Source organism: Schistocerca piceifrons, chromosome 5, assembly GCF_021461385.2.
Source record: "Schistocerca piceifrons isolate TAMUIC-IGC-003096 chromosome 5, iqSchPice1.1, whole genome shotgun sequence".
NCBI classification, from domain to species: domain Eukaryota; kingdom Metazoa; phylum Arthropoda; class Insecta; order Orthoptera; family Acrididae; genus Schistocerca; species Schistocerca piceifrons.
This window is the reverse complement of record NC_060142.1, coordinates 255,877,502-256,021,680: the sequence shown is the minus strand read 5'-3', so window position 1 is coordinate 256,021,680 and position 144,179 is coordinate 255,877,502. Positions and strand designations below refer to the sequence as shown.

Genomic DNA, 144,179 nt, shown 5'->3' with positions numbered 1-144,179 from the left:
GATAAAACCCAGTCACTCTCTTGTGCTGATCTCACTGTTTACAGGCATTCTCCGTATTTGCTCTGCGGGAACTGATTTCAAACTTCTATATTTCTGTTCATATTTACTCGAACTCAGTAGATCTTTACCTCTTTGTTATGTTCGCTGCAGCCTCGGGATTCGCCAAAGGCTCGTTAAGTTACAGTCTTCTACTGTACTCGCGTCCTGGTCGCTCCTACCAAGAGAAAACTATACCTCGACCGCTCAACAACTAGTTGTTACATTCAGTTCCAGGCAAATGTTCCTTTACAACACCTCCATTTAATGGGTGACACATTTAGTAGCACATATCATGACTCGTGACATTAAGCATTTCCTCTACTTAAGTCTAAGCAGTAGTGCAAGCAACTTGAGGAGTTGCATGAAGCAGTACGACTTATTTAGAGAAATTACACGGATTCAGCACAAACAAATATAAGAACATACACATTCAAGATTAAATTAAATTGAATTAGAATAATGCTGGTTCTAAATTTCAAACTTGTAAGTGTCTTTTACGAATTTACGTTCATTTACGCAGGTTATCGTTTGCTTTACAAAATTATTTCATTTGAATCGACCTTTGTATCTACTTAAATTGCACATAGTAATGCTTCACAACAGTGAATGCGTCGTTACACTTCACTTTCTCAATCATTTCACAGAACCTTATTGACATTCTGGCATCAGATTTTCTACAGATCTGAGCTGCTAAAGCTTTCAGTAATTAGCCTGGCACCAGAATCCAAGTACTCCAACCACGCATGTGTTACTTTGCAGCCACCGTCAGCAATGAAGATGTGAGATCCGTCAAAAAGGGACCTAGTTATAGCTACCAATAATTTATGTTCTAAGGAATCTCCGTAGCTAAGACCCTGAACGCCTTCCCAAGACGAACTGACACTCACATAAGACAAGTGGTAATGAAAATGATGCAAATAGTTGGCAGAATTGCTTGATTATGTGAAAATTTATCAAAAACACATTTATCCTTCCAAAAGAATTCCGTGTTAATATTATTTTACTCAGAAAGCAAACTTATGAATTTCTTAATCTGGTTCAAATTTTAATTCTGCTATTCATGTGCGGAATCCATACCAAATTTTACTCCTGTTTAGCTTTTACATACTTCAATAATTTCTACCCACCTAAATTTGACACTTAAAGATACAATTGATTATTCATATAAAATTATGTACATAATATCCCACATAATATGTAGTTGAAATACTTAATTCCTCACGATTTTATAACCTCCACGCAACCTAGAAAGCACCCATGGTCTCAGATTTTTATTCTCTGCGCGCACACAAATAAGGTCTTTTGTAAATACAAAATGTAAATGTCATGTGACAAGGGCCTCCCGTCGGGTAGACCGTTCGTCGGGTGCAAGTATTTCGATTTGACGCCATTTCGGAGACTTGCGCGTCGATAGGGATGAAGTGATGATGCTTAGGATAAGACAACACCCAGTCCCTGAGCGGAGAAATTCTCCGAGACAACCGGGAATCGAACCCGGGCCCTTAGGATTGACATTCTGTCGGGTTGACCACTTTTTTTTTTATTGGTCGGTATTGTTAGGTTCGTTAGGTTCGTTTTGTCTGGGCGGACGTCACATGACATCCGTTCAAGTTGATCGTCGGTTCTTTTACTCAGTTTTTTAATTACAAATTCAAGTTGATCGTCTATTCTTTTACTCAGTTTTTTAATTACAGAACCTCTCAGCTACCGGAGGCGGATACCGTGTTTTGTGCTTCTATTACTATGTAGTACCTTGACATTTTCTATATAGTATTGTAGTTCGATCATATTTCTCACACCGAGCAATTTTCTCGATTTTGAATACTTTAACCAGTAAGCATTTTGGTATGGGCAATCTGCAAATGCGAATGCATCACAATACAGCTCAAATTACTTTTTAATTTCTCTGTCCATCTTACTAGGTTTCTCCCTGGTGCTCAATTCCACTCGGACCCCCAACTTTGTACTTTACAGACCTGTATCTCCCATCATGTCTCCTCTTCCTTTCGTCTGCCATATTCGTGAGCAGTGCCTCCACTGATTTCTACTACGATTTCTATGGTTGGTCGTAAATTAATGATCTTTTCCAGGAAGAACTTAGGTTTCCTACGCATCATCACTCCATACGGCGAGTAACTTGTGGTACTGCCTTTTATACTGTTTACTACACCCACAAAGAAATGCACATAGTCTGCCCATCTAGAATGTTTAGTGCTTGTGTAAGTTCAATACGAACGTCCGATCTCACGTACTTATTTCTTAGTTACTTGCCAGGAGAAAGAATGATATTCTGATGTTCAGGATCTCTTGTCCACTTGTAAATTGATTTCACATCTTTGAAGTAAACAGTGATTTGCTGTCAGACAACGGTCTCTCTAGATTTAACACCTAAGAGAAGTAGCCCTCCATTTTGCCGATCAGGATTTTGCTATTAGCCTTCCGTACTGGGTACAATCTGATAAATTTCGAAAAGAAATCTACAATTATACTCTCTTCATCACAAGAATAAACCTGATGTAAACATTATGCCATGTATTCTTCCACGCTTACTTGAATCTCATTGGATTTCGTTTCACGTGGAACGGAAGCTAAGCTGTGTCAAATACAGTCAATTATGATCATAAATATAGATTTTATGATTTGTTAATACGCACGTAGACTGAGCGATAATGCGGGACAACAACTTTAGCGACGCATTAAACTGGGACATCACTGGGCAGCCAGCTGGTCCAGCTAACCTGCAATGATGCGAGCAGTTGCAGTTCAGCCGTAAAACGAGAAGCGGCAAGTAACAATATAGCTTCGATGTCATTTAACTTTTAAAGGTAAGAAAATAATATTCGTAAAAACTCCAGCACTACCGCGTGCTTCTTATGTGACCAGACGGAAAGCGTAAAATGCTGTCGTTCTCACCTAACGTGGTTTACTAATTACAAACAAGAGTGATTACAATTCCTAACTTCAACACAGGGTTATTTTTCTGGGCGAGCTATCCGTGATGCTAAATCATACTGAGGGAATTTCACCGTGCTCTTGAATAATGAAACCACTGAAGGTATTAATTACAGTCAGTCGTAATCTCTTAGCCTCTTCCTCATTCGAATCCGGCAAATACATTTCAGTTCTGGAAGTGTCATCTGCTACGTTGATAACGACTCGATCAACATCAGAATCCACGAAGCCAACCAGGCGCCATATTATCTCCTCTTCTTATATGACGTGCCATTCTGTATCCCGCCAGCGTTCGTCAGTGTTAAGTGAGAAAGCTGCGTGCGTTAATTCCAGTACGTCTGTCAGCCCAACGGTGTTGTTATTTCTCAGGCCAAATCCTTTAACTTGGCTCCAGATCAGTTCTGTTAGGTTCATAGTGTAATGGTACACTGAAAATGTAAAAATGCAGCATTTTTATGGTTGTATGATGTGCTCGATCCTGTGAAAAAGATTGTTTTTCGTATTTCTACGACACTTACCACTCTGGTTCGTGTGATTCTTAATCTGTGGTATAAAAGAATAGATATAGTCCAAATAAACACTATTTGGTTTCTCATTTTTGCCCAAAAAATTAAATTGTCACGTTTACCTAATTTAAGCAACCTCTGTTAACTACCTTTCAAAAAATATCGATAAATAATAATTCATAGTCGAAATAAAAATAGAAATTTCAAGTGCGATATGTAATTAGAAACAAGAATATATGCATTATTCATAAAAATGATGATAAATTTAATGTTACGCGATGTTGATACTTCAAATTCAACAAAAAAAATTTATTAAGGTGAGACTTCAACCCCTAATCCATGACCTGCATTAAGTTATTAATCTACAACACTGCCGATTCCGTTATTCTTCTGCTGTGTGTTTGTATCACAACTATATGAAATACAATCCTACGGAAACCTTCAAAGCAGAGTTCTTCTGTAGATTTCTGTAAAACGTTAGGAACAGTCTATTTCTCGACACTTTTTAATCGTGTATCATGTTTTTCACTACAGAACAGGAAGCAACCTCAGCGACTTTCATACTGTGTAGTAACAGCGCGACCATCAGAGCACAACAGTACAAAGACCGTGACTGTACACGATTTTTGAAATAAAAACTACAAAGCTAAAGCTTGATTAAGAAAAACATTGATGGCTGTTATTACATTAGAATATCTTCAAATTTCATTAACGTAACTTAGTAATAATATATATAATACGTATCATGTTTTTCACTACAGAACAGGAAGCAACCTCAGCGACTTTCATACTGTGTAGTAACAGCGCGACCATCAGAGCACAACAGTACAAAGACCGTGACTGTACACGATTTTTGAAATAAAAACTACAAAGCTAAAGCTTGATTAAGAAAAACATTGATGGCTGTTATTACATTAGAATATCTTCAAATTTCATTAACGTAACTTAGTAATAATATATATAATACATAAGTAGGACCAACTTCCAAGAGCGTAACAACACCAGTGTACGTGTGCTACGGTTTCTGACCAATCATCGCGTTTGTGTTTCTTTATATGAGGTTTATTCTTATGATGAACAGAGTATACAAACGTGTATTTCAGGCCACCTCATTTAGTTGGCAGAGGTCCGAAACTGTCCACAGCTTATATTTGTCCTACTTCACTAGGAATAATACTTAGCATTTCACCCTGTTGGTCCATAGCGCAATTTTTAACCTGTTGGCACGTACCAAATGCCGCTGTATACTTTCCTAGGTATGTTATTAAAATGTAAATATTCGTTCAACAATTCTATAACTTCTGTACCCCTTTAATGTCCGTAGCTTTCATGTACGTAGGCTATAATGTAAACGTGCTTATTGGCAAAACACAATCTCCTTCTTCTGAAACAAAATACCCTCAACAGGAATTAATGTACTTACGTCCTCCGCCTGCCGGAGTGGCCGAGCGGTTCTAAGGCGCTACAGTCTCGGGCATGGATAAGTGTGATGTCCTTAGGTTAGTTAGGTTTAAGTAGCTCTAAGTTCTAGGGGCTGATGACATGTTAAGTCCCATAGTGTTTAGAGCCATTTGAACCACTTTTCGTTTTCTTCGAAGTAATTCGTAATGTTCAGACGCAGTATATGTTGAAAAATCCTGCTGCATATCGTCGTTAAGGATATGGGCATAAATTTAGTTGATTCCTACTACCTTTCTTGAATACTGGTGTAACCTGTGCAGCTTTCCAGTCTTTGGGTACGGATGTTTCGTCGAGCGAACGGTTGTATATGATTGTTAAGTATGGGGCTACTGCATCAGCATACTCTGAAAGGAACCTAATTGGCATACAATCTGGACCGGAAGACTTGCTTTTGTGAAGTGATTTAAGTTGCTTCACTACTACGAGACCCGTTCTTTTCCAGTTCTTGCATTAGGAAGGTAATGTGTTGTTTCGACAGGATAATGATCGCGCACATACTGTGTGTGAAACTGAACGTGCTCGGCAAGACGTGTAGGAACTTCCCTGACCGACACAGTTTCCGGACTTGTCTGCAATCCATCACATGCAGGATATGATGGGACGATTAGTGACTCGTGCTACTCGTCAGACAATGACTCTTCCAAAACTACTGAACAGGCCGAGGAAACGTGACACGAGGTATCCCAGGATATTATTCGCCATCTGTACGATCGACTGGATGCCAGAGTCAGCCCTTGGATTGCCGCCCGTGCAGGCTAAAAATGGTTCAAATGGCTCTGAGCACTATGAGACTTAACTGCTGAGGTCATCAGTCCCCCAGAACTTAGAACTACTTAAACTTAACTAACCTAAGGACATCACACACATCCATGCCCGAGGTAGCATTCGATCCTGCCACCGTAGCGGTCACGCGGTTCCAGACAGTAGAGCCTAGAACCGCTCGGCCACACCGGCCGGCTTGGAGGCTACACCACGTACTAATATGGGCATGTGCTGATTATCTGTAAATCTAATCATTTCATGTGGTACATATATAATGAATCTTAAAATTCTGTAAAAAATGTATTAATTTTTTTCCTTGGAGTGTATTTTCACTTAGCACAATCTTCCTTGCTTCTGTAAAGTACTCCTTCCGAATTCCTGGATTTTCGCCCCTTCATATAATGCATGACGCATAATATTTGCATCAGAAACTAGATATACCTTTTCAGTATCATTAATCTTTTAAACAAATCAACATACATTTCCCTCACACCCAGCTCTTTCCTTACACTCCCATGCCACATTAACTTTTTCTTTCCTGCACGACTGTGGTGACAGTGTTTATAAAATTCTCCCATACTGTTTCCAATCATTAATAGTTTAATCCGCTTCCTCATTAACGTACTAAATTGTTTAAATGGCTCTGAGCGCAATGGGTCTTAACATGTTAGGTCAACAGTCCCCTAGAACTTAGTACTACTTAAACGTAACTACTCTAAGGACACCACACACATCCATGCCCGAGGCAGGATTCGAACAAGCGACCGTAGCAGTCGCGCGGTTCCGGATTGAAGCGCCTAGACCGCTCGGCCACCGCGGCCGGCCTTTACGTACTATTCAGTGTAAATTTCTGAATCTGTCTCAGTAGTTTCCCCATAATTTATTATTGTTATCTCTTGGTCTGTTTCGAAAGCACTCAGAGATCATCGTCATCGAACGCCATTGGCTCGGCTGCCTCTACAGAAAAGAAAGCTCTGATTCCCTCTTCCGAAATATCCCCTCCAGCACCAGCGCTATCCCCGTCCACAACTCTATGTCGTGAAATGTCTTCCTCATTATCTCTTGACAGTAAATCTATTACTTTGGTAAACAAAGAATCAACTTTTTCCACATCCGCTGGTACAACTCACGAATCGCTACAACTATCTTTTTCAAAATCCGCCGATACGGTATAGGAATTAATATGCTTCTGACGACGCATTAACGGTCGCGGTTTCGAATCCTGCCTCGGGCATGGATGTGTGTGATGTCCTTAGGTTTGTTAGGTTTAAGTAGTTCTAAGTTCTAGGTCGTAGCAAATGACGTAGCTGAAGGCTATGCTAACTATCGTCTCGGCAAATGAGAACGTAATTTGTCAGTGAACCATCGCTAGCAAAGTCGGCTGTGCAACTGGGGCGAGTGCTAGGACGTCTCTCTAGACCTGCCGTGTAGCGGCGCTCGGTCTGCAATCACTGATAGTGGCGACACGCGGGTACGACGTATACTACCGGACCGCGGCCAATTTAAAGGCTACCACCTAGCAAGTGTGGTGTCTGGCGGTGACACCACAGAATCACAAGAGGAGGAGGTATACTTGGAAAAGGCCGGGAGATACGGGAAGCTTTCAACTAGATTACATCATGGTCAGACAGAGATTCCGAAATCAGATACTGGATTGTAAGGCGTACCCAGGAGCAGATATAGACTCAGATCACAATATAATAGTGATGAAGAGTAGGCTGAAGTTCAAGACATTAGTCAGGAAGAATCAATACGCAAAGAAGTGGGATACGGAAGTACTACGGAATGACGAGATACGTTTGAAGTTCTCTAACGCTATAGGTACAGCAATAAGGAATAGCGCAGTAGGCAGTACAGTTGAAGAGGAATGGACATCTCTAAAAAGTGCCATCACAGAAGTTGCGAAGGAAAACATAGGTACAAAGAAGGTAGCTGCGAAGAAACCATGGGTAACAGAAGAAATACTTCAGTTGATTGATGAAAGGAGGAAGTACAAACATGTTCCGGGAAAATCAGGAATACAGAAATACAAGTCGCTGAGGAATGAAATAAATAGGAAGTGCAGGGAAGCTAAGACGAAATGGCTGCAGGAAAAATGTGAAGACATCGAAAAAGATATGATTGTCGGAAGGACAGACTCAGCATACAGGAAAGTCAAAACAACCTTTGGTGACATTAAAAGCAACGGTGGTAACATTAAGAGTGCAACGGGAATTCCACTGTTAAATGCAGAGGAGAGAGCAGATAGGTGGAAAGAATACACTGAAAGCCTCTATGAGGGTGAAGATTTGTCTGATGTCATAGAAGAAGAAACAGGAGTCGATTTAGAAGACATAGGGCATCCAGTATTAGACTCGGAATTTAAAAGAGCTTTGGAGGACTTACGGTCAAATAAGGCAGATGGGATAAATAACATTCCATCAGAATTTCTAAAATCATTGGGGGAAGTGGCAACAAAACGACTATTCACGTTGGTGTGGTGTAGAATATATGAGTCTGGCGATATACCATCTGACTTTCGGAAAAGCATCATCCACACAATTCCGAAGACGGCAAGAGCTGACAAGTGCGAGAATTATCGCACAATCAGCTTAAAAACTCATGCATCGAAGCTGCTTACAAGAATAATATACAGAAGAATGGTAAAGAAAATTGAGAATGCGCTAGGTGACGATCAATTTGGCTTTAGGAAAAGTAAATGGACGAGAGAGGCAATTCTGACGTTACGTCTAATAATGAAAGCAAGGCTAAAGAAAAATCAAGACACTTTCATAGGATTTGTCGACCTCGAAAAGCGTCCGACAATATAAAATGGTGCAAGCTGTTCGAGATTCTGAAAAAGTAGGGGTAAGCTATAGGGAGAGACGGGTCATATACAATATGTACAACAACCAAGAGGGAATAATAAGAGTGGACGATCAAGAACGAAGTGCTCGTATTAAGAAGGGTGGAAGACAGGGTTGTAGCCTTTCGCCCCTACTCTTCAATCTGTACATCGAGGAAGCAATGATGGAAATAAAAGAAAGGTTCAGGAGTGGAATTAAAATACAGGGTGAAAGGATATCAATGATACGATTCGCTGATGACTTTGCTGTCCTGAGTGAAAGTGAAGAAGAATTAAATGATCTGCTGAACGGAATGAACAGTCTAATGAGTACACAGTATGGTTTGAGAGTAAATCGGAGAAAGACGAAGGTAATGAGAAGTAGTAGAAATGAGAACAGCGAGAAACTTAACATCAGGATTGATGGTCACGAAGTCAATGAAGTTAAGGAATTCTGCTACCTACGCAGTAAAATAACCAATGACGGACGGAGCAAGGAGGACATCAAAAGCAGACTCTCTATGGCCAATAAGGCATTTCTGGCGAAGAGAAGTCTACTAATATCAAATACCGGCCTTAATTTGAGGAAGAAATTTCTGAGGATGTAAGTCTGGAGTACAGCATTGTATAGTAGTGAAACATGGACTGTGGGAAAACCGGAACAGAAGAGAATCGAAGCATTTGAGATGTGGTACTATAGACGAATGTTGAAAATTAGGTGGACTGATAAGGTAAGGAATGAGGAGGTTCTACGCAGAATCGGAGAGGAAAGGAATATGTGGAAAACACTGATAAGGAGGAGGGACAGGATGATAGGACATCTGCTAAGACAAGAGGGATTGACTTCCATGGTACTAGAGGGAGCTATAGAGGGCAAAAACTGTAGTGGAAGACAGAGATTGGAATACGTCAAGCAAATAATTGAGGACGTAGGTTGCAAGTGCTACTCTGAGATGAAGAGGTTAGCACAGGAAAGGAATTCGTGGCGGGCCGCATCAAACCAGTCTGTAGACTGATGACCAAAAAAAAAATTATTCATGGTCATGGCTTTGACCGTCCATCCACCCATTCCGTACAGCAACTCCCGTTCGATATATCGATCTGTTAGAGACAGTCTGAGATCCGTCGTGCAATACGTGTTATTAAGAACTTGTTGAAATTTTGTGAAGGTATTGTGAGTGTACTCTGTTCGACATTCTCCCTCTAGTGTTCAGAAATCTATGTGCCATAATACGTAAACTTTCTTACTCTTCCAATTGGTATTGGTTCGAATAGCTCTGAACACTATGGGACTTAACAGCTGAGGTCATCAGTCCCCTAGAGCTTAGAAATACTTAAACCTAACTAACCTAACGTCAACACATACAACCATTCCCGAGGCAGGATTCGAATCTGCGACCGTAGCAGTCGCGCGGTTCCAGACTGAAGCGCCTAGAATCGCTCGGCCACACCGGCCGTCTCCAATTGGTAGACCATTAAATAACAGTATGGCCTTATGAAAAGTTACAGCTTGTGTTCGAGTATTTTCTTTTCTTAATTTTGATGACTAGAACCCAAATTTTACTATAATCACTCGCAATGTTAAGTAATCTTCCTAGATTTTTGCACGCATACGTCATTGACATTTATACGTTTTTCTGTGCCTGCCAGAGCCTCTCGAAAGATCTGTTTTGAATAAATACGAGTAGCAAAGGAGACAAAATCGTATTTTTCCCGACTTCTATAGGGATCTCAGTCTTTTGGGAAATTCACCATTAATCCTTAGCTGAGTTGCCTAGTTCCAACATAATTTTTCTATGCACCTCAAGTTCCTTCTGACTTGACTGTCCAGGGACCTGTATTCATTAGTTCTCATGCTGTAACCCGTAGGGATTACGCCTCCCCATCGCTCAGGAACGGCGTCAGAATAATTCGAGGAATACAACGAACATAAGAGTGGCTATCGAGGACACCTGATCTGGATCACTTCTAACACATATTAGATGCCTTGGCTCAGGACATTTACAGCTCACACTCACCTTTATCCATACTCAGCGAATTTGGAGAGGCAGTAGAGCAGTCATAGCTATCCACCTCTTTCGGTGGCTCTGGAACCCATAGCATCACACATTGCCTCTATGTATCATCTCGTATACTTTCCGCCTTTCTTCGTGCGTAGAAATTATGTAGCAGATTTTTAGTATAGCATCAACTAGTAATTCAATGAGTTACCTTGACAGGAGATAAAGCAAAGCCATAGATCAAGATAAATTTGCATTTCTGCCTACGCTCATATGTTATCCCTTCCGCAGAGAAAGATGATTTGTATTTATTTCTAGGACGGATTGCTCGGTACTGTCATTGGAGACGCATGCAAATGGTCTACAGTCGCCATTGCTCCGAACTGTAGCGTAAAGCTGAAATAATTTGTATTAGGTCTTTTTAAGTTATTCATCTGTTGTATATTCGAAATTTATTGTGCACGTCTTGGGAAAAAATGTAGAAGAAACATTGTTAAATATAATTTTACGAACTGTACTAATCCTATATGAAATTGTGAATTTTGTTCCCAAATCGTGTTTCATCTCCGTGAGCCAAATTAGTTTTTATAGGCTTTGTTCCACATTTAATTGCCTCTCCATCTCCGCGAGCCAAATTAGTTTTCATAGGATTTGTTCCACATTTAATTGCCTTTCCTGGGGTGCAGGTGTCTAAATTAAATGTGAAAGAAATCAGGGGCAGATCTTACAGCTGCCATTTTGGCGAAAGGAGTTTTCACTCATTACTGTCGCTTGTGTGTTTACGCAACTAATGTATCATCTCCGTAGACCTGCAGAGCGACACTGAGAAGACACGTCCGCAAAATAACACGGTGCTCTATACAGGGACTTCGCCATTAGCTCTCTCGTTTTCCCAGAAGTTCCCATTAAATCATTAACGAAACGGGTTGACAATCAGATGATCACGGTCCCTTCTTTAAACAAAGAAAATATACAGAATTAGAGTATTGCACCTTGTCGATGAAAATATTAAATTCAACACCTACAGGGGAGGAAATTAGTTACGTCCTTTTAAAAATTCCCACGTTTAGTGTAAAAGATTTTAAGGTGAACCCAAATCTGGATTTGACACTCACTCCTCCCGAATACGTATAAAATCTCTAAACATTTGCACCAACGTGCTCTTGACGTTTATACTCCGCGCCCGTCGTTGAAGGGAATTTTTCGGAGTGGTCTCATGATGACGTCGGCTGCGAGATATTTGTCTGCGAATGCCTCATTTGATTGGTACACATTTTGTACCGCACTCCACACACCTGTTAAAAAAAGGAGCTAAATGAATGGTTCACTAGGAGGCCATATTTAGTCTGAGTGTTGTACAAATGTATTTATTGCCTCGGAACGTTTCCCACCGTTATGGAAGACATAATAGTAAAACAGGTGAGTGCAATATAATAATACAAATCTTTAGTATGTTATAAATCTCTTAGCATTACGCTTGCAACATCAACCAATGTTTCAGAGCTAAAATTTTGAAAACTAGAACAGAAAGTATAGCATTTGGGAATCGACGTAGTTTTCAGAAGTATCATGTAGGGACATGGACGCTCTCGGCATTGTGCGGTTTACCTTTGTGAGACACCGCTTCCGTTACACTGTGAGACCTCTTATTTCGGCATGCTGTTGTAATTGCTGCTTTGAACGTGTGCTCACTGTTTGCCATCAAAGTGGTAGTGCAAGATTTTCTTCGTTACTGCTGTAATTTTGCCTTGAAGATATACGAAGATTGCCTCGTCTGACGGTCGAAATGGAAAGGATCCAATTATCTCGATACTGAAGGCCGTGACACGGAGGAAACAGAGTGTGGAATGTCATTAGTTTGCCCCGGCGTCGAAATATTGAGTAGTACTGGAACTTCGGTGGTGCGGGAAATATTTTACAATCTCGAGAAGCTCCTCTGCCATTTATTACGAGCTAATGAGGAGAAAGTAGTACAGCCGACCCAGATAACCGTGAGAGTACACGTACCTTGTTTGTGTGCTTCTTCGTCGGCCCGCCTATCGTGTTTACGAAGCACTGATGCAGAGAATATAGGACTATCTTTGATGTATTCAATAGCATGCTTCACAATTTTGCGGTCAAAACTACTTACAGAAGAATATTTATAAATTCATCGCTCGCGACTACCGGTATTAATATATTAATAAGTTCTCTACAAAATGATTACCTCACTTAACGGCAGAGTAAAAATCATTTGACCCCCCATTCCCCCCCCCCCCCCCCAGCTCGTGCCTGTCATTTACACTGAAGCCTCAAAGAAACTGGTATAGGCGTGAGTATTCAAATACAGAGATATGGAAAGAAGAAGAATACGGCACTGCGATCGGCAACGCACATATAATAAAACAAGTGTCGGGGGCATTTGGTAGATCGGTTACTGCTGCTACAATGGCATGTTATCAAGATTTGACTGAGTTTGACGTGGTTTTATACGTGGTGCACGAGCGATGAGACACACAATAACCGAGACAGCAATGAAGTAGAGACTTTCCCCTTCGACCATTTCACGAGTGTACCGTGAATATATAAAAATCCGGTAAATCATCAACTCTCCGACATCAATGCGGCCGGAAAAAGATCCTCCAAGAACGGGACCAACGACGACTGAAGGGAATCCAGCAGGACAATGCGATACTCCACTCGTCCAGAATTGGTACTGAGTTGCACCAGGTCCAGTCATGCTCAAAAGTATCCGAACGACCTGAATTGCATTTCGCCTGATTCACATGCAACCCGCATAACGCAGCTGTCTTGCAGGTCCTCTAACCGCTCCTTGGTATAGTCGTTTGACTATTGAAAATGGCCCCAACAAGTCACCACTAGACAACTCTGCTCTGTATCGTAATAACACAAGACCTAAAGTAATACCACGATACTACAAATATCAGGGAACACCTTATCACAGATAAGACTGTCCTTAAGGCTTGTAAGCTCACATTTATTGCAATAAATGACATACCTGAAATGTTACCACTCTCATTATTTCGTCAGATAGGTAATGCACGTAGTAAGTTCGTCGTATTCATAATTTCCTCTTCAAAGTAACATACCGTACTTGTTATTTAACACAAAATGACATTAAAAATTTATGTTATTCACGAGCAGCTAGTTGAGAATATGTACGAACTTCAAATGACACGAGGAACCGTCACGTTCTGCATTTGGATTCAAACCCAGGTCATGCAGACAAAGATTTCGTGACTGACGGAAACTAACGGTCATTCCTGACTAGGCATACAGAGAGTGATATACCTCGATTTTAGACAGTATGAGTTCGCAAATACCAACTTTAAATTACATAACGTAAACGTTTATAACGGACGCGAATTCCTCCCCAGCATCTATTGTCTCTGTTAACGAACTACGAGAGATGTTAAATATTGCTTCTTCACAAGTAACTTATTTGAAACGCCGTCAGGTAAAGCTTTGTGTTGGACAGGGATTCTAACCCACAAAATAATCGGATTGTTATCGAAGCACAATCAACTGCGACATATCGGACTTTCTCGGCAGTAGCTAGATATTTTAACTGAAACGACGAGACGAAACATTAATTTTTTCCTTCCCAGGACTCCAACCCGGAACCTATCGCTGTTATATTCTAGAGAAAACGAACGTTAAATATGGGTTTGTTACACCAGCAGCGACATGTGAGCATGTTTGAACTAGAAATAATATGACGAAGAGTTTAGTGCTGACTGGGAATCGAACCCCACACATACCGTTGTTGACTACACAGAAAGAGACGTCAGCTACCGAATTTTTCTCCACCAGCAGCTCGTAATAACATCCTTGAACTTACAGTGATCCCTCAAATAGTTCTGTGTCTCACTGGGAGTCAAATACGTCAGATATCGTTAGTGTTGACAACGAATGAAAATGCATTAAAAATGAAAATTATTATGCACCAGCAGATAGGTGTTCTCATGCTGGAGCTTGATAATACATAATAAAACCTTTAGTGCCGGGCCAGCATTCGAGCCCATTCACGCGCAATATGTGGAGATGTTGAGAAATCTGCAGTTTTGAACAAACAACAAATTGCAGTGTAGCTGTATTGTCACGAAGGGATCAAATTCCGCGTTAAAGGCGGTCTGAGTTGCATTCCAAGTTCAGAACCAGTTTTATCGACATACAGAAGCTCAAATAAAAGATGGAATAAGGGTCCTGTGACCCTACATAGCGTTTGTTTCGTCAGTGGAAATAAATAACTAGTATAATAAAGTTTACTGGTGATAGAGCTCCCATATTTCGCCACTCCTGACATTATTGTGGTTCAACCTAACGTCTATTTGGTAGAGAAGGAATATCATGTTTAATGTGAATTTCAATTGCCATTATACCCTTCTTCACTTGGTGTAGCCAGAAGAGAATAGAATCTGTCTCTCCCTATTAAAAATCATCTGCGGAAGTTGGAATCGAACTCAGACCATCATCACAGGAACCTATCACCAATCCAACAGACCACCAAATCCTGTTCTGTTTGACACATTTTTCTATCATAACACTGTTGCGGCACACTCGATGAGAATTCCGACACACAGGCTCCCTGTAGTGGTTTGCAGCATGTTCAGTAAATTCATTTATTGGTTGACCGAATCGCCATGAACTAGCTGCCTCGGCTACCCAGTGCATACATTCGACTCTATTTTGTAATCATCGAAATAAAATCACGTAACTGCAACCTACACAGTACTGCCAACAGGTAGGATGCAGAAATTTAAATAGGAAGTGTTCCTTTCCATTTGAGCTACGCTATTGCGCTATCTGTTTGTTGAAAACGTCCTGCAGTGCAAAAGGAAAGCTGTAACTGTCTTTCTCTCAGAAGTCTAGATCCGTCCGTATCCATTATCTCACAGCACTGTGGAACGCGGAAATTCTGGAGGAATTGTTATTGACTTCTGGAGGTGCTGCAGTTAGATGACAGGTAGTAGCGTCACGGTAATTGTCGCGCATCGTAGATAAGACGTCGCGAGTTCTATTATATTCACTGCTACATTTCTTACAACGCAATTCTGCTGTCTGCTGCAGTTACAAATGTAATGGAACTTTGAACATAATTCCCTTCACTTCTCAACCCAAAATAGCCGCATGTGAAAAAGGGCTAATTTCTGCGATATTTTATTCTTTTCATGTTTAACAGACGGCCAGGCAGCAGATGCATCTCGAAGCTTTTGTATTATGTATGGGGAGAGCGCATCGTGCCAAAATAGTCAGAAAAGTATTTTCTACATTAGCTGTCGTCTAGTAGTGGCATTTTATTCTTCTTAAAACCTTGTTTGACAGTTTTAACTCAGAACAAGTTTTCTACATGGATGTAATCAATAAACTGCATGCGCATTGTCAGACTGTTATAGATAACGTCAGAGAATTCGCATGTATCGTCGATGATTAATTTCTCTCTCATGTTTAGTATTGTTTTAACAACACAAAAGAAACCTTACGAAAATTGTGCACTGTATTATGAAATGAAATAAAACTACCCACGATAACCTTACTACGACAGTGTGTTTTGATAAAACTGAGTATCTGTACACAAGCGTGCCTCTATCGGCACGAATTAGTAAAACACTACTCACTTAGATTTCGATTGGGTCTGTGTTTAATTGGTATGCTGTGTCATACTCAACAAGTATGCAAATGTGGCATTTCATAAATAAAGTTATGTATTCCTAGAAACCCAAAATTTGCTTATCAGCAGCGGAAAGAGGCGTTATCTGTTGTGCAGCATTGTAAGTTTTTCACCATTGCACTATGAGCTAAAAGTATGTTCTTGCCATTTCCTATCGATGTTTGATCTGACTGCTTGTAGCTCTTTCACAGAGGGGAAAAAGCGTTGCATTCAGGGAGACTGGAATCGCGAACCATAACAGACGCTTTTTCACAGGTAAGCACGTCACGACAGTGCTAGCGAAGAGGTATGTGGTGTGCTTTCCTCTTACGAGGCTAATAGTGGCTAGAACTCGTAAACCGCTATTTAAAGGACGAGATTAGTTGCGATTTCCACATGCTACAACTTTCCTGGGCTGAAAACCGTAAATTTACAATCTTTTGTTACACCTCAAACGATAATAACTCAGATTATTCAATGGAAATGACAGGAAAAATCAAGTGAACTTTGAGGCTTAATTCCGTTCACACCAGGAGGTAGTCGTCGATCACACAGTTGCCAAATATACCTTGCCTTGTTGCCAAATCTCAGTTACAGTACTAGCAGGAAGAAGGCGAACCGATGTGATCCTACAGCGGGCTGGGAAGTGACCATAGCTGGCCTCTCAAAGACGCGGCTGCTACGGTCTGGAATACGTAATGCGTCTGATTCGCATTTCTGTAACTAGGTTTAGGGACTGGAGCATAGTTACTAATAATACTCAGAACTGACTGCAAACGAAGCATCATAAATCAGTAACCCTTATAGTTGTTTTTATATTTCTTTCGTAACTGTACTCAAAACTAAGAAATTCATTCACGGACGTTTTCGTGCCTCGCCGATAGTCGAGCCACTAAACAAATAAAAATAAAAAAAGAATGTGTGTGTGTGTGTGTGTGTGTGTGTGTGTGTGTGTGTGTGTGTGTGAGAGAGAGAGAGAGAGAGAGAGAGAGAGAGAGAGAGAGAAAGAGAGAAATAAAGATAAAAAAGAATGAGACTGAGGGTAGAAAATTATTGTAAAGAAATTGAATGCCGTTATGTAAAGAAATCATTCATTAAAATGACACGTTCCACATCATTACGAAAAGTCGTATTCATGATCTATGGAACAAGTATTAATCTAATCTAATCTAATCCAATCTAATCATATTGCATACTAGCCGTGAAGAGTCATGAATTACCGATATTTTCGCCAATATTAGTAAGCAAATCTAAACTTGAAAATAAAAGACGACAGTTTTTGTAATAAACCGGGACTTCTACGAAAATATCTTCATCCCTGTTAACTTACCACGAAAGATGACTGATATACCTCCATTCGGAAGTAACAAAGTGTGTATGCATTTAAAGACGAAGGGCATGATGTGAAGTTCTGTGACGGAGGTACGAACCCAACACGTAATTGGATTGTTAACTAAGTAAAATCAAATGTTACGTATTGGTTTTTCATACCAGCTGCTAGGTGTTTGAATCTAAAATAGGGATACAAATTTTTGTGTCTGAGCGAAAACCGAACCGCACTCCTATCGTTCTTCTTTAACGTCCACGAATATAGCTTAAGTATCAATTGCTTACTCACCAACACTAAGATGTGTACGTGTTTAACCAGAAATTGTTGGCAACACATGAACAGAAATTAAAAATACACGTTATTTTTCACTAGCAGGCTGGTGTGCAAGTGATAGGGCTTGAAATGAAATTATCAATATTTTTGTACTGGATCAGGAATACTTACCTTTGGGGGAGACCTAGAGAAGACTGCAGTCTTAGAAAAAGGAATGAAATTATTGAACTATGCTGTTCCGAGGGATTCAGATCCTCGAAAGAGGAGATACGAATTCGAATCACAGTCCAGCACCAAACTTTTCAACGTCTCTAGTTCAATCAAGTACAAGTAAAATAAGAGCCCTATTCCTTTAAATGTAAAGTAAGTAAGTTTACTGGCGACAGTATTTCTGTTTACAATGACCTCCGCCTATGTCATTTCCCAAAGCAAACCGGCTCTGTCCAGTTGGCAATGAAGGAACGTGATGTTTAATGCGGATTCTGGGTTATAACGTCTTTGTCCTGGGGTTACCAGAGGCAAAGTAAATCTGTTTGTACCTCTTAAAAGTAAATGCCTGAACCGACGCATTGCACCTGTGATAGTTTGTTCCACCAGACCATTGTGGCCACATTTCCCAGCCCCCGGAGCGTGCTGTAGCGGATGATGTGCTTAGCTTACAAAATTAGTCACGGTGGAAAAGATACGAGTCTATTAAATGGTTAAGTGGAAGCCAGCTTCTGACGCGGAGATTATGCTATTCTCACGTCAGCAGGATGTAAAGACTCCTCTAGGCATCACAGCCTCGATGTGAAGCCATTTTGAAATTTTCACTAATTCAGGAAATATATTAGTACGAGAAAATCCACTGTGAAGTGTGAAGTTACCGGATAATTCGATTATTGCCGTCATTATTACTATCATTTTCTTCATACTGCTGCTGGAACACATGTGCTTGAAGATCATTTAATGCCTTTTGGTCAGTATGGAAGTAGTTGCCCAAGAACACGTTCTTTCCCTGTCTACGGAATCCTTTTCATGTTAATATCAAACATCAGCAATTACTCGTAGATTACATTAAAACTAAAGTAATCGGTGAATACGTTACTTGATAACAAAAACGCGCTGCCTTGCTTCAGTTACTTGCGCCTAGAAATGGCTATTGAATACTGCCAAACCAAAAGCTAAGGGATCTTGCTGCCTTGCGATATATGTCGTTGTCAGTTCTTCCATATGATTTGGCCGACGTGACCTGTTTCAAGTTGTGTATGACAGAGAATGTTTTAGAAAATCAGTTGTTTTGCTTTACAATAAACAGAAAGATTTTCATTCTAAGCTATCCAAGTTCAAAATTTTTGCAATATTAGTTCAAATTTAATATTCGCTTCTATAATGTAGGAAAGTATTTCACATTTGCAAAACCCGCATCCGACTCATTGTCCTTACACTTAGTCGCTGGCCAAAATTCTAGCTGAGAGTGACACCAGTTTAAGTAACCTAATGTAGCGAAGACTGTTTCCCAGTGCTCTTTCTCACCGGAAAATGTGCAATTCACTCATTCGGCTCCATAAGTACACTGTAACAGTAATTTCTGTGTGTATGCAGTGCATACTGTTTGTAGAATTTAGTGGTGCTCTCTCTTCCACTTCTCTATACAATATGCTTGACCTAACCGGGCTCTTTATCATTACACGCCCTGGGCGGTGCAACATCATACTGACAACAGTAACGTGCTTATACTGACAACCTCACTGTTCGTTTTACTTGATTTTGTAATCATTTAAATAAAACAACATGACCTTCCAGTGGGAGACATTTCGTCCCCCTTTTCCTTCTGTGAAATTTGTCAGTAAGCTTTTTGCCTTCCATACAGCGAAATGCAGCAGAGTACGGCCGGTAAACGATTCACAAACCACGATTTAGTGCCGTTAAGACGATTTCTTTAGCATTGGCGTAGCTGAAGGAATTTAGTTTCTTCTTAAATTGTCTTATGCATCAACGTTCACACATATCTCAAATAGGAAAAGCTCTTTATCCAGGTATGAAGGTTGTAAAACAAACTTCCCACAGTTTGTGTCAGGTTGATCTTTTCGTCTGATAGCACTGCGTAAGAATTTTATCTAAGGGGTATCACATGTAGTGTTCCTGTAGCTGTGGGAATCACTGGTTGAAAACGAGTTTAACACCAGTGGGTACAGCACTGCTAAATATTCAAAATGTTTATCAACCTGAGTTCATCCACAAACTGAGGCGTATTTATAATATTGAAGCTAGACTGTGTATCCTTGTCTTCCTTGATTGGGCATTGGAAGGCGTTGACACACACATACACAATACAATGAATACCTCGAACGGTATCGTTAACGTTGCTGTTATATACTAATTTTGTTTTTTTAATTCTTCTGGTTCTTATGTGTGCAATGTGTGTTGTAGATACAGTCTTAGAGAAAAAACTGACTGCCAAGTGGTTCACGTAAGGTGGACAATACAGTCGAGCTCCCCTCCGAATTCTATGTTAGGCGATATTGTCGACCTGGCAACATTGTAGACTGCTACACTTCCCGTAGGAACTCTTGACTGCAGTCAGAGTACATCGCTCTTGGCTACGACCGTAGCGTAGCTCAAATGGAAAGGAACACTTCCTATTTAAATTTCTGCATCCTACACTGTTGGCAGTACTGTGTAGGTGGCAGTTACGTGATTTTATTTCGATGATTACAAAATAGAGTCGAATGTATGCACTGGGTAGCCGAGGCAGCTAGTTCATGGCGATTCGGTCAACCAAGTAAATGAATTTACTGAACATGCTGCAAACCACTACAGGGAGCCTGTGTGTCGGAATTCTCATCGAGTGTGCCGCAACAGTGTTATGATAGAAAAATGTGTCAAACAGAACAGGATTTGGTGGTCTGTTGGATTGGTGATAGGTTCCTGTGATGATGGTCTGAGTTCGATTCCAACTTCCGCATATGATTTTTAATAGGGAGAGACAGATTCTATTCTCTTTTGGCTACGCCAAGTGAAGAAGGTATAATGGCATTGTTGTCTGAAATTCACATTAAACATGATATTCCTTCTCTACCAAGTAGACGTTAGGTTGAACCACAATAATGTCAGGATTGGCGAAATGTGGGAGCTCTATCACCAGTAAACTTTATTATACTAGTTATTTATTTCTACTGACGAAACAAACGCTATGTAGGGTCACAGGACCCTTATTCCATCTTTTATTTGAGCTTCTGTATGTCGATAAAACTGGTTCTGAACTTGGAATGCAACTCAGACCGCCCTTAACGCGGAATTTGATCCCTTCGTGACAATACAGCTACACTGCAATTTGTTGTTTGTTCAAAACTGCAGATTTCTCAACATCTCCACATATTGCGCGTGAATGGGTTCGAATGCTGGCCCGGCACTAAAGGTTTCATTATGTATTATCAAGCTCCAGCATGAGAACACCTATCTGCTGGTGCATAATAATTTTCATTTTTAATGCATTTTCATTCGTTGTCAACACTAACGATATCTGACGTATTTGACTCCCAGTGAGACACAGAACTACACTCCTGGAAATGGAAAAAAGAACACATTGACACCGGTGTGTCAGACCCACCATACTTGATCCGGACACTGCGAGAGGGCTGTACAAGCAATGATCACACGCACGGCACAGCGGACACACCAGGAACCGCGGTGTTGGCCGTCGAATGGCGCTAGCTGCGCAGCATTTGTGCACCGCCGCCGTCAGTGTCAGCTAGTTTGCCGTGGCATACGGAGCTCCATCGCAGTCTTTAACACTGGTAGCATGCCGCGACAGCGTGGACGTGAACCGTATGTGCAGTTGACGGACTTTGAGCGAGGGCGTATAGTGGGCATGCGGGAGGCCGGGTGGACGTACCGCCGAATTGCTCAACACGTGGGGCGCGAGGTCTCCACAGTACATCGATGTTGTCGCCAGTGGTCGGCGGAAGGTGCACGTGCCCGTCGACCTGGGACTGGACCGCAGCGACGCACGGATGCACGCCAAGACCGTAGAATCCTACGCAGTGCCGTAGGGGACCGCACCGCCACTTCCCAGCAAATTAGGGACACTGTTGCTCCTGGGGTATCGGCGAGGACCATTCGCAACCGTCTCCATGAAGCTGGGCTACGGTCCCGCACACCGTTAGGCCGTCTTCCGCTCACGCCCCAACATCGTGCAGCCCGCCTCCAGTGGTGTCGCGACAGGCGTGAATGGAGGGACGAATGGAGACGTGTCGTCTTCAGCGATGAGAGTCGCTTCTGCCTTGGTGCCAATGATGGTCGTATGCGTGTTTGGCGCCGTGCAGGTGAGCGCCACAATCAGGACTGCATACGACCGAGGCACACAGGGCCAACACCCGGCATCATGGTGTGGGGAGCGATCTCCTACACTGGCCGTACACCACTGGCGATCGTCGAGGGGACACTGAACAGTGCACGGTACATCCAAACCGTCATCGAACCCATCGTTCTACCATTCCTAGACTGGCAAGGGAACTTGCTGTTCCAACAGGACACTGCACGTCCGCATGTATCCCGTGCCACCCAACGTGCTCTAGAAGGTGTAAGTCAACTACCCTGGCCAGCAAGATCTCCGGATCTGTCCCCCATTGAGCATGTTTGGGACTGGATGAAGCGTCGTCTCACGCGGTCTGCACGTCCAGCACGAACGCTGGTCCAACTGAGGCGCCAGGTGGAAGTGGCATGGCAAGCCGTTCCACAGGACTACATCCAGCATCTCTACGATCGTCTCCATGGGAGAATAGCAGCCTGCATTGCTGCGAAAGGTGGATATACACTGTACTAGTGCCGACATTGTGCATGCTCTGTTGCCTGTGTCTATGTGCCTGTGGTTCTGTCAGTGTGATCATGTGATGTATCTGACCCCAGGAATGTGTCAATAAAGTTTCCCCTTCCTGGGACAATGAATTCACGGTGTTCGTATTTCAATTTCCAGGAGTGTATTTGAGGGATCACTGTAAGTTCAAGGATGTTATTACGAGCTGCTGGTGGAGAAAAATTCGGTAGCTGACGTCTCTTTGTGTGTAGTCAACAACGGTATGTGTGGGGTTCGATTCCCAGTCAGCACTGAACTCTTCGTCATATTATTACTAGCTCACATGTGGCTGCTGATGTAACAAACCCATAGTTAACGTTCGTTTTCTCTAGAATATAACAGCGATAGGTTCCGGGTTGGAGTCCTGGGAAGGAAAAAATTAATGTTTCGTCTCGTCGTTTCAGTTAAAACATCTAGCTACTGCCGAGAAAGTCCGATATGTCGCAGTTGATTGTGCTTCGATAACAATCCGATTAGTTTGTGGGTTAGAATCCCTGTCCAACACAAAGCTTTACCTGACGGCATTTCAAGTAAGTTACTTGTGAAGAAGCAATATTTAACATCTCTCGTAGTTCGTTAACAGAGACAATAGATGCTGGGTAGGAATTCGCGTCCGTTAAAAACGTTTACGTTATGTAATTTAAAGTTGGTATTTGCGAACTCATACTGTCTAAAATCGAGGTATATCACTCTCTGTATGCCTAGTCAGGAATGACCGTTAGTTTCCGTCAGTCACGAAATCTTTGTCTGCATGACCTGGGTTTGAATCCAAATGCAGAACGTGACGGTTCCTCGTGTCATTTGAAGTTCGTACATATTCTCAACTAGCTGCTCGTGAATAACATAAATTTTAATGTCATTTTGTGTTAAATAACAAGTACGGTATGTTACTTTGAAGAGGAAATTATGAATACGACGAACTTACTACGTGCATTACCTATCTGACGAAATAATGAGAGTGGTAACATTTCAGGTATGTCATTTATTGCAATAAATGTGAGCTTACAAGCCTTAAGGACAGTCTTATCTGTGATAAGGTGTTCCCTGATATTTGTAGTATCGTGGTATTACTTTAGGTCTTGTGTTATTACGATACAGAGCAGAGTTGTCTAGTGGTGACTTGTTGGAGCCATTTTCAATAGTCAAACGACTATACCAAGGAGTGATTAGAGGACCTGCAAGACAGCTGCGTTATGCGGGTTGCATGTGAATCAAGCGAAATCCAATTCAGGTCGTTCGGATACTTTTGAGCATGACTGTACGTTCGTCTGTGTTTAAACACTTCCGTTGGCCACCAAACTCGCCACACTTGAGCATCAGTGAGCATATCTGGGATGCCTTGCAACGTGCTGTTCAGAAGTGAACTCCATCCCCTCGTACAATTACGGATTTATGTACAGCCCTGCAGGATTAACATTGCCAGTTTCCTCCAGCATTCAAATCAAATGGCTCTACGCACTATGGGATTTAACATCTGAGGTCATCAGTCTCATATACTTAGAACTACTTAAACCTAACTAACCTAAGAACATCACACACATCCATGCCCGAGGCAGGATTCGAACCTGCGACCGTAGCAGCAGCGCGGTTCCAGACTAAAACGCCTAGTACCTCTCGGCCACAGCGGCCGGCCCTCCAGCATTACTTCAGACATTAGTCGAGTCCATGCCATGTCGTGTTACGGCACTTGTGCGTGCTATCGCAGGCGCTACACGATGTTATGCATGTGTACCAGTTTCTTTGTCTCCTCAGTGTGTGATAGGCCAGTCTAACTGTGAATTACATGCTTAAATAGTCGAAAACCCTTTCACACATGATCCAACACTGTCATTTCATATTTTACCATGGGAACTTTTATTTGGCAAGAGATTTGTCCAATTCTTTATGTCTTTATCGACTTGGTCTCTCTCCTCAATTTCTATATTCCGCAGTAACTTTCACGAAATAGGGATATCGACTGTTATCTGTAGATTCATTCGGTTCTCTGGGCACTACATTATACTAAATGCATGTCTAGAAGTTTATTCAAGGAGCAGTCTTTGACAACCTGTCACATTCTGCAATCATGGGGAGACAACACGGACGGCTGAGTACAATTTTAGGGTAAAAATGGAACCCTTATAAAATCGCCTTGTTGTCCGTCTGTATACTGTCAGTTTGTCTGACTGACTGTTAAGAACCCTCTTTCTCAGAAACAGGTAAACGTGTCAAGCTGATTTATGTCACATCCTTGGCGATATAAAAATTTTATGCTTCTATGTCAACTCAGTCGAAAGATACAGCTATATGCGTAATATACTTGAGACTCCTAAACTCACTCATCAAAACCTTTAGTGTACTTCCCTTTGACGTAGAATCGTGAAATTTAACAGGAAGAAAGGTTCCGCACTAGAAGAAAAGGAAAAAAATCAGGAAATTGTTAAATTGTAATAATATCATAGGAACTATTTTCTCATTTGTTATCCGCCTGACTGTCTGTCCTTCTGTTAAGACCCCATTTTCTCAGGAACGGGTGGACGTTTCAAGCAGAAATTCATGTCACATGTTAGTGTCTGTCGTCTCTTGGCTGTGAAAAAATTTAAGCTTGTACGTCAGTGCAGTCAAACGATACCGTCACTTATGTGACATGTCCGCCTCCATAGCTCAGTGATCAGCGCGGCAGAATGCCAGGCGAGAGGCCCGGGATCGACTCCGGCTGGGTCTTCTCCACTCACTGACATGGTGTTGGGTTGTCTTCATCCTCGTGTCGTCCTCATCGACAAGCAAATTGCCAAAATGCCGTCACCTACAAAGACTAGCACCAGGTGTATTATCTACCCGACTGGAGGCCCTCTCTACCGGACATTTCATTTCATTTTCATGTGAAGTATTTTGATACTTGCAAACTCGCTCATCAAAACCTATATGATGCTTTCTGTTGACCATGAAATTTGGCAAGCAGCAAGATTTAGCAGTACAGATAAAGGGGAAATTGGAAAATTGTTAATTTGTGACTATATCACACGAAAAAAATATCGTTTGTCATTTTTTATCCATCAATCTGTATGTCCACCTGTTAAGGCCCCTTTTTCTGAGGAATGGGTGGAGTTGTCCATTTGATACTTATTTCACATAATGAGGACTACAGCCTCTTGGCGCTGTAAAAAATAATAATAAAAAATGCTTCTGTGTCAATGCAATCAAAAGATACGGTCATGTACGTGAAATATTTTGATACGTTGTCATTATCGATATCGATAACAGGCAAAAATCTTCAAAATTCTTGATTTCCGGGTTGATAGACTTTCTGTATAGGTAGTTAGGTTTTTACGGAACCCTCCATATGCGAGTCCTATTCTCACTCATCGGGATTTTTTAAGGTAGCTCCGGCAACGTCAATTCAGTAGGCAATTGTTTGTTACGAAGTATCAGTAGTTTGCAAACAAGCGTTGGCCACTCAGGGACCTGCTCCACTTTTTTGAAATACTCACTTTCATTCAATGAAGACTTATTTCAAAATATTCGACATAATATTCTATGTAAATTGCACAGCTTTAGCCTTAAATGTTTGCGATACCCTACAAATATTTATAGTATATGTTAAGAAATTGTAGTCTTTTTGTACTTGAAACTGTTCACTGTTCCACAGTCTTGTTCCTCTTATTGGCCATCTACAGTGAGCTCTGAAATGAACTGATGCTGATGAATATCAGTGAAAATGATACTCGTGAATAATTATGCAATCTTTCAGGCCTTCTCTGCGAAATTAAAAGATTTCCATGTTCCTACTTTTGTAGCCAAGTTAGTGTTCTCCATAAACGATTTTTCGACAACTTCACTGGTTATCTTCGGGAGGCGCCGAGAGCAGGTTTCTTTGCGTGCTGTTTGCAGATACGAACCAAATGGTAAAGGAGCAAGCGGCGTGCCACCCTCAGCCGCTGTTTCATGGCGACGTCAGGGAATAAAAGTCTCACAAGAAATTAAAACCGCCTAAATGGCTGTACCAGACCATAAAAAAGTTATTAGTGTGCAAAGTGACGTCAGACGATGCCTTAATAGGCCCTCATCTAAGCGTTGGGCTTAAATTTCTGTTAGACTTTTATTCTTTGACGTCGCAGAAAACAGTCGCTAAGGCGGCACGTAGCGTAACCCGTTCGCAGTCTCGAGTCCAGTGAGTAACGAAAGACAACTAGAGGAGTACCAAAATATCGTGAAAGGGAAATGTCAACATTAGATCACCTACATGCTGAAAAATGCGGAAGTCATATGTATATTTTCGCTGTTTCCTGTAAATGTATTTTAATGTGAGGGTTGTCAGCTTGCTAATCCGACAGATAAGCGAAGTTCAAAACAAATTCTCCTCACTCGTTCACAATTATCGGTCTGTGTATTACGTGTCATGCTAATCCGACAGATGAGCTAAGCTCAAAACAAATTCTCCTCACTTGTTCACAATTATCGGTCTGTGTATTACGTGTCATAGTATTCGCTATCCTTCCTCAGCTGATGATATGTTCCTATGATTAAAATGATATTTTAGAAATAACAGAGGCAAAAACTGCGATGAGAGATGTAGAAAGAGTGGTGGTTTACTAGTATAACTATCAGATATTTCTTACAAATATGATTGTGAAATTTCTGTTATCAGTACACTTCACCGATGAAACGACCAACGGTAGAGATTGTTTCATTCTTTATCCTTCAGAAATTACGAGGGTAATGGACGAACAATCTCATCCGGAACAGTTCTGCATCAATGTAGGTGACCAACTACTTGGGTCATTTTTTTTCCCATCTCGCGTGTGCAGTTCCTGCGAAAACAACTGTATCTTTTAATGGAGAATGTGTCTTTACCAATAACACAAGTATTGTGGCTGATGTACAACGAGGCTCAGCCCATCTTCGTGTCCCTTCTCCACAACACCTCATTGCGAGAAGGATCTTGGTAGTCTTTCTGATTTTTTTGAGACTTTCAGTATAGCGAAAAATCCTATCTATACATTTTAAATAGAATTTACCACCTCAGATGAAGTTGGACAACACTTCGCCTTACCCTCTACACACTCCCAGTGCTTCGGAAAATGACAGTTAACCGGATTGTCCTAAATCAGATAGGTAAAATTTTGCTATGGAAGACCCAATCGCAAAGATGTAGCGAATGGAGAGGAGAATAAAAATTAATATTTCAAATGTGAGTTCTGTATTTAGACTGACATAGGGTCTTTGAAAACGGCCTAAAAACCGAAGTTGGGAAAATTAAAACGAATATAGAGGGAATGATTGAGGGGAAGCTAACAGAGATTCGAACCGTAATCGGACATTGCTGATGATGTCAGATGCGTTGATGGTAAAATAGATAACGTGAAAAAGTCGATTGATATAAAAGTGCAAACGATGAAAACTCGAGGCACTTCACAACATGTCTGGAAAAATCGTTGAATGCAAAAGGGCCATTATGCAGAATCGGCAGTTTTTGGATGAAGCAATAGATGTGGAAACAGAACTGCGTGGACAGTAAATTCTGGATATGAGTAGGAAATAGAACACTCGAGTGACAGGTCATGCGGCAACTGTAATAAATGTAATAAAAATTGTGTGGACCGGAAAGAGGTTTGCTAACGCTGGAAAGTATCATGCTATAAATTTTCTTTCTGCATTTAGAGTCAGTAGCACCCTGTGAATGTCTGATGGAACTAAGATCATATCGGTCAAAACGCATTTAGAAGGCAATGTCCAGTCATGGGAAATTGTGATGAATAATTCATTTACCAGTGACGAAGTGTGTGAAAAGTGTTTTGTGAATAAACTCTGGAGTGAAGCGAAGCAACCATGAAACCTTTATGAATTCTTAAACGGACCAAGTTATAGACACGAGAGAATAACGATGCGAGGGTTTTGCGTACATGAGCTATATATACTAACGCACGCAGGTTGGTCGCGCGGGACTCTGACCGAAATTACAACACTAAAGTGATGATTGCCCCAAATTTGCAGTGCATCGGCTAAAAACTAAATCTAAGAATTGTTAGATTTCGTGGAAAACTTTGAACAGGCGTTAGAATGTAAATCAGAAAATTTTAACGGCGGGCAAGTGAATGGGTTTCAATATGATATTTGCAAGTATCATGAACGAAACCAACGCTATTGGAACAATAACAGCAACGGAAAAATTACTAAAGGTGCAATAATCAAGGAGTTATTAGGAATATTGACTAGGAGCAAGAGTTGAAGGAATGCATAACCGTGGCAGAAGATGGGAAGACTAATTTTCGCCGCAGTTCATATCCGGAGAAGACAAAAAATGGTTCAAATGGCTCTGAGCACTATGCGACTTAACTTCTGAGGTCATCAGTCGCCTAGAACTTAGAACTAATTAAACCTAACTAACCTAAGGACATCACACACATCCATGCCCGAGGCAGGATTCGAACCTGCGACCGTAGCGGTCGCCGGAGAAGACAAAATGAACTTACGTGGAAAAGGAAATGACGGGTACCAAATCCAGCACTATATAGGAAATCAGAAAACAAGGCTCGAGTAAAGGAAATGTTGACTGTAAAAGATGAAAAGAAATTAAGGAGAACTAATAATCATAATAGCAGAAATGACCGAGGGATAAGTGGGAGAAATATATTAAATGGCGATGAAATGGGGCTGTAACGTTTATTTTCATCAAGGAAGTAATAAGATAATAATAGAAAACATTTGGGGGAAAACTGCGTATCAAATTCGAGACCAGAAGTACGTAAAACTTGACTGAAATAGAATGTAATGCAAAACTGACTGGTATTCACTCTCTAGCAAGAAACCTTGTAGGGTGGGTAGCAAGCCAGAAAAACAAGTTTTTAATGCGTCGTCAGAAGCATAGTAATTCCTATATTGTATCGGCGGATTTTGAAGAAGATAGTTGTAGCGATTCGTGTGTTCAGCGGATGTGGAAAAAGTTGATTCTTTGTTTACCAAAGTAATAGATTTACTGTCAAGAGACAATGAGGAAGACGTTTCACAACATAGAGTTGTGGACGGGGATAGGGCTGCTGCTGGAGGGGATATTTCGGAAGAGGGAATCAGAGCTTTCTTTTCCGTAGAGGCAGCCGAGCCAATGGCGTTAGATGACGATGATCACCGAGTGCTTTGGAAACAGACCAAGAGATAACAATAATAAATTATGGCGAAACTATTGAAATAGATTCAGAAATTAATACTGAACCGTACGTAAAGGAGTAAGCGGATTGAAGTATTAAAGATTGGAAACAGTATGGGAGAATTTTAAAGACACTGTCACCACCGTGGTGCAGGAAAGAAAAATTTAATGTGGGAAGGGAGTGTAAGGAAAGAGCTGGGTTTGAGGGAAATGTATGTTGATTTGTTTAAAAGAAATAATGATACTGAAAAGGTATCTCTAGTTTCTGATGTAAATATTATGGGCCACGCATTATAGGAAGGGGTGAAAATCCAGGAACTCGGAAGGAGTACTTTACAGAAGTAAGGAAGATTGAGCTAAGTGAAAAGACACTCCCGGGAAAAAATTAATACATTTTTTTTTTCAGAATTTTAGGATTCATTATTGCTACAGTGTATATGTACCACATGAAATGATCACATTAACAGATCAACAGCACTTCATCACATTAGTACGTGGTGTAGCCTCCACGGGCGGCAGTGCAGGTGCTGACTTCGGCATCCAGTCGACCGTACAGATGGCGAATAATGTGCTGGGATACCTCATGTTTGCTCGACCTGTTCAGTAGTTTTGGAAGAGTCACTGTCTGACGACTCGCACGAGTCACTTCTCGTCCCATCATATCCTGCATGTGATGGATTGCAGACAAGTCCGGAAACTGTGCCGGCCAGGGAAGTTCCTGCACGTCTTGCAGAGCACTTCGAGTTTCACCCACAGTATGTGGGCGAGCATTATCCTGTCGAAACAAGACATTACGTTCCTAATGCAAGAACGGGAAATGAACAGGTCTCGTAGTAGTGACACAACTTAAACCACTTAACAAAAGCAAGTCTTCCGGTCCAGATTGCTTACCAGTTAGGTTCCTCTCAGAGTATCCTCATACCATAGCACCATACTTAACTACCATATACGACCGTTCGCTCGACGAAACATCCGTACCCAAAGACTGGAAAGCTGCACAGGTCAGACCAGTATTCAAGAAAGGTAGTAGGAATCAACTAAATTTAGGCCAGTATCATTAACGACTATGTGCAGAAGGATTTTGCAACATATATTGTGTTCGAACATTACGAATTACCTCTAAGAAAACGAAAAATGGTTCAAATGGCTCTAAGCACTATGGGACTTAACATCTGACTTAGAACAACTTAAACCTAACTAACCTAAGGACATCTCACACCCCATGCCCGAGGCAGGACTCCAACCTGCGACCGCAGCAGCAGCGCGGTTCCAGATTGAAGCACGTAAAAACGCACGGCCACAGCGGCCAGATCGAAGAAAACGGTGTATTGACACTGTCAACGTGGATTTAGAAAACACCGTTCTCATGAAATGCAACTACCTCTTAACTCACACGAAGTGTTGAGTGCTATTGACTGCGGATTTCAAATTAATTCCGTATTTCTGGATTCCCGAAAGGAATTTAACACTCCACACAAGCGGCTCGTAGTGAAACTGCTAGTTTATGGAATATCGTCTCAGTTATGTGACCGGATTCGTGATTTTCTCTGAGAGAGGTCACAGTTCATAGTAAATGATGGAAAGTCATGGAGTAAAACAGAAGTGATTTCTGGCATTCTCCAAGGTAGTGTTATAGGCCCTTTGCTGTTCCTTATCTATAGGAACAATTTGGGAGGTGATCTGAGTAGCCATCTTAGGTTGTTTGCAAATGACGCTGTCGTTTATCGATTAGTAAAATCATCAAAAGATCAAAACAAATTGCGAAAAGATTTAGAAAAGATATCTGTATGGTGCGAAAATCGGCAATTGACAAATAACGAAATGTGTGATGTCATCCAAATGAGTTGTAAAATGAATATGTTCAATTTCTGCTACCCGATAATCCAGTCAGATCTAAAGGCCTTAATCCAACTCAATACCTAGGAATTACAATTAAAAACAACTTAAATTGGAAGGAACAAATAGAAACTGTTGTGGGGAAGGCTAACCTAAGTCTGCGTTTTCTTTGGCAGGACACTTAGGAAATGTAACAGACCTACTAAGGAGACCTCCTGCACTACGCTTGCCCGTCCTCTTTTACAATACTGCAGCGCAGTGTTGGATCAATACCAGATAGGATATACGGAGTACATCGAAAAAGTTAGATGAAGGACAGCACATTTATCGCGAAATAGTGGAGAGAATGTCACTGAAATGACACAGGATTTGAGGTGGACATCATTAAAACAAAGGCGTTTTTCGTTGCTGCGGGATCTTCTCACGAAATTTCCATCACCAACTTTCTCCTCCGAATGTGAAAATATTTTTTTGACGCCGACCTACATAGGGAGAAAGGATCACGAAGTGAAATAAGGGAAATCAGAGCTTGCCTGGAAAGATAAAGGTGTTTCTTTTTCCTGCGTGCTATACGAGATTGAAATAATAGAGAATTGTGAAGGTGGTTCGATGAACCCTCTGCCAGGCACTTAAATCTGGTTTCCAGAGTATCCACGTAGATTTAGATGTAGATGAAGCATTATTCTGCATATACCGAGCGCTGGTTAGTATCCCTCCAGAAAAAAAGGTGAACGACATCTGTAGTTGATCGAATCCCAGACCACAAGGCCTGGGGCTCGGCCATTGTGGCTTGGGCGGATGCACTCTGCGAGGCAGCACTCACCAGGTGTACGACGTACGAGCAAACGACAATTACTTGGTGCAAGCAGAACCTGCTCTCATCACTGAAGACCACGGTGAGTTATTTCATCTTCCAAATGACGGCACCAGTTGACCCGTGCACGTCGATGCAGTGGCGTGAGTGGAAGATGGGCTAGAGGTGTGGTTGCCTATAGTCCCACTGCTAATATCCGGTGTTCAATAGTTCCTATTCACACTTCTGTGCTAGGATAGTTGTATGGTCTGCCACTGCTACCAGCATCATTGCGAAACTGACGCAGCACGTCCAACTTGTGTGGCAATTACTCGAGAGGTCCATCACGCCATTCCGAAGGCCACAATTTGGCCCTTTCAAACTCGCTCACTTGTCTGCAGGAAGCACGACTGTATATCTGTGGAATGGTTGGCTTCTTGCTTCACTCGTTTGCGCCACGCTAAGCCTTCTGGTTCTGAGCGCTATTAAACGGTAGATTCATATGGCGCTCTGCTAGCAACGCCACTACGCTATCTTTCGGCGAACGACGTTGAAACCGTTACCAGTACATCTACTATAACCCATGTTGCATATGCCGGCTTCGGAGAATAATCGTCGTCGTCTTTCCATAAGTACAATTTTTTTCCGTCAGTGTATAATATTAAATAATGTCGGTGATGGCGATGTAGCTATAGTCTCATTACCTAAAACAGGAAATTTTGTAAGTCATCGGAACAAACGAATTTATGTTGGAGGAAGATGGAAAGTGCGATGTAAATGATGAGCTTTCGTACCGAGGTTAGAGCTCCTGAGAGGGATACAACGGAGGGGGAGGACATAACTACTTTAAAACATGTTGAGGGTGATGTGGTGTGGGCTTTAAATAACGAAATTGACTTAGAAAGGAACATAAACGTCTAGACGATTTCACTAAAGAGGGTTGTAGGTAGCGTCGTCAAAGTTACTGATCTCATATGATCTGTGGGTTATAAACAAATGCAGATAGGTAGGATACTTGAAACGAGAAGAAGTGAATTATGAATGAATGAATTGTTGGAACTTGAAAGGGGGGAAGAGGTTGAAGATTGTTCGACAGACGAGATGGAGGAAAGAGGTAAGGCTACCGAAAATAGTGTGTTAAGGGAGAAATGTCTTCAGAGGAGAGAAGTTGAAATTGTACAACCAGTTGTAGAAGTTGAGAAGTGCTTGAAAAGATATGCGCGCTCCTTGACTCACAAGGCAGCATGTCTTCAGTTTCGGAAAAGTCTGTAAATAGTCACAGAATTAAGAATTCAGAAATATTTCCAGTAATAGGCCCATCATTAGAAATGCCGTTGGTGAACTAAGTAAGCAATAAAAAATGAAATGTTGTTAGATATTATGTGTGGAGGACATAATTTTAATATGGGATGTCTCATAGTGAACACGGTAATTGAAAATATTCTCTTTTTATATAAATAGAAGTAATTTGAATATGACCTAGAGAGATTAAAATAGGGAAACGACATGTTGCCCTGGCTGACAGGGTTAACAGTAAGGAACTGTTGAACGGGCAGGTGATAAACATTATTGAAATGATTGAAAATTTCCAGTATCAATTGCCGATAGTAAAGCCATGCAGGCTGGGCTAAGACAGATGTTGGAAAGGCATGTAATGGAGAGATGTCGAAGTGGCTACAGAAGTCTCATTGTAATCGTTAAGAAAAAAGATAACTGCATAAGAATATTTTTACATGCTCAAAAATTAAGTAATATAATCTTTAGAGAACATGATCAACAGGACAGTATGGCAGAATTACTGCACATTCTCACGAATGTTATTGAAGTTTATAAAAGCTAAACAGGAGTAAAATTTGGTATGGATTCCGCACAGGAATAGCAGAATTAAAATTTGAACCAGATTAAGATATTCATTATTTTGCTTTCTAGGTAAAATAATATCAATATGGAATTCTTATGAAAAGAAAAATGGGTTGTTGGGAAATTTTCACATACTCAAGCAATTCTGGCAACTATTTGCGTCATTTGCATTACCACTTGTCTCATGTGAGTGTCTGTTCGTTTTGGAAAGGCAGTCAGGGCCTTAGCTACGGGGATTCGTTAGAACAGAAATTATTGGTAGCTATAACTAGGTCCCTTTTCGATGGATCTCACTTCTTCATTGCTGACAGTGGCTTCAAGGTAACGCCTTCGTGTTTGGTGTACTTGGCTTCTGGTGCCAAGCTCATTACTGAGAGCTTCAGCAACTCGGATCTGTAGGAAGTCTGACACTAGAACGTCAACAACGGGCTGTGAAATGATTGAGAAAGCGAAGTGTAACGACGCAACCACCGTTGTCAAGCAATAATCAATCAGATCAACTAATTTCTATGTGCAGTTTAAGCAGATACAAAGGTCGATTCAAATGAGTTAATTTCTTAAAGCAAACGATAACCTGCGTAAATGAACGCAAATTCGGAAAAGACACCTAAAAGTTTGAAATCTAGAATCAACATTATCTAATGCAATTTAATTTAATCTGGAATGTGTATGTTCATGTATTTGTTTATGCTGAATCCTTGTTATTTCTCTAAATAATTCGTACTGCTTCATGCAACACATCAAGTTGCTTGCACTGCTGGTTAGACTTCAGTAGAGAAAACGCTCAATGTCACGAGTTATGCAGTGCTTCTAAATGTGTCACCCAGTAAACCAAATGCCACATTAAATCAAGCTGTTGTAAAGTAACCATTGACTGGAAATGAACGTAACAGCTAGTTGCTGAGCGGTCGAGATATAGTTTTCGCTTGGCAAGTGCGACCAGGGCGCGCTTACAATATAAGACTGTAACTTAACGAGTCTTTGGAGAATCCCGAGGCAGAAGCGAACATAACAAAGAGGTAAAGGTGTACTGAGTTCGAGTAAATATGAACAGAAATATAGAAGTATGGAAATAGTTCCCGCAGCGCAAATACGGAGAAGGTATGTAAACAGTGAGATCAGCACAAGCGAACGACTGGGTTTTATTGGCAGGGCTTTTAAAGGCAACCGAAGGTCACCCGTGCTGCGCTGCAATGAGATGGAAGATATGCGGCGTATAATGCTGGATAACGACAGACATAGCACACACTTTAATGACCTGAAATGCGGCCAGGGAGACTGGTAAAATAAACGCAGGAGCATTATGTCAATCAGCGGATGTGAGTCAGCGGACTGCAATTCATGATACAAATAATTAACAACTGCAGTCATAAACATATTTACACACAAATCCTTCATCAAACCACGAATGTTTACACTTACTGAATGATAAATAGTTCAGTGATACACAATGTACCATACATCAGGTAATGGTATTGCGCAATCGAAGTCGACGCGACAAACAACGAATACTATATTGTTATTAAATGTTCTACAACGTGAAGTTCATATGTCTAACGGTGTCAAAGCAAACCGTTCTCCTCACACTGTTAATATGAAACAGTTTATAGTTATTAGTCAATCCATTTATTATTGTGTGGTCAATGCTGATTATACACTGAAGAGCCAAAGAAACTGGTACACCTGTCTAATATCGTGTAGGGCCCCCGCAAGCACACTGAAGTACCACAACACGACGTGGAATGGACTCGACTAATGTTTGAAGTAGTGCAGAAGGGAAATGACACAATGAATCCAACAGGGCTGTCTATATCTCCGTAAGAGTACGAGGAGGTGGAGATCTCTTCTGAACAGCACGTTGCAAGGGATCTCAGATATGGTCAGTAATGTTCATGTCTGGGGAGTTTCGTGGCCAGCAGAAGTTTTTAAACAGAAACGTGTGTTCCTGTACCAACTCTGTAGCAATTATGGACGTGTGGGGTGTCGCGTTGTCCTGCTGGAATTGCCCAAGTCAGTCGGAATGCACAATGGATATGAATGCCTGCAGGTGATCCAAAAAATGGCTCTGAGATCTATGGGACTTAACTTCTGAAGTCATCAGTCCCCTAGAACTTAGAACTACTTAAACCTAACTAGCCTAAGGACATCACGCACATCCATGCCCAAGGCAGGATTCGAACCTGCGACCGTAGCGGTAGCGCGGTTCCAGACTGTAGCGCCTAGACCCGCACGGCCACTCCGGCCGGCACTCTTACGCCCAGGCAACATGTTTTCTGTCATCAACCGTCCAAAGTCGGTGTTGACGGGCGCAGGCGAGGCATAAAGCTTTGAATAGTGCAGTCATCAAGGGTACACGAGTGGGCCTTCGGCTCTGAAAGCCCATATCGATGATGTTTCGTTGAATGTTTCGCACACTGACACTTACTGATGGCATAGCATTGAAATCCGCAGCAATCTGTGAAAGGGTTGCACTTTTGTTGCGTTGAAGGATTATTTTCTGTCGTCGCTGGTCCTTTTCTTGCAGGATGTTTTTCCGGCCGCAGCGAAGTGGAAGATCTGGTGTTTTACCGGATTCCTGGTATTTGCGGTACACTCTAGAAATGGTCATACGGGAAATTTCCCACTTCATCGCTAACTCGCAGATGCTGTGTCCCATCGATCGTGTGCCGGTAATAACACCACGTTCAAACTACTTTAGTGTTGATGACCTGCCATTCTAGTAGCAGTAACGGATCAACAACTGCGCCAGACATTTGTTGTCTTATATAGGCGTTGCCGACCAATGTGCCGTATTGTGCCTCTTTACGTATCTCCTTATTTGAATACGCATGTCTGTACCAGTTTCTTTGGCACTTTAGTGTAATACAAATGAAGGTGGGCTAGAACCACAAATATGTCGATGTTAATGAGATATGTTATTAAAAATTATAAGAATTGGTGTCCGCAGACACGTCATTCTTGGTATAGAATCAATTTGTCCAGAATGGTAATCCATTTGAAAATATATCAAAATTTTGTACGAATAGTGTAATTTGGTGGGGAACTGCTCGAGCTCGTATTGGCTGAATTGTCACGGCGTTGGTGGCTTTTCGTGGTGGGTGCAGCAGTGACGGGGAAGAGAGGGAACTGTTCGAGACGTTGATCGTGAAGCAGAGACCCTGGCTTTCTGTCATCGGAGAGTGCAGTAGAGTGATGTAATTTTATTTCTGTGGAGATATTATGGATCGCCTGTCGGATCTTGGTAATGAGCCTCTAACAAAGCGGGTGATGGAACTTATGAACTGACTGCACATTGCGGTTTGTTCTTAGTGAGGATTCTGTCATCTTTTGTTTCACATTATATAATTGAAGGGCTGTTGGTATATTTCAATAATTAGCTCTATTTATGTATAAAAGTGATTGTAGTAACACCATTCAGTAGGAGTTTGGGTCTTACTGAATAAACTATCAGTTTTTTAAGTTAAATCAGCAGTAGTACCTATGATTATTACAAATATTTCCATTTTGCTTATGTTCACTAATTTATAATTCGAATAACTTGTCTACTCTCAATAATTCGACCAAAGGTTCCCCATTTAGTAAATTATTTGCTATTAGAGAAGGAGGACGTCAAGCAGGTGGAGCGGCTCGTCCCTACCACTAGCCAGGCTTCATTTCGTGCCGTACATTGTCCCCTCTATCACATTAAATTCAGAGTAATAAAGTCGCAAATTTTTGTACTAATTCAATGTATTGCAACCACATTCTTCTGAGCTAAGCAGTATTCCCCATTTGCCCACTGTACCGCGCAGGGGTTAGCACACTGGATTCGCATTCGGGAGGACGACGGTTCAATCCCGCGTCCGGCCATCCTGATTCAGGTTTTCCGTGATTTCCCTAAATCACTCCACGCAAATGCTGGGATGGTTCCTTTGAAAAGGCACGGCCGGCTTCCTTCCCCGTCCTTCCCTAATCCGATGAGACCGGTGACCTCGCAGTTTGATCTCTTCCCCCATACAACCCAACCCCAACCCCCACGGTACCACTAGACTACTTTTAATCGAATACACATTTTGTTTTTCTTTTGTCACTATGAGTTCTGCGATTCATTTCCCCAGATATTTCACTTCACATGTATGGGACGTCATGAACATATATACTTTTGTCATGCCACTTCAAAGACATCATAATGTCTCTGCACATAAATTCCATTTCTGCTCTCTGCATTTGGCTTCACGTTTTCTGGCACTTACCCTGTTCTTGTGAACGGTGCCTACTGCATTTATTCCCCTCTCATGCAAGTGGTAGAAGAGAGGTACATTTCTGTATCAATTGTTCACATATAGTTTGTGCCTGTTCCCAAATAAAGTTGCAAAAGTGTTGTCACAATATAGTCAATAATTCCCAAATAGTCTTCACCAACTACTATGTCACAGTTTGCACCAGTTTCACAATCACAAAGAACATTTTTTTTATTGCAGAACCACGCCTTTTAGACGGAATGCACTGAATTAAACCCGAGGGTTTCCCGAACAAAATGAGTCTTTGGACAGTATAAACTTCTTGTATTGGAGTCAGTGCTGTTCTGAACTTCCCTTCCAGACATGAATCACAAATGTTTCTCAGAGCGAAAACATTGTTATTACAAATGTGCAACATATGGCGTCACATCACATTATTTGACCAATAATCGAAGTTTTGAGGAGAGGATCATTTGACCACTATTCTGAATACTTCAGTTTTATAGTTCTTGTCGTGACGAAAGTTACTGCCAGGAAGCAAAACATTTCTGCTATACATTTACCTTTCAATGCTTTCAAACGCTTTTCTAATAAAAACGCTTTTCTAATAAACCAAGAACAGTGTAGTAACTATTAATCTAGCCTGCAAATAATTGGGTCTGTTTCCTTTGCGAACAGTGCCTGAAAAATTTGTAGTGCTCTACGGTTTTTCGGAAGTGTAAGAGTCACACCTGAATGTGCTAAATAAAATCATAAACACTGAGACTCAGATCTTTCCTGTTCATAAACGCAGCGTACTTTACTGGAGGCACAGCGTCTTCCATTTTCAGTATCGCTGTGGAACGTTCTTCTGGAAGGTGAAGGTGTGGAAGGTCTCTCGACATGTCGAAGGACAAGAATCAAGGGCCACAGTGTCTTCTTGTTCTTCTTCTTCTTCTTCTTCCTCCTCCTCCTCTGTTAGAGGCTAAGCCCTTTACCAGCTGGTAATTTATTTCTCACGATTTTCGCAATCTTTCCTTCATTCATCCTCTTTGTATGTTCGTTCTATTCAAGCTTTCTCTTATGTACACATGCATTAATGGTATTCTCACTACATCCTTTCGTAATGCTTTCAATTCTCTCTCTCTCTCTCTCTCTCTCTCTCTCTCTCTCTCTCTCTGTTTCTATCTCTCAGTGACTTACCCGTAATCCCTCGCATAACTTTCATTTCTGTTGTTTCCAAAAGTCTTCATGTTTTTGTTGTTTCAGGTCTTTTCTCAGCTGTGCATAAAATAATTATTGTTTTGTATATTCTTACCTTTGCATTTTTCTTTATGTTTGGTTTTCCGAAATATATCATTTGAACACCCCGCCACTTGGGTGGCTTTTGCGATGTGTTATTTAACTTCCGTTTCGACATTTCCACTTCTGGACTATTCCATACCAAGGTACTCGAATGTCATCACCTGTTGAGTAAACTTTCCATCTACTTTCAGTTTGCACATAACTGGTTCCACATACGACGGCAGTTCAATAAGTAATGCAACACATTTTTTTTTCTGAAACAGGGGTTGTTTTATTCAGCATTGAAATACGCCAGGTTATTCCCCAATATTTTAGCTACACAACACTATTTATCAACGTAATCTCCATTCAATGCTACGGCCTTACGCCACCTTGAAATGAGGGCCTGTATGCCTGCACGGTACCATTCCACTGGTCGATGTCGGAGCCAACGTCGTACTGCATCAATAACTGCTTCATCATCCGAGTAGTGCCTCCCACGGATTGCGTCCTTCATTGGGCCAAACATATGGAAATCCGACGGTGCGAGATCGGGGCTGTAGGGTGCATGAGGAAGAACAGTCCACTGCAGTTTTGTGAGCTCCTCTCGGGTGCGAAGACTTGTGTGAGGTCTTGCGTTGTCATGAAGAAGGAGAAGTTCGTTCAGATTTTTGTGCCTACGAACACGCTGAAGTCGTTTCTTCAATTTCTGAAGAGTAGCACAATACACTTCAGAGTTGATCGTTTGACCATGGGGAAGGACATCGAACAGAATAACCCCTTCAGCATCCCAGAAGACTGTAACCATGACTTTACCGGCTGAGGGTATGGCTTTAAACTTTTTCTTGGTAGGGGAGTGGGTGTGGTGCCACTCCATTGATTGCCGTTTCGTTTCAGGTTCGAAGTGATGAACCCATGTTTCATCGCCTGTAACAATCTTTGACAAGAAATTGTCACCCTCAGCCACATGACGAGCAAGCAATTCCGCACAGATGGTTCTCCTTGGCTCTTTATGGTGTTCGGTTAGACAACGAGGGACCCAGCGGGAACAAACCTTTGAATATCCCAACTGGTGAACAATTGTGACAGCACTACCAACAGAGATGCCAAGTTGAGCACTGAGTTGTTTGATGGTGATCCGTCGATCATCTCGAACGAGTGTGTTCGCACGCTCCGCCATTGCAGGAGTCACAGCTGTGCACGGCCGGCCCGCACGCGGGAGATCAGACTTGACCTTGCGGCGATGATGACACACGCTTTGCCCAACGACTCACCGTGCTTTTGTCCACTGCCAGATCACCGCCTATGAATATCTGAGATGCCCTGGTTTTCCGCCAAAAGAAACTCGATCACTGCCCGTTGTTTGCAACGCACATCCGTTACAGACGCCATTTTAACAGCTCCTTACAGCGCTGCCACCTGTCGGAAGTCAATGAAACTATACGAGACGAAGCGGGAATGTTTGAAAATATTCCACAAGAAATTTCCGGTTTTTTCAACCCAAATTGACCGAGAAAAAAAATGTGTTGCATTACTTATTGAACTGCCCTCGTATTTGGCCATATATCTGGTTTTTTGAGTGTAAACCGCAATATCTAAGTTTTATGCTGCTAAATTTATGAAAAAGTTTCTGCAGATTATCTTCACCATTTGCCAGAAGAACTCCATCGTTAGCGTTTTTCAGTTCTCCATCCTACTACGACTACCAACCAATACTTCCTTTATAACATCAGCCATGACAATATTATAAACTAGACTGCTCAAAGATTCACCTAGTCTAATACAACTATTAACTAGTACTCAGCTAGTTAACCTGGAACCAATTTTCGCCTGGATGTAGTTGTTTCAATAAATGTCTTCAGTTGTTTTTAATAAGTTGGAAGAAATGCCAAGCCGGCCGAAGTGGCCGTGCGGTTCTAGGCGCAGCAGTCTGGAACCGCGAGACCGCTACGGTCGCAGGTTCGAATTCTGCCTCGGGCATGGATGTGAGTGATGTCCTTAGGTTAGTTAGGTTTAACTAGTTCTAAGTTCTAGGGGACTAATGACCTCAGCAGTTGAGTCCCATAGTGCTCAGAGCCATTTGAAGAAATGCCAAAATTTTTCAGCAGGTTTACCAGATTTGTTACCTGAATCGTATCGAAATCATTCTGTGAATCAATAAAACAAAGATAAGGGTCTTATTTTTCCAATAAACAAGTCCACAACCTGTGTAAGAAGGAATACTGCGTCTGTGCATGACACACCAGGTCGATAACCATATTGTTCCTCTATAAGGGTTGTAATAAGGTTTTTAATTTCCCTTCCTTTGTTAAGTGTTTAAGAACTGAACTTTTTGTATTCATCCCTCTGTAATTGGATGGGTCTTTTTCGAGCCCTTTTCAATATATGAAAACATTAAGGTTAGTTCACTATTTATCTGGAACCTTAATAAGAGATATAACATAGTTAACTAACTTGGTTAACTTTTCAGGCAGTCGTTATCCTCCACACTTCAGCAATTCATTGGGAATCCTATCTTTCCCTGGAAATTACATATTTTTAGCACACATATATTCTTATTCCCCTGCAAGAGAAAAAGTTGTACTAACGTTTACTTGTATGCGATCTCCGTTTTCTTTCCATTTTCTGGTAGTTTCTTACCTTTAAATAATGCAGCTTGGTATTCAACCAATGATTTCTCATTCACGTTGTTCACATTTAAAATTTGTTTCATCTACATCTATGTGATTACTTTGCTATTCACAATAAAGTTCCTGGCAGAGGGTTCAATGAACCACCTTCAAGCTGTCTCTCTACCGTTCCAGTCTCCAACTGCGCGCGGGAAAAACGAACACTTAAATTCTTTGGGCGAGCCCTGATTTCTCTTATTTTATCGTGATGATCATTTCTCTCTATGTAGGTGGATGCCAACAGAACGTTTTCGCAATCGAAGGAGAAAACCAGTGATTGAAATTTCATGAGAAGATTCCGTTACAACGAAAAACACAATTGCTTTTATGACTGCCACCCGAAATCACGTATCATGTCTGTGGCACCATTTCCCCTGTTTCGCGATAATACAAATTGAGTCGCCCTTATTTAACCTTTTCGATGTCAACCGTCAGTCCCACCTGACGCGGATCCCACATAGTACAGCAATACTCCAGAATAGGGCGGACAAGCTTGGTGTTAGCAGTCTCGTTAGTAGACCTGTTGCACCTTGTAAGTGTTCAGCCAGTGAATCGCAGTCTTTGGCTTGCTCTACCCACAACATTATCTATGTGATCGTTCCAGTTTAGGTTATTTGTAATTGTAATCCCTAAGTATTTAGTTGAATTTACAGCCTTCAGATTTGTGTGACTTATCGCGTAATCGGAATTTTGCTCATTTCTTTTAGTACTCATGTGAATAACTTCACACTTTTCCTTATTCAGGGTCAATTGCCACTTATCGCACCATACAGACCTCTTTTCTAAATCATTTTGCAAGTCGTATTGATCATCTGATGACTTTACAAGACGGTAAATGACACTATCATCTGCAAACAACCTAAGACGGCTACTCAGATTGTCTCCTATGTCGTTAACATAGATCAGGAACAATAGAGGACCTATAACGGTTCCTTCGGGAACGCCGGATATTACTTCTGTTTTACTCGATGACTTTCCGTCTATTACTACGAACTGTGACCTTTCTGACACGAAATCACGAATACAGTCGCACAACTGGGCGATACTCCGTAGGCTCGCAGTTTGGTTAGAAGACGCTTGTGATGAACTGTATCGAAAGCCTTCTGAAAATCTAAAAATGTGGAATCAATTTGACATCCCCTGTCGATAGAACTCATAACTTCACTAGTGTAAAGAGCTAGTTGTGTTTTACAAGAACGATATTTTCTGAATCCGTGCTGACAGTCAGTCAACAAATTGTTTTCTTCGAGGTAGTTCATAACGTTCAAACATCTACTGCAAATCGGCGTCAGTGATAAGGGCCTGTAATTCAGCGGATTACTCCTATTTTCCTTTTTGAGTATTCGAGTTACTTGGGAAATTTTCCAGTCTTTAGGTACGGATCTTTCTGTAAGCGAGTGGTAGCATATAATTGCTAAATGTGGAGCCATTGTATCAGCATACTCTGAAAGGAACCTGGCTGGTATACAATCTGGACCGGAGACCTTACTTTTATTAAGTGATTTAAGGTGCTTTGCTAGACCGAGGATATCCACGTCTATATTTCTCGTCTTGGCAGTTGTTCTTAATTGGAATTCAGGAATATTTACTCCGTCTTCTTTGGTGAAGGAGGTTCGGAAAACTGTATTTTATAACTCTGCTTTAATTGTACTGTCATCCGTGACTTCAACGTTGTTATCGCGCAGTGAAGTTATTGATTGCGTCCTGCCACGCTTTTTGTATGACCTGAATTTCTTTGAGTTTTCTGCCAGATTCCGAGAGAGAGTTTCGTTGTGGAAATTATTAAAAGCACCTCGCATTGATGTACACTCTATATTTCGAACTGCTGCAAAACTTTGCCAATTTTGGGTTCTTCAAAATTTGGCATCCTTTTTTCGTTGCTTCTGAAACAGCGACCTGATACGTTTTGTGTACGATGGGGAATCAGTTATTGTATCACTTATTAATTTGCATCAGTTATTGCATCACTTATTAATTTATTTGGTACATATCCCTCAGTTGCCGTCAGTACAATCTCTTTGAAATTGTTCAACATCTTTTCTAGACTTACATGGTCGGATCGGAAGGAGTGGAGACTGTCTTTAAAAAAAGGCGTTAAGAACGTTTTTATCAGCTTCTTTAAATATGTGTATTTTTCGTTTCTTTTTGATGTTTGTAGGTATTACGGTATTCAGCCTAGCAGCAACTGCTTTGTGCTCGCTAATCCCTGTATTCGTCGCGATACTCCCTATTTGTCCAGGATTATTTCTTGCTAAGAGGTCAGGTATGCTTTCGCAGCCATTTGCATTTCGAGTGGACTCATGATCGAATTGTTCAAAATAATTTTCTGAGAAAGCATTCAGTACAATTTCAGATGACGTTTTATGCCTGCCGGCTGCTTTAAAGATATGTTTTCCTACATATCGGGGAAAGACTGAAGTCACCACCGACTAAAATTGTATGAGTGGAGTGTTATTGTTGTTACGGTCTTCAGTCCTGAGACTGGTTTGATGCAGCTCTCCATGCTACTCTATCCTACGCAAGCTTCTTCATCTCCCAGTTCTTACTGCAAGCTAAATCCTTCTGAATCTGCTTAGTATACTCATCGCTTGGTCTCCCTCTACGATTTTTACTCTCCACGCTGCCCTCCAATGCTAAATTTGTGATCCCTTGATGCCTCAGAATATGTCCTACCAATCGATCCCTTCTTCTTGTCAAGTTGTGCCACAAACTCCTGCCCAATTCTTTTCAATACCTCCTCATTATTTATGTGATCTACCCATCTAATCTTCAGCATTCTTCGGTAGCACCTCATTGCGAAAGCTTCTATTCTCTTCTTGTCCAAACTATTTATCGTTCATGTTTCACTTCCATACATGGCTACACTCCATACAAATACTTTCAGAAAAGACTTCCTGACACTTAAATCTATACTCGATGTTAACAAATTACTCTTCTTCTTCGGAACCGCATTCCTCGCCATTGCCAGTCTACATTTAATATCCTCTCTACTTCGACCATCATCAGTTATTTTGCTCTCCAAATAGCAAAACTCATTTACTACTTTAAGTGTCTCATTTCCTAATCTAATTCCATCAACATCGTCCGACTTAATTCGACTACGTTCCATTATCCTCGTTTAGCTTTTGTTGATGTTCATCTTACATCCTCCTTTCAAGACACTGTCCATTCCATTCAGCTGCTCTTCCAAGTCCTTTCCCGTCTCTGACAGAATTACAATGTCATCGGTGAACCTCAAAGTTTTTATTTCTTCTCCATTGATTTTAATACCTACGGCGAATTTTTCTTTTGTGTCCTTTACTGCTTGCTCAATATACAGATGGAATAACATCGGGGAGAAGCTACAACCCTTACACACTCCCTTCCCAACCACTGCTTCCCGTTCATACCCCTCTACTCATATAACTGCCATCTGGTTTCTGTACATATTGTATATAGCCTTTCACTCCCTGTGTTTTACCTCTGCCACCTTTAGAATTTGAAACAGAGTATTCCAGTCAACGTTGTCAATAACTTTCTCTAAGTCTACAAATGCTAGAAACGTAGGTATGCCTTTCCTTCATCTTTCTTCTAAGATAAGTCGTAAGGTCAGTATTGCCTCACGTGTACCAGTATTTCTACAGAATCCAAACTGATCTTCCCCAAGGTCGGCTTCTACCAGTTTTTCCATTCGTCTGTAAAGGATCTGTGTTAGGATTTTGCAGCTGTGGCTTATTAAACTGATAGTTCGTAATTTTCACATCTGTCAACACCTGCTTTCTTTGGGATTGGAATTATTATATTCTTCTTGAATTCTGAGGGTATTTAGCCTGTTCATACATCTTGCTCACCAGATGGTAGAGTTTTGTCAGGACTGGCTCTCCCAAGGCTGTCAGTAGTTCTAATGGAATGTGGTCTACCCCCAGGGCCTTGTTTCGACTCGGGTCCTTCTGTGCTCTGTCAAACACTTCACGCAGTATCATTTCTCCCATTTCATCTTCATCTACGTCCTCTTCCATTTCCATAAAATTGTCCTCAAGTACATCACCCTTGTATAGACCCTCTATATACTCCTTCCACCTTTCTGCCTTCCCTTCTTTGCTTAGAACTGGGTTTCCATCTGAGCTATGGATATTCATACAAGTGGTTCTCTTTTCTCCAAAAGTCTCTTTAATTTTCCTGTAGGCAGTATCTATCTTACTTAAATTCAATATTTCTTCTGTTACCCAAGGATTTCTACTACACCTTACCTTTTTACCTACTTGATCCTCAGCTGCCTTCACTATTTCAGCCCTCAGAGCTACCCATTCTTCTTCTACTGTATTTCTTTCCCCCATTCCTATCAATTGTTCCCTTATGCTCTTCCTGAAACTCTGTACAACCTCTGGTTTAGTCAGTTTATCCAGGTACCATCACCTTAAATTCCCAAATTCTTCCAGTTTCTTCAGTTTTAATCTCCAGTTAATAACTAACAGATTGTGGTCAGAGTCCACATCTGCCTTGGAAATGTCTTACAATTTAAAACCTGGTTCCTAAATCTCTGTCTTACCATTATATAATCTATCTGATACCTTCTAGTATCTCCAGGATTCTTCCATGTATACACACTAGACTCGCATTCGGGAAGACGACGGTTCAATCCCGTCTCCAACCATCCTGATTTAGGTTTTCCGTGATTTCCCTAAATCGTTTCAGGCAAATTCCGGGATGGTTCCTTTGAAAGGGCACGGCCGATTTCCTTCCCAATCCTTTCCTAACCCGAGCTTGGGCTCCGTCTCTAATGACCTCGTTGTCGACGGGACGTTAAACACTAACCACCTACCTACTTCTTCTATGTATGCAACCTTCTTTTATGATTCTTGAACCAAGTGTTAGCTATGATTAAGTTATGCCGTGTGCAAAATTCTACCAGATGGCTTCCTCTTTCATTTCTTATCCCCAATCCATATTCGCCTACTATGTTTCCTTCTCTCCCTTTTCCTACTCTCGAATTCCAGTCACCCATGACTATTAAATTTTCGTCTCCCTTCACTACCTGAATAACTGCTTTTATCTCATCATACATTTCATCATTTTCTTCATCATCTGCAGAGCTAGTTGGCATATATACTTGTACTACTGTAGTACGCGTGGGATTCGTGTCCATCTTGGCCACAATAATGCTTTCACTATGCTGTTTATAGTAGCTTACCCACACTCCTAATTTTTCATTCATTATTTAACCTACTCTTGCATTACCCCTATTTGGTTTTGTATTTATAACCCTGTATTCACCTGAACAAAAGTCTTGTTCCTCCTGCCACCGAACTTCACTAATTCCTACTATATCTAACTTTAACCTATGAATTTCCCTTTTTAAATTTTCTAACCTACCTGCCCGATTAAGGGATCTGACATTCCACACTCCGATCCGTATAACGTCAGTTTTCCTTCTCCTGATAACGACGTCCTCTTGAGTAGTCCCCACCCAGAGATCCGAATGGGGACTATTTTACCTCTGGAATATTTTACTCAAGAGAACACCATCATCATTTAACCATACAGTAAAGCTGCAAGCCCTGGGGAAAAATTACGGCTGTAGTTTCCCCTTGCTTTCAGCCATTCGCAGTACCAGCACAGCAAGGTCGTTTTGTTAGTGTTAAAAGGCCAGATCAGTCAATCATCCAGATTGTTGCCCCTGCATCTACTGAAAAGGCTGGTGCCCCTCTTCAGGAACAACATGTTTGTCTGGCCTCTCGACATATACCCTGTTGTGTCAGGAGCTGGGCCGACACCGTGAAGTTGAGATGGCTGAAAAGGCAAGCTAGACTAACGCAGACGGGCGTGATGTACTGGAACAGGATACGTAATTAATGTTAGGAAGAAAAGTACGGAACAGGTTTAATACTTAACTTTACTCAATCATGGTGGTACATCGATCTTGACGATACACAGGAGACTTTAAGTACAATCACTGTATGGCTAATGGCGCCTTGCTAGTTCGTAGCCATTAACTTAGCTGATGGCTATTCTGTCTCTCGGCTAATGAGAGAGAAAGGCTTCGTACATCTGGTCGGTAGCTAGGTTCTCGTACAACTGGGGCGAGTGCTCTCTCGTATCACGAGACCTGCCTTGGTGGTGGCGCTAGGTCTGCGATTACACAGTGGCGACACGCGGGTCCGACATGTACTAAATGGACCGCGGCCGATTTAAGCTACCACCTAGCAAGTGTGGTGTCTGGCGGTGACACCACATACCCCTCCATTGTGGTTGCACCTACGGTACAGCCATCTGTATCGCTAAGGCATGCAAGCCTCCGCACCAACAGCAACGTCCATGCTTCATTGGGGCGAGGGGGGGTGCCTATTTTCAAAGAGACTCCAGTTTTCTTTGAACTGTTCAGTAACTATATCTTCTGAGTCAGGTGGGGGGTGGGGGTTCGGTGAAACGATCCAATTAATGGTTTAGTCCGATTGTCAATTATAACCTCTACCCACCTCTACCCATATTATTCGCAGGAATTATCAATTTCACTGCAAGGTAAATTACCTCTGACAGCAATAAATAGTCCACCACCAACCGTATTTAATCTACCCTTTCCGAACACTGTTAAGTCGTTTGAAAATTTTCAGCTGAACTTATATCTGGTTTTAGCCAGCTTTCCGTACCTATAACTATTTGAACCTCAGTGTTTCTGTCAGGGCATGGAGCTCTGGTTGTTTCCCAACATAGCTACGACAATTTACAACTACAGTTCTGATCGTTTCTACATCGACCTTATTGTTTTTTACCTGTCTGCTTTTAGACAGACGCCCTTTCTGTGGCTTCCTGAGACAATCTAATCTAAAAAAACAGCCCATCCCCGCTGCCCCTGTAGCCACTTCCTGTGTCTAGTGGTAACCTACCACCCTTTGGCACGAGTCAAGGAACATGCAGCCTACACGGGACAGAACCGCCTGAGCCTCTGATTCAAACCCTCCACTCGGCTCTGCACCAAAGGACCACAGTTGATTCTATCGACGATGCTTCGCCTTAATCTCGCAAGCAAGTCTGGCATGAGCCGTGTATGTCTCGCGTCGATGCGGATCATAGCTTGGAATCTTGTAATAGCGGTAGTGGCATCTCGTTTTCTTAGTGTGTTCACTGGCGCCACTGCGTTTGCTCACCCTGCCTGTCCGTGAGTGGCAGCAGCAGCGCTTATCGATAGCGCTTACTGTGGTACTATCTTTGGAGCGACCTCGAGTGTTTCCCGGTCGTCGTTTGTTGAGCTAGTAGAGTTGGGACGGAGCAGCAGTGAGGGCCGGACAGCCAGTACTCACCCGACCGCTGGCGACACACATACTCTATCCGCCTGAAGGATGTGGTCCCGAGAGAGGACGACCACGTCAAGGGCCGGAATCAGCGAGTTTTAGTTGAATGGACCGTGATATTCGAGTAGTGCCACTTTCACCTGCGTGTGTGTCTTCCCGTCGAAGTGGCCTCATGGCAATAAGTTGTCAGTCGACGATTTATACTGGGATCTTTTCCATGCCTGGCTTGAGTGGGGACGACCGTTGGTTGTTCGTTCGGTCTGTCGTTGCAACGGACGACGTGCATTTGGTTTTCCGACCGCTTCTGGCTTCTCTGTATTTGTACTGACTTATAATTCGTCCGTGTTGTTTAACAGTGACGGGTTTTAGTATTGTTTGAGACATTGTGGAATTGTCTTCGCGGATCCATGTGTATCTTGTGTGGTTTTTAATGTCCAGTTATTTAAATGCTGCCTGCCTTCTGATGTCAGTGTTCGGCTTCGGACGGAGCAGCGAGGAGGTCCGCAGCGTGAGGTCAAGCCGGGACCACTGGCATCATGCAGGCACTTTTGGACGGAGGTGCTGTAGCCGATGACCGAACCCAGGACGTTTGAAGTTGAGTGAACCGTGTCCACTACTGAAACCTCCATTGTTTAAGATCTTGGTGTTGTTTGCATGTTGCTGCTCCCAGATTCGGTGAGACCACCTGTAACAAGTGGAGTCCATCAGGTTGGCGTAAGGTATTATCCGCTTTATACTCCTTGATGTTAGTTTGCATTTAGTATTGTTCTTATTAGTGAAGTGCAACCAGCGGTGTTTTCTGCCTTGTGGCCGCTAACACCCCAGTTACCTGCCCTGCAGGTTAGCATACTTTTCCAGCAGTGTACCTTTCCTCATCACGTTGATGCTGTCCGGCACAGCATGTAGTTCGATAGGCTCTTGAATTGTACTATGCATTAGTTTTTCGGAGGTCTACCTTGGTTCTAATGTTTCCTTCGGCCTTGGGTGTGTTTCTGAAGACGTGGTGCTGTCTGTCTCTTCACCCTTACCTAATAACATTCCATCATTGTTCCGGTGATCGGACGTTAGGTGGATTGGCTAGTCGGTCGGCCAGCGCTTAAGCTACCTCTAGTGTGAGTTGCCATCCTGTTATGTAAGTACAACTCTTGGCTGCCTGTCTCACCGCTTAAACAGCTGTAGTCACATTTCCCAGGTCGATTCAGGAAGCACTGTCTGTGGATCACTCCATCTTATTTGGACAAGTTGTCATAACTGTTTAAAATTTAACCCAATGTTTTAATATGTTATTGCCTTCCCCGCTTGTAATCCTGGCCTTCAGACGTTAATTGTTTTTTAACACTGCTCGTGGCCTTCAGCCAACGAATTATTTTCAATTTTCTCTTTACAAGACCTGCAGCCATCACTATAGCCTGTTACAGTTCGTTAACATTGTTATAGAAAGGTTATTTTAACATCCAACTGCCTTCTTTACTTGTAATTCAGGCCTTCAGCCGTTGGGTATTCTGAAAATTGCTTGTGGCCTTCAGCCCATGAGTAATTTCCAATCTTCTTAATCAGGCCTTGAGCCATTGATTGTGTGTAACATTGTGTGTGTGGCCTTCAGCTGACAATAACTTGCAATTCTTCTAATAAGGTTTTCAGCTGCCAGTGTAGTAAAATCTTTTAAAAATGATTGTTGAGAGTTTTGTTTTTTAAAAAATAAAGTGTATGTGTTTCTGTGCAACCAGCAGTAACTGATTAAGCTCCGTCCATACCTTTCCTGCTTTCCCTAAGTCCCACGTCTCATAGTAGTCTTCACCATTTCCGCTATCTGCCCAAAATCCTCTCCGATCCAAAGCGACACACATCACTGGTATCGAAATGAGCCAGCAGCTGCAGTTGGCTTCACCCTGTACTCTTCATAGCGTCTGGTAGCACACTTTCTACATTTAAAATGACTCCCCTCTGGTATGCACACTGAGTGCGCACTGGCTTCCTTCCCCCACTTGGCAGCCATGTTCCTAAGGGGCCTCATTACGCACCTAGTGTAGGAGCTCCCAACTATCAGCAAACACACTCTCTGTGAATGCCCAGACCTTGCAGGCCGAGAAGCTTCCTCTGGAACAGGGTGGACGACTGCATCTGGCCTAAAAGATTCGTCAGCCACAGACAACACCTGAAACCTGTTTGTCAAACAAAATGGGGAGGCCTTATGAACGGCCCCTGAGAAAGTCTTTTGCTGCCTGCCAGACTTTGGAATGATGTCTCTCTCAACCACGGGTGAGGGGTCAACCTCAGCACAGGTGGTACAGCAGTGAACTGATCAGTGGACATGTGGGACGTGCGCGATGTCCACAGCATCCCTATGTCCAACCCCCTACAGTTATGCTGCTTGGCAGCAGGCTCAAGGCATTTGACAGGACCTAACACTGCCTGGAGCTGTGAGTGGAGGGTCACCAACTCAACTCACATCTGTACACACCAATAACAGTTCCTATCCATTACTAAAGTCGCTCCTGTTTGAAGCTCGTAGAAATACACTCCTGGAAATGGAAAAAAGAACACATTGACACCGGTGTGTCAGACACACCATACTTGCTCCGGACACTGCGAGAGGGCTGTACAAGCAATGATCACACGCACGGCACAGCGGACACACCAGGAACCGCGGTGTTGGCCGTCGAATGGCGCTAGCTGCGCAGCATTTGTGCACCGCCGCCGTCAGTGTCAGCCAGTTTGCCGTGGCATACGGAGCTCCATCGCAGTCTTTAACACTGGTGGCATGCCGCGACAGCGTGGACGTGAACCGTATGTGCAGTTGACGGACTTTGAGCGAGGGCGTATAGTGGGCATGTGGGAGGCCGGGTGGACGTACCGCCGAATTGCTCAACACGTGGGGCGTGAGGTCTCCACAGTACATCGATGTTGTCGCCAGTGGTCGGCGGAAGGTGCACGTGCCCGTCGACGTGGGACCGGACCGCAGCGACGCACGGATGCACGCCAAGACCGTAGGATCCTACGCAGTGCCGTAGGGGACCGCACCGCCACTTCCCAGCAAATTAGGGACACTGTTGCTCCTGAGGTATCGGCGAGGACAATTCGCAACCGTCTCCATGAAACTGGGCTACGGTACCGCACACCGTTAGGCCGTCTTCCGCTCACGCCCCAACATCGTGCAGCCCGCCTCCAGTGGTGTCGCGACAGGCGTGAATGGAGGGACGAATGGAGACGTGTCGTCTTCAGCGATGAGAGTCGCTTCTGCCTTGGTGCCGATGATGGTCGTATGCGTGTTTGGCGCCGTGCAGGTGAGCGCCACAATCAGGACTGCATACGATCGAGGCACACAGGGTCAACACCTGGCATCATGGTGTGGGGAGCGATCTCCTACACTGGCCGTACACCACTCGTGATCGTCGAGGGGACACTGAATAGTGCACGGTACATCCAAACCGTCATCGAACCCATCGTTCTACCATTCCTAGACCGGCAAGGGAACTTGCTGTTCCAACAGGACACTGCACGTCCGCATGTATCGCGTGCCACCCAACGTGCTCTAGAAGGTGTAAGTCAACTACCCTGGCCAGCAAGATCTCCGGATCTGTCCCCCATTGAGCATGTTTGGGACTGGATGAAGCGTCGTCTCGCGCGGTCTGCACGTCCAGCACGAACGCTGGTCCAACTGAGGCGCCAGGTGGAAATGGCATGGCAAGCCGTTCCACAGGACTACATCCAGCATCTCTACGATCGTCTCCATGGGAGAATAGCAGCCTGCATTGCTGCGAAAGGTGGATATACACTGTACTAGTGCCGACATTGTGCATGCTCTGTTGCCTGTGTCTATGTGCCTGTGGTTCTGTCAGTGTGATCATGTGATGTATCTGACCCCAGGAATGTGTCAATAAAGTTTCCCCTTCCTGGGACAATGAATTCACGGTGTTCTTATTTCAATTTCCAGGAGTGTATGTAACATACAAACAGTGTTCTCAGCTTATTAGTAGCAGAAACTTGAGATGCTCTCCCTCTGTCGCTCTAACTGCTTTATCAGCCTCAAAAATTTTTAATTTGTTTCTGTAGCCAATATAAGTCATGTTCCATATTTTTAGAAAGGATTTCCCACATTTTCTTTCATGTAACAATTCATTAGTGATTTTCTTTCATTATGAGTGCTTTTGCAGTCTTCACACAGCTCTTGTGTTTTGACTGTCTTATATTTGAAATAGGCAAATGTCTTATTTTACCCTGTTTTCTTGTTTTCCTCTCTTTTTTATATTTCCGCATCACTGGCATTTACTAAGCAAATCTCAAAACCTATGTATCCGTTGTCAGTACTCTTGGTAGACTCAGTTTCTTTCGCATACGCGAGTATACACTGAGGTAACAAAAATCGTAGGACAGCGATATACACATACACAGATGGCAGTAGTAAAACGTACAAGATACAGAACAGCCATGCATTGGTGGAGCTGTCATTTGTACACAGGTGATGCATGTGAAAAGATTTCTAAAGTGATTAAGGCCGCCTGATGGAATTAACAGACTTTGAATGCGGGGCTATAGTTGGAGCTAGACGCAGGGATCATTTCAGCTCGGAAATCGTTAGGGAATTCAATTTTCCGAGATCCACAGGGTCGAGACATTGACGAGAATAATTTCAGGCATTACCTCTCACTACGAACAAGGCAGTGCTAATAGACAACCAACACTGCGTGAAATAATCGCAAACAACAATGGAGGAAGCATGACAAATATACCCATTCAGACAGTGTGGTGAAATTTGTCTTCAATGGGCAATGACGGTAGAGTACCTTTGGTAACAGCACAACATCCCCTGGAGCACCTCTACTGGGCTTGTGACCATATCGATGTAACCCAAATGACAAGAAAACCATGGCCTGGTCAGATGAGTCCTGATTTCGGTTGCAAGAGCTGATGAGCTGGTTGTAGGCTTGGAGTCTGGCGATGACCACACGTAGCCATGGACCCAAATTGTCAACGAGGCTCTATGCCAGTTGATGGGGGATCAATAATGGTGTGGGATGTAAGATATAAAAGAATTCAGAGATTGGCTGTGAGTGGGCATTGATTTAAATCAGTAGAGAAAGTTGAAAATTTGTACTGGGCCATGATCCGAATCTTGGTCTCTTGCTTACTGGACAGATGCACTGACCACTTCGCCTTTGAGAGTCAGTGGTCATGGCAACTGTACAGGCTACCCTAGTACGCCTTCCGTCAGACACTAATTCTCAACTTAGCCACACAGAAAAAATTGTAGTGTTCCTTGCACAGTGTCCTCATTACTCTTGGGATCTGTTTACATGGATCATTGACTGGAAATGGTTATCTTCATCTACTTGGAGACTGTTTGCAGCCATTCATGGGCTAAATGCTCCCAAACAACGTTGGATTTTGATGGATGACAATGCCCCATGTCACGGGGACACAGTTGTTCACGACTGGTTTGGAGAATATTTTGTACAATTCGAGCTACTGATTTAGTCTCTCAGATCGCCCAACATGAATCCCATCGACCATTTACGGGAAATAATCGAGAGGCCACTTTGTGCACAAAATCCTACACTGCAACTCTTTCGTAATTATGGCTGGATACTAGGACAGCATGTCTCAGTATTTTGAGTTGCTGCACTACGTCGGACCAAACGAGACCCGAAATGATATTAGGAGTACCCCACGACTTTTATCATCTCAGCGTACGTCACAGCACGACGACAGTGGACGGATAATATACGTCGCTAGCAGTTAACCGGTCAAAGATCACTACGAAGGTAGGAAATCTGCTAACAAGATGGAGAAGGAAATGAATAGCGATTTCTAACACTTAGGGTATCTAAATTTAGAGTTTGTGAGACCTTTGTGAGACTTGCAACTAAACAAAGCATGGGGCATAAACATTCCTACAGAAGGATTATTCACGTAGTGGTGTTTGAATCTATGAGACACATGCTTGCAGGAGTGTATCATCCACAAAATGACAAAAATATCAAGGCCAATGAATGTGAGAACTATAATATAATGGCTCAAACACCGAAAACGTTGACAAGAACTGATGAATTGAAAAGAAAAGTGAGGACTAGTTAGATCATAAAATTCTCTTTACGGAAGGTAAAGCCTCAAGAAAAGCAGTTCTGGCATTGTGACTGACGACGATGTTTACATTTAAGAAAACTTAAGACACTTTTAAACGACGCATAGGACCTAGAAAATGTGTCCGACCATCTAAAATGTGCAAAAGTTTGTGCAGCTAGATGTGTAATATACAATACAGACAACAACCGAGAAGGCGCAATAAGAATGAGAGGGGGTGGAAGAAGTGACCGAACTAGAAAGGGTTACAGTCTTCCTCCCATACTGTTCAATCTGTACGTGGTATAGAACCGTAATGAGACAAAACCGGAAATGACACGAGATCCAGCGGAGACTGGCCGACTGGCAGAGAGCATCGACAGCGAACTGCCAGAGACTAACAGGTCGACAATACGAAAGACTGGCAGAAAAGGGGGACGCAAGACAGAATAAGAACGAGTCCAGCGCTCAAATCAAGATCGAAAACTAAGACGTAGCTAATTCAGAAGCAAGCCAACGGTGTGTATGGAGATCAATCAGCAGCGCAGAGAACCACAACTGACTTAAAACCACTGCGCTGCAGGCTTTAAAGGAACGCCACAGCCACAGGAGCCAATAAGCCGACACGCGGACGGTGACGTGGGGGGGAGGGGGGGGGGGGGGGCATGTCTTTGCACCAGCGCCCACAGGCCCAGCCGCACTGCCCAGAGATCTCAATCGATTTCCATACCGTCCGGCGAACCTTGAAGCACGTCAAGCTGGGATACCAGGCATGAGAGAAGCAGTACAAGGAGACTAAAACTCAGGGTGAAAGTATACCATTGTTTACATTGCTATCATTAGTGGAAGTAAAGAAAAATTACAAGCCGCGCGGGATTAGCCGAGCGGTCTGAGGCGCTTCAGTCATGGATTGTGCGGCTGGTCCCGGCGGAGGTTCGAGTCCTCCCTCGGCCACGGGTGTGTGTGTTTGTCCTTAGGATAATTTAGGTTCAGTATTGTGTAAGCTTAGGGACTGATGACCTTAGCAGTTAAGTCCCGTAAGATTTCACACACACTTGAACACACTTGAAAATTACAAGATCAGCTTTGAGTCGTGGCGGCTCTCTTGGTACCGACTCTTACCCTCGTTTTGGTCTTCGGTCAGTGGTTAAACTCGAGTACGATGTGGCGCACTGTACGAGAGAGGAAATGGGTCTCTGGAATGAGATCAGAGCACTACGAGCCAGCAAGTGCCTTGCGAAGTGGTCGCCGATTTGGCCGGCGTCGGCTGTACTTGCGGAGTGTGGGGTACGTGCTGGACTAGGCGGGGAGCCTAGGCCCTAGAATTGACGGAGGAGGGGGGGGGGGGCTCAACGGTTGTTGCTACGTGTACCTGGTATCTGCGAAATGGAGAATTCATGCTGTCAAAAGTGGGCTCTTCAAAATGTTTTAAACTGAGTTTCCTGCGCCTACGTCGTTTTATTTTAACGTGTTTTCTGGCCCCTATATCGGCAGGTGTGTTTAGCCTAAAGTTGTTTATAAGTGCAGTTTCCTGTCTGCTCCTGCAACATGATTTATTGCGCTTGTCGATGTTACGATCCATTAAGTTCAGAGTGGTGCAGAACAGTAATTCAAGTTATCCGCCCCAGTGTTCGAGTTGTTTCACTGACATTGTTACCTTGAAAATCAGTGATCAATGTGGGTGTTTGTTATTTTACCCTCTCTCAGTACTGACATATAGTCTGTGCACTGCCGACCTGGATACTGTCTTTGCACCGGATAACCAATGACTATATGGCAGATTTATAGTTGGATATTTATTGAACTAGTTTCATGGCATTTTTGATGTAGTTTTGACCCGAGCGTTTCAATAATTAAATTTTTTATTCACTTGATTTCGCTGTAGCCTCCTATGTGTTTGTAATTTATATTTCGTACACTCAGATGAAATTGTGTCAGCGCGTAGGGGTTCCATGGGATATTATGGGCTTAGCTGTGTTAATTTGGTTTGGTACAAAATGGTTCAAATGCCTCTAATCACTATGGGACTTAATATTTGAGGTCATCAGTCCTCTAGACTTAGAACTACTCCAACCTAACTAATCTAAGGACATCACACACATCCATGCCCAAGGCAGGATTCGAACCTCCGACCGTAGCGCCTAGAACCGCTCGGCCACACCGGCCGGATTTGGTTTGGTGTGCGCGCTGTTGGGGTGTCCTTAATTTAATGTTTATTAGTGCATGGTTTGTACTGTATATATCTAGGCTAAACTTGAGTTTTTGAGGGCTTTGTAACGTGTGAGTTTTCGAGCCTGGTTGGGGCTTGTGATCCTTGCTTCCCACCTTCGCAGTCTACCGGTACACTGTTTGTCCCTCCGGCGTCTGGCGAGCGGGCGCGCTAGCGAGGCTTTAACTGTGGCAACCGTTGTCTGCGAATGCGTCGTCGGAAACCACTCCGTGAACGGAACTTACACAAAAGATAAGTTGAACTCGTTTTGTACTACCTGGAAAAGTCTTTGACACATATTTGGAGTGTTTGCTTTAATAGCTTGTGCTCTCCAAGCAGACACTAAATTCTATTTTAAGGAAAAAGAGTTCTAATTTTTTATGTTATCATAACTTGGGGTTCTGTAGTGAAATTGGCATGTTTCTTACTATCGTATTTTTATACTTCTAAAAGAAAAATATTCACATGTTAATGCATTCCTAAAAATGTTGGTGGACGCGAATTGCGCCCGCCCATTGCATTCATTAAGACTATGGGGATGTCTTGTCCCCAGTAACAGCGATTACTGCGTATTGTTGAAATTTATTTTAATGAGCGGGGTTTGATCACCTCATATCCCTGTATCGAGTTCTTGCCGTTTGTTTTTAGGGGCAAGGCATTATTAGAATGGTTGCCAGCCCTTGGGGTTTCTTATCTGTTGTAAACAAATTCTGGGAATTGTCATTGTTCTTTCGGAACTTTGTTATTAATTGGTTCATCTGAAATGAAGTATTACATGTTGACCCGTTGCCCAATGAGAGGTTGTTATTACAGTCATTCAAACAAGTTTTGAAGTTCCTTTAAATTAAATCATTCTTTTTATGTCAAAAAGCATTATATTATCGAATTGTTTCTTTAAAATTGTAAACTTCATCTGAGTTTCGAGAACCTTTATATTTACACGAAAAATACGTTGTTTTAATTCTGAAACGTTTTATGAATAAATTGTTTTGTATGCAATAAATGATGAATGACGGTTCAGAACTGTCCCGAAACACATGTGCTACAAAACGCCACTGTTTCCCGCGCATGTACCCCGACATCAATATGGGATATTATCACCATGCACACGTACACAGGCCGCACAACGGGTTGGCGCACTCTGGATCAGGTTGTCGAGAAGCTGCTGGGGTTTAGCCTCCCATTCTTGCACTAGAGCCTGTCGGAGCTCCTGAAGTGTCGTACGGGTTTGAAGACGTGCAGCGATATGTCGACGGAGAGCATCCAAGACGTGATCGATGGGGTTTAGGTCTGGAGAACAGGCAGGACACTCCATTCACCTGATATCTTCTGTTTAAAGGTACTCTTCCACGATGGCAGCTCTGTGGGGGCGTACGTTATCATCCATCAGCAGGAATGTGGGACCCACTGCACCCCTGAAAATGCAGACCTACTGGTGCAAAATGACGTCCAGATACATCCGACAGTTCCTCTGTCAAAGACATGCAGTGATGTACGTGCAAAAATCATAAACCCACCCCACACCATCAAACCACGACCTCCACACAGGTCCCTTTCAAGGACATTAAGGGGTTGATATCTGGTTCCTGGTTCACGCCAGATGGAAACTCGGCGAGAATCACTGTTCAGACTATACCTGGACTCGTCCGTGAACATAACCTGGGACCACTATTCCAGTGACCATGTACTGTGTTCTTGACACCTGGCTTTACGGGCTCTCCTGTGACCAGGGGTCAGTGGAACGCACCTTGCAGGTCTCAGGGCGAATAAACTATGTCTGTTCAGTCGTCTGTAGACTGTGTGTCTGGAGACAACTGTTCCAGTGGCTGCGTTAAGATCCTGAGCAAAGCTACCTGAAGTACTTCGTAGGCGTCTGCGGGCACTGATGATGAGATATCGGTCTTCTTGTGGTATTGTACACTATGGACGTCCCCTACAGTAGCGCCTGGTTACGTTTCCTGTCTGCTGGAATCGTTGCCATAATCCTGAGATCACACATTGTGGCACACGGAGGGCCCATGCTACGACCTGCTGTGTTTGAACTGTCTCCATTCAGCATAGTATTTTACCCTTCATAAAGTCATCAATATGTGTTCTTTGATCCATTTGCAACAGACAGTAACCATTAGCACATCTGAAAACGTTTGCACACTTACTCACTGCACCGTACTCTGACATGTACCAACACACGTCTGCGTATGTGGACTGCTGCCAGCGCCACCGTGCGACGACCGCAGGTCAAATACATCACATCGTCATAACCCGAGGTGATTTAAACCCACAAACCGCCAACCAGAGCTTTGTTTCACAATGTACCAGCATTATCCTTAGTTTATGAGCGTGAGTGAAGCACTCGAAGTGAAGAAATTCTGCTGCCGTAGCGGCATATTAGCTCTCGATGGACCAAGTAAGGAGGATTTAAGGAGAACACTACCACAGGCAAAGTATGTCTACTAGTATCAACCGTAGGTCTTAAATTGAGGACGAAATTCTTGAGAAAGCACGTCTGAATCACGGCACTGAATGAAATGATCGTACGGAATTTATTGGTCGGGATATCCACTTTGGGGTTCGGCCGCCGTATTGCATGTCTTTTTAGTTGACGCCACTTCGGCGACTTGTGTGTCAATGATGATGAAAATGGTGATGAAGTATACTCAACACCCAGTCCCTTGCCGGGAATCGAACCCGGGTAACGCTACCACTGCGCTACGGAGGCGAAAACAGCACTGCATGAAAGTGAGCCATGGACTCTGTGAAAACTGGAAAAGAAGAAATTCGGAACGGTTTGCATGTAACATTGCAGAAGGATGGTGAAAGTTAAGTGGACACTTAATAAAAGAATTACTGGGTTGTCTCTCTGTTAACAACATTAAAAATAAATTAGTAGCACATGAACTATTCGCAGAAAGAAGACAAATAGAAAACTGCTACTGAAATCACCAGATGAGCCAGTTTTATGTTACATAAGGTACTGGCCCAATATTCTCCATTTTGACAGCTTCAGCAACTGTCAACAAAGTAGCTTTTAACTGCTGCAAAATTTGCGTAGTACATTGAGAGTGGAAAATTATGAGGACGGCTGCCACCTATGCAACTATTTCTCTCCACGTGCAATGCTGATATTACAACACATAATTAGTCTTCGATGTTAACGTATCCGTGTATATGCCTCGTCGTCTAGTTGCCTACTGTCCGAACATCGCGTCACTCGCGGCCACACACTACTGCCAGCTAGTAATAACTTGATTTTAATTGTCGTCTCTACACCTGTGGGCAGGAGAAATGTCAATACATAAGATCTGGACGTGGTACTGGCGGAGTAGTAGTGCACCAGTCAGCTGAAGATCTCATACACAGCGGCAAAAATTTCTATATAACAACGTGGTGAGTGGATCAAATACTAGCTAAATACTGACTGGAAATGGCAACACTGCAGAATACAACACTCGCATATATAATTAAATGCAAAATAATGCTAGCTCCGAAACATTCCAAAGCGACACGTTTCTCTTGTTGTGATCTAGTTCTTCTTCTGTGAATCCCTTCATGCTTCATAGACAGTTGGCTTGTGCTTGTAAGACGTTGCCAAAGTTTCAGGTATTAAGGCTAAAAAAACCACAAGCCGTTTCTACGAGCGGTAATACCGTACTGCTGGCACTACTGCAATCTACTGCGTGGAACTACCACATGTATTTACTTCAGAATACCCATACAATATTTACCACCGTGACAAATAAATTGCGATAATCCGCATTCTGTCTCCCTAAGCTATATGAGGCAGTAGTTACAAGTAGCTAAGCTGTTTCTCTGCTGCTATTACCTTGGAAATCTACGTTGGACACTGATGGTGCTAGGATGTTGGGTTTCAAAGAGAACGATATGAATATAAGAATTTATATTTACTGTTGGCAAATCACTATAAAAAAGGAAAAAAACTGCAAAATTTTTACAAAACCAAAGTTTTTCGCTATATTATTGTCATTAATTATGCAGATAACGTCTACAAAAAGCTTCACTTACGCTAAGCAAGATTCCTTTGAAGACAAAAGTCACTGTTCTTGTTGTTCTGCAGAAGGCCTGATTCATGTCATGAGATAAAGTTGTAACGAATCCTTTAGGTACACATGAACTGTAGGATGATATCATGTCTGGAGACATGGACATCAAGAAACTGGGGCAGTGTGTCAATGAGAAATTGCCGCTCGTTGTTGTGCCAGTGAAGTGAGACTCCCTGTTGTTTGCTTAGGAAATCACTAGTGTCTTCTTCAATTTGTTGAAAAATCTACGGCTGTGGCACTCCATGACCATCTTTCCAGTTTCTGTGTATGTCCTCAAAAAGAATATATGGTACACCTTGTCATAAAAAATTAAACAAAACACTTTCACTTATGGCTCGTCTCTTTCATGCTGAAAGATTGACTTCTGGTTCTTGAGACCCAAAAGTGCAATTGGCGCTGATATTAAAATGAAATGTTGCTTCATCACTGAGGTGAAAGCAGATCGTTTCTGTGTTCACAGAACAAACGAGTTTAGCAGCTGCATGTATTTCCGTGTTTGTGGGTAGATCGAAATGATTTTTTACATTATAGGATAAATTATAGATTTATTGAATATAAGAGTTACAAGGGATGATGGTGATTAGAGGTGGATGCCGTGCTCAGCCCAGGACTTGGCGTACTTCTTCCTGTATTCTCCAGATGGGTCGTACTTGTCCAGCAACTTCTTCATGAGGTCTGGGTGGCGGTGCGAAATCTCTCCGAAGAAACCTCCGATCTTCTTGAGCTGTGTCTCAGTGCACTTGGCGCAGTCTGTACGCACTATTTCGGGCAGCACCTCTGCAAAAGAAAATACTGTTAAAATCATCGAATTTTGTTGTGCTTCGGGATGGAGGCCGGTTTTGAATTTGTAGATTGGGGTGAGCAGTGCGTAAATTGTTGACATAGTCGCTAGGGTCCTCAGGCGTCAAAACACAACTACTCCTTAATTTTTCTGGAAATACTATTGCGTCGTCTCAACCGTTCTGCCACATAATCACATTCCCAGAATCAAAACTTGTCGTTTGACGTCAGGTCTGCAGTATCAAGGCTGTTTAGAATGTGTAGATTGGGGTGAGCAGTGCGTAATTGTTGACATAGTCGTTAGTGTCCTCAGGCGTCAAACACAACTAAAATGGTTTGTTCAAATAACTCTGAGCACTATGGGACTTAACTTCTGAGGTCATCTGTCCCCAAGAACTCAGAACTACTTAAACCTAAATAACCTAAGGACATCACACACATCCATGCCCGAGGCAGGATTCGAACCTGCGACCGTAGCGGTGGCGCGGTTCCAGACTGTAGCGCCTACAAACGCTCGGCCAAAACACAACTACTCCTTGATTTTTCTGGAAATACTATCGCGACATCTCAACAGTTCTGCCACAATCACATTCCCAGATTCAAAACTTGTCGTTTGACATCAGGTCTGCAGTATCAAGGCTGTAGCCAACGACAAAAGATGAATGACGGGTCTCAGACGTTTTAAAACATAGCCATTTGGCTAATTGACTATACTGCAGAAGAAACTACGCCATTAAAGAAAAACTTAGGTGCCAACCACGCTACTACGACTTCATATGGGGAAACATTAAGTCACGAACGTAATGGAACATTGGTTTACATGTTAACTTTGTTACGAGGACGTATAAATATTTGACAACAACAGGATTACATTCAGAATAATAAGATGTACTAGGTAATAACATATACAGAAAATTTATCATAAACTATATCACGGCAAATATGTGCAGTTCTGCAGCATATGTAACTCCTACAAATTCTGTACGTAGCGATATCGACGACAGTAATAGCTTTTCCAGTTTAGGCTTACAGATAACTACCTCACAATCATACAGCTTGTGGATAAAGATAAAAGAACACTTGTTGTAAAGACATGCAGAGAAGACGATTTTTCACCAGAAATCATCCTTGTTCCAAAAAAGTATTGGTACAAGTTCACAAGCGTTAACATTTCGAAGCTGTTTACATTTTTTGGTATACAGAGACGTTTACGAATAGACTCGAAAGAAATGAATCTTATAATTATTGACCAAATAAGACACTCTACAGAGAAAACTATCACTAAAATTTAGGTTCGAGATTTAGCATGTTTTCATTCGATTTGAAATTTTCATAGCTTTTCCCTCTCCCTCACTTCTCAAAGTCGTCAGAAACTCAAGAAGTGGCGTCAGCTGTTTACACACGTATCAGTCAGCAACCTTGAGTAGATACGCTTAGGACATGACACTTACTCTTCACGACGGAATGCTAGTTACGAAAACCTTTCCAAACAGGTGGCTGAATAACCTTATACCTTAGTGGCAAAAGGAGGGGTCCTTCTTCGACAATTCTCAACGTCCTGGGAGATTAAAAATGTGTATAGGGACAGGAGATGAGATTCTCGCGAAACTGAAGCTGTGAGGGCGAGGCATGGGTCACGCTTCGATAGCTTGGTCGGTATAACACTTTAGACGTTCTTGGATAGCTCATTAGGTAGATCAATTGCCTTCGAAAGGCAAAGGTCGGAGTCTGGAGTCCCGGTATCGCAGTTTCATTCTGCCAAGGAGTTTCAGTATCAAAACTGTTCGGTAAGCACATAGAAATCAGAGGCAGTGGGATTTGGTACTAATCTTTTCGTTCGTGTACTGCTGAGGTTTTTAATGAAATATGGGAAGACATTACATCTGTCTCATCCTGAAACTCCTGCACCATAAACATATAAACACCAAGAATAATAAGCCGCCGCTTACGAATGCAAAATTCTATGGTGAGTGTGGCAGTAGATTATTAGATATAGAAGCCTATTGGGTGGGAACTAGTGCATCAATTTTATGTTGAAAAGTAATAACAAGATTTCCAATAAAATGATTTTAGTAAAATAGTTCTAAACATTGAATACATGTGTAAAATCGGATAATTCACGCACATAGACAATGAAATTCAATACGAAACAAGCTATTACGCTAATAGATTTGAGGAAATATTAGGACTTCAAGTGCCTTTAGAATAAGTTGACTGATGTCAAAACACAAGCATCGATTGGCTGAAGAAGGGCCAGGAAATGTGGGTCTGACATTAATTAGGCAGTCATCCCACCCTCGTACATCTGTCCTTAGCGAACTGTCATAAGGCGAGTCGTACAGGGTAGACGGAATGCCATCTTCCACTGCTGACCTTACAAGATTTGAGGCTAGGAAAGGAACAGATCAATTAGCGGAGAATGATAGTGGTAATTAGGCATTTACTTGTGATTAACTGAGTACGAAAAGTTAGGGCGACGTAATATCTCTTGCTGGAAGCACTGCGAGAGTAAGTTCGCGGCGTAGCCTACGCCATGGAGAAGTCCACTGATATAAGCCACTCTAACGAAGGGCAGATTGTTATGGTTCAACGCCGCGGAAAGAGCATCTATCAAACGGCGAATGTGGTCGGCTTTTCACGTAATTATGCCGTGAACCGGTACGGAAACTGTTTGAAGGTTGTGAAACTACGGGTACACCACAAGCTGATGGACGTCCACGTTTCATCACATAACGTGGAGCTCGGAGATTTCCCGTTCTCCGGGCACAGGTGTTTCGGAGCCCACCAGTGAGCGTCCACCTCCGCAGGACAATGTAATTCAATACGAAACAAGTTATTACGCTAATAGAAATGTGTTTTCACTGTGAAACAGCGACTTCGCCAACTGTGACTGCAATTGACACGCCGTTATCGGTATTGGGCCGTGGATCAAGTGGAAGCGTGTTGCCTGGTATGCTGAGTCACATTTCTTGTTACTCCAGGTCGGTGGTCATGCCCGGATATAGCGTCCTGAAACCGAACGTGCATCTCACCGAGGTTACCGCCTATCGCGCTATGGATGACTTTTACTTGGGCTTCCATAGGATCTGTGGTAACAATCGAAGGCACCATCACAGCTGTGGACCACAATAACATTATTGCAGACCGCCTGTAGCCTATTACGTTTGATGTCTTTCCCGATGGTGAAGGCATCTTCCAGCAGTATAACTGCCCGCGTCACAAGACCAGAATCATCCTACAGCAGTTTTAGGAGCACGACATTGGTATTTTGGTCACCAAATATATATGAAAAGACACAAATGGAACGCATCTGTGACGCTTCAGGGCGCCAACTTCACCCCTACATATCTCCGGCCCGTGATTTACAGAAAACTCGTGGCCAGTGCGTAGATATTTGGTGTCATAAACCTTCACAGACCCAACAAGGACTTTTAAAATTCTTGCCGCGCACACTTACTTATTACGTACTATAAGTGCACCAAAAGGCTGCTAATCAGCTGGTCACAAAATTTTGGCTCAGTAGGGTGTGGAATTAAACGCAATTTTGAACGGTAATAACAATGAACAACTGGACGATACCTAGGCCTCTCACTAGCTGAATGGATTGCTACATCACTACAGTCATTAGACGAGCTTGAAGATGTAATAGGATGGAAGGTGAGTTAACACCATGAGTAGTGTTTTAGTGTCATGTGTTATGCTTTGGTGAACCAATTAATATTCTTTCTTTCATTTAGAGATGGTGTGCGTAGTATTTTGAACTGATTTTTGTTCCCAGACAGCTTTGTTGATGGTACACAGGGTGGTGAGGAATAAACTGAAAAGCTTGTAAGGGTGTTGCAGATTAAGTTATGCTAATAAATAATTGTTCAGCTGATAACACGATAAGTTGCGCTGTTCCGGAGTTAATTACCATTGTAGTTAGCTAATCAGGCGTAGATGATGGGGCAGGCTTTGCCTCGAGTTAGATCCTTGCTACCGTCCCATGTTCAACTTTTGTATCGCTGTCTTGTTCGGTTTTAGGAAACCAAACGAGGAACGCGTTTGGCGACGCCTTCTCTGGCTCGCGCAACGCCCTGATTGACTAATTTAAATGCTAACTCAGTCAGGAACGGCGCAATGTTTGGACTTTCATTCTTAAAAGTTGTTTCTCAGCACAAGCTACCCTGGAACACTTTTACTAGCTTTTCAGACTGTTTCTGACCGCCCTCTATAATTGAGGACTACAGAGCACTTCAACACATGTCGTAGGGAAGAATTAACGCTTGTGATTGATAAACAATGTACCATTTTAATCGACCAAATTGTTATGTTTTTACTAGTCCACTGGTGATAAAGGGGTATAGTGTGACCACAGTGATTTCTGCAGTGGGTATATCTGTGTGCATCCTGTGGAGTGCAATAGAACATTATTATATGAAAGAGAATCCACAGTCACCCAAGATATGAGGTGATGTATAAAATTGTAACACCTATGTCAACTTTTCGTTGAGCTTTTGCTATAAAGCATTTGCTGCAATTAGTTCAGTTTCTTGTACAAGTTATTTCTTGGCCTCTCTCCTGTCTGTACAGAAAGCAGAAGGTGATATTGATAATCCTTGTACAACTTAGGTTAATATGCTCCAAAGCTGTATTACTTTTGTTCCGTATTAATAATATTCTCTGTCCTAACATTGTTTTAAATGATTTTCCTGGAATTTAACGAGTAACACCAAATGAATTTGGATGTTGCTAATACGGCCTTGCTATTGATCGGCATAATGGAACCAGTGTTTACTGAACATTCGTTTTAAGGAGTTCGATCTTTTTAAAAGAAGCATTCTTAACCAACGCAAATACTGGTGTTAACATACGTTTATTTCTTTCCATGGCCACAAATCACTCTGTTAGTGACGGACCAACAGTCATTGATTGTGCCGGTTTTTATCGCCACTCCCGCTAACAAGATAATTCCGCTTTCTCTTCTTGCTAACCACGTAACACAAATAATATTAGATTATTCACTAAGGAAGAAGATATATAGGTGCCCTGGCGTTGCGTTACAGGGTAAGGAGATAAGCTGCACAGGTAATCAAATGTGCGTGCCTTGGAAAAGTTGTACCGCAGTAAACCGGGATTTCTCTAATTTTACACTGGGGACCAATAAGTACTATGTATTCTGGGAGAAGAATTAATTTCCTGTATGGAATTGGAGTATGGTCTCGGAGGTTGTTCACTGTGCACAACATAGTTCTTGCAGTGTCAACCACAGTAGACAGGAATTTCAGACTGACTTATACCTTTATCCCAATCCATATATTTCTTTCTAAGCAAACTTATTTAAATTCGGGGAACAATCATGTTCCAATAGTCATTGCTCCATTGGGGTCCCGTTACTGCAATCTGCAGCTACGTGATTACTGAATACAGACTCACTGCATCCACGGCATGGGCCTCATTTTAAGTGTGTGAGCCTGTGGTGTGGGCTATACCATACTACTGGGTAGCAGACTGTAGACTACGATTGGTCTCACTTTTGAGCGCCTTCGCGGCGGGTCTGCACGCTGCATCTCCTTCTTCCAGCAGGCAGCGCATCGCATCCTGGACTCGAGTTTCATCCGACAGTACCTCCTTCAGGTCTAGGCTGTCAAACGTGGCCGCGTACTTCTCCTGCAACACAGCACACCACTCGCTGTAACCAGAGGACTCATTGCAGGCACAGTAATTCGTATATCCGAAAGAAACTGTCGATATTGCCCGTACCCTTCAAATTACCATCCTGGCAATCGCTTTAAACTGCAACTCGGGAGCCTGTCGGGGAACTGAAGCCACCTTCTTCCCGAAAATGTCTCTAGCACCTTGCCAATGATCCACCTCACGTAGTACATTTCTGAAGTCTTCCTTAATGAGTTGTTGAAGGCATATATACTAAAATTAGCATTGGTATGTGTGTACGCAATAAATGTTTGCTAAGTGTGTACATAAATTACACGATTAATTTTATATGCACAAAAGGTGAAAATGTCGTTAACGACCACATCCCAAAACTTTGTCACCTAACTCGGGTACAGCACCAGAAGATGAAGAAGTAGAGGAAACTTAAAAAACGACAGCGGAAATTGATCGTTGATACTGTCACTTGTATTTCAAACTAGCACTCCGTTACTTTACATATACACATGTTGTGCAGGCACTTACTGTGACTCTGTTTGAAATAGAAATATAGACCCATCGCAAAGAGTTACTAAATTTTAAGTTCCTCTTATATTATTATTTACGACGTAATTTGGAGGCTTTGCTCCTTCAACAGCTGCTGGTTCGCAGGTTTAGTTCTAGTTACATTGTTCGTGGAAAATCATTGATGTAGAAGTGTGTAGGTTTTAAATTTATCGCTTTTTGTTCAGAATTCTTTTGGTGGATTCATAAGACGAAATATTCCCTTAATATTTTTTGCTTACCTTTCTCGAGGGCGCTGCATTCGGACTTAACACATTCAGAGTTTACAGACATCACTACAAATGTTACACGCACCTAGCGTTTCCTCGTTAAGAGAGGTATTACATAGTTTTTCTATTTATGAAGATATTAATTTCTTACAGTTTCTTACGTTAAAGTGTAATAAGTATAGTCTGTTTCTCAAATATGTCATCCACTTAATTGAAAACTCTAAAGCGTATCACAGAATTTGAATTCTGAATGATATTGGATAAACTTCCTCGGTTTGTAATTTGATATGTTTGCAAAAATAACATTTTCTACAAAAAGAGGATGTACAGTAAATAAAACTAAGTGGAATCTGTTGCATATGATGTGGTTCGAGAGAAGAGGCAAGTTTCGCTAGGGTCCTTATTACTTTTGTGTGTTCGTTGTCAATCGTTTCGTTCAGAATGACCGCTGACTGTCGTTTTTTGTTTCTGTGTACGTCTGAGCTTTCCGTAATCCTTTACTTTATGCCTTTTGATTGTGCATTCGAAATGGTCAGTCAGGTATTCATGTTTGTCGTTTTGTGTTCTCCCTGGTGCAGAAGGATTCCTACAGTTCACTTACTGTAATCATTTCGTGGAAGGCCTCCATACGATCTAATACGCTTCCCTGTGTCTAATATACAAGTTGTGACAACTATGCTGAAATTTATACACTGAAGCCTTAATTGGGTTTACGTTATTTGCTAATTGGGTATGATGGATTAATGAGTTACTTTTGAACGACAAACTGATGTTGACCTCACATTTGTTCAGGATCCTAGTTATTCAGTAGCGGATGGGACCAATAAATGTAATACTATCGCGTGGTATGGGACTAATAAATGGGTTACTATCGCGTGGTATGCTGCTATTCAGTTGCAGATGCAGCTATTCTGGCGTGTCGGTGAAACCGCGACCTGCGGTAATGGTGAGCAACAGCCGACTGGACCGCTCTCACTCCCGACCCACATCGCATGTACGCCTGTGTGTGTGTGTGTGTGTGTGTGTGTGTGTGTGTGTGTGTGTGTGTGTATGGGTACCGCTGACCCACACTGACTTATTGTTTTCCAAAGCCAAGTACGGTTACCTGGTTTGCATACAACGTATCTTTGCAGCCAGTCTACTTCTGCTAGCCGGTAATCACTTCTTCGCGTAGAGATATAATTAATCCTCCCTGTAGCGCTATTTGTTTCTCCCGTTTCTCTCCCAAGCAACCATATTTTACTTACTTTTGTGATCGTATACATTATTTTTTAAGTCAACATCCCTTTTACTCAACACACTCTGATCGGCAGAAACGAATGCGATGTGGTCAGAAAGTTTTTTTAACCAGTTTCTGACATTGTGCAACAATATTGCGCTAAAGTTCACTGTTTGTGGAAAATTTTAACATAAAAGAGATTTTCAACTACCATAGGCAAAAAGGCATCATGGATGCGCAGCTGCAGACCTCTATTTCACAAATGTAACATATTAATAACGAATTAGAGACTCCCTCTTCATTTTGTCTTATCACAAATACATTTTATTTGTTTGAAAGTATTTATTAACTGTATAATATGTATACAGCATAGCCCTAAATAATAACCGTGGCCAGTGCGGTAGTCCGTTATCTCTGTCTGTCGTACAAGCCGATTTTTTTAAATGAATTTATTTTTCTCGACGACAAACATATTTGTCATTGTCGCCTTGAGTTGTGATTTGCCTATTGGATGTATGGATAAAATCGAAGTTACCTATTGCTACTACGACCTAACGTGCTTACTGTAATTGAAAATGTTAGTCGAGTAACAATTACAGGTTATGTGGCCCTACTGACACTCGCTGATCTCTGCACGTTGTACAAGCCAGAAGAAAAATTCTGAATCCAAAACATAGTTTTAGACGCATAGTCATGTGTATACAAGGACGTATCATAAATTCATGATTACTATTTCACGTCGTACGTCACGTTTTTAAAGAGTTTTCTCTCATTTCCACAACCACCCTCATCCCAACGAATGCATTCATTTCACATACTGCCATTGTTGAAGACTATAAAAGTAAGAAGGTTAAGCACAGGTCCCTTGGTTGACGTTTATAGTGAATATTTAGCTGTCAGTAGTGGCGACGGGATTTCAATACATTTCATAAGTGTTTGGTAGTATCCATAAATTAGACATTCGTTGCCATTCTTAAGGTAAAAGTGAGCTTCATGATAACAATGCCACCCCTTACGTACCACGCACCTAACCATTAAAGGGGGCGGGAGGCGGGGGAGTGGAGTGGACAGTCGTGTTTGTGCTCCTCTACGATTCAGCCACCGTACGGTTCGTGCAACCACAACACATACATATCCGTAGAGAGGCCAGACTAGCATAGGGTTCCGGAAGTAGTACAGCAACGTTTCCATGTAGTTGCAGGAGCAACAGTCTGAATGACTTATGCTGCAATCTTACATATGCCAACAAGGAGTTGGTGTGTTGGTACTGTGATTGGCTGAAAAGGACGGGAGTTTACAGCTATTATATTTTCCGAGTACATGTCGTTTTAATCCTACGTTTATTGATGATGGTAGCCCCTTTGATAAAATATTGTGGAGGTAAAATAGTTCCCCACCAGGAATTTCGGATGAGGACTACTGAACTGGTCGTTGTCATTAAAAAAAACAAATCCCTTGATCTGTAGGTTGAAACATGGAGTAGCACATATTTTAAACGTAGAGGCGTCTGCAGGAGAGAAGACGAGAACAGCTACATCAGTCTTCGCACTGAATACCATAGCAACAAATTATGTCTTAGCTTACGTCACTATTGTCGGTAACTACTCCTTACGGCGGAAGGGCAAGTATGCATAATAGAACAGCAAAACAAGTGCGTTCACAGGAATCTCACAAACTACGTGCTACTGCGCGTTCTCAAATCAGAATGCCTATCAGTGAATGTGACAGAACCACAGTTGGAAACATGGAAGCAAAAATCGAAGAAAAATCAAAGGACAAGTCTTTAATGAAGGTGTAAAACTCAGGTCAACATAGAAATCTACCTGAATATGGAAGCAATTTTGGGTACCATGATGGAAACGATGCTCCCAGTTTCACTGACTGAATAAAAATAAGTTGTCGTACGACATATTCAACTGCTGTGTGGTTATGATTAAAGTGAAACTACTCACCGTTCTGTGTGAGCTGTAATTATTGTATGGCAACGAGATGTGGTAATTATGCTAGTGCATTAATGTGGAACCTATTTATGCTGAAAAAAAAATAGTTTCGAATTTGCCCACAAGGTGCAACTCTAGCCCTGTAAAATATCTCGCCGACGTTTCCGGCGCACACACTGAACAATTTGTGTAAATCAACATTATTCCTACCTCATTGGTTTAACATTGTCTGCCCACGTCCTGTTCCTAATCCATTACATATGGTAACATTTATATACTTCTTGCATTCACAGCGCCAAATTTGCACCTGGTGGCCAAAATTGGAACTAATTCTTTTTCCAGTGTAAATGGGTTCCACTTTAAAGCAATAGGATATGTACAAGTGTCGGTGCCGTATGATTATCACAGCCGACACTGGGCCTCTGTGAGTAGCTGAACTTTAATAATAACAATCTGGTAGGTTATTAAGAAGACAGCTGAAGTTAGGAATGCTTACAAACTTGAAGTCATATATTCCCTATTGAAACTACAGCAGTCTAAGAAGTGTAAAATGAGATATCTCAAATATTTGGGGACCCACGAACAGAACATCATTGTAGGAGAATGTCAGCATGGGGCCATAGCCACCAGGCTACTTATAAACTTACTAGAAAACAAAGGTCCTACAGCAGTTCCTTAGTGGTGCGCCTGAAGTAGGTTTGCTACCTGAAAGCATTGTGGGCAACTGTGTATCAAGAATTGTGGGTGCTTATGGAAGATTGTGTCTAATTGAAGACTTTGCACTAGAAACGCGGAGTGGCCCTTGGCGACGAGAGGTGATGCTTACCTCGGCGGCCGCGACGAACGCCAATGAGGCGCAGAGGAGCAGAGCTACGTGACACTTCATGCTGGTGGTGTCGGCGCTGTGAGCTACCTGTTGTCGACTGTGCCGCAGTGACGGCTGGCGCGGCTTATATGCCGGCCTGGCGTAGCCTGGAGTGGCGGCGTATCGCTCTGTGGTTGCCGTAGGAGGGAGCGGGGGTCGATCAACCGACACCTCAGCCCCACTGGTTCACAGCGGGCCACGGCCGGTTACCACCTCCACCACCACTGGCGGTGTTCCACATTGATTACAAGCCACGACCTAGTCTCCTCAAACACTCTCCACCGCCTCACACAAATACCGAAAACACATCAAGGTTCAGGTATCATCGTTGACCAAAGCTTTCTTATTAAATTTTGTGAGTTACAAAGTAACTTCCGTTTTTTCTAGGCGAATTCTCAGTCTGTGTTGTTCCAGTTATTAGTGTTCCACACCTCAGTCGGTAGAAGAGAAATCCTTATAGCATCACTTTGTTGCATCTACCCTCTGGGTGCCTGTCTGTCACACTTTTCTCAAGGAAAGAATGGTTAAAAATATCAAGGTTAAATTTATATCATATTTTAATCTGTAAGGTCTCTGACGGTGAATGAGTTTAAGCTATTGGGTTAACAAGGTCAAAAAGATAAGGCCACTTATGTCACATATTTCGATACTCGCTAACTAACTCATCAAAACCTATACGGTATTTCATGTGACCTAGAAATATGAAATTTGACAAGAATCAAAATTTCACATTACAACTAAAGAAAAAAACCCGAAAATTATTAAAACGGAATTATAACACACGAAAAAAATTCTTTTGGGTTGTTTATTAAATAACTGTCTGTCTATTCATCCATCTTTTAAGACCTCTTTTTATTAGCAACAGGTAGACGTATAAATTTGAAATTTGTGACGTATTCTAAGGTCTGCAGTCCTTGGCGGTGTAATTAACGTAAGCTTCAAACTCAATGGAATCAAAAGGTATTGCTATTTATGTCACAAATTTTCGTGCTCACAAACTAGCTCATCCAAACTATAGAGTATCTGCAAGGAAGCAAGGTCTCACTCTACATGCAAAGGAAAAAAGTCCATAATTGGTCATTTTTAATTAAATCATATCACTTCTTTCTCATTTGTTATCCGAATGCCTGCCTATCCTGTTAAGATCCCCTTTTCTCAGGAATGTGTAGGTGTATATCTTCCCTGCATCGATATCGATAAAAAGCCAGAAATGTCTAGATTCTCAATTCCTGGTATCAATGAAATGTCTGTATAAATAATAAAGTTTGTACCAAACCCTCGGTACGTGAGTCCTACTCGCACTTCTCCGGATGTTTATTTGTTTATTTTTCTTTCGCAATGCACGAAATGACTCTGTTGACTCATAACCAGCACCGATTCAGAAAATGTCGCTATTGTGAAAGACAATTGGCTGTTTATTCTCAACAAATAATGAGTGCTAACGACAAGTGATCTCAAGAAGATTATTTCCAGATTTCCAAAGGGCGACTGACAATTTTCATCACAGATGGCTTCTATTCAGTGTGACATCATCATAGTTGTCCGACTGGATTCGTGACTTCCTGTTAAAACTATCACAGTGAGTAGTATCATGGGACGTCATCTACTCAAACAGAAATGGTATCTGAGGTTCTCAAATGTAACGTTATAGGCCTTCTGCTGTTCGTAATTATTTAAAGAATTTAACAGACAATCTCAGTCGCCCTATCAGTTTGTCTGGTCTATGTGAACGAATTGCAGAATAATTTCGACATCTGCACGGTTGGCCCCAAAGAAGAAATAGTGTGAAGGCCTTCTCACGAATACTAATAAATTTCATAAAATTTCGGTTATATGTTAAATAACACAGATTTAATGGTCGTAGATTTAAGAATGGGAAAAGAAATTTCGGAATTACTAGATGACGATCAGTTCAGCTTTAATAAAGGTGAAAGCACTAGAGAGGCAGTTCTGACGTTGCAATTGATAGTGGAAGCAAGACTTAAAAAACATCATCCACGTTCATAGAATTTGTCGACCGGGAATAAGCGTTCCTGAATGTCGAAATGTGCAAAATGTTCGAAATTCTGAGGCTAATAGGGGTAAGATGTAGGGCAAAACGAGTAATATACAATATGTACAAGCGCCAACAGGGAATAATGAGAGTGGAAGACCATGAGCGAAGTGCTCGGAGTAAAAGGGTGTAAGAGAGGGAGGTAGTCTTTCGTCCCTACTATTCAATCTAAACATTGAAGGAACCATGACGGAAATAAAAGAAAGGTTCAAGAGTGAGACTGAAATCCAGGTTGAAAGGATATCAATGATGAGATTCGCTGATGATTTGCTGCTCTCAGTGAAAGTGAAAGAGAATTACAGGATCTGTTGAGTGGAATGGACAGTCCAATGAGTACAAAGTATGGACTGAGATTACATCGAAGAAAGACAAAAAGAATGAGCGGTAGGAAAAATGACAAGCTTGATATCGAAATCAGGAATCTCGAAATAGCCGAAATTAAGGAATTTTGCCACCTAGGAAATAAAATAACCGAGGACGGACGGAGCAAGGAGCACACAAAAAGCAAACTAGCACTGGAGAAAAGGGCATTCCTAGCCAAGAGAAGTCTGCTTCATTTTAAGGAAGGAATTTTTGAGAACGTACATTTGGAGAACAGCATTGTATGGTAGTGAAACATGAATTGAGGGAAAATCGGAACGGAAGTGAACCTAAGTATCTGACATATAGTGCAACAGAAGAATTAGGCGGAGTGAAAAGGTAAGGAGTGGGGAGGTTATCCGCAGAATCGGCGATCATAGGAGTGTATGGACAAAACCGGTAAGAAGAAGGGCCAGCATGATAGGACATCTGTTGAGACATGAGGGAACTGTTTCCACGATGGAAGAGAGAACTATAGAGGATAAAAACTGTTTATGAAGAATAAGATTGGAACACATCCAGCAAATAACTGAGACGTACGGTGCTACTCTGAGACGAAAAGACTGATACAGGAGAGGAATTCGTGGTGTCGCATGAAACATCATACCAATCTGAAAAAAATAAAAAGAGGGAGATTGAACTAAATACATTGATTTTACCACTACGCACGAACTGAAATCACTTAGGAAATGTCATAGGAGAGATGAACCAAAGACTAAAGTATTAGAATATGCAACAGAAATACTAAGAAGACTGCACATACTACGCTTTTTCGTCCTTTTTTGTAGTATCGCAGCACATATAGGATCCTTACCGGCTATGAACGGATAACGTGAGAAAAGTTCAAAGAAGGGCAGCTCGTTTTGTATTATCACGAAATAGGGGAGAGTTGTCACGGATATGAAACGCGAGTTGTCTCAATCATTAAAAGCCGGCCAGGGTGGCCGAGCGGTTCTAGGCGCTACAGTCTGGAACCGTGCGACCGTTACGGTCGCAGGTTCGAATCCTGCCTCTGGCATGGATGTGTGTGATGTCCTTAGGTTAGTTAGGTTTAAGTAGTTCTAAGTTCTAGGGGACTAATGACCTCAGAAGTTAAGTCCCATAGTGCTCAGAACCATTTGAACCATTTGAGCCAATCATTAAAAGATAGGCGTTCTTCGAAGTGGATACCGCTTAGAAGGATATCTGCGCTCCCTTAACATTAGGCGTGTTTTTATTTCTGTAGTTTCACTGGATAGATCAGGACGGCGTTTCATTTCTGATGCTGTCTCACACGCAGGAAAAATGTTGATGGCATCTTTACCCTCTGCCATAGATGTGCAGAGTATAACACAGACACAACGTGAAGGTTCCCTTTTCTGACCCAGGAAAACTAAGGATAAAATTGCATGTTTGCTTCCAGAAGTAAATGACTGATTTGTATCCCACGTTAAACGACGAACCCAACTTAGATAAACGACAGATTCCCAGTACTAAAATTTGCCCTGTGTTGTTTCCAATCAATATTGCGCAAAAGTCTTTCTAACGTTTGGTGAAGGAAACGGGGTAAAATATTTTAGTTGAAATCGACAACTTCGAAAATATTCTCAAAGAATTAAAACTTCAAATAAACGTGAAGTTTCCTGGTCTGTAATGTTTTGACACTGTTTAGCATTATTTTATTCTTCTGTTCTGTCGACTAATACCATTATTATGACCTTCAAATGACACTGTTGCTGTGAAAAAAATGGATCCTATTTATTTATCGGTTTTGCAAAATCCCAAAATATATAAATTCGGGAGCAAGAAGTCATTCCTAGCACCGTTTCTGTCACAAGATTTGGTGCAGTCTTCGTAGTATTGCTTCTGGTTGACGAAGAAATCGCAGTCGCTCTCAAACTAAGCACAATAAAATTCATAAGATTTCGTGCCTGAATTTTTAGTACTGATGGAAACGTTTCTTTCCAAATTGGATAGATAAATAGTTTTTTCCGATATCTGCTATGTAGTCTGTTATGATTATGTTGGGCTCGTTCACATTTGTTATTTAAAAATAATTGCAGGTATTGTAAGGTCTGAGGATGAGACAGAGATAAAGCTGAGATGTGTGTCAGTGCCGTCGGGTTCAAACGAGACTGACTAATTGAGATTTTAGCCTTGCAGTCACCGTGATGAGGTAGAGAAGATGGTGGTGTAAGAACGAAACGGAGGCCTGGTGCTGTTAACCGGGGTTTCGACGTCTTTGTGAGATAGTGTTGCAATGTCCGCTGGCAGACGTGGAGGCAGATTAAGCACTTCTACCGAAGTAGGGAACAGTTACGAGGGTATGCTGAAACGTAATGCCACCAAGTTTTTCATTCTGTTCTAAATATCGGTTGACTTGTTACCTGTCATGCTTATTAGACGGTCGACTTTGTCGCATCACTAACGCATGTTGTAACGCTCTGCCGTCAGAGGGTACAGAATTGAAGCGTGTAACACGGCATTGGTAACGTAACTATGTCAGTGAGTGTGAAACAGCACAGAAACCTGACGGCACGAATTTGATGACTTCGTCCACACATAAGCTCCCTCTCCTTGAACATGAGAATAAAAGATCACACATGAGCGCAGCTACATCCGCAAAAGTCTGACGCCTTGGGTTCACTGTCACTCATTTTCCTCCATACAATCCTGATTTCAACCCATTCGATTTTCATGCTTTCAGAACTTAAACAACACCTTCAAGAGTTTAACTTTCAAAGTGATGAAGCGGTGCAAGCAGAGGTGAGGTTGGACTCCATCAAAAAAGTCAAACATTCTGCAGTGACGATATGAAAAAACTGGTGTCTCGTAGAGAGAAATGTGTTCATCGCCAGGCTGACTGTTGAGAAATAAATATTTAGGCATGAGGACTGAAGATGTAGAGTATTAATAAAGTCATTTAATTAAAAAAACTGTTTAGAGTCTTTACATGAAAAATTCAGAGGCATTACTTTTTAGAATGCTAGATTTTATTTGGAAACGATGGTATACTAAATATAACTTGAACCTACCTGATACGATCATATACAAACGTATATCTGTAATCAGTGAGTACTTCGAGATGCGGTTCCCAGAAAGTCGCAGCGATCATTGGGATGAATTTTGTGACGTACGCAAGTTATTTTTACGTTCATACCTGCCGCATTATGATACCGAATTGTTTTTAATGGAACTGTCAAGCTTTTTATGTAATTCTGGAGAGACAAGTGGACTTAAATATGAAAACACGTTTGGATATTGATAATATGGTGACAGGATAAACCACTGTCACAAACCATTGTTAGGACAACAGATTCCACAAACTTCTACTCCACTGTACGAAAAGTGACCAAACTCGATTATTATGTTTATTATTGTGACTGCCAAGCGCTAGAAATTTTGATATTGAGCTTTGATAGATGTTCGTTGATGATGCATGTATATTTATGTTTGTGTGTGTGTGTGTGTGTGTGTGTGTGTGTGTGTGTGTGTGCATGTCTCTGTCTGTGGTGCGAGAAGAAAGAAATTTTATTGTTGTACAACACGGGTTGCACACTTGGTGATTATTATCATTTACCAATCCACAGATTTGTGGCAGATTAGCTTCAGTCATTATAGCAGATATTTTCAAACACTTTGTTCGCTGGAATACAAAATCGTACGAGAGACAACCACAGAAGTGTCGTGTGTCATCTTCGAATACTTTTTCGTGCAGTATTACTATTGCCTAATCACGTACAGAGCAAGGAGGACATCAAAAGCAGACGAGCACTGGCAAAAAGGGCAATGATGGCCAAGAGAAGCCTACTAGTATCAAACATAGGCCTAAACTGGAGGAAGAAATTTCTTGGAATATACGTTTGGAGCACAGCATTGTATGGTAGTGAAAGATGGGCTGTGGGAAAACCGGAACAAAAGAGAATGGAAGCATTTTATTTGTGTTGCTACAAGAAAATGTTGAAAATTAGGTGGACTGGTGAGGTAAGGAATGAGGTGCTGCGCAGAATCGGAGAGGAAATCACTGACAAGGAGAAGGGACAGGATGAGAGGACATCTATTATGTTATTAGGGACTGACTTCCATGGTACTAGAGGGGGCTGCAGAGGGCAAAAACTGTAGAGGAAGACTGCTCTTGGAATACATGCGGCTGATAATTGAGAACGTAGGTTGCAAGCGCTACTCTGAGAAAATTCGTGCTGGGCTGCATCAAACCAGTCAGATGACTGTTGACTCAAAAAAAAAAAATAAAATAAAATAAATAAATAAATAAAATAAACGTAGTCAAAGGATTTTCTCGGTAATGTAGTGTGGATCGATGGCTGTCCACTAATGACTCTCCCATACCACCTCTGATGCGCATCTCATGCCTCTGACTGCGATGGAGAGAGTAACCCAGAAACATTTTGTACCATATAGACCAGCGTGAAAAATGTCCTGTTTGAGACTCTTTGGTCGTAGCAGCTGCATATGGCATATGCTGTCATAGAATTTGTGCAACATTCCAACAAGGCTGCTGCTCGTCATCTATATGTTCGACTGACTCATTGAATTGTTGTCCAGTTTTTATGACACAATTCGACACAATGCTAATAATATTTTAAGCAACACGAAAACTGTCTGCACAAGGATTCACGATGTTGATGTGGACGTCCACTTAATAGTCTCGCTAATGCATAGCTTCTCATCATTAAACACTGAATGAGTGCAGTTATACCATTCCACGGATCTGCACATCATATACGGATTTGTGACTAATGCTGCTGCCTGGTATTGCCCAGTTGTTTCCACTCACACTAAAAATCAAATGGCTCTGAGCACAATGGGACTTAACATCTGAGGTCATCAGTCGACTAGAACTTAGAACTACTTAAACCTAACTAACCTAAGGACATCACACACATCCATGCCCGAGGCAGGATTCGAATCTGCCACTGCAGCGGTCGCGCGGCTCCAGACTGAAGCGCCTAAAACCGCTCGGCCACACTGGCCCGACCACACACACTGATCGGATATATACCGCCTCTACCTAGCTGAAAGGGGCTCCATGGCATAATAGCTAATGGTAGCTGATTCATAGCTCCAGTGGCAGCTTTCGTTACGCTACAAACGGAAGCCCGATCAGTATTAAGGTGTGAGAGGATGCCTGGTACGAGGCTGCTTGTTCATAGGCCAAAATGTGTGCAAACGGTTATCGATACTCCTAGCTGACAGCGGCCCCAAGTAACAATGATCTACCTACGCAGCAGCTTCTGACTGTAGATTTCAGCATCCCAGGAATGAAACTAAGTGTCACTAGTGACCGGAACCGGAATGATGGATATTTGAACATCAGTTGAGGAATCGGCACAACCTGTAATACACAGCTGTAAAACACTTACACAACATGTTGGATTTTCCAGCCTTCTGCAATGAGCTATCTGAGATTTAGTTACTGGACTCGTGACAGCTATAATGGCGGTCCAAAATTTTTTATAAATGCAGAAAAATACTGGAAACAACAGTCCCCTCTCTTAGCGGATCAAAGACAGACGTTATAGAACACATTTCAGTACAAAAGAACTCCTAAATAACGTAGGAGTCAGTCACAATTTTCTCGCGGTTTTTTTTTTTTTTTTTTGAATCACCAAAGAAATTATGTAACTGAGAGCGTCAATATGCTTCTTCCGGTGGATTGTATACGGTCACGTTCACAAGCGAAAAATACGGATAACGTTCAATAGCTTATTAGAATTCAGTAAATGCGTCCAGCTTCGTGCGCGTTTGTCCCTTTTATCGGCCCTCAGTGCAACATCTGTGATCAGAGGTGCTGACTGTCCACTTGTGTCTGAAGATGGTGGTGGAATAAGGGAAAGCGAGAAAAACCTGGCATACAGGAAAATGCTTGAGTAATTATATACTTGTCTAGCGGTAAGAAATTATCAAGATAAAAGGAAAGAAGACAAGAAACTGCACCGGTGGAAGAAAAGGGAACGTGAAAGAAAGAAGATGGTAGAACTGGAGACAACTGGAAAGACAAATGATACTAGAAAATTTTATCAGTAAATTAATTGAGAAAGAAAAGCATTTAAGACGCCACCAACCTGAGTAAAAGTAAAATGGGACACTGCTAACCGATGATCAAGAGGTATTGGAGCGTTGGGTACAGTATTTCAGTGAACTGTTGAATGCTTCAGAGTCCCTATCGAAGATATCCCAGTCCTTCCAGAAGATGATGACATAGTACTTCACCCCTTCCCAAGGAGAAATGAACAAAGAAATTGTTAGATTCAAGAACAATAAAGCATCAGGGACTGACAATAGAACATCTGAACTATTGAAGGCTGGAAGAGTTGAGCTAAATCGTAGGATCTACAAGACTGTGTGCCTCATCTGGGAAAAGGAAGAGTTTCCAGAAGAATGGAATGTAGGGACAGTGCGTCTGGTGCGTAAGAAAGGAGCTCTATTTGAATGCAGCCACTACAGAGGGATAACAGCCTTTAAATATTGTACGAGTAAAGTACTATAAAATACCCTGTTTAGTGGATTTTCACCTGTAGCAGAAGACATTATTGAAAACTATCAATGCGGGTTCAGAGCAGAAAACTCAACTGTAAATTAGATATTGGTTCTCCGACAAATAGGAGAAAAGACACATGAATTCAATGTTGGTGTCCACCATCTTTTCATTGACTTTAAATATGCGTATGACACAATAAACCTGGCCAAACTTTATGAGGCAATGAGAGAATTTATAGTGCCTGAAAAATTATTATAGGTCACCCTAAAGCATCCCCCGTGTACCTTGCGGGTACTTTTCATCTTGGCACTTGAAAAAGAAGTAAGTGAAACCGGAATTCAGACAAGAGGTAAAATCCACTATAAGTCTGTACAGTTGCTGGGATATGCAGATGACTTGTATTTAATGAGCAAAACACTTAGAGATCTACAAAATACATTTTCAGCTTTGAAATTGAGTGCAGAGAAGAGGCCAGAGAATTAATGAAGAAAATACGAAGTATATGTGTAATTGCACTAACCATCTCTTACAGCTCACGATAACCCTTGATGGAATGACATTTGAACGAGTGGAATGTTTTACCTATGTGGGGTTAAAGATAAAAGCAAATGGGACCATCTTTACTGAAATTACCGCTCGCATAAGTACTTCTAACCGTCGCTACTTTGGAATGTTGCGACATTTTAAATCTATCACGAGGGACAAAGTGCCGACTTAGCAAAACGCTGATACACTCAGTACTTACTTATGGCTCAGAAATATGGATAATTACAAAGCAGGGTGAAAAGAAACTGAGATCACGTGAAAGAAGTATACTGAGGAGGAATTTTGGACCTGGGGAAGGCGAAGGAACAACGAATTTTATAAGGCGGATGATGTGGTAAAGTTCATAAAGATGTGTAGACTGAGATGGGCTGGACATGTAATGCGACTCGATGAGACAGATCCCGCAAGGAAAGCCTGCTGCAGTGAACGTGGAGGAAGGAGAGCAAGAGTAAGTCATAGTTTGAGACGGAGCGACGAGGTTGGAGAGGACGCTGCCCGAGTCGGTTGCCGTAACTGAGGTCGAAGTCCAGAGAAGAATGGCAGAAAATTATTGAGGAGGCCAAGTCCCACCCCGGGATGTAGTGCCAACTGAAGAAGAAGAAGAACAAAGTTACCGTGTCATAACGTTTAAAATTTGTAAATGCCTTATCGAAGGATTAGAAGCAAAGTGAGGTGGTATGAGGTAATTGAATAGCAAAATTGCTTCTCTGGATCGCCGTGTTATTGGTCTATAAAAAGCAACAGCATTCAAACCTTTTTCAGCTAGGAGTCGATTTTCATCAAATAAACCATCTCTTTGAGGCTCCCAAATTAGTAAAGTGGAAAAGTACAGAATTTGCAATACACTCAATGAACAGAAAGAGGAATGAAACACTGGACAGTAAAAGGGAAAGAATAGGGTTTAGATGTGAGTGGAGTGATTGTGAATGTTCACTGTGGATCACTTAAAACTGAAAGGCCCAAATAGTTCCAAAAAAAAAAAAAATGGCTCTGAGCACTATGGGACTCAACTTCTGAGGTCATCAGTCCCCTAGAACTTAGAACTACTTAAACCTAACTAACCTAGAGACATCACACACATCCATGCCCGAGGCAGGATTCGAACCTGTGACCGTAGTGGTCTCGCGGCTCTAGAGTGTAGCGCCTAGAACCGCACGGCAACTCAGGCCGCCTAATAGTTCCGAGTGGACAGCCGATAACAGAATACTCTGATTCGTAGTTAAATACAGGCTATCCTCGCAGAGCCCCAAAGGCCTTCTAGAGTCGTATCTTTTGCGTCTTGCTAAGTACCCGGCCCGCAGATCTCCTTCACGTAATCCGAGGTCGTCCTAGTTTCCTCCAGCTTGTGTGACCCCATCAGTCGTCGGTTGCCCTGAGACAAGGTGAAGGATTTGAAAGGAGCCTCCACATTCTCTTCTTAATTCGCTCTTCTGTTGGTCTCTATGTGAGTATTTCCCAAACGTTACTAACTATAGAAGACATAGATCCTCCTACAGTAGCATTATTTCAGGAATCCTTTAAAAAGGTGGGTTACGTAACTCTTTCAGGGATGAGTTATATTTGAAGAACACCAATACTTGAAGGTTTCTGTCAAATATTGGGTGTTTGATATTGAATTTGGCTAGCTTCACAAATAGATTGCATTTGTCAGAGCGTACTCCTTGAACTGTTGATTTGGCGCTAATAATCCGCCATCTTCTCTTGTCATCAATCTACTGGTATTAGTGAACTTAATTTCTTACTCTATAGCGTTTCCACTTACGTGGATGCCATATTGATTCGCAGTTCGTGGAAATTTCTATTACTAATAATGACTCGAAATTTTCTTAGTAAAAGGGTCTGTTTAATTTAGGACAAGAGGTAGCAGACATTTGTGTCTTACTTGTGAATCCACGTCAAGGGCTCCTGTTTCAATATTTTTCATCTGATGTTTCATAAATCAATATCCTAAGCACGATCAAAATCCAAGAAGTTACGTTAAACTGTGAAAACTATTGCTTGATGATTTGTAGAGTACTGATCTGACTTATACTTGTCGTACCTTTCCCGAATCCCGACTGGTATGAGGTAAGAACGTCGACCTACTTCTGTAATCTCTCCATAAGTATTTTCCTCATGATGCTTCGAATAATACTTAAATTATACCTCTCTAGTTTCTGTAAGCTAAAAGATCGTTTTTCCTCAAGAACTTTGACGCGATATTCTAGATGAGTCTTTATCATAACTGTTGCATAGCAGTACTTTATGAGCATGATACCGATGTAGTGAGTGCTTCCAGACTTCACTTTCTGCACGATATAAAAAAAATTATACCTTAGGTGCCAAACTGCAATTTTGAGCTACAGTACATCGGTGCATCTCAGAGCACACTATTTGTGAGCAGTATTCATGTACAAACGACAGACGATTTTATGCCGTAAGGAGAACGTCCATCACAAAGACAAGGAAGATTATCATATAACATTTCAGACTCAGAAACTCTTTGTAAATATACTCTAAGACAAACAAAAACCGACGCACCACGAGGGAATTATTAGAATGGGACGGAATTCGATAGACGTGATGAACATGTACAGACAAACAATTGGTTACAGTTTCAGAAAAATTGGATGGTTTATTCTAGATAAAGAGCTTCACAAACTCAGCATCTCTGACCCTTATGCAGCCAGTTATTCGACTGGGCATCGATTGATAGAGCCGTTGCCTGCCCCTTAGGGACATTCTGCCAAATTCTGTTCAACGGGTGCGGTAGACCAGGAAAATCTGAGCTAGTTGTACGGGCCTGCCCGTAGAGCTCCAAATGTTCTCATTTCGGAAGATAACCGACAATCTTGCTGGCCTAAGCAGGTGTTGCCAAGCACGAAAACAAGCAGTAGAAAGTGTTGCTGTGTGCGGGCAGACATTACCTTGCTGAAATGTCAGCACAGGATGGCTTGCCATGAAATGCAACGAAACGGTGCGTGGAATATCGTCGACGTACCACTGTGCTGTAATGTTGCTGCAGATGACAACTAAAGAAATCTTGTGTGAAAGAAACGCACCCAGACATCACTCCTGGTTGTCAGACCTTACGGTGGGAGACGGCTAGGTTAGTATCCCACCGCTGACCAGGACGTCTCCCGACACTTCGTCAGCTTAGAATCTCACTGATTCTTCAGTCATCAGTGACGAGTCCCGTTTCGCACTGAGCCCCGATGACGAGAGTAGACGTGTCTGGTCAAGCCCCAGACCTCACTGGAGAGTTCGACAACCAGGAGTGATGGTCCGGGATGCCACGCTAATTCATACCAGGTTCTCTTTGGTAGTCATCCGCGGCACCCTTCCAACACAGAGGTATGTCGATGATTTTCTACTACCCTGTGGCGAGCTATCATGGACTTACATTTCAACCAGGTTATGCCTGTCCGCACACATCGAGAGCTTCTATTGTTGTCTCCGTGCTTGCCAAACCCTACCTTTCCTCAATCTGCAATCTTTGGAACATTATGGGCGGGTCCCTTCTACCATGTATGGATTTTGACGATCTAACGCCACAGTTTGACAGTAGAAGGACGTACAACAACTCTGTCAATTAGTGCCAAGAAGAATAACTGTCTGCATAAAGCGGACTAACGCGATTTTGGCTTGCCCAATTTGTGAAGCTCTTTCTCTTGACCAACTCATTGGTTTCTTCTGAAATTATAAATATTTGCTTTTCTGTGCATATAAATCACATCTACCGATTTCCGTTCCATTCGAGTAATTCCTTCGTGGTGCACCGGTTTTTCTTTCTTTTAGATGTATTATCGGTGATATTTACTACGCTTTGCGGTCCGAATTTGTTGAATAAAAGCCTGCATAAAAGTGTCCTGCACATGCGTCAGTCCTGATAGTCTTGGATGAAAGGATATTCTTATAGCGGGCCATGGTGGCCAAGCGATTGTTAGGCGCTACAGTCTGGAACCGCGGCACCGTTACAGTCGCAGGTTCGAATCCTGCCTCGGGGATCTATGTGTGTGATGTCCTTAGGCTAGTTAGGTTTAAGTAGTTCTAAGTTATAGGGGACTGATGACCTCAGAAGTTAAGTCCCATGGCGCTCAGTGCCATTTGAACCGTTTCAGCACATTTTGATAGTGACTGTGGGAAAACCGGAACATAAGAGAATCGCAGCATTTGAACTATTTGATATTCTTATATTCACCTTTCATTCCCCTTGAATTCACAATGGTTTTGCTGTTCCGTCGATGGTTTAGAACTATCTTTCCTTCCATTTGACTGTCATTAGTATCACTTCACTTGTGAAAATTACAGCTATCGGAAGATCTTTTTCATGATCCATTTGATTACCATGTATTTCAGACGGAATGCTTGAGTAATAAAGGTTCCCTTAGAGTTCATCTCTCAGTTTATCTATTTAAATAACCGGATGTAGATAACTGAAAAGCCTTAAGCCTATCCTTATCTTATACCAAAAACATTCTTGAACAAGTTAATGAAATTTGCTACTGTGGTGAATATCTAACAGAGCCTTTGCCGAGCCCTTATTCGCTTTCCCTCAGTGGCATTCCGCAGTTACGGTAGAACGCCCGGGTATGCCGTTCCCGTTACCATGGCGGCAGTAATTTCGGTTTTATTTACGACATGGTGTGTATTCATCTGGCTTGTATAGCTGGCGATGTTTCCATCTATGTGTGTACTGTTTGTGCTGTTGCCAATTACTTACAAAACACGCCATTTTCTTAGCAGCCCTCGTAACATTCGCTATTTTGAAGACACTTAACCTGAGATAACTAGTCTGAATCCTAATGACAGAAGACATTTTGAGCATTCCAGAATGAAATTTTCACTCTTGAGCGGTGTGTGCGCTGATATGAAACTTCCTGACAGATTAAAACTGTGTGTCGGACCCATACTCGAAGTCGGGACCTTCGCCTTTCGCGTGCAAATGCTCTATCGACTGAGCTCCCCAAGCATGACTCACAACCCGTCGTCACAGCTTTACTTCCACCAGTACCTCGTCTACTTCCCCTACCTCCTGCCAGGAGAGCTTCTGTGAAGTTGAGACGAAATGAGACGAACAGGAATGACTCATTAATTCAACGTACGATGAGTAATCACCACGGACGGTAATACTCCCATGCTGGCCACATTCCTTCCGTACCTCCAGCTGCTCGGGTTGACAACTGTTGGGACCGTTGGTGCATTTGGACGTGCTGCTGTACGTCTTCGCAACACATCCAACACTTGATCGATGGGACTCAAGTCGAGCGAGAATTGGCAGACCAGTCCATTCGCCGAGTAATATCCTCTCGTTCCAAGAGTTACTCACCTGCGCTGTTAGATGCGGTCGCACTTTTTCATCCATAAAAATGAGATCAGGGCGGAGTGTACGCTCATGGAGGAGACGTACAGTGCAGTAAAAACGTTGACTGGTGACTGCTCAGCACACACACGCAACATTACGCCTCCACTTACCATGTCACCTGGGCTGCTAAAACGATCATGTTCGTGGGTGCAATACATTTTCCCACCTTTCGCCTTAAGAGTACGTCTGCGCCGATGACCTCTCATTGAATCCTAGCAGTGGGTCGCAGTACCCGTACATTAAAATCTTCTCTGCTGCTGTGTTGCAGCCCGTGGAGCACCTCTTGCTGTTGCGTTACCCAATGCTCTCACCGCCAAAGTAAATGTGCTCAGTGAAGAGAGCGCACAGACGCCCTTCCTGTTCAGGCGTCCGAATTAAATTAAAAGGAGGCATCACGCATGATTCCTGATATCTTACTGTGCTACAAGGGATGGACGGAAAAGTACCCTCACAATATAATGTAAAGCCTGCACCCAGAGAGCAAAGACACGGAAAGCTGGAAACTGGTGAGGTGATGGAATGAAGAAACTGAGATACTTGAAGACGAAGAGAACGGCACTTGCAACCGTCGAACGCGTCCTAGTTATCTATTTTAGTCCATTGATCCTGTCTGTAACCAAGCATATCATACCTAAAGTTACGATCAGTTAGCTAACATTCCCGGGACAAATATATTAATTTCAAGGAGAAAAACTAAAGGCAGGATTTTATTAAAACTGATAACATCAGAAAAATACGAAGTCATATTTCAAATTAATTATGAGGAGCGTACAGGTTTCCAATAAAAAATTCGTTCATGTTTTAACACTAAAGCACATAATAAGTGCCATTTTTGATATCCAACAATAGAATTTTCATTTATCATACATTTAGAGTAATAACTGGACTTCTTCAGTTGCGATTGAAAAGTTGTATCGGATGATGTCTCTAACCCAAATTATGAGGCCGTTATTAATGGTAGTATTCACGCAAGCAATGGCATGCGCTTGCTATAATTTTCCACTCCACGAAGATAGTGTTGCCCACCATTTACTCTGTCTTAACAAAGAACAGAAAACAGCAGTTAGGATACAACTATCATTGAAACGACTGAGCTGTAGAAAGCAGAACGGTAGTGGCAGCTCGAGCAACGGGTATCACAGACTGCCTGTGTGGCAGAGATAGGCGTGTGCTGTGCCACGCCCCAAACTCTTTTGCATTCCCTAAAACTGCCGATAGTGCGCGATACTTCGTTACACGTAGAACTGGTCACCGTTTGCTGACTGTCACTGAACGTTTCACATGGGAGATTTTGCATATAGCTGCGTGATTTATGAGCTGTCCAGACATTTGCAAAGGACAGATTAGAAGTAAAATATATTCAGGAGGTATTTAATAGGGCAATTACCAGTTCCTGTTTGACGCAAAGCTGCTACTCACGTCATCACCGCTTGTTTCTGCCCTACTTGCCGCTATCTTTGTTCCTGGAAAACGAATAGACGACTTTACGGTGAAAGTGAAGCACATATAGGATTTAGCTTTAAAGTGGCAAAATATTCTTGTCCAATTTTGTCGTAAATAATAGGGACGAATTTCAAAATGCGCTGAAATGAGACTCATGCATCATATTAAATTTACACCTGCGTCCATTAATGCAGATATTAAGCAAGTTGATATAGAACAGTCGGACAGATCATGAAGTCTTGAGGCATCACAAGGAATTTATTTGCTTGGTTGGAGTTTACCGCGACATGTTATGATGTAACGTTCCTTTGAGGCTAGTGGAAACAAACACTCTTCATGTAACTTTACTCCTGAGTACACTGCAGTAAAATTATAATCGACTATGTTTCTCTGCCATATAATCTGTAACTGTATGCCTTAAACATAACGGTTGAACCCTAAATAATTTATCGCTTAGGCGTGGAACTACGTCAGAGAAGTGTGTCCATTGAATGAGGTGTGGTTATAAAATAACGGGATTATTGCTGTTAAAAACATTTTACTTCAGGAACGTACGTACTTAGTCCCTCCTCTATGCCTACAACGCTCCATACAAATTTTCCATTGATGATAGTAGTGCTGGAAAGGTTCCACTGTGGGGACCTGATAGCACGTACTGCCTTTTCTTTCGATGCTTCAGCGTGCTGATGTCTTGTTTCTTTTAATGCATATTTGAACTTGGGGAATACATAATACACATGCCGCTAGATCCAAGAATAAAGTGGATCGTCCAAACCCAGGATGGTGTTCACCTTAACAGGCACTGCGGTGTTGGCCAGTGCGTTGTCTTTATGCAGAACCCATGAACTGCTTCTCCGTAACCTCAAGATACTAATATTGATTAATAGTTAGACATTCAGGAACCCAGTGAAGATAATAGTTCTATTATTATCGAAAACAACAATCGTCATCGCTTTAATCCTGATATGTCGATTCGAGTTTCTTTCGCTACCTAAAGTTGGGGGCTTCCGGTGTATGGATTGGCGCTTACTGTTTGATTCATAAATAAAATATAAAGATTCGTCAAATTTTGTTGTCCTTTCCAAGATATTAGGATCATTTTTAGTGGTATTCCAAATGTGAGTACAAACATTTTCACGAACTTCTTGTTGATCGATCGCGAGAATTGCGATAACTTTTTTCATGTTAAATTGGTTCTTTGTAAATTCCTAGAGTTTCCGCGATCGGTCGAATACTCAGCCGATTGTTATATCGAATCAGCTGACCTACTTTTCGATATTTTCATTTGTTGTTGATGTTGAAGGGCATCTCGTGCGTGAGTCGTCTTCAGTGTCTTCTAGGTCACTTCGGAGATGCTTGAACCACTCAAAGCCTCGTGTACTACATATACAGTCTCCACCATACAGTTGTTTCAGCAGGAGACAGGTTTTAACAGCAGTTTCTCCAAGTTACGTGCGAAACATCACTACAGTTCGTTGCTCTATTATTACATTACCATTATTCCTGCAAAAAAAGTAACAGGCCTTAGACAAACGAAGGCCACGGTCGCACTGACTTGTCTACGTACACCAGAGATGCAGAAATCGACTGAAAAGTCCTCAAGATTCACAGATATTGATCGTTCATCTTTGTCACATACCTACTTACTCTGTGAGAATAGCAACCATGTTATTTTATAGCCACTCATACAACATAATTTGTTGATTCTTGATGAACAAATTATTCTTGCCGAAGTTCGTGAGAATAAAGCGTACAAGACGATATAAGAAAAAGAAGGAAGTTCAACTCCCATGTTCGGGCTTATGCACGAGATAAGCCTGCTCTCCTGCAGATACTACAGTGCGCTGTAGAAAGCAAAGAGGGTCAATGAGGCGGGGAAATCATGAAGCCAGTTATTGCTACATCCAGGTATCCGTGTAAGTGTATCTACGCTGTGAACCAACACCACATAGCTCACGAAAAAGAACTTCCAATAAAATGAAGCTAAAAGAAACCAATAAAATTCAGTAGCGATTACTTTTGATAAGAGAAATTTAACACAAAGGTGTAGTGAAATTTCTGCTGTAAGTGGTAACGAAAAGTCACAGAAGTTCAGGAGGTACCAGGTCAACTTCCGTCTGCTGAGCGAATGTCTAGGATTCGGTTTACAGCCTGTGGAGACAACCAGTGTCAACTAAAACCACTAAAACCATAACAGTAAAATTTTACATGTCTACATCTCCGTCAATATCTGTACTCAGTAAGGCACCGTACTGTTCCTAACGTACTTTGTTGCCACTATTACTTCCCTGCAATCTTGTTTCAGTCGCGAATTGTCTGTGGAATGAACAATTGTTACTGAGCTTCTGTGTGAGCTCGAATCTCTCTCATTTTACTTTAATCGTCTCTTAGTGAGCTATATGTAGGAGGAAACAAAGGAAAAAAGTCCAGGTTGCATTTCCAGCCATAAACAGGAATAACACTGTTGTACTGTATATGTCGTATTGGGCAGTAAAAAAAAAATCAATTGAAAAGGGAAATCTTCTTCTCACGCACTTTCCGTACAAGGCCAGTTATGTCCTGATACGGTTACCAACATTTTGTCAGTCTTCCAGGATCCCTCCCTTTTGGTTTAAAGTTCTTTATCTCACCTAGCCTCTCTGGATCCATTCATTGTAGATGTTCGTTTCATTTCGTTTTGTTTCGTCCAGCTTTTCATTCACAATCTAAATTTTTACCTCCTGTCGAATATTATCTTTTCGTATTTTGTCTGTTCTTTTACATTCCTTCTCTGGTATAAGATATCTTATTCAGCTGAGCCAATGACTTGAAGAATTTGTCGTGCCAGACTCAGTGATATTGGGTATGAGTTGAACTTTGGCCACGCTTCAGGTTTTGCATTTGCCTATGAATATCTGAACTGTCGCAAAGTTGGTACTCATTTGGTACCACGTGAAGTAACAAACAGAAACCTTTCGGAGATGTGGAATTCCGATTTAAAGGATTTTCAAGACGAAGAAAAATATTTAACAGCCTCCCAGTAAGTGTTGGGACGTGGGTCCATTACTGGGAACCATCGAAATGGACGGATATGCTGTGCAAACCTTCACCTCAGCCCCCAGCAAAAGTTTCAGACACCAATCTTCCGCAGGAGAGGCTGTCATAACAGTGCCTTCGGATATGGAAGGTCCAGTGCTGGTTCACTGCACTATGTGGTGTCGAACGGTGAACAGTGACAGCTACAGTGAGTTACTGCGAGACGTAAAACCTGACTCAGACCGAGAAGGAAAGTGGAGCTTACGAAGTTTCTTCAGGATGATACTCTCTTTTACGCATCTGGTGAAGTACTGCAGAGCATTAAAAATTTTACTTATGAGCTGACTTACACCCATCCTACAGTCGTGACGTCCTACACGTAATTTTCACTTTTTTGATCCGATGAAGGATCAACTCTTTCAGAAAGTTGTGAAGACGTTGAACGAGCAGATATGAAAGATGCTGCAATGCTTCCTTGAGATTGGAACTACGTTGTCAAGAGATGATACAATTGCATAGGGATTGACACCGATGATATAGAGATGATGTTATTGCAGTGTTATTTTCCCGATTAAAAGTTTCTCCATAAGCTATATCAAGCAGTAGTTACAAGTAGCTAAGCTGTTTCTCTGCTGCTAATCTGGTTATCTATGTTAGCTGGATCTACGCTGGACACTGGTGGTGCTAGGATGTTGGGTTTCAAAAAGAATACAATGAGCATAAGCACTTATATTTACTAGTGGAATATCACTTTAAAATAGGAGAAAACTGCAAAATGTTTACAAAACCAAAGTTTTTCTCTGTGTTATTATCACTAATCATGTAGATGACGTCTACAAAATTCTTCACTTACGCTAAGTAAGATTCCTTTGACGACAAAAGTCACTGCTCTTGTTGTTCTGCCGAAGAGCTATTTCATGTCACGAGAAGAAGTTGTAAGGAATCCTTTAGGTACACATGAACTATAGGATGGTATCATGTCTGGAAACATGGACATCAAGAACATGGAGCAGTGTGTCACTGAGGAATTGCCGCTCGTTGTTGCGCCAGTGAAGTGAGACTCCTTGTTGTTTGCATATGAAATCACTAGTGTCTTCTTGAATTTGTTGAAAAACCTACGGCTGTGGCACTCCATGACTATCTTTCCAGTTTCTGTGAACGTCCCCAAAAACAACATATGGTACACCTTGTCATAAAAAATTAAACAAAACACTTTCACTTATGGCTAGTCTCTTTTATGCTGAACGATTGACTTCTGGTTCGTCTACATCTACATCTACATTTCTACTCCGCAAGCCACCCAACGGTGTGTGGCGGAGGACACTTTACGTGCCACTGTCATTACCTCCCTTTCCTGTTCCACTCGCGTATGGTTCGCGGGAAGAACGACTGCCGGAAAGCCTGCGTGCGCGCTCTTATCTCTCTAATTTTACATTCGTGATCTCCTCCTGAGGTATAAGTAGGGGGAAGCAACATATTCGATACCTCATCCAGAAACGCACCCTCTCGAAACCTGGACAGCAAGCTACACGGCGATGCAGAACGCCTCTCTTGAAGAGTCTGCCACTTGAGTTTGCTAAACATTTCCGTAACGCTATCACGGTTACCAAATAACCCTGTGACGACACGAGCCGCTGTTCCTTGGTTCTTCTCGATCTCCTCTGTCAACCCAACCTGGTACGGATCCCACACTGATGAGCAATACTCAAGTATAGGCCGAACGAGTGTTTTGTAAGACACCTCCTTTGTTGATGGACCAATTTTTTAAGGACTCTTCCAATGAATCTCAACCTGGCATCCGCCTTACCAACAATTAATTTTATATGATCATTCCACTTCAAATCGTTCCGTACGCATACTCCCAGATATTTTGCTGAAGTAACTGCTACCAGTGTTTGTTCCGCTATTATATTATCATAAAATAAAGGATCCTTCTTTCTATGTATTCGCAGTACATTACGTTTGTGTATGTTAAGGGTCAGTTGCCACGCCCTGCACCAAGTTCCTATCCGCTGCAGATCTTCCTGCATTTCGCTGCAATTTTCTAATGCTGCAACTTCTCTGTATACTATAGAATCATCGGCGAAAAGCCGCACGGAACTTCCGACACTATCTAGTAGGTCATTTATATATATTGTGAAAAGCAATGGTCCCATAACACACCCCTGTGGTCCGCCAGAGGTTACTTTAATGTCTGTAGACGTCTCTCCATTGAGAACAACATGCTGTGTTTTGTTTGCTAAAAACTTTTCAATCCAGCCACACAGCTGGTCTCATATTCCGTAGGTTCTTGCTTTGTTTATCAGGCGACAGTGTGGAACTGTATCGAACGCCTTCAGGAAGTCAAGGAAAATGGCATCTACCTGGGAGCCCGTATCTAATATTTTCTGTGTCTCATGAACAAATAAAGCGAGTTGGGTCTCACACCATCGCTGTATCCGGACTCCATGTCGATTCCTACAGAGTAGATTCTGGGTTTCCGGAAATGACATGATACGCGAGCAAAAAACATGTTCTAAAATTCTACAACATATCGATGTCAGAGATATAGGCCTATAGTTTTGCGCATCTGCTCGGCAACCCTTCTTGAAAATTGGGACTACCTGTGCTCTTTTCCAATCATTTGGAACCTTCCGTTCCTCTAGAGACTTGCGGTACACGCCTGTTAGACTGGGGGCAAGTTCTTTCCATACTCTGTGTAGATTCGAATTGATATCCAGTCAGGTTCAGTGGATGTTCCTCTGTTGAGTGATTTCAGTAGCTTTTCTATTCCTTGGACACTTATTTCGATGTCAGCCATTTTTTCGTTCGTGCGAGCATTTAGAGAAGGAACTGCAGTGCGGTCTTCCACTGTGAAACAGCTTTGGGAAAAGGTGTTTAGTATTTCCGCTTTACGCGTGTCATCGTCTGTTTCAATGCCATCATCATCCCAGAGTGTCTCGATTTACTGTTTCGATCCACTTACTTATTTAACGTAAGACCAGAATTTCCTAGGAGTTTCTGTCAAGTCGGTACATATAATTTTACTTTTGAATTCACTGAACGCTTCACGCATAGCCCTGCTTACGCTAACTTTGACATCGTTTATCATCTGTTTGTCTGAGAGGTTTTGGCTGCGTTTAAACTTGCAGTGAAGCTCTCTTTGCTTTCGCAGTGGTGTCCTAACTTTGTTGTTGAACCACGGTGGATTTCTCCCGTGCCTCACAGTTGTACTCGGTACGTACCTGTCTAAAACGTATTTTACGATTGGCTTGAACTTTTTCCATAGACATTCAACATTGTCAGTTTTGATTCTTGAGACCCATAAGTGCAAATGACGCTGATGAAATGTTGCTTTATCACTGATGTGAAAGCAGATCGTTCCTGTGTTCACAGAACAAACGAGTTTAGGAGCTCCATGTATTTCCGTGTTTGTGGGTAGGTCGAAATGGTCTTTTACATTATAGGTTAGGTGATAGATTTATTGAATATAAGAGTTACAAGGCATGATGAGGATTAGTGGTCGATGCTGTACTCAGCCCAGGACTTGGCGTACTTCTTCCTGTATTCTCCAGATGGGTCGTACTTGTCCAGCAGCTTCTTCATGAGGTCTGGGTGGCGGCGCGAAATCTCTCCGAAGAAACCTCCGATCTTCTTGTGCTGTGTCTCAGTGCACTTGGCGCAGTCTGTACGCACTATTTCGGGCAGCACCTCTGCAAAAGAAAATACTGTTAAAATCATTGAATTTTGTTGTGTTTCGGGATGGAGGCCGGTTTTGAATGTGTAGATTGGGGTGAGCAGTGCGTAAATTGTTGACATAGTCGCTAGGGTCCTCAGGCGTCAAACACAGCTACTCCTCAATTTTTCTGGAAGTACTACTACGTCATCTCAACAGTTCTGCCACATCATCACATTCCCAGATTCAAAACCTGTCGTTTGACATCAGGTCTGACGTGTCAAGGCTGTAGCCAACGACAAAAGATGAATGACAGGTCCCAGGCGTTTTAAAACATAGCCATTTGGCTAATTGAGTATACTGCAGAAGAAACTACGCCATTAAAGAAAAACTTAGGTACCAATCAAGCTGCTACGTCTTCTTCTGGGGAGACATCAAGTCAAGAACTTAATGGAACATTGGTGAAGTAAATAGTGGGCCATGTTTTACAGGTTAACTTTGCTACGAGGACGTTTAAATGTCTGACAACAACAGGATTACGGAGAGAATTATAAGATGTACTACATTAAATATTAAGTAAAGAATTTAGGTTGTTTTAACTACACATATATTTAGTAGTACCGTATCTACTAGGAGAATTAAAGGTTTTAATTTCTATCTTTTATTTCCTTTCAAAACTCGTAAAGTACGTATCGCACATACACGATCTTAGGCCTAATTTTTCGGGTATACAAGTTTTGATTTTTAACGTTAGTTTAACTGTATTACTTTACTATATTAATATTATACATGTATATTAGTGTTCCACATAACTTTAGTGGCTTTTGTGATCTGTAGTTAATAGAAGATTATTGTTATTGCCTAAATAAATTTTGTTAAAAATATTTAAACAACCATGAGCAAGAAGTGTTTGAGCTGCCGTACGAAAGTCAGTTCTGGGGTTCTGTGCAGCTGTTGTGGCAGATGTTTACATTGGGGTGACGATAGTGCCATGGGAATCGGAGAAGTGAATGGGTCTCTTTCATGGTATTGCAGATTATCTTCAAGGCATAGGAAAATAGCGGAACGGGAAGGGAACATAAGAGCCCATCAGGCTGAACTGAATAGTGCTAGGGAGGAACTGATGAGGTTAAGGGCGGAGGAGGGTGAAGACAGGTGGGAAGTGGTAGCAAGGAACAGGGGCCACTGAAAGAGAACAGTATCAGACAGTTTTATCATTGGCACAAACAACAGATTTGCCTTGTTACCTCAGTCAGCTAAGGAAGAGTCTGAACTAGATGAAAGTGTATTCAGCACTCAACAGACTTTCACTAGGATACCAGCTGTGGCAAAAGACCTAGAAAGTAGGAGGAAAGTTCTGTTGTCAGGTAGTAGCCATGAAAGAGGTGTAGGCCAGAATTTGCAGAAAAAATTAGGTGACAGGTACAAAGTCACAAGTATTTTCAAGCCCAGTGCATGTCTTAGCCAAGTGATAGAGGATGTAGGATGATTGTGCAAAGGTTTTACAAGGCAGGATCATGTTGTGGTAGGGAGTGGAGCGGGAAACAGTATTGAAGGGGACCAGGGCTACAATATTAAGTGTGACCTAGGGAAAATAGCATCTGCAACGAACCATACAAATGTTGGCTTGGTTCCTGCTCTCATGCGGTATGACTGGCCCCAATTGAACAGCTCTGTCAGGAAGGTCAATATGAAGCTAGATCAGCTGCTTTGGTCTGCTACTTTTTCAAGCATAGGTTTGGTTCCTAATGATGGTATTGGTAGGTGGGACTTCACAAGACATGGCCTGCATCTCAGTAGGAAAGGGAAGGGTAAACTGGCTGGGATGATAGCAAAATCTTTAAGTGGGGGCACTGGAACTCGTGGGATTACTTTTTTAGGCTAAGATCAGTATCCAATCATCCTACATTGGTTGGAATCAAACTTCATGAAAAGTTCAGACGGGCAGGTACTAGGGATGTGAAAATATCACAAGATTCTCATAACAGTACAGTGAAAATAATGTTAGTATGTCACAAGATTCACATAAAAGTACAGTAAAAATAATGTTAATATATCGCATCAGAATATCAGGGGATTAAAAAACAAAGTAGATAAGCTTCCTGTTTGTACAGAAGATTTAGAAACTGAGGATGGAATAGATTTACTATGCCCGTCTGAACATCATGTAGTCACAGGTATGGAAATGGTAAATGGAGGTGGATACAAGCTTTCAGCACATGTAAGTAGAGTCACTATGGAAAGAGGATGTATGTTAAAATCATTCATAGTGTGAAAAATTTGGAAATTAAAAATTTTGTGCAGACCAACGCATAGAATAATGTGCATAGGAGCTGAAACTATATAAAGGCCCTTTTTTAATTGTAGCTGTTTCCGCATTGGGAAATTTTCAACTATTGTAGAAAAACGTGGATTATTTGTTGTGCATCCTGTCACAAAAAGGAAACAAATTATTATTTGTGGGGATTTCAACGTAGATTTTCTAAAAGAGTCAGATAGAAAGCTTGACCTAGAAGTATTACTTGGTTCTTTAAATTTGACATCAGTTATTGATTTTCCTACTCGGGTCGTACAGGAAATCAGCACACTGATACATAACGTTTTGATAGACAAAGATAAAATTAATTAAATAAAAATTTTTCCAGTTAAGCGTGGTCTGTCTGATCATGATGCAAAGCTAGTTCAGTATATGATATAGCTCTATACAGTAATGCAAAACAGCCCTCCAAAATAGTGTGTCCCATTAACGATTCAACACTTCAAAATTTTAGGGGAACCTTGCAACAGACTGGGTTGAGGTGTACAGGGAACATGATGCTAATTTAAAATTTAACCTATTTCATGATACCTTTGAGAGTATATTTGAAAACAGTTTCCTAAGAAAACAGTGAAATATAATTGTAAAAGCCATGGCTTACTAAAGGGATAAAAAATCTTACAGATAGAAAAGGGAAATGTATCTGATAGCTAGGAGGAGTCATGACCTCAAAACAATGAAACATTGTAAAAACTACTGCACTGTATTAAGAAAAGTTTTTAAAAAGTTCGGAAGTATGTCCTTATGTCTGAGATTAGCACATCTGATAATAAAATTAAAACAATTTGGAATACTGTGTAAAGGGAAACAGGGCAACTGAGAGCACAGGAAGACACGTTCCACATCATTACGAAATGTCGTATTCATGATCTATGAAAAAAGGATAAATTTATGTATGTACAGAAAATTTATCATAAACTATATCACGACAAATATGCGCACTTCCGCAGCATATGTAACTCCTAAAAAGGCTGTACGCAGGGTTGTCTAAATATATAGCAATTGCTTTTCCAGTTTAGGCCTACAGATAACTACCTCACCATCGTACAGCTTGTGGATAAAGATACAGGTGAAAGAACACTTGTTGGAAAGACAGGCAGAGAAGACGATTTTTCGCCAAAACCCATCCTTGTTCCAAAAAAGTTAACATTTCGAAGCTGATTACATTTTTTTGGTATATACAGACGTCTAAGAATAGACTCGCAGAAAGGTATCTTATAATTATTGACCAAATAAGACACTCTGCAGTGAAAACAGTCACTAAAACATAGGGTCGAAATTTAGCTTGTTTTCATACGAGTTGAAATTTTCATAACCATCTCCCCTCCCTTAGTTGTCAATGTCATCAGAAAGTCAAGAAATGGGGTCAACTGTTTACACACGCATCTATCAGCAACCCTTAGTAGATACCCTTAGGACATGACACTGACACTGACACTGTTTTCCAAACAGGTGGCTCAATAACCTTATACCTTAGTGGCAAAAGGAGGGGGCAGTCTTCCAGTCGACAATTCTCAACTTCCTGGGAGAATAAAAGTGTGTGTAGGGCCGGGAGAAGAATTTCTCGCGAAACTAAAGCTGTGAGGACGAGTCGTGGGTCACTCTTCGATAGCTTGGTCGGTGTAACACTTTAGACGTTCTTGGATATTCCAGTCGGTAGATCACTTGCCCGCGAAAGGCAAAAGTTGGAGTCTGGAGTTCCGGTATCGCAGTTTCATCCTGCCAAGGAGTTTCAGTATCAAAACTGTTCGGGAAGCACATAGAATTCAGAGGCAGTGGGATTTGGTACTAATATTTTCGTTCGTGTACTGCTCAGGTTTTAATGAAATACGGGAAGACATTATATCTGTCTCATCGTGAAACTTTCTCTCCATAAAAATATAAACACCAAGAATAATAAGCCACCGCTTACGAACGCCAAATTCTATGGGGAGTATGCCAGTAGATTATTAGATATAGAGGCCTACTGGGTGGAAACTAGTGCATTAATTTTATGTTGAAAGGTAATAACAAGATTTCCAATAAAATCATTTAAGTAAAATAATTCCAAACATTGAATACATGTGTAAAATTGGATAAATCACGCTCGTAGACAATGTAATTCAATACGAAACAAGCTATTGCGCTAATAGAATTGAAGAAATATTAGGGTTCAAGTGCCTTTAGAATAAGTTAACTAAAGTCAAAACACAAGCATCGACTGGCTGAAGAAGGCCAGGAAGTGTGGTTCTGACATTAACTAGGGAGTCATCCCGCCCTCGTACATCTGTCTGTAGCGATCTGTCATAAGGTGAGTCGAATAGCGTAGACAGAATGCCATCTTCCACTGTACAAGACTTGAGGCTAGGAAAGAAACAGATCAATTAGCGGAGAATGATAGTGGTAATTAGGCATTTACTTGTGATTAACTGAGTACGAGAAGTTCGACGTAATGTCTCTTGCTGAAATCATTGCGAAAGTAAGTTCGCGGCGTATCCTACGACATGGAGAAGTCCAATGATATAAGCCACTCTGTCGAAGGGCAGATTGTTATGGTTCGACGCAGCGGAAAGAGCATCTATGAAACGGTGAATATGGTCGGCTTTTCACGTGATTAGGTCGTGAACCGGTACGGGAACTGTCTGAAGGTTGTGAAAAAAAATAGTTCAAATGGCTCTGAGCATTATGCGACTTAACTTCTGAGGTCATCAGATCGCCTAGAACTTAGAACTAATTAAACCTAACTAACCTAAGGACATCACACGCATCGATACCCGAGGCAGGATTCCAACCTGCGACCGTAGCGGTCGCCCGGTTCCAGACTGTAGCGCCTAGAGCCGCACGGCCACTCCGGCCGGCGAAGGTTGTGAAACTACGGGTACACCACAAGCTGATGGACGTCCACGTTCCACCACATAACGTGGAGCTCGGAGATATCTCGCTCTCCAGGCACAAGTGTTTCGGAGCACGGACACGCCGTTACCGGTATTGGACCGTGGATCAAGTGGAAGCTTGTCGCCTGGTCTGCTGAATCACATTTCTTGTTACTCCAGGTCGATGGTCACGCCTGGATATACCGTCATCAATCCGAAGGTTCATCGCACCAAGATTACCGCTTAGCGCGCTATGGAGGACTTTCACTTGGATTTCCATAGGATCTGTGGTAACAATTGACGGCACCGTCACAGCTGTGGACCACCTGCGGACCGCCTGTATCCCTTTACGTTTGATACCTTTCCCGATAGTAATGGCATCTTCCAGCAGTATAACTGCCCGCATCACAAGACCAGAATCATGCTACATCAGTTTTAGCAGCAAGACAGTGAATTAAAATTGGTATTTTGGTCACCAAATACGTATGAAAAGACACCAAATAAACGCATCTGTGACTCTTCAGGGTGCCAGCTCCGCCACTACATATCTGCAGCCCGTGATTTACAGAAAACTCGTAGGCAGTGCGTAGAGATTTGGTGTCATAAACCTTCACAGACCCAACTAGGACTTTGAAAAATCTTTCCAAGCACACTTCCTTATTACGTACCAACAGTGTACGAAAAGAATACTAATCAGCTGGTGACAAAATTTTCGCTCGTTCGGGTGTCTGCTTGTGAGATTTGCAATTTTTAACGGTAATAACAATGAACAACTGGACGATAGAGTAGGCCTCTGACTAGCTGAATGGACTGTTATACCGCCATCACTACAGTCATTAGGCGAGCTTGAAGATGTAATAGAATTGAAGCTGAGTTACCACCATGAGTAGTGTTTTAGTGTCATGTGTTATGCTTTGGTCAACCAATTAATATTCCTTCTTTCATTTAGAGACAGTGTGTGTAGTATTTTAAGCCGATTTTTGTTCCCAGACAACGGCGCAACGTTTGGAATTTCAGTCTTAACTGTTGTTTCTCAGCACAAGCTACCCTGGAACACTTTTACTAGCTTGTCAGACTGTTTCTGACCGCCCTCTTTAATTGAGAACAACAGAGCAATTCATCACATGCCTTAAGGAAGAATTAATGCTTGTGATCGGTAAACAATGTTCCATTTTAATCGATCTAATTGTTCTGAGCTTACTAGTCCACTGATGATAAAAGTGTATAGTATGACATCGGTGGTTTCTTCAGTGGGTATATCTGTGTGCATCCTTGTTCCCAGACAGCTTCTTCCGGTGGATTGTATATGGTCACGTTCAGAAGCGAAAAATACGGATAACGTTCAATAGCTTATTAGAATTCAGTAAATGCGTCCAGCTTCGTGCGCGTTTTGTCCATTTTATTGGGCCTCAGTGCAACATCTGTGATCAGAGGTGCTGACTGTCCACTTGTGTCTGAAGATGGTGGTGGAGTAAGGGAAAGCGAGAAAAACCTGGCATACAGGAAAATGCTTCAGTAATCATATACTCGTCTAGCGGTAAGAAATTATCAAGATAAAGGGAAAGAAGACAAGAAACTGCACCGGTGGAAGAAAAGGGAACGTGAAAGAAAGAAGATGGTAGGACTGGAGACAACTGGAAAGACAAATGATACTAGAAAATTTTATCAGTAAATTAATTGAGAAAGAAGAGCATTTAAGACGGCACCAACCTGAGTAAAAGTAAAATGGGACACTACTAACCGATGATCAAGAGGTATTGGAGCGTTGGGTAGAGTATTTCAGTGAACTGTTGGATGCTTCAGAGTCCCTATCGAAGATATCCCAGTCCTTCCAGAAGATGATGACATAGTACCTCACCCCTTCCCAAGGAGAAATGAACAAAGAAATTGTTAGATTCAAGAACAATAAAGCATCAGGGACTGACAATAGAACATCTGAACTATTGAAAGCTGGAAGAGTTGAGCTAAATCGTAGGATCTACAAGACTGTGTGCATCATCTGGGAAAAGGAAGAGTTTCCAGAAGAATGGAATGTAGGGACAGTGCGTCTGGTGCGTAAGAAAGGAGCTCTATTTGAATGCTGCCACTACAGAGGGATAACAGCCTTTAAATATTATACGAGTAAAGTACTATAAAATACCCTGTTTAGTGGAATTTCATCTGTAGCAGAAGACATTATTGGAAACTATCAATGCGGGTTCAGAGCAGAAAAGTCAACTGTAAATTAGATATTGGTTCTCCGACAAATAGTAGGAAAGACCCATGAATTCAATGTTGGTATGCACCATCTTTTCATTGACTTTAAATATGCGTATGACACAATAAACCTGGCCAAACTTTATGAGGCAATGGGAGAATTTCAAGTGCCTGAAAAATTATTATAGGTCACCCTAAAGCATCCCCCGTGTACCTTGCGGGTGCAGCCCAGGCTATCACCTCAGTTTCCCACTCGAACTGGGCTAAGACAAGGAGATGGGCTTTCTTACCAACTTTTCATCTTGGCACTTGAAAAAGAGGTAAGTGAAACGGGAATTCAGACAAGAGGTAAAATCCACTATAAGTCTGTACAGTTGCTGGGATATGCAGATGACTTGTATTTAATGAGCAAAACACTTAGAGATCTACAAAATACATTTTCAGCTTTGAAATTGAGTGCAGAGAAGATAGCCCTGAGAATTAATGAAGAAAATACGAAGTATATGTGTAATTGCACTAACCATCCCTTACAGCCCACAATAACCCTGGATGGAATGACATTTGAGCGAGTGGAATGTGGGGTTAAAGATAAAAGCAAATGGGACCATCTTTACTGAAATTACCGCTCGCATAAGTACTTCTAACCGTCGCTACTTTGGAATGTTGCGACATTTTAAATCTATCACGAGGGACAAAGTGCCGACTTAGCAAATCGCTGATACACTCAGTACTTACTTATGGCTCAGAAATATGGACAATTACAAAGCAGGGTGAAAAGAAACAGATCACGTGAGAGAAGTATACTGAGGAGGAATTTTGGACCTGGGGAAGGCGAAGGAACAACGAATTTTATAAGGCGGATGATGTGGTAAAGTTCATAAAGATGTGTAGACTGAGATGGGCTGGACATGTAAAGCGACTAGACGAGACAGATCCCGCAAGGAATGCCTGCTGCAGTGAACCTGGAGGAAGGAGAGCAATAGTAAGTCATAGGTTGAGAAGGAGCGACGAGTTTGGAGAGGACGCTGCCCGAGTCGGTTGCCGTAACTGAGGTCGAAGTCCAGAGAAGAATGGCAGAAAATTATTGAGGAGGCCAAGTCCCACCCCGGGATGTAGTGCCAATTGAATTAGAAGAAGAACAAAGTTACCGTGTCATAACGTTTAAAATTTGTAACTGCCTATTCGAAGGATTAGAAGCAAAGTGAGGTGGTATGAGGTAATTGAATAGCAAACTTGCTTCTCTGGATCGCCGTGTTATTGGTCTACAAAAAGCAACAGCATTCAAACCTTTTTCAGCTAGGAGTTGATTTTCATCAAATAAACCATCTCTTTGAGGCTCGCAAATTAGTAAAGTGGAAAAGTACAGAATTTGCAATACACTCAATGAACAGAAAGAGGAACGACACACTGGACAGTAAAAGGGAAAGAATAGGGTTTACATGTGAGTGGAGTGATTGTGAATGTTCACTGTGGATCACTTAAAACCAAAAGATCCAAATAGTTGCAAAAAAAAAAATGGCTCTGAGCGCTATGGGACTCAACTTCTGAGGTCATCAGTCCCCTAGAACTTAGAACTACTTAAACCTAACTAACCTAGAGACATCACACACATCCATGCCCGAGGCAGGATTCGAACCTGTGACCGTAGTGGTCTCGCGGCTCCAGAGTGTAGCGCCTAGAACCGCACGGCCACTCCGGCCGTCTAATAGTTCCGAGTGGACAGCCGATAACAGAATACTCTGATTCGTAGTTAAATACAGGCTATCCTCGCAGAGCCCCAAAGGCCTTCTAGAGTCGTATCTTTTGCGTCTTGCAAAGTACCCGGCCCGCAGATCTCCTTCACGTAATCCGAGGTCGTCCTAGTTTCTCCCAGCTTGTGTGACCCCATCAGTCGTCGGTTGCCCTGAGACAAGGTGAAGGATTTGAAAGGAACCTCCACATTCTCTTCTTAATTCGCTCTTCTGTTGGTCTCTATGTGAGTATTTCTCAAACGTTACTAACTATAGAAGACATAGATCCTCCTACAGTAGCATTATTACAGGAATACTTTAAAAAGGTAGGTTACGTAACTCTTTCAGGGATGAGTTATATTTGAAGAACACAAATACTTGAAGGTTTCTGTTAAATATTGGGTGTTTGATATTGAATTTGGCTAGCTTCACAAATAGATTGCATTTGTCAGAGCGTACTCCTTGAACTGTTGATTTGGCGCTAATAATCCGCCATCTTCTCTTGTCATCAATCTGCTGGTATTAGTGAACTTAATTTCTTACTCTATAGCGTTTCCACTTACGTGGATGCCATATTGATTCTCAGTTCGCTGGAAATTTCTATTACTAATAATGACTCGAAATTTTCTTAGTAAAGCAGTTTAATTTAGGACAAGAGGTAGCAGACATTTGTGTCTTACTTGTGAATCCACGTCAAGGGTTCTTGATTCAATATTTTTCATCTGATGTTTCATAAATCAATTTCCTAAGCACGATCAAAATCCGAGAAGTTACGTTAAACTGTGAAAACTATTGCTTGATGACTTGTAGAGTACTGATCTGACTTATACTTGTCGTACCTTTCCCGAATCCCGACTGGTATGAGGTAAGAACATCGACCTACTACTATAACCTTTTCATAAGTATTTTCCTCACGATGCTTCGAATAATAGTTAAATTATACCTCTCTAGTTTCTGTAAGCTAAAAGATCGTTTTTCCTCAAGAACTTTGACGCGATATTCTAGATGAGTCTTTATCATAACTGTTGCATAACACTGCTTTATGAGTATGATACCGATGTAGTGAGTGCTTCCAGACTTCACTTTCTGTACGATATAAAAAATTATACCTTAGGTGCCAAACTGAAATTTTGAGCTACAGTACATCGGTGCATCTCAGAGCACACTATTTGTGAGCAGTATTCATTTACAAACGGCAGACGATTTTACGCCGTAAGGAGAACGTCCATCACAAGGACAAGGAAGATTATCATATATCATTTCAGACTCAGAAACTCTTTGTAAATATACTCTAAGACAAACAAAAACAGACGCACCACGAGGGAATTATTAGAATGGGACGGAATTCGGTAGACGTGATGAACATGTTCAGACAAACAATTGGTTACAGTTTCAGAAAAATTGGATGGTTTATTCTAGATAAAGAGCTTCACAAACTCAGCATCTCTGACCCTTATGCAGCCAGTTATTCGACTGGGCATCGATTGATAGAGCCGTTGCCTGCCCCTTAGGGACATTCTGCCAAATTCTGTTCAACGGGTGCGGTAGACCAGGAAAATCAGAGTTAGTTGTACGGCCCTGCCCGTAGAGCTCCAAATGTTCTCATTTCGGAAGATAACCGACAATCTTGCTGGCCTAAGCAGGTGTTGCCAAGCACGAAAACAAGCAATAGAAAGTGTTGCTGTGTGCGGGCCGACATTACCTTGCTGAAATGTCAGCACAGGATGGCTTGCCATGAAATGCAACGAAACGGTGCGTGGAATATCGTCGACGTACCACTGTGCTGTAATGTTGCTGCAGATGACAACTAAAGAAATCTTGTGTGAAAGAAACGCACCCAGACATCACTCCGGGTTGTCAGACCTTACGGTGGTAGACGGCTAGGTTAGTATCCCACCGCTGACCAGGACGTCTCCCGACACTTCGTCAGCCTAGAATCTCACTGATTCTTCAGTCATCAGTGATGAGTCCCGTTTCGCACTGAGCCCCGATGACGAGAGTAGACGTGTCTGGTGAAGCCCCAGACCTCAATGGAGTGTTCGACAACCAGGAGTGATGGTCCGGGATGCCACGTTATTTTATACCAGGTTCTCTTTGGTAGTCACCCGCGGCACCCTTCCAACACAGAGGTATGTCGATGATTTTATACTACCCTGTTTTATTGTCATTCGTGGCGAGCTATGATGGACTTACATTTCAACCAGGTTATGCCTGTCCGTACACATCGAGAGCTTCTATTGTTGTCTCCGTGCTTGCCTAACCCTACCTTTCCTCAATCTGCAATCTTTGGAACATTATGGGCGGGTCCCTTCTACCATGTATGGATTTTGACGATCTAACGCCACAGTTTGACAATAGAAGGACGTACAACAACTCTGTCAATTAGTGCCAAGAAGAATAACTGTCTGCATAAAGCGGACTAACGCGATTTTGGCTTGCCCAATTTGTGAAGCTCTTTCGCTTGACCAACTCATTGGTTTCTTCTGAAATTATAAATATTTGCTTTTCTGTGCATATAAATCACATCTACCGATTTCCGTTCCATTCGAGTAATTCCTTCGTGGTGCATCGGTTTTTCTTTCTTTTAGGGTATATTATCGGTAATATATACTAGGCTTTGCGGTCCGAAGTTGTTGAATGAAAGCCTGCATAAAAGTGTCCTGCACATGCGTCAGTCCTTATGGTCTTGGATGACAGGATATTCTTATAGCCGGCCATGGTGGCGAAGCGATTGTTAGGCGCTACAGTCTGGAACCGCGGCACCGTTACTGTCGCAGGTTCGAATCCTGCCTCGGGGATCGATGTGTGTGATGTCCTTACGTTAGTTACGTTTACGTAGTTCTAAGTTCCAGCGGACTGATGACCTCAGAAGTTAAGTCCCATAGCGCTAAGTGCCATTTGAACCGTTCAGCACATTTTGATAGTGACTGTGGGAAAACCGGAACATAAGAGAATCGCAGCATTTGAACTATTTGATATTCTTATTTTCACCTTTCATTCCCCTTGTATTCACAATGGTTTTGCTGTTCCGTCGATGGTTTAGAAGTATCTTTCCTTCCGTTTGACTGTCATTAGTATCACTTGTGAAAATTGCAGCTATCGGAAGATCTTTTTCATGATCCATTTGATTACCATGTATTTCAGACGGAATGCTTGAGTAATAAAGGTTCCCTTAGAATTCATCTCTCAGTTTACCTATTTAAATAACCGGATGTAGATAACTGAAAAGCCTTAAGCTGATCCTTATCTCATACGAAAAAATTGTTGAACAAGTTAATGAAATTTGCTACTGTGGTGAATATCTAACAGAGCCGTTGCCGAGCCCTTATTCGCTTTCCCTCAGTGGCATTCCGCAGTTACGGTAGAACGCCCGGGTATGCCGTTCCCGTTACCATGGCGGCAGTAATGTCGGTTTTATTTACGACATGGTGTGTATTCATCTGGCTTGAATAGCTGGCGATGTTTCCATCTATGTGTGTACTGTTTGTGCCGTTGCCAATTACTTACAAAACACGCCATTTTCTTAGCAGCCCTCGTAACATTCGCTATTTTGAAGACACTTAACCTGCGATAACTAGTCTGAATCCTAATGACGGAAGACATTTTGAGCATTCCAGAATGAAATTTTCACTCTTGAGCGGTGTGTGCGCTGATATGAAACTTCCTGACAGATTAAAACTGTGTGTCGGACCCATACTCGAAGTCGGGACCTTCGCCTTCCGCGTGCAAATGCTCTATCGACTGAGCTCCCTAAGCATGACTCACAACCCGTCGTCACAGCTTTACTTCCGCCAGTACCTCGTCTACTTCCCCTACCTCCTGCCAGAAGAGCTTCTGTGAAGTTGAGACGAAACGAGACGAACAGGAATGACTCATTAATTCAACGTACGGTGAGTAATCACCACGGACGGCAATACTCCCATGCTGGCCACATTCCTTCCGTACCTCCAGCTGCTCGGGTTGACAACTGTTGGGACCGTTGGTGCATGTGGACGTGCTGCTGTACGTCTTCGCAACACATCCAACACTTGATCGATGGGACTCAAGTCGAGCGAGAATTGGCAGACCAGTCCATTCGCTGAGTAATATCCTCTCGTTCCAAGAGTTACTCACCTGCGCTGTTAGATGCGGTCGCACTTTTTCATCCATAAAAATGAGATCAGGGTGGAGTGTACGCTCATGGGGGAGACGTAAGTGCAGTAAAAACTTTGACTGGTGACTGGTCAGCACACACACGCAACATTACGCCTCCACTTACCATGTCACCTGGGCTGCTAAAACGATCATGTTCGTGGGTGCAATACATTTTCCCACCTTTCGCCTTAAGAGTACGTCTGCGCCGATGACCTCTCATTGAATCCTAGCAGTGGGTCGCAGTACCCGTACATTAAAATCTTCTCTGCTGCTGTGTTTCAGCCCGTGGAGCACCTCTTGCTGTTGCGTTACCCAATGCTCTCACCGCCAAAGTAAATGTGCTCAGTGAAGAGAGAGCACAGACGCCCTTCCTATTCAGGCGTCCGAATTAAATTAAAAGGAGGCATCATGCATGATCCTGAAATCTTACTGTGCTACAAGGGATGGACGGAAAAGTACCCTCACAATATAATATAAAGCCTGCACCCAGAGAGCAAAGACACGGAAAGCTGGAAACTGGTGAGGTGATGGAATGAAGAAACTGAGATACTTGAAGACGCAGAGAACGGCACTTGCAACCGTCGAACGCGTCCTAGTTATCTATTTTAGTCCATTGATCCTGTCTGTAACCAAGCATATCATACCTAAAGTTACGATCAGTTAGCTAACATTCCCGGGACAAATATATTAATTTCAAGGAGAAAAACTAAAAGCAGGATTTTATTAAAACTGATAACATCACAAAAATACGAAGTCATATTTCAAATTAATTATGAGGAGCGTACAGGTTTCCAATAAAAAATTCGTTCATGATTTAACACCAAATCACACAATAAGTCCCATTTTTGATATCCAACAATAGAATTTTCATTTATCATACATTTAGAGTAATAACTGAACTTCTTCAGTTGCGATTTAAAAGTTGTATCGGATGATGTCTCTAACCCAAATTATGAGGCCGTTATTAATGGTAGTATTCACGCAAGCAATGGCATGCGCTTGCTATAATTTTCCACTCTACGAAGATAGAGTTGCCCACCATTTACTCTGTCTTAACAAACAACAGAAAACAGCAGTTAGGATACAACCATCATTGAAACGACTGAGCTGTAGAAAGCAGAACGGTAGTGGCAGCTCGAGCAACGGGTATCACAGACTGCCTGTGTGGCAGAGATAGGCGTGTGTTGTGCCACGCCCCAAACTCTTTTGCATTCCCTAAAACTGCCGATAGCGCGCGATACTTCGTTACACGTAGAACTGGTCACCGTTTGCTGACTGTCACTGAACGTTTCACGGGGGAGATTTTGCATATAGCTGCGTGATTTATGAGCTGTCCAGACATTTGCAAAGGACAGATTAGAAGTAAAATATTTTCAGGAGGTATTTAATAGGGCAATTACCAGTTCCTGTTTGACGCAAAGCTGCTACTCACGTCATCACCGCTTGTTTCTGCAATACTTGCCGCTATCTTTGTTCCTGGAAAACGAATAGACGACTTTACGGTGAAAGTGAAGCACATATAGGATTTAGCTTTAAAGTGGCAAAATATTCTTGTCCAATTTTGTCGTAAATAATAGGGCCGAATTTCCAAAAGCGCTGAAATGAGACTCCTGCATCATATTAAATTTACACCCGCGTCCATTTATACAGATATTAAGCAAGTTGATATAGAACAGTTGGACAGATCATGAAATCTTGAGGCATCACAAGGAATTTATTTGCTTGGTTGGAGTTTACCGCGACATGTTATGATGTAACGTTCCTTTGAGGCTAGTGGAAACAAACACTCTTCATGTAACTTTATTCTTGAGTACATTGCAGTAAAATTATAATCGACTATGTTTCTCTGCCATATAATCTGTAACTGTATGCCTTAAACATAACAGTTCAACCCTAAATAATTTATCGCTAAGGCGTGGAACTACATCAGAGAAGTGTGTCCATTGAATGAGGTGTGGTTATAAAATAACGGGATTATTGCTGTTAAAAACATTTTACTTCAGGAACGTACGTACTTAGTCCCTCCTCTATGCCCACAACGCTCCATACAAATTTTCCATTGATGATAGTAGTGCTGGAAAGGTTCCACTGTGGGGACCTGATAGCACGTACTGCCTTTTCTTTCGATGCTTCAGCGCGCTGATGTCTTGTTTCTTTTAATGCAGATTTGAACTTGGGGAATACATAATACACATGCCGCTAGATCCAAGAGTAAAGTGGATCGTCCAAACCCAGGATGGTGTTCACCTTAACAGGCACTGCGGTGTTGGCCAGTGCGTTGTCTTTATGCAGAACCCATGAACTGCTTCTCCGTAACCTCAAGATACTAATACTGATTAATAGTTAGACATTCAGGAACCCAGTGAAGATAATAGTTCTATTATTATCGAAAACAACAATCGTCATCGCTTTAATCCTGATATGTCCATTCGAGTTTCTTTCGCTACCTAAAGTTAGGAGCTTCCGGTGTATGGATTGGTGCTTACTGTATAATTCATAAATAAAATATAATGATTCGTCAAATTTTGTTGTCCTTTCCAAGATATTAGGATCATTTTTAGTGGTATTCAAAATGTGAGTACAAACATTTTCACGAACTTCTTGTTGATCGATCGTGAGAATTTGCGATAACTTTCTTCATGTTAAATTGGTTCTTTGTAAATTCCTAGAGTTTCCGCGATCGGTCGAATACTCAGCCGATTGTTATATCGAATCAGGTTACCTACTTTTCGATATTTTCATGTGTTGTTGATGTTGAAGGGCATCTCGTGCGTGAGTCGTCTTCAGTGTCTTCTAGGTCACTTCGGAGATGCTTGAACCACTCAAAGCCTCGTGTACTACATATACAGTCTCCACCATACAGTTGTTTCAGCAGGAGACAGGTTTTAACAGCAGTTTCTCAAAGTTACGTGCGAAACTTCACTACAGTTCGTGGCTCTAGTATTACATTACCATTATTCCTGCAAAAAAGAGTACACAAACGAAGGCCACGGTCGCACTGACTTGTCTACATACACCAGAGATGCAGAAATCGACTGAAAAGTCCTCAAGATTCACAGATATTGATCGTTCATCTTTGTCACATACCTACTTACTCTGTGAGAATAGCAACCAAGTTATTTTATAGCCACTCATACAACGTAATTTGTTGATTCTTCATGAACAAATTATTCTTGCCGAAGTTCGTGAGAATAAAGCGTACAAGACGATATAAGAAAAAGAAGGAAGTTCAACTCCCATGTTCGGGCTTATGCACGAGATAAGCCTGCTCTCCTGCAGATACTGCAGTGCGCTGTAGAAAGCAAAGAGGGTCAATGAGGCGGGGAAATCATGAAGCCAGTTATTGCTACATCGAGGTATCCGTGTAAGTGTATCTACGCTGTGAACCAACACCACATAGCTCACGAAAAAGAACTGCCAATAAAATGAAGCTAAAACAAACCAATAAAATTCAGTAGCGATTACTTTTATTAAGAGAAATGTAACACAAAGGTGTAGTGAAATTTCTGCTGTAAGTGGTAACGAAAAGTCGCAGAAGTTCAGGAGGTACCAGGTCAACTTCCTTCTGCTGAGCGAATGTCTAGGATTCGGGTTACAGCCTGTGGAGACAACCAGTGTCAACTAAAACCACTAAAACCATAACGGTAAAATTTTACATGTCTACATCTCCGTCAATATCTGTACTCAGTAAGGCACCGTACTGTTCCTAATGTACTTTATTGCCACCATTACTTCCCTGTAATCTTGTTTCAGTAGCGAATTGTCTGTGGAATGAACAATTGTTACTGAGCTTCTGTGTGAGCTCGAATCTCTCTCATTTTACTTTAATCGTCTCTTAGTGAGCTATATGTAGGAGGAAACAAAGGAAAAAAGTCCAGGTTACATGTCCAGCCGTAAACAGGAATAACACTGTTGTACTGTATATGTCGTATTGGGTAGTAAAAAAAAAATCAATTGAAAAGGAAATCTTCTTCTCACGCACTTTCCGTACAGGGCCAGTTATGTCCTGATACGGTTACCAACATTTTGTTAGACTTCCAGGATCCCTCCCTTTTGGTTTAAAGTTCTTTATCTCACCTAGCCTCTCTGGATCCATTCATTGTAGATGTTCGTTGCATTTCATTTTGTTTCGTCCAGCTTTTCATTCACAATCTAGATTTTTACCTTCTGTCGAATATCTTCTTATCGTATTTTGTCTGTTCTTTTACATTCCTTCTCTGGTCTAAGATATCTTATTCAGCTGAGCCAATGACTTGAAGAATTTGTCGTGCCAGACTCAGTGATATTGGGTATGAGTTGAACTTTGGCCACGCTTCAGGTTTTGCATTTGCCTATGAATATCTGAACTGTCGCAAAGTTGGTACTCATTTGGTACCACGTGAAGTAGCAAACAGAAACGTTTCGGAGATGTGGAATTCCGATTTAAAGGATTTTCAAGACGAAGAAAAATATTTAACAGTCTCCCAGTAAGTGTTGGGACGTGGGTCCATTACTGTGAACCATCGAAATGGACGGATATGCTGTGCAAACCTTCACCTTAGCTCGCAGCAAAAGTTTCAGACACCAATCTTCCGCAGAAGAGGCTGTCATAACAGTGCCTTCGGATATGGAAGGTCCAGTGCTGGTTCACTGCAATATGTGGGGTCGAACGGTGAACAGTGACAGCTACAGTGAGTTACTGCGACACGTAAAACCTGACTCAAACCGAAAAGGAAAGTGGAGCTTTTGAAGTTACTTCAGGATGATACCCTCTTTTACGCATCTGGTGAAGTACTGCAGAGCATTAAAAATTTTACTTATGAGCTGACTTACACCCATCCTACAGTCGTGACGTCCTATACATAATTTTCACTTTCTTTCAGAAAGTTGTGAAGACGTTGAACGAGCAGATATGAAAGATGCTGCAATGCTTCCTTGAGATTGGAACTACGTTGTCAAGAGATGATACAATTGCATAGGGATTGACAGCGACGATATAGAGATGATGTTATTGCAGTGTTATTTTCCCGATTAAAAGTTTCTCTATATACATAATCTTATTTTTTTGGTTTTCCCACTTAAGGTGCACAACAGTTTCGAGACATATACGTAGCGTATGTACCAAAGATTAAAATGAAATTACCTTATATCAAAATATATGTGGGCTGGAGTTTTTTTACAAATTCGACAGTTTAAGTACATAAGCCAGTCTATAAGACACGGCGGTCGGTGTGTTTACCCTGAAGTTGTTTTAATTGCAGTTTCCTGTTTGCTCCGGGAATTCAGAATTCATATTCATGATTTATTGTGTTGGAGTGGTGTAGAACAGTAATTCAAGTTACCGGGCCCAGCGTCAAAGTTGCTTCACTGACATTGTTACCTTGAAAATCAGTGATCAATGTGGGTGTTGTTATTTTACCCTCTCTCAGTACTGACATTTTCTCTGTGTACTGCCGATCTGGATACTGTCTTTGAACCAGATATATAATGCCTATATGGCAGATTTATAATTGGATACTTGGTGAACTAGTTTCAGGGCATTTTTGATGTAGTTTTGACCTGAGCATTTCAATAATTAAATTTTTTGTTTAAATGATTTGTCTGTAGCCTCCTATCTGTTTCTAATTTATATTTTGAACACACAATGGAAATTGTGTCAGCGCATAGGGGTTCAATGGGATGTTGTGAGATTAGCCGTGTTAAATTGGTTTGGTGTGCGGGCAGCTGGGGTGTTCATAACTGAATATTTACTAGTGGATGGTTTGTGCTGTAGGTATCTGCGCTAAACTTGGCTTCTTAAGGGCCTTGTAATGCTTGAGTTTTCGAGCCTGGTTGGGTCTTGTGATCCTTAATTCCCACCTCCGCAGTCTGTCAGTACACTTCTTGTCCGTACAGCGTCTGGCGAGCCGACGCGATAGCGAGGCTTTAGCTGTGGCTACTGTTGTGTGCGACGGTATCATCGGGATCCTCTCCATGAACGGAGCTTACACAAAAGATTAGTTTAATTTCTTCTGTACTACCTAGAAAAGTCTTTGACATAAGTTGAGAGTGTTTTCTTTAGTAGCTTGTACTCTCCAAGCAGACACCAAATTCTATTTTAGGGAAAAGAGTTCTAATTTTGTATATTAACATAACTTGAAATTCTCTAGTGAGATTGGCATGTATCTTACTATTGTATTTTTATACGTCTAAAAAAAAATATTCCCATGTTAATGTGTTCCTAAAAATGTTAGTGGACATGAATTTCGCTCTCCAATGGCATTCATTAAGACTATGGGGGGGGTCTCTTGCCCCAGTGACAGCGATTAGTGGGTATTGTTCAAATTTACTTTAATGAGTGGGGTTGTAATCACCTCATATCCCTGTATCGAGCTCTTGGTGTTTATTACCATCATCTTGCTTTTTAGGGGCAAGGCATTATTAGTTTGGTTGCCAGCCCTTCGGGTTTCTTATGTGTTGTAAATAAATTCTGGGATTTGACGTTATTCATTTGGAACTTGGTTTTTAATTGGTTCATCTGAAATTAAGTATTACTTATTGACCTGTTGCTCAATAAGAGGTTGTTATTGCAGTCATTCAAACAAATTTTGAAGTTCCTTTAAATTAAATTATTGTTTTTATATCTAAAAGCTTTATATTTCCGAATTGTTGCTTTAAAATTGTAAACTTTGTTTGAGTTTCGGGATCTTTGTATTTCCACGTAAAATACATTGTTTTAATTCTAAATCTTTTCATGAAGAAATTGTTTTGTATGCAATGAATGATGAATGACGAATCAGAGGTCTGTGGTCCAGTCCTTCCATTAACATTGACGTTGGCGATTGTAACCCCATTACACTGTTGTACAGAATGACCAAATTACTCAGCTCAGTATAAGAATTAATAATAAATGAAACCAAAGTGGTTGCAACAATTTACAGCTGAAGTTACACTAGCAATATACCTAACATCAATCCTGCTGACAAAATAGCACTCGAAGTGAAGAAATTCTGATGCCGTAGCGGCATATTGGCTCTCGATGGATGAAGTAAGGAGGCTGTAAGGAGAACACTAACACAGGCAAACAGGCAAAGTATGTGTACTAGCATAAACCCTTATGGGTTCGGCCGCCGTATTTCAAATCTCTTTAGCTGACGCCGTTTCAGCGACTTGCGTGTCGATGAATTCTGTCTCCATAAGCTATATCAAGCAGTGGTTACAAGTAGCTAAGCTGTTTCTCTGCTGCTAATACCTTGGATATCTGGTTATCTATGTTAGCTGGATCTTCGTTGGACACTGGTGGTGCTAGGATGTTGGGTTTCAAAAAGAATACAATGAGCATAAGCACTTATATTTACTAGTGGAATATTACTTTAAAATAGGAGAAAACCGCAAAATGTTTACAAAACCAAAGTTTTTCGCTGTGTTATTATCACTGATCATGTAGATGACGTCTACAAAATTCTTCACTTACGCTAAGTAAGATTCCTTTGACGACAAAAGTCACTGCTCTTGTTGTTCTGCCGAAGAGCTATTTCATGTCACGAGAAGAAGTTGTAAGGAATCCTTTAGGTACACATGAACTATAGGATGGTATCATGTCTGGAAACATGGACATCAAGAACATAGAGCAGTGTGTCACTGAGGAATTGCCGCTCGTTGTTGCGCCAGTGAAGTGAGACTCCTTGTTGTTTGCATATGAAATCACTAGTGTCTTCTTGAATATGTTGAAAAACCTACGGCTGTGGCACTCCATGACTATCTTTCCAGTTTCTGTGTATGTCCTCAAAAAGAATATATGGTACACCTTGTCATAAAAAATTAAACAAAACACTTTCACTTATGGCTAGTCTCTTTTATGCTGAACGTTTGACTTCTGGTTCTTCTACATCTACATCTACATTTCTACTCCGCAATCCACCCAACGGTGTGTGGCGGAGAACACTTTACGTGCCACTGTCATCATCTCCCTTTCCTCTCTAAACCTGGACAGCAAGCTACACCGCGATGCAGAGCGCCTCTCTTGAAGAGTCTGCCACTTGAGTTTACTAAACATTTCCGTAACGCTATCACGGTTACCAATTAACCCTGTGACGAAACGAGCCGCTATTCTTTGGATCTTCTCGATCTCCTCTGTCAACCCAACCTGGTACGGATCCCACACTGATGAGCAATACTCAAATATAGGCCGAACGAGTGTTTTGTAAGACATCTCCTTTGTTGATGGACTACATTTTCTAAGGACTCTTCCAATGAATCTCAACCTGGCATCCGCCTTACCAACAATCAATTTTATATGATCATTCCACTTCAAATCGTTCCGTACGCATACTCCCAGATATTTTGCAGAAGTAACTGCTACCAGTGTTTGTTCCGCTATCGTATTATCATACAATAAAGGATCCTTCTTTCTATGTATTCGCAGTACATTACGTTTGTCTATGTTAAGGGTCAGTTGCCACGCCCAGCACCAAGTTCCTATCCGCTGCAGATCTTCCTGCATTTCGCTGCAATTTTCTAATGCTGCAACTTCTCTGTATACTATAGAATCATCGGCGAAAAGCCGCACGGAACTTCCGACACTATCTAGTAGGTCATTTATATATATTGTGAAAAGCAATGGTCCCATAACACACCCCTGTGGTCCGCCAGAGGTTACTTTAATGTCTGTAGACGTCTCTCCATTGAGAACAACATGCTGTGATCTCTTTGCTAAAAACTCTTCAATCCAACCACACAGCTGGTCTCATATTCCGTAGGTTCTTACTTTGTTTATCAGGCGACAGTGTGAAACTGTATCGAACGCCTTCAGGAAGTCAAGGAAAGTGGCATCTACCTGGGAGCCTGTATCTAATATTTTCTGTGTCTCATGAACAAATAAAGCGAGTTGGGTCTCACACGATCGTTTTTTTCGGAATCCATGTCGATTCCTACAGAGTAGATTCTGGGTTTCCGGAAATGACATGATACGCGAGCAAAACACATGTTCTAAAATTCTACAACATATCGATGTCAGAGATATAGGCCTATAGTTTTGCGTATCTGCTCGGCGACCCTTCTTGAAAATTGGGACTACCTGTGCTCTCTTCCAATCATTTGGAACCTTCCGTTCCTCTAGAGACTTGCGGTACACGCCTGTTAGAATGGGGGCAAGTTCTTTCCGTACTCTGTGTAGATTCGAACTGATATCCAGTCAGGTTCAGTGGATGTTCCTCTGTTGAGTGATTTCAGTAGCTTTTCTATTCCTTGGACACTTATTTCGATGTCAGCCATTTTTTCGTTCGTGCGAGCATGTAGAGAAGGAACTGCAGTGCGGTCTTCCACTGTGTAACAGCTTTGGGAAAAGGTGTTTAGTATTTCACCTTTACGCGTGTCGTCGTCTGTTTCAATGCCATCATCATCCCAGAGTGTCTCGATATACTGTTTCGATCCACTTATTTAACGTAATACCAGAATTTCCTAGGAGTTTCTGTCAAGTCGGTACATCGAATTTTACTTTCGAATTCGCTGAACGCTTCACGCATAGCCCTCCTTACGCTAACTTTTACATCGTTTATCTTCTGTTTGTCTGAGAGGTTTTGGCTGCGTTTAAACTTGCAGTGAAGCTCTCTTTGCTTTCGCAGTAGTTTCCTAACTTTGTTGTTGAACCACGGTGGATTTCTCCCGTGCCTCACAGTTGTACTCGGTACGTACCTGTCTAAAACGTATTTTACGATTGGCTTGAACTTTTTCCATAGACATTCAACATTGTCAGTTTTGATTCTTGAGACCCATAAGTGCAAATGACGCTGATTTTAAAATGAAATGTTGCTTCATCACTGAGGTGAAAGAAGATCGTTTCTGAGTTCACAGAACAAACGAGTTTAGCAGCTGCATGTATTTCCGTGTTTGTGGGTAGATCGAAATGATTTTTTTACATTATAGGGTAAATCATAGATTTATTGAATATATGAGTTACAAGGGATGATGGTGATTAGAGGCGGATGCCGTGCTCGGCCCAGGACTTGGCGTACTTCTTCCTGTATTCTCCTGATGGGTCGTACTTTTCCAGCAGCTTCTTCATGAGGTCTGGGTGGCGGCGCGAAATCTCTCCGAAGAAACCTCCGATCTTCTTGTGCTGTGTCTCAGTGCACTTGGCGCAGTCTGTACGCACTATTTCGGGCAGCACCTCTGCAAAAGAAAATACTGTTAAAATCATTGAATTTTGTTGTGCTTCGGGATGGAGGCCGGTTATGAATGTGTAGATTGGGGTGAGCAGTGCGTAAATTGTTGACATAGTCGCTAGGGTCCTCAGGCGTCAAACACAGCTACTCCTTAATTTTTCTGGAAATACTACTACGTCATCTCAACAGTTCTGCCACATCATCACATTCCCAGATTCAAAACTTGTCGTTTGACATCAGGTCTGAAGTATCAAGGCTGTAGCCAACGACAAAAGATGAATGACAGATCCCAGGCGTTTTAAAAAATAGCCATTTGGCTAATTGAGTATACTGCAGAAGAAAATACGCCATTAAACAAAAACTTAGGTACCAATCAAGCTGCTACGTTTTCGTATGGGAAAACATCAAGTCAAGAACTTAATGGAACATTGGTGAAGTAAATAGTGGGCCATGTTTTACAGATTAACTTTGTTACGTGGAGGTTTAAATGTCTGACAACAACAGGATTACGGAGAGAATTATAAGATGTACTACATTAAGAATTAAGTGAAGAATTTAGGTTGTTTTAATTACACATATATTTAGTAGTACCGTATGTACTAGGAGAATTAAAGGTTTTAATTTCTATCTTTTATTTCCTTTCAAAACGCGTAAAGTACGTATCGCACATACACGATCTTAGGCCTAACTTTTCGGGTATACGAGTTTTGATTTTTAACGTTAGTTTAACTGTATTACTTTACTATATTAATATTATACATGTATATTAGTGTTCCACATAACTTTAGTGGCTTTTGTCATCTGTAGTTAATAGAATATTATTGTTATTGCCTAAATAAATTTTGTTAAAAATATTTAAACAACCATGGGCAAGAAGTGTTTGAGCTGCCGTACGAAAGTCAGTTCTGGGGTTCTGTGCAGCTGTTGTGGCAGATGTTTACATTGGGGTGACGATAGTGCCATTGGAATCGGAGAAGTGAATGGGTCTCTTTCATGGTATTGCAGATTATCTTCAAGGCATAGGAAAATAGCGGAACAGGAAGGGAACATAAGAGCCCATCAGGCTGAACTGGATAGTGCTAGGGAGGAACTGATGAGGTTAAGGGCGGAGGAGGGTGAAGACAGGTGGGAAGTGGTAGCAAGGAACAGGGGCCACTGAAAGAGAACAGTATCAGACAGTTTTATCATTGGCACAAACAATAGATTTGCCTTGTTACCTCAGTCAGCTAAGGAAGAGTCTGAACTAGATGAAAGTGTATTCAGCACTCAACAGACTTTCACTAGGAAACCAACTGTGGCAAAAAACCTAGAAAGTAGAAAGAAAGTTCTGTTGTCAGGTAGTAGCCATGAAAGAGGTGTAGGCCAGAATTTGCAGAAAAAATTGGGTGACAGGTACAAAGTCACAAGTATTTTCAAGCCCAGTGCATGTCTTAGCCAAGTGATAGAGGATGTAGGATGATTGTGCAAAGGTTTTACAAAGCAGGATCATGTTGTGGTAGTGGGTGGAGCGGGAAACAGTATTGATGGGGACCAGGGCTACAATATTAAGTGTGACCTAGTGAAAATAGCATCTGCAACGAACCATACAAATGTTGGCTTGGTTCCTGCTCTCATGCAGTATGACTGGCCCCAATGGAACAGCTCTGTCAGGAAGGTCAATATGAAGCTAGATCAGCTGCTTTGGTCTGCTACTTTTTCAAGCATAGGTTTGGTTCCTACTGATGGTATTGGTAGGTGGGACTTCACGAGACATGGCCTGCATCTCAGTAGGAAAGGGAAGGATAAACTGGCTGGGATGATAGCAAAATCTTTAAGTGGGGGCACTGGAACTCATGGGATTACTTTTTTAGGCTAAGATCAGTATCTAATCATCCTACATTGGTTGGAATCAAACTTCATGAAAAGTTCAGACAGACAGGTACTAGGGATGTGAAAATATCACAAGATTCTCATGACGGTGCAGTATGTCACAAGATTCACATAAAAGTACAGTAAAAATAATGTTAATATATTGCATCAGAATATCAGGGGATTAAAAAACAAAGTAGATAAGCTTCTTGTTTGTACAGAAGATTTAGAAACTGAGGATGGAATAGATTTACTATGCCCGTCTGAACATCATGTAGTCACAGGTATGGAAATGGTAAATGTAGGTGGATATAAGCTTTCAGCACATGTAAGTAGAGTCACTATGGAAAGAGGATGTATGTTAAAGTCAGCCATAGTGTGAAAAATTTGGAAACTAAAAAATTTTGCACAGACCAACGCATAGAATCATGTGCATATGAGCTGAAACTAAATAAAGGCACTTTTATAATTGTAGCTGTTTCCCCATTGGGAAATTTTCAACTATTGTAGAAAAACGTGGATTATTTGTTGTGAATCCTGTCAGAAAAAGGAAACAAATCATTGTTTGTGGGGATTTCAACGTAGATTTTCTGAAAGAGTCCGATAGAAAGCTTGACCTAGAAGTATTACTTGGTTCTTTCAATTTGACATCATTTATTGATTTTCCTACTCGGGTGGTACAGGAAATCAGCACACTGATAGATAACGTTTTCATAGACGAAAATAAGTTTAATTATATAAAAAATTTTCCAGTTAAGCGTGGTCTGTCTGATTATGATGCAAAGCTAGTTACAGTATATGATATAGCTCTATACAGGAATGCAAAACAGCCCTCCAAAATAGTGTGTCCCATTAACGATTTAACACTTCAAACTTTTAGGGGAACCTTGCAACTGACTGGGATGAGGTGTACAGGGAACATGATGCTAATTTAAAAGTTGACCTATTTCATGATACCTTTGAGAGTATATTTGAAAACAGTTTCCTAAGAAAACAGTGAAATATAATTGTAAAATCCATGGCTTACTAAAGGGATAAAAATATCTTACAAACAGAAAATGGGAATGTATCTTATAGCTAGGAGGAGTCATGACCTCAAAACAATGAAACATTATAAAAACTACTGCACTGTATTAAGAAAAGTTTTTAAAAAGTTCAGAAGTATGTCCTTATGTCTGAGATTAGCACATCTGATAATAAAATTAAAACAACTTGGAATACTGCACTACGTCGTACCAAACGAGACCCGAAATGATATTAGGAGTACCCCACGACTTTTATCATCTCAGCGTACGTCACAGCACGACGACAGTGGACGGATAATATACGTCGCTTGCAGTTAACCGGTTAAAGATCACTACGAAGGTAGGAAATCTGCTAACAAGATGGAGAAGGAAATGAATAGCGATTTCTAACACTTAGGGTATCTAAATTTAGAGTTTGTGAGACCTTTGTGAGACTTGCAACTAAACAAAGCATGAGGCATAAACATTCCTACAGAAGGATTATTCACGTAGTGGTGTTTGAATCTATGAGACACATGCTTGCAGGAGTGTATCATCCACAAAATGACAAAAATATCAAGGCCAATGAATGTGAGAACTATAATATAATGGCTCAAACACCGAAAACGTTGACAAGAACTGATGAATTGAAAAGAAAAGTGAGGACTAGTTAGATCATAAAATTCTCTTTACGGAAGGTAAAGCCTCAAGAAAAGCAGTTCTGGCATTGTGACTGACGACGAAGTTTACATTTAAGAAAACTTAAGACACTTTTAAACGACGCGTAAGACCTAGAAAATGTGTCCGACCATCTAAAATGTGCAAAAGTTTGTGCAGCTAGATGTGTAATATACAATACAGACAACAACCGAGAAGGCGCAATAAGAATGAGAGGGGGTGGAAGAAGTGACCGAACTAGAACGGGTTACAGTCTTCCTCCCATACTGTTCAATCTGTACGTGGTATAGAACCGTAATGAGACAAAACCGGAAATGACACGAGATCCAGCGGAGACTGGCCGACTGGCAGAGAGCATCGACAGCGAACTGCCAGAGACTAACAGGTCGACAATACGAAAGACTGGCAGAAAAGGGGGACGCAAGACAGAATAAGAACGAGTCCAGCGCTCAAATCAAGATCGAAAACTAAGACGTAGCGAATTCAGAAGCAAGCCAACGGTGAGTATGGAGATCAATCAGCAGCGCAGAGAACCACAACTGACTTAAAACCACTGCGCTGCAGGCTTTAAAGGAAAGCCACAGCCACAGGAGCCAAAAAGCTGACACGCGGACGGTGACGAGGGGGGGAGGGGGGGGGGGGCATGACTTTGCACCAGCGCCCACAGGCCCAGCCGCACTGCCCAGAGATCTCAATCGATTTCCATACCGTCCGGCGAACCTTGAAGCACGTCAAGCTGGGATACCAGGCATGAGAGAAGCAGTACAAGGAGACTAAAACTCAGGGTGAAAGTATACCATTGTTTACATTGCTATCATTAGTGGAAGTAAAGAAAAATTACAAGCCGCGCGGGATTAGCCGAGCGGTCTGAGGCGCTTCAGTCATGGATTGTGCGGCTGGTCCCGGTGGAGGTTCGAGTCCTCCCTCGGCCATGGGTGTGTGTGTTTGTCCTTAGGATAATTTAGGTTCAGTATTGTGTAAGCTTAGGGAATGATGACCTTAGCAGTTAAGTCCCGTAAGATTTCACACACACTTGAACACACTTGAAAATTACAAGATCAGCTTTGAGTCGTGGCGGCTCTCTTGGTACCGACTCTTTCCCTCGTTTTGGTCTTCGGTCAGTGGTTAAACTCGAGCACGATGTGGCGCACTGTACGAGAGAGGAAATGGGTCTCTGGAAAGAGATCAGAGCACTACGAGCCAGCAAGTGCCTTGCGAAGTGTTCGCCGATTTGGCCGGCGTCGGCTGTACTTGCGGAGTGTGGGGTACGTGCTGGACTAGGCGGGGAGCCTAGGCCCTAGAATTGACGGGGGAGGGGGAGGGGCTCAACGGTTGTTGCTACGTGTACCTGGTATCTACGAAATGGAGAATTCATGCTGTCAAAAGTGGGCTCTTCAAAATGTTTTAAACTGAGTTTCCTGCGCCTACGTCGTTTTATTTTAACGTGTTTTCTGGCCCCTATATCGGCAGGTGTGTTTAGCCTAAAGTTGTTTATAAGTGCAGTTTCCTGTCTGCTCCTGCAACTCTGAACTCATATTCATGATTTATTGCGCTTGTCGATGTTACGATCCATTAAGTTCAGAGTGGTGCAGAACAGTAATTCAAGTTATCCGCCCCAGTGTTCGAGTTGTTTCACTGACATTGTTACCTTGAAAATCAGTGATCAATGTGGGTGTTTGTTATTTTACCCTCTCTCAGTACTGACATATAGTCTGTGCACTGCCGACCTGGATACTGTCTTTGCACCGGATAACCAATGACTATATGGCAGATTTATAGTTGGATATTTATTGAACTAGTTTCATGGCATTTTTGATGTAGTTTTGACCCGAGCGTTTCAATAATTAAATTTTTTATTCACTTGATTTCGTTGTAGCCTCCTATGTGTTTGTAATTTATATTTTGTACACTCAGATGAAATTGTGTCAGCGCGTAGGGGTTCCATGGGATATTATGGGCTTAGCTGTGTTAATTTTGTTTGGTACAAAATGGTTCAAATGCCTCTAATCACTATGGGACTTAATATTTGAGGTCATCAGTCCTCTAGACTTAGAACTACTCCAACCTAACTAATCTAAGGACGTCACACACATCCATGCCCAAGGCAGGATTCGAACCTCCGACCGTAGCGCCTAGAACCGCTCGGCCACACCGGCCGGCTTTTGTTTGGTGTGTGCGCAGTTGGGGTGTCCGTAATTTAATGTTTATTAGTGCATGGTTTGTACTGTATATATCTAGGCTAAACTTGAGTTTTTGAGGGCTTTGTAACGTGTGAGTTTACGAGCCTGGTTCGGGCTTGTGATCCTTGCTTCCCACCTTCGCAGTCTACCTACCGGTACACTGTTTGTCCCTCCGGCGTCTGGCGAGCGGGCGCGCTAGCGAGGGTTTAACTGTGGCAACCGTTGTCTGCGAATGCGTCGTCGGAAACCGCTCCGTGAACGGAACTTACACAAAAGATAAGTTGAACTCGTTTTGTACTACCTGGAAAAGTCTTTGACACAATTTTGGAGTGTTTGCTTTAATAGCTTGTGCTCTCCAAGCAGACACTAAATTCTATTTTAAGGAAAAAGAGTTCTAATTTTTTGTGTTATCATAACTTGGGGTTCTGTAGTGAAATTGGCATGTTTCTTACTATCATATTTCACATGTTAATGCTTTCCTTAAAAATGTTGGTGGACGCGAATTGCGCCCGCCCATTGCATTCATTAAGACTATGGGGATGTCTTGTCCCCAGTAACAGCGATTAATGCGTATTGTTGAAATTTATTTTAATGAGCGGGGTTTGATCACCTCATATCCCTGTATCGAGTTCTTGCCGTTTGTTTTTAGGGGCAAGGCATTATTAGAATGGTTGCCAGCTCTTGGGGTTTCTTATCTGTTGTAAACAAATTCTGGGAATTGTCATTGTTCTTTCGGAACTTTGTTATTAATTGGTTCATCTGAAATTAAGTATTACTTATTGACCTGTTGCGCAATAAGAGGTTGTTATTACAGTCATTCAACCAAGTTTTGAAGTTCCTTTAAATTAAATCATTCTTTTTATGTCAAAAAGCATTATATTATCGAATTGTTTCTTTAAAATTGTAAACTTCATCTGAGTTTCGAGAACCTTTATATTTACACGAAAAATACGTTGTTTTAATTCTAAAACGTTTTATGAATAAATTGTTTTGTATGCAATAAATGATGAATGACGGTTCAGAACTGTCACGAAACACATGTGCTACAAAACGCCACTGTTTCCCGCGCATGTACCCCGACATCAATATGGGATATTATCACCATGCACACGTACACAGGCCGCACAACGGGTTGGCGCACTCTGGATCAGGTTGTCGAGAAGCTGCTGGGGTTTATCCTCCCATTCTTGCACTAGAGCCTGTCGGAGCTCCTGAAGTGTCGTACGGGTTTGAAGACGTGCAGCGATATGTCGACCGAGAGCATCCAAGACGTGGTCGATGGGGTTTAGGTCTGGAGAACAGGCAGGACACTCCATTCACCTGATATCTTCTGTTTAAAGGTACTCTTCCACGATGGCAGCTCTGTGGGGGCGTACGTTATCATCCATCAGCAGGAATGTGGGACCCACTGCACCCCTGAAAATGCAGACCTACTGGTGCAAAATGACGTCCAGATACATCCGACAGTTCCTCTGTCAAAGACATGCAGTGATGTACGTGCAAAAATCATAAACCCACCCCACACCATCAAACCACGACCTCCACGCAGGTCCCTTTCAAGGACATTAAGGGGTTGATATCTGGTTCCTGGTTCACGCCAGATGGAAACTCGGCGAGAATCACTGTTCAGACTATACCTGGACTCGTCCGTGAACATAACCTGGGACCACTATTCCAGTGACCATGTACTGTGTTCTTGACACCTGGCTTTACGGGCTCTCCTGTGACCAGGGGTCAGTGGAACGCACCTTGCAGGTCTCAGGGCGAATAAACCATGTCTGTTCAGTCGTCTGTAGACTGTGTGTCTGGAGACAACTGTTCCAGTGGCTGCGTTAAGATCCTGAGCAAAGCTACCTGAAGTACTTCGTAGGCGTCTGCGGGCACTGATGATGAGATATCGGTCTTCTTGTGGTATTGTACACTATGGACGTCCCCTACAGTAGCGCCTGGATACGTTTCCTGTCTGCTGGAATCGTTGCCATAATCCTGAGATCACACATTGTGGCACACGGAGGGCCCATGCTACGACCTGCTGTGTTTGAACTGTCTCCATTCAGCATAGTATTTTACCCTTCATAAAGTCATCAATATGTGTTCTTTGATCCATTTGCAACAGACAGTAACCATTAGCACATCTGAAAACGTTTGCACACTTACTCACTGCACCGTACTCTGACATGTACCAACACACGTCTGCGTATGTGGACTGCTGCCAGCGCCACCGTGCGACGACCGCAGGTCAAATACATCACATCGTCATAACCCGAGGTGATTTAAACCCACAAACCGCCAACCAGAGCTTTGTTTCACAATGTATCAGCATTATCCTTAGTTTATGAGCGTGAGTAAAGCACTCGAAGTGAAGAAATTCTGCTGCCGTAGCGGCATATTAGCTCTCGATGGACCAAGTAAGGAGGATTTAAGGAGAACATTACCACAGGCAAAGTATGTCTACTAGTATCAACCGTAGGTCTTAAATTGAGGACGAAATTCCTGAGAAAGCACGTCTGAATCACGGCACTGAATGAAATGATCGTACGGAATTTATTGGTCGGGATATCCACTTTGGGGTTCGGCCGCCGTATTGCATGTCTTTTTAGTTGACGCCACTTCGGCGACTTGTGTGTCAATGATGATGAAAATGGTGATGAAGTATACTCAACACCCAGTCCCTTGCCGGGAATCGAACCCGGGTAACGCTACCACTGCGCTACGGAGGCGAAAACAGCACTGCATGAAAGTGAGCCATGGACTCTGGGAAAACCGGAAAAGAAGAAATTCGAAACGGTTTGCATGTAACATTGCAGAAGGATGGTGAAAGTTAAGTGGACACTTAATAAAAGAATTACTGGGTTGTCTCTCTGTTAACCACATTAAGAATAAATTAGTAGCACATGAACTATGCGCAGAAAGAAGACAAATAGGAAACTGCTACTGAAATCACCAGATGAGCCAGTTTTATGTTACATAAGGTACTGGCCCACCATTCTCCATTTTGACAGCTTCAGCAACTGTCAACAAAGTAGCTTTTAACTGCTGCAAAATTTGCGTAGTACACTGAGAGTGGAAAATTATGAGGACGGCTGCCACCTATGCAACTATTTCTCTCCACGTGCAATGCTGATATTACAACACATAATTAGTCTTCGATGTTAACGTATCCGTGTATATGCCTCGTCGTCTAGTTGCCTACTGTCCGAACATCGCGTCACTCGCGGCCACACACTACTGCCAGCTAGTAATAACTTGATTTTAATTGTCGTCTCTACACCTGTGGGCAGGAGAAATGTCAATACATAAGATCTGGACGTGGTACTGGCGGAGTAGTAGTGCACCAGTCACCTGAAGATCCCATACACAGCGGCAAAAATTTCTATATAACAACGTGGTGAGTGGATCAAATACTAGCTAAATACTGACTGGAAATGGCAACACTGCAGAATACAACACTCGCATATATAATTAAATGCAAAATAATGCTAGCTCCGAAACATTCCAAAGCGACACGTTTCTCTTGTTGTGATCTAGTTCTTCTTCTGTGAATCCCTTCATGCTTCATAGACAGTTGGCTTGTGCTTGTAAGACGTTGCCAAAGTTTCAGGTATTAAGGCTAAAAAAACCACAAGCCGTTTCTACGAGCGGTAACACCGTACTGCTGGCACTACTGCAATCTACTGCGTGGAACTACCACATGTATTTACTTCAGAATACCCATACAATATTTACCACCGTGACAAATAAATTGCGATAATCCACATTCTGTCTCCCTAAGCTATATGAGGCAGTAGTTACAAGTAGCTAAGCTGTTTCTCTGCTGCTAATACCTTGGAAATCTACGTTGGACACTGATGGTGCTAGGATGTTGGGTTTCAAAGAGAACGATAGGAATATAAGAATTTATATTTACTGTTGGCAAATCACTATAAAAAAGGAAAAAACTGCAAAATTTTTACAATACCAAAGTTTTTCGCTATATTATTGTCAGTAATTATGCAGATAACGTCTACAAAAAACTTCACTTACGCTAAGCAAGATTCCTTTGAAGACAAAAGTCACTGTTCTTGTTGTTCTGCCGAAGGCCTGATTCATGTCATGAGATAAAGTTGTAACGAATCCTTTAGGTACACATGAACTGTAGGATGATATCATGTCTGGAGACATGGACATCAAGAAACTGGGGCAGTGTGTCAATGAGAAATTGCCGCTCGTTGTTGTGCCAGTTAAGTGAGACTCCCTGTTGTTTGCTTAGGAAATCACTAGTGTCTTCTTCAATTTGTTGAAAAATCTACGGCTGTGGCACTCCATGACCATCTATCCAGTTTCTGTGTATGTCCTCAAAAAGAATGTATGGTACACCTTGTCATAAATAATTAAACAAAACCCTTTCACTTATGGCTAGTCTCTTTCATGCTGAAAGATTGACTTCTGGTTCTTGAGACCCAAAAGTGCAATTGGCGCTGATATTAAAATGAAATGTTGCTTCATCACTGAGGTGAAAGCAGATCGTTTCTGTGTTCACAGAACAAACGAGTTTAGCAGCTGCATGTATTTCCGTGTTTGTGGGTAGATCGAAATGATTTTTTACATTATAGGGTAAATTATAGATTTATTGAATATAAGAGTTACAAGGGATGATGGTGATTAGAGGTGGATGCCGTGCTCAGCCCAGGACTTGGCGTACTTCTTCCTGTATTCTCCAGATGGGTCGTACTTGTCCAGCAACTTCTTCATGAGGTCTGGGTGGCGGCGCGAGACCTCTCCGAAGAAACCTCCGATCTTCTTGAGCTGTGTCTCAGTGCACTTGGCGCAGTCTGTACGCACTATTTCGGGCAGCACCTCTGCAAAAGAAAATACTGTTAAAATCATCGAATTTTGTTGTGCTCCGGGATGGAGGCCGGTTTTGAATTTGTAGATTGGGGTGAGCAGTGCGTAAATTGTTGACATAGTCGCTAGGGTCCTCAGGCGTCAAAACACAACTACTCCTTAATTTTTCTGGAAATACTACTGCGTCGTCTCAACCGTTCTGCCACATAATCACATTCCCAGAATCAAAACTTGTCGTTTGACGTCAGGCCTGCAGTATCAAGGCTGTTTAGAATGTGTAGATTGGGGTGAGCAGTGCGTAATTGTTGACATAGTCGTTAGTGTCCTCAGGCGTCAAACACAACTAAAATGGTTTGTTCAAATAACTCTGAGCACTATGGGACTTAACTTCTGAGGTCATCTGTCCCCAAGAACTCAGAACTACTTAAACCTAAATAACCTAAGGACATCACACACATCCATGCCCGAGGCAGGATTCGAACCTGCGACCGTAGCGGTGGCGCGGTTCCAGACTGTAGCGCTCACAAACGCTCGGCCAAAACACAACTACTCCTTGATTTTTCTGGAAATACTGTCGCGACATCTCAACAGTTCTGCCACAATCACATTCCCAGATTCAAAACTTGTCGTTTGACATCAGGTCTGCAGTATCAAGGCTGTAGCCAACGACAAAAGATGAATGACGGGTCTCAGGCGTTTTAAAACATAGCCATTTGGCTAATTGACTATACTGCAGAAGAAACTACCCCATTAAAGAAAAACTTAGGTACCAACCACGCTACTACGACTTCATATGGGGAAACATTAAGTCACGAACGTAATGGAACATTGGTTTACATGTTAACTTTGTTACGAGGACGTATAAATATTTGACAACAACAGGATTACATACAGAATAATAAGATGTACTAGGTAATAACATATACAGAAAATTTATCATAAACTATATCACGGCAAATATGTGCAGTTCTGCAGCATATGTAACTCCTACAAATTCTGTACGTAGGGATATCGACGACAGTAATAGCTTTTCCAGTTTAGGCTTACAGATAACTACCTCACAATCATACAGCTTGTGGATAAAGATAAAAGAACACTTGTTGTAAAGACATGCAGAGAAGACGATTTTTCACCAGAAATCATCCTTGTTCCAAAAAAGTATTGGTACAAGTTCACAAGCGTTAACATTTCGAAGCAGTTTACATTTTTTCGTATACAGAGACGTTTGCGAATAGACTCGAAAGAAAGGAATCTTATAATTATTGACCAAATAAGACACTCTACAGAGAAACCTATCACTAAAATTTAGGTTCGAGATTTAGCATGTTTTCATTCGATTTGAAATTTTCATAGCTTTTTCCCCTCCCTCACTCCTCAAAGTCGTCAGAAACTCAAGAAGTGGCGTCAACTGTTTACACACGTATCAGTCAGCAACCTTGAGTAGATACGCTTAGGACATGACACTTACTCTTCACGACGGAATGCTAGTTACGAAAACCTTTCCAAACAGGTGGCTGAATAACCTTATACCTTAGTGGCAAAAGGAAGGGTCCTTCTTCGACAATTCTCAACGTCCTGGGAGTTTAAAAATGTGTATAGGGACAGGAGATGAGATTCTCGCGAAACTGAAGCTGTGAGGGCGAGGCATGGGTCACGCTTCGATAGCTTGGTCGGTATAACACTTTAGACGTTCTTGGATAGCTCATTAGGTAGATCAATTGCCTTCGAAAGGCAAAGGTCGGAGTCTGGAGTCCCGGTATCGCAGTTTCATTCTGCCAAGGAGTTTCAGTATCAAAACTGTTCGGTAAGCACATAGAAATCAGAGGCAGTGGGATTTGGTACTAATCTTTTCGTTCGTGTACTGCTGAGGTTTTTAATGAAATATGGGAAGACATTACATCTGTTTCATCCTGAAACTCTTGCACCATAAACATATAAACACCAAGAATAATAAGCCGCCGCTTACGAATGCCAAATTCTATGGTGAGTGTGGCAGTAGATTATTAGATATAGAAGCCTATTGGGTGGGAACTAGTGCATCAATTTTATGTTGAAAAGTAATAACAAGATTTCCAATAAAATGATTTTAGTAAAATAGTTCTAAACATTGAATACATGTGTAAAATCGGATAATTCACGCACATAGACAATGAAATTCAATACGAAACAAGCTATTACGCTAATAGATTTGAGGAAATATTTGGGCTTCAAGTGCCTTTAGAATAAGTTGACTAAAGTCAAAACACAAGCATCGATTGGCTGAAGAAGGGCCAGGAAATGTGGGTCTGACATTAACTAGGCAGTCATCCCAACCTCGTACATCTGTCCTTAGCGAACTGTCATAAGGCGAGTCGTACAGGATAGACGGAATGCCATCTTCCACTGTTGACCTTACAAGATTTGAGGCTAGGAAAGGAACAGATCAATTAGCGGAGAATGATAGTGGTAATTAGGCATTTACTTGTGATTAACTGAGTACGAAAAGTTAGGGCGACGTAGTATCTCTTGCTGGAAGCACTGCGAGAGTAAGTTCGCGGCGTAGCCTACGCCATGGAGAAGTCCACTGATATAAGCCACTCTAACGAAGGGCAGATTGTTATGGTTCAACGCCGCGGAAAGAGCATCTATCAAACGCCGAATGTGGTCGGCTTTTCACGTAATTATGCCGTGAACCGGTACGGAAACTGTTTGAAGGTTGTGAAACTACGGGTACACCACAAGCTGATGGACGTCCACGTTTCATCACATAACGTGGAGCTCGGAGATTTCCCGTTCTCCGGGCACAGGTGTTTCGGAGCACACCAGTGAGCGTCCACCTCCGCAGGACAATGTAATTCAATACGAAACAAGTTATTACGCTAATAGAAATGTGTTTTCACTGTGAAACAGCGACTTCGCCAACTGTGACTGCAATTGACACGCCGTTATCGGTATTGGGCCGTGGATCAAGTGGAAGCGTGTTGCCTGGTATGCTGAGTCACATTTCTTGTTACTCCAGGTCGGTGGTCATGCCCGGATATAGCGTCCTGAAACCGAACGTGCATCTCACCGAGGTTACCGCCTATCGCGCTATGGATGACTTTTACTTGGGCTTCCATAGGATCTGTGGTAACAATCGAAGGCACCATCACAGCTGTGGACCACAATAACATTATTGCAGACCGCCTGTAGCCTATTATGTTTGATGTCTTTCCCGATGGTGAAGGCATCTTCCAGCAGTATAACTGCCCGCGTCACAAGACCAGAATCATCCTACAGCAGTTTTAGGAGCACGACATTGGTATTTTGGTCACCAAATATATATGAAAAGACACAAATGGAACGCATCTGTGACGCTTCAGGGCGCCAACTTCACCCCTACATATCTCCGGCCCGTGATTTACAGAAAACTCGTGGCCAGTGCGTAGATATTTGGTGTCATAAACCTTCACAGACCCAACAAGGACTTTTAAAATTCTTGCCGCGCACACTTACTTATTACGTACTATAAGTGCACCAAAAGGCTACTAATCAGCTGGTCACAAAATTTTGGCTCAGTAGGGTGTGGAATTAAACGCAATTTTGAACGGTAATAACAATGAACAACTGGACGATACCTAGGCCTCTCACTAGCTCAATGGATTGCTACATCACTACAGTCATTAGACGAGCCTGAAGATGTAATAGGATGGAAGGTGAGTTAACACCATGAGTAGTGTTTTAGTGTCATGTGTTATGCTTTGGTGAACCAATTAATATTCTTTCTTTCATTTAGAGACGGTGTGTGTAGTATTTTGAACTGATTTTTGTTCCCAGACAGCTTTGTTGATGGTACACAGGGTGGTGAGGAATAAACTGAAAAGCTTGTAAGGGTGTTGCAGATTAGGTTATGCTAATAAATAATTGTTCAGCTGATAACACGATAAGTTGCGCTGTTCCGGAGTTAATTACCATTGTAGTTAGCTAATCAGGCGTAGATGATGGGGCAGGCTTTGCCTCGAGTTAGATCCTTGCTACCGTCCCATGTTCAACTTTTGTATCGCTGTCTTGTTCGGTTTTAGGAAACCAAACGAGGAACACGTTTGGAGACGCCTTCTCTGGCTCGCGCAACGCCCTGATTGACTAATTTAAATGCTAACTCAGTCAGGAACGGCGCAATGTTTGGAATTTCATTCTTAAAAGTTGTTTCTCAGCACAAGCTACCCTGGAACACTTTTACTAGCTTTTCAGACTGTTTCTGACCGCCCTCTATAATTGAGGACTACAGAGCAATTCAACACATGTCGTAGGGAAGAATTAACGCTTGTGATTGATAAACAATGTACCATTTTAATCGACCAAATTGTTATGTTTTTACTAGTCCACTGGTGATAAAGGGGTATAGTGTGACCACAGTGATTTCTGCAGTGGGTATATCTGTGTGCATCCTGTGGAGTGCAATAGAACATTATTATATGAAAGAGAATCCACAGTCACCCAAGATATGAGGTGATGTATAAAATTGTAACACCTATGTCAACTTTTCGTTGTGCTTTTGCTATAAAGCATTTGCTGCAATTAGTTCAGTTTCTTGTACAAGTTATTTCTTGGCCTCTCTCCTGTCTGTACAGAAAGCAGAAGGTGATATTGATAATCCTTGTACAACTTAGGTTAATATGCTCCAAAGCTGTATTACTTTTGTTCCGTATTAATAATATTCTCTGTGCTAACATTGTTTTAAATGATTTTCCTGGAATTTAACGAGTAACACCAAATGAATTTGGATGTTGCTAATACGGCGTTGCTATTGATCGGCATAATGGAACCAGTGTTTACTGAACATTCGTTTTAAGGAGTTCGATCTTTTTAAAAGAAGCATTCTTAACCAACGCAAATACTGGTGTTAATATACGTTTATTTCTTTCCATGGCCACAAATCACTCTGTTAGTGACGGACCAACAGTCATTGATTGTGCCGGTTTTTATCGCCACTCCCGCTAACAAGATAATTCCGCTTTCTCTTCTTGCTAACCACGTAACACAAATAATATTAGATTATTCACTAAGGAAGAAGATATATAGGTGGCCTGGCGTTGCGTTACAGGGTAAGGAGATAAGCTGCACAGCTAATCAAATGTGCGTGCCTTGGAAAAGTTGACTCGTACCGCAGTAAACCGGGATTTCTCTAATTTTACACTGGGGACCAATAAGTACTATGTATTGTGGGAGAAGAATTAATTTCCTGTATGGAATTGGAGTATGGTCTCGGAGGTTGTTCACTGTGCACAACATAGTTCTTGCAGTATCAACCACAGTAGACAGGAATTTCAGACTGACTTATACCTTTATCCCAACCCATATATTTCTTTCTAAGCAAACTTATTTAAATTCGGGGAACAATCATGTTCCAATAGTCATTGCTCCATTGGGGTCCCGTTACTGCAATCTGCAGCTACGTGATTACTGAATACAGACTCACTGCATCCACGGCATGGGCCTCATTTTAAGTGTGTGAGCCTGTGGTGTGGGCTATACCATACTACTGGGTAGCAGACTGTAGACTACGATTGGTCTCACTCTTGAGCGCCTTCGCGGCGGGTCTGCACGCTGCATCTCCTTCTTCCAGCAGGCAGCGCATCGCATCCTGGACTCGAGTTTCATCCGACAGTACCTCCTTCAGGTCTAGGCTGTCAAACGTGGCCGCGTACTTCTCCTGCAACACAGCACACCACTCGCTGTAACCAGAGGACTCATTGCAGGCACAGTAATTCGTATTTCCGAAAGAAACTGTCGATATTGCCCGTACCCTTCAAATTACCATCCTGGCAATCGCTTTAAACTGCAACTCGGGAGCCTGTCGGGGAACTGAAGCCACCTTCTTCCCGAAAATGTCTCTAGCACCTTGCCAATGATCCACCTCACGTAGTACATTTCTGAAGTCTTCCTTAATGAGTTGTTGAAGGCATATATACTAAAATTAGCATTGGTATGTGTGTACGCAATAAATGTTTGCTAAGTGTGTACATAAATTACACGATTAATTTTATATGCACAAAAGGTGAAAATGTCGTTAACGACCACATCCCAAAACTTTGTCACCTAACTCGGGTACAGCACCAGAAGATGAAGAAGTAGAGGAAACTTAAAAAACGACAGCGGAAATTGATCGTTGATACTGTCACTTGTATTTCAAACTAGAACTCCGTTACTTTACATATACACATGTTGTGCAGGCCCTTACTGTGACTGTTTGAAATAGAAATATAGACCCATCGCAAAGAGTTACTAAATTTTAAGTTCCTCTTATATTATTATTTACGACGTAATTTGGAGGCTTTGCTCCTTCAACAGCTGCTGGTTCGCAGGTTTAGTTCTAGTTACATTGTTCTTGGAAAATCATTGATGTAGAAGTGTGTAAGTTTTAAATTTATCGCTTTTTGTTCAGAATTCTTTTGGTGGATTCATAAGACGAAATATTCCCTTAATATTTTTTGCTTACCTTTCTCGAGGGCGCTGCATTCGGACTTAACACATTCAGAGTTTACAGACATCACTACAAATGTTACACGCACCTAGCGTTTCCTCGTTAAGAGAGGTATTACATAGTTTTTCTATTGATGAAGATATTAATTTCTTACAGGTTTTTACGTTAAAGTGTATTAAGTATAGTCTGTTTCTCAAATATGTCATCCATTTAATTAAAAACTCTAAAGCGTATCACAGAATTTGAATTCTGAATGATATTGGATAAACTTCCTCGGTTTGTAATTTGATATGTTTGCAAAAATAACATTTTCTACAAAAAGAGGATGTACAGTAAATAAAACTAAGTGGAATCTGTTGCATATGATGTGGTTCGAGAGAAGAGGTAAGTTTCGCTAGGGTCCTTATTACTTTTGTGTGTTCGTTGTCAATCGTTTCGTTCAGAATGACAGCTGACTGTCGTTTTTTGTTTCTGTGTACGTCTGAGCTTTCCGTAATCCTTTACTTTATGCCTTTTGATTGTGCATTCGAAATGGTCAGTCAGGTATTCATGTTTGTCGTTTTGTGTTCTCCCTGGTGCAGAAGGATTCCAACAGTTCACTTACTGTAATCATTTCGTGGAAGGCCTCCATACGTTCTAATACGCTTCCCTGTGTCTAATATACAAGTTGTGACAACTATGCTGAAATTTATAGACTGAAGCCTTAATTGGGTTTACGTTATTTGCTAATTGGGTATGATGGATTAATGAGTTACTTTTGAACGACAAATGATGTTGACCTCACATTTGTTCAGGATCCTAGTTATTCAGTAGCGGATGGGACCAGTAAATGTAATACTATCGCGTGGTATGGGACTAATAAATGGTTTACTATCGCGTGGTATGCTGCTATTCAGTTGCAGATGCAGCTATTCTGGCGAGTCGGTGAAACCGCGACCTGCGGTAATGGTGAGCAACAGCCGACTGGACCGGTCTCACTCCCGACCCACATCGCATGTACGCCTGTGTGTGTGTGTGTGTGTGTGTGTGTGTGTGTGTGTGTGTATGGGTACCGCTGACCCACACTGACTTATTGTTTTCCAAAGCCAAGTACGGTTACCTGGTTTGCATACAACGTATCTTTGCTGCCAGTCTACTTCTGCTAGCCGGTAATCACTTCTTCGCGTAGAGATATAATTAATCTTCCCTGTAGCGCTATTTGTTTCTCCCGTTTCTCTCCCAAGCAACCATATTTTACTTACTTTTGTGATCGTATACATTATTTTTTAAGTCAACATCCCTTTTCCTCAACACACTATGATCGGCAGAAACGAATGCGATGTGGTCAGAAAGTTTTTTTAACCAGTTTCTGACATTGTGCAACAATATTGCGCTAAAGTTCACTGTTTGTGGAAAATTTTAACATAAAAGAGATTTTCAACTACCATAGGCAAAAAGGCATCATGGATGCGCAGCTGCAGACCTCCATTTCACAAATGTAACATATTAATAACGAATTAGAGACTCCCTCTTCATTTTGTCTTATCACAAATACATTTTATTTGTTTGAAAGTATTTATTAACTGTATAATATGTATACAGCATAGCCATAAATAATAACCGTGGCCAGTGCGGTAATCCGTTATCTGTCGTACAAGCCGATAGTTCTAAATGAATTTATTTTCCTGGACGACAAACATATTTGTCATTGTCGCCTTGAGTTGTGATTTGCCTATTGGATGTATGGATAAAATCGAAGTTACCTATTGCTACTACGACCTAACGTGCTTACTGTAATTGAAAATGTTAGTCGAGTTGCAATTACAGGTTATGTGGCCCTACTGACACTCGCTGACCTCTGCACGTTGTACAAGCCAGAAGAAAAATTCTGAATCCAAAACATAGTTTTAGACACATAGTCATGTGTATACAAGGACGTATCATAAATTCATGATTACTATTTCACGTCGTACGATACGTTTTTAAAGAGTTTTCTCTCATTTCCACAACCACCCTCATCCCAACGAATGCATTCATTTCACATACTGCCATTGTTGAAGACTATAAAAGTAAGAAGGTTATGCACAGGCCCCTTGGTTGACGTTTATAGTGAATATTTAGCTGTCAGTAGTGGCGACGGGATCATTTCAATACATTTCATAAGTGTTTGGTAGTATCCATAAAGTAGACATTCGCTGCCATTCTTAAGGTAAAAGTGAGCTTCATGATAACAATGCCACCCCTTACGTACCACGCACCTAACCATTAAAGGGGGCGGGAGGCGGGGGAGTGGAGTGGACAGTCGTGTTTGTGCTCCTCTACGATTCAGCCACCGTACGGTTCGTGCAACCACAACACATACATATCTGTAGAGAGGCCAGACTAGCATAGGGTTCCGGAAGTAGTACAGCAACGTTTCCATGTAGTTGCAGGAGCAACAGTCTGAATGACTTATGCTGCAATCTTACATAAGCCAACAAGGAGTTGGTGTGTTGGTACTGTGATTGGCTGAAAAGGACGGGAGTTTACAGCTATTATATTTTCCGAGTACATGCCGTTTTAATCCTACGTTTATTGATGATGGTAGCCCCTTTGATAAAATATTGTGGAGGTAAAATAGTTCCCTACCAGGAATTTCGGATGAGGACTACTGAACTGGTCGTTGTCATTAAGAAAAACAAATCCCTTGATCTGTAGGTCGAAACATGGAGTAGCACATATTTTAAACGTAGAGGCGTCTGCAGGAGAGAAGACGAGAACAGCTACATCAGTCTTCGCACTGAATACCATAACAACAAATTATGTCTTAGCTTACGTCACTATTGTCGGTAACCACTCCTTACGGCGGAAGGGCAAGTATGCATAATAGAACAGCAAAACAAGTGCGTTCACAGGAATCTCACAAACTACGTGCTACTGCGCGTTCTCAAATCAGAATGCCTATCAGTGAATGTGACATAACCACAGTTGGAAACATGGAAGCAAAAATCGAAGAAAAATCAAAGGACAAGTCTTTAATGAAGGTGTAAAATTCAGGTCAACATAGAAATCTACCTGAATATGGAAGCAATTTTGGGTACCATGATGGAAACGATGCTCCCAGTTTCACTGACTGAATAAAAATAAGTTGTCGTACGACATATTCAACTGCTGTGTGGTTATGATTAAAGTGAAACTACTCACCGTTCTGTGTGAGCTGTAATTATTGTATGGCAACGAGATGTGGTAATTATGCTAGTGCATTAATGTGGAACCTATTTATGGTGAAAAAAAATAGTTTCGAATTTGCCCACAAGGTGCAACTCTAGCCCTGTAAAATATCTCGCCGACGTTTCCGGCGCACACACTGAACAATTTGTGTAAATCAACATTATTCCTATCTCATTGGTTTAACATTTTCTGCCCACGTCCTGTTCCTAATCCATTACATATGGTAACATTTATATACTTCTTGCATTCACAGCGCCAAATTTGCACCTGGTGGCCAAAATTGGAACTAATTCTTTTTCCAGTGTAAATGGGTTCCACTTTAAAGCAATAGGATATGTACAAGTGTCGGTTCCGTATGATTATCACAGCCGACACTGGGCCTCTGTGAGTAGCTGAACTTTAATAATAACAATCTGGTAGGTTATTAAGAAGACAGCTGAAGTTAGGAATGCTTACAAACTTGAAGTCATATATTTCCTATTGAAACTACAGCAGTCTAAGAAAGTGTAAAATGAGATATCTCAAATATTTGGGGACCCACGAACAGAACATCATTGTAGGAGAATGTCAGCATGGGGCCATAGCTACCAGGCTACTTATAAACTTACTAGAAAACAAAGGTCCTACAGCAGTTCCTTAGTGGTGCGCCTGAAGTAGGTTTGCTACCTGAAAGCATTGTGGGCAACTGTGTATCAAGAATTGTGGGTGCTTATGGAAGACTGTGTCTAATTGAAGACTTTGCACAAGAAACGCGGAGTGGCTCTTGGCAACGAGAGGTGATGCTTACCTCGGTGGCCGCGACGAACGCCAATGAGGCGCAGAGGAGCAGAGCTACGTGACACTTCATGCTGGTGGTGTCGGCGCTGTGAGCTACCTGTTGTCGACTGTGCCGCAGTGACGGCTGGCGCGGCTTATATGCCGGCCTGGCGTGGCCTGGAGTGGCGGCGTATCGCTCTGTGATTGCCGGAGGAGGGAGCGGGGGTCGATCACCCGACACCTCAGCCCCACTGGTTCACAGCGGGCCACGGCCGGTTACCACCTCCACCACCACTGCCGGTGTTCCTCATTGATTACAAGCCACGACCTAGTCTCCTCAAACACTCTCCACCGCCTCACACAAATGCCGAAAACACACCAAGGTTCAGGTATCATCGTTGACCAAAGCTTTCATATTAAATTTTGTGAGTTACAAAGTAACTTTCGTTTTTTCTAGGCGAATTCTCAGTCTGTGTTGTTCCAGTTATTAGTGTTCCACACCTCAGTCGATAGAAGAGAAATCCTTATAGTATCACTTTGTTGCATCTGCCCCTCTGGGTGCCTGTTTGTCACACTTTTCTCAAGGAAAGAATGGTTAAAAATATCAAGGTTAAATTTATATCATATTTTAATCTGTAAGGTCTCTGACGGTGAATGAGCTTAAGCTATTGGGTTAACAAGGTCAAAAAGATAAGGCCACTTATGTCACATATTTCGATACTCGCTAACTAACTCATCAAAACCTATACGGTATTTCATGTGACCTAGAAATATGAAATTTGACAAGAATCAAAATTTCACATTACAACTAAAGAAAAATATCCGAAAATTATTAAAACGGAATTATAACACACGAAAAAAATTCTTTTGGGTTGTTTATTAAATAACTGTCTGTCTATTCATCCATCTTTTAAGACCTCTTTTTATTAGCAACAGGTAGACGTATAAATTTGAAATTTGTGACGTATTCTAAGGTCTGCAGTCCTTGGCGGTGTAATTAACGTAAGCCTCAAACTCAATGGAATCAAAAGGTATTGCTATTTATGTCACAAATTTTCGTGCTCACAAACTAGCTCATCCAAACTATAGAGTATCTGCAAGGAAGCAAGGTCTCACTCTACATGCAAAGGAAAAAAGTCCATAATTGGTCATTTTTAATTAAATCATATCACTTCTTTCTCATTTGTTATCCGAATGCCTGCCTATCCTGTTAAGATCCCCTTTTCTCAGGAATGTGTAGGTGTATATCTTCCCTGCATCGATATCGATAAAAAGCCAGAAATGTCTAGATTCTCAATTCCTGGTATCAATGAAATGTCTGTATAAATAATAAAGTTTCTACCAAACCCTCGGTACGTGAGTCCTACTCGCACTTCTCCGGATGTTTATTTGTTTATTTTTCTTTCGCAATGCACGAAGTGACTCTGTTGACTCATAACCAGCACCGATTCAGAAAATGTCGCTCTTGCGAAAGACAATTGGCTGTTTATTCTCAACAAATAATGAGTGCTAACGACAAGTGATCTCAAGAAGATTATTTCCAGATTTCCAAAGGGCGACTGACAATTTTCATCACAGATGGCTTCTATTCAGTGTGACATCCTCATAGTTGTCCGACTGGATTCGTGACTTCCTGTTAAAACTATCACAGTGAGTAGTATCATGGGACGTCATCTACTCAAACAGAAATGGTATCTGAGGTTCTCAAATGTAACGTTATAGGCCTTCTGCTGTTCGTAATTATTTAAAGAATTTAACAGACAATCTCAGTCGCCCTATCAGTTTGTCTGGTCTATGTGAACGAATTGCAGAATAATTTCGACAAGATATCTGCACGGTTGGCCCCAAAGAAGAAATAGTGTGAAGGCCTTCTCACGAATACTAATAAATTTCATAAAATTTCGGTTATATGTTAAATAACACAGATTTAATGGTCGTAGATTTAAGAATGGGAAAAGAAATTTCGGAATTACTAGATGACGATCAGTTCAGCTTTAATAAAGGTGAAAGCACTAGAGAGGCAGTTCTGACGTTGCAATTGATAGTGGAAGCAAGACTTAAAAAACATCATCCACGTTCATAGAATTTGTCGACCGGGAATAAGCGTTCCTGAATGTCGAAATGTGCAAAATGTTCGAAATTCTGAGGCGAATAGGGGTAAGATGTAGGGCAAAACGAGTAATATACAATATGTACAAGCGGCAACAGGGAATAATGAGAGTGGAAGACCATGAGCGAAGTGCTCGGAGTAAAAAGGGTGTAAGAGAGGGAGGTAGTCTTTCGTCCCTACTATTCAATCTAAACATTGAAGGAACCATGACGGAAATAAAAGAAAGGTTCAAGAGTGAGACTGAAATCCAGGTTGAAAGGATATCAATGATGAGATTCGCTGATGATTTGCTGCTCTCAGTGAAAGTGAGAGAGAATTACAGGATCTGTTGAGTGGAATGGACAGTCCAATGAGTACAAAGTATGGACTGAGATTACATCGAAGAAAGACAAAAAGAATGAGCGGTAGGAAAAATGACAAACTTGATATCGAAATCAGGAATCTCGAAATAGCCGAAATTAAGGAATTTTGCCACCTAGGAAATAAAATAACCGAGGACGGACGGAGCAAGGAGCACACAAAAAGCAAACTAGCACTGGAGAAAAGGGCATTCCTAGCCAAGAGAAGTCTGCTTCATTTTAAGGAAGGAATTTTTGAGAACGTACATTTGGAGAACAGCATTGTATGGTAGTGAAACATGAATTGAGGGAAAATCGGAACGGAAGTGAACCTAAGTATCTGACATATAGTGCAACAGAAGAATTAGGCGGAGTGAAAAGGTAAGGAGTGGGGAGGTTATCCGCAGAATCGGCGATCATAGGAGTGTATGGACAAAACCGGTAAGAAGAAGGGCCAGCATGATAGGACATCTGTTGAGACATGAGGGAACTGTTTCCACGATGGAAGAGAGAACTATAGAGGATAAAAACTGTTTATGAAGAATAAGATTGGAACACATCCAGCAAATAACTGAGACGTACGGTGCTACTCTGAGACGAAAAGACTGATACAGGAGAGGAATTCGTGGTGTCGCATGAAACATCATACCAATCTGAAAAAAATAAAAAGAGGGAGATTGAACTAAATACATTGATTTTACCACTACGCACGAACTGAAATCACTTAGGAAATGTCATAGGAGAGATGAACCAAAGACTAAAGTATTAGAATATGCAACAGAAATACTAAGAAGACTGCACATACTACGCTTTTTCGTCCTTTTTTGTAGTATCGCAGCACATATAGGATCCTTACCGGCTATGAACGGATAACGTGAGAAAAGTTCAAAGAAGGGCAGCTCGTTTTGTATTATCACGAAATAGGGGAGAGTTGTCACGGATATGAAACGCGAGTTGTCTCAATCATTAAAAGCCGGCCAGGGTGGCCGAGCGGTTCTAGGCGCTACAGTCTGGAACCGTGCGACCGTTACGGTCGCAGGTTCGAATCCTGCCTCTGGCATGGATGTGTGTGATGTCCTTAGGTTAGTTAGGTTTAAGTAGTTCTAAGTTCTAGGGGACTAATGACCTCAGAAGTTAAGTCCCATAGTGCTCAGAACCATTTGAACCATTTGAGCCAATCATTAAAAGATAGGCGTTCTTCGAAGTGGATACCGCTTAGAAGGATATCTGCGCTCCCTTAACATTAGGCGTGTTTTTATTTCTGTAGTTTCACTGGATAGATCAGGACGGCGTTTCATTTCTGATGCTGTCTCACACGCAGGAAAAATGTTGATGGCATCT

General features: G+C 41.9%; 2 protein-coding genes across 2 annotated transcripts; both read right to left on the bottom strand.

The window, feature by feature from the left end:
* Window positions 1-62,576: 62,576 nt before the first annotated feature.
* On the bottom strand, window positions 62,577-105,372 carry LOC124798926. Its single transcript, XM_047262459.1, has 5 exons — window positions 105,306-105,372; window positions 95,979-96,156; window positions 73,187-73,406; window positions 68,290-68,425; window positions 62,577-62,773 (listed from the first exon to the last, which is right to left on the bottom strand). Exons 1-5 carry the CDS (start codon window positions 105,370-105,372, stop codon window positions 62,577-62,579), a joined length of 798 nt encoding a protein of 265 aa, XP_047118415.1.
* A 24,406-nt stretch (window positions 105,373-129,778) lies between these two features.
* LOC124797838 (allergen Tha p 1-like) lies at window positions 129,779-140,507 on the bottom strand. The gene is made up of 3 exons (XM_047260885.1): window positions 140,422-140,507; window positions 135,539-135,674; window positions 129,779-130,017 (listed from the first exon to the last, which is right to left on the bottom strand). Exons 1-3 carry the CDS (start codon window positions 140,479-140,481, stop codon window positions 129,821-129,823), a joined length of 393 nt encoding a protein of 130 aa, XP_047116841.1. The 5' UTR covers window positions 140,482-140,507; the 3' UTR covers window positions 129,779-129,820.
* Between the last annotated feature and the right edge of the window lie 3,672 nt (window positions 140,508-144,179).

Excerpts from the sequence above, each read along its gene's own strand:
- LOC124798926 (XM_047262459.1), bottom strand. The coding sequence starts at position 105,372 with ATGGGGTCACACAAGCTGGGAGAAACTAGGACGACCTCGGATTACGTG. Across the intron at positions 96,157-105,305 it reads GAAGGAGATCTGCGGGCCGG|AGGTGCTGCCCGAAATAGTG; the intron begins GTACTTTGCAAG and ends TTTCTTTTGCAG. Across the intron at positions 68,426-73,186 it reads CGTTCGTCGCGGCCGCCGAG|GAGAAGTACGCGGCCACGTT; the intron begins GTAAGCATCACC and ends GCTGTGTTGCAG.
- LOC124797838 (XM_047260885.1), bottom strand. The coding sequence starts at position 140,481 with ATGAAGTGTCACGTAGCTCTGCTCCTCTGCGCCTCATTGGCGTTCGTC. Across the intron at positions 135,675-140,421 it reads CGTTCGTCGCGGCCACCGAG|GAGAAGTACGCGGCCACGTT; the intron begins GTAAGCATCACC and ends GCTGTGTTGCAG. Across the intron at positions 130,018-135,538 it reads CGCCGCGAAGGCGCTCAAGA|AGGTGCTGCCCGAAATAGTG; the intron begins GTGAGACCAATC and ends TTTCTTTTGCAG.